The 144,179-nt window shown below is 37.4% G+C and overlaps 3 protein-coding genes across 9 annotated transcripts; 2 read left to right on the top strand and 1 right to left on the bottom strand.

Annotated features, from left to right (window-relative positions):
- Positions 1 to 21,106: 21,106 nt before the first annotated feature.
- LOC145996792 (uncharacterized) lies at positions 21,107 to 22,258 on the top strand. The gene has a single exon (XM_083133326.1). It carries the CDS (start codon positions 21,107 to 21,109, stop codon positions 22,256 to 22,258), a length of 1,152 nt encoding a protein of 383 aa, XP_082989452.1.
- A 9,090-nt stretch (positions 22,259 to 31,348) lies between these two features.
- Positions 31,349 to 67,562, bottom strand: Gen (XPG-like endonuclease). 5 transcript variants are annotated; one of them, XM_083133612.1, is made up of 10 exons: positions 67,189 to 67,396; positions 52,346 to 52,510; positions 47,096 to 47,312; positions 45,574 to 45,663; positions 41,768 to 42,039; positions 39,528 to 39,728; positions 34,516 to 34,678; positions 33,643 to 33,976; positions 32,353 to 32,417; positions 31,862 to 32,102 (listed from the first exon to the last, which is right to left on the bottom strand). In XM_083133612.1, the coding sequence occupies exons 1-10, from the start codon at positions 67,293 to 67,295 to the stop codon at positions 32,010 to 32,012; spliced, it is 1,707 nt and encodes a 568-aa protein (XP_082989738.1). In that variant the 5' UTR covers positions 67,296 to 67,396; the 3' UTR covers positions 31,862 to 32,009. The 5 variants fall into 5 exon arrangements, with proteins under 5 accessions (XP_082989736.1, XP_082989735.1, XP_082989734.1 ...); XM_083133610.1 differs by lacking the exon at positions 67,189 to 67,396 and adding an exon at positions 67,520 to 67,562 and having other exon boundaries at positions 31,349 to 32,417; XM_083133609.1 differs by lacking the exon at positions 67,189 to 67,396 and adding an exon at positions 67,417 to 67,469 and having other exon boundaries at positions 31,349 to 32,417.
- A 206-nt stretch (positions 67,563 to 67,768) lies between these two features.
- Positions 67,769 to 139,381, top strand: LOC145997374 (uncharacterized). 3 transcript variants are annotated; one of them, XM_083134344.1, is made up of 24 exons: positions 67,769 to 67,869; positions 74,269 to 74,406; positions 77,454 to 77,590; positions 78,162 to 78,247; positions 79,445 to 79,521; positions 82,390 to 82,632; positions 83,495 to 83,858; positions 85,021 to 85,143; positions 89,526 to 89,665; positions 90,072 to 90,238; positions 94,491 to 94,585; positions 95,598 to 95,736; positions 98,240 to 98,318; positions 99,789 to 99,912; positions 108,844 to 109,017; positions 111,889 to 111,992; positions 113,587 to 114,238; positions 114,942 to 115,102; positions 122,403 to 122,562; positions 124,829 to 125,010; positions 126,700 to 126,961; positions 128,293 to 128,436; positions 133,293 to 133,406; positions 136,730 to 139,381. In XM_083134344.1, the coding sequence occupies exons 2-24, from the start codon at positions 74,287 to 74,289 to the stop codon at positions 136,780 to 136,782; spliced, it is 3,900 nt and encodes a 1,299-aa protein (XP_082990470.1). In that variant the 5' UTR covers positions 67,769 to 67,869; positions 74,269 to 74,286; the 3' UTR covers positions 136,783 to 139,381. The 3 variants fall into 3 exon arrangements, with proteins under 3 accessions (XP_082990470.1, XP_082990472.1, XP_082990473.1); XM_083134346.1 differs by having other exon boundaries at positions 74,262 to 74,406; XM_083134347.1 differs by lacking the exon at positions 67,769 to 67,869 and adding an exon at positions 72,804 to 72,838.
- The last annotated feature ends 4,798 nt before the right edge of the window (positions 139,382 to 144,179 follow it).

The raw sequence follows: 144,179 nt of genomic DNA, 5'->3' as shown, positions 1-144,179 counted from the left end.
ACTGTACATTGAAAGATGCTGGTAATAATGTGATACCTTTACTGGGAAAAGTTAATGTGAATGTTGCGTGGAGAAATCAGTTCTATCGTCTAGATTTGTACATAATTAACTGTCATTTAGAATATCCACTTTTAGGAAGAAGTTGGATTCAAATTATGATCCCCAAGTTACATTGTGAGTTGACTGAAATTTGTACAAGGGGAACTTGTTCTCCGCAGTCTGATGTTATTCCACACAATGTCACAGAAAATAATGCAATGAACTCTGATGTTCGTAACTTCAAGCATATATTAAATAAATGCGACAGTTGTATAAAAACTAATGATATTCAAGGGATCGTTGATATTCTAAAGCAAGAATTTCATTCTACATTTGATGGCGATTTAAGCTTACCTGTAAAGGATTTTAGAGCTGATATTCCATTAAAACCGGACGCAACTCCAATTTTTAAGATATTTTACAATGTGCCTTATGGAATTAAAGATAAAGTAAAATCAGAATTGGATAAATTGGTAGAAAATGGCATTTATGAGAAAGTCAATACTAGTGAATGGGCCAGTCCGATGGTTGTCATTAAAAAGAAAAATGGAGATTTACGCATTTGTTGCGATCTAAAAAGTACATTGAACAAATATGTAGAAAATGCTTCTTATCCCCTACCACTATTAGAGGATATTTTCCAGAAAGTTAGAGGAAATTTCGTATTTGTTAGTTTGGATTTACAAAAGGCTTATTGGCAAATAGCTTTGAGTGAAAAAGCAAAAAGGTTGCTTGTAATGAACACGCCATGGGGATTATTACAACACACAAGATTACCGTTTGGAGTTAAAATTTCGTCTCAGATATTTCAGAGAGTAATTGAACAGATATTGCAAGGTCTGCATTATGCAATTCCATATCAAGACGATATTCTAATTTGTGGATCTGGATTGAAAGAAACGGTTAGCAGATGTATTGAGGTCATGCACAGGTTAGCACAATATAACGTGAAGGTTAATTTGGAAAAGTGCAAGTTCTTTAAATCATCCATTCAATACTTAGGATATGACTCTCTGCGGAAGGAATTAAACCTTGCCAGTGCAAGATTGAAGCATTGCTTGATTGTCCACGTCCGCATGACGTGAAGGAATTGAAGTCGTTTTTGGGAGGCATTACTTTTTTTCGAAGGTGCATTCCAAATATGGCTATACTGATTCCAGCCTTATACAATTTATTAAAGAAGAATTTGCATTGGAATTGGAGTGATGACTGTGAAAGTCAGTACAAAAAGGTCAACGAAGCACTGCAGTCATCCGAAACTTTAACTCCGTTTGGTCCTAGCAAGGATACGGTAATCATATGTGACGCTTCGAGCTATGGACTAGGAGCTCGGATATGCCATAGAATTAAGGGTGAATTGAAAACAATAGAGTGTGCATCTACTACTCTTTCGAAACATGAAATGGCTTATCCTCATCATGAAAAGGAAGCGCTTTCAATTATATTCGCCGTGAAGAGATTTAGAAAATATATCTATGGAAAACATTTTCAAATATGGACTGATTCACTACCCGCCAAACAATTATTACAATATGGAAAGGCTATACCCATTATGGCTTCATCCAGGATTCAACGTTGGTGTTTGTTCTTGGCTAATTATGAATATGAAATTGTGTACAACAAGAATGTTGAAGTAGCGGATCTGTTGTCGAGGTTGCCATTGCAAGGGGAAACAGTTGATATCGACGGGATTCAGTTTGTAAATGCAATCAAGCTCACGGATCGTCTGAAAGATGTCTTCCGAACTTTGCAAGAACAAGATCTGATGTTGAAACAGGTCAAAAGATACGTTATGGAAGGTTGGCTAGAATCTAAGATTAAGGATCCAAATATAGATGCAAGTGAATTCGAAGCGCTGAGAAGAAGAAGAAATGAACTACAATGTGAAGAAGATATATTGCTGTGGAGTTCTAGAGTTATTGTACCTAATTCAATGAGGCAACAAGTTTTGGAGAAAGCTCATGAGAATCCCAATGGCATAGTAAAAATGAAGTTACTATTGCGTGAAAGATATTGGTGGCCTGGCATAGACAAATGTATTGAGGAGCACGTAAAATCGTGTAACGTTTGTAATGCTGTAAAACCCGACACCAAAAAGAAAGAATACTATAATTGGAAGGAAGTAACTAAGCCGTGGGAGAGCACACATGGATTTCTTCTATTTTCAAGGAAAAGAGTTGCTTCTCGTTGTTGATGCATTTACTAATTGGCCAGAATGTGAGGTTGTATCTTCTACATCATTCAGGGATGTAAAAGGATTTATGTCGAGACTAAGTTCAAGGTATAACCAGCCATACACCTTAGTTACGGATAATGGTCCTCCCTTCCAATCTGCAGAATTCAAGAAATATTGTGAAGATCAAGGGATTGCTTTAATGCATTCACCAGCTTATCATCCGGCTAGTAATGGACAAGCTGAGAGACACGTACAAATTATAAAAAGTGCTCTGAGATGTAAATTGTACGAAACTAGAAGAGATGACAAGCATTTTGATTTAAATAATGCTTTGCTAGATGTGCTACGTAGTATCCGAATGGTTCCTAACACCGTTAATTTGAAATCTCCTGCTGAAATGATGTATGCATTTGAGCCGAGACCGAAAGATGATATAGATCGATTACAGAATATTCCTGATAAAAACAAACGTGAGGATACCAGAGGAGGTTTCAAAGTTTGGGTGAAACTTGCCAACCGAGATTCCAGTGGTGCATCCTATGTTCAAGGTGAAGTTGTCCGGAGAGCAGGGACATATACTTGGTATATTAAAGTTGGTAAAGATGTTAAGTTAGTGCATGGGAACCAAATAAAATGGAGAAATGTGATAGAAAATGATAGAGGATATCATAATGATAGTGATGAAACAGGCGATAAGAATAATGACGCATCTTCAGAAGTCCACGAAGGAAGATATTTAGATGCGAATGATACGTTTAAGGATTACGAGAGAGGAGACAATCATGAAGTGGTGGAAGAAGCTGCAAGAGAGAACATAGATTTAGATAGACGTGAAGCAACAGAGTCAAGAGTGTTAAGGAGAAGTCAGAGGCAAAGAAAACCACCTGACAGATTGGATTTGAGTGATTATGGTTAAAAGAAGTAAAAAAAATAAAACCAAAATTTTGCTAATGCAAAATTTCATCGACGCGGGGGAATGTCGTATGTGTGACGCTTATATAGTCTGTATGGTTTATAAGACCTTTGAAGTTGTCAAGATGTTGTTAAAAACAGATTGTGTTTTGTCTTGTATAAATGGAGTTCATTATAGTTTGTTGAATGGAATTTTGTGATCAATTAAATAATGTTGAATTATGCGTGCATATCATTTATGATCTACTCGACACCTTGTGTGAGATCTGCATGTGTTCCAAATACACAACACCTAGAAGGCTGAAGCTCTACCTGCCCTCCTGGTTCGGATCCCTTGCATCCATGGAATGTAGTTGCAGATGGAAAAGAAGGAATTTAAAATTAGGCTGCTCTCTGCGCCCTTCCCATCGGTGTACGCGGGGTTTATTGTTTCACACCGACCGCATCTGTCCGCAAAATCGAAGCGGCGAATTTCTAAGGGGAAAATTCCACCTTACACTTGATTTGCGGAGACGTAGCTGCGATTCTTATCTGCACATGAATCTTTCTGTCGCGTACTTCTTGCTGGTATGAACTTGAGTCCACGTTCATTTAACTAGTGCAAAAATATTTTTCCAATTTTTTCAAAACGAAACACAAGTTGGAAAAGATCTACGTTTAGCACACGACCGGTGGGGGGGGGGGGGCAAAAAGACTATTATGCCCCCTCGATGATGAGTGGAGGGCAAGTAGCCCTCCCTGCCCCTCCGGTTCCAACGTCCCTGTTCAGAGAGATAGTAGTTTTTTTAAGAATATCAACATCCGCCATCTTGGATTGGCGACCATTTATATTAGCTACCACTTTCAAATGGAATTCATGTTTATTTGGTATCCTTACACACCCATATAACTGTAGCATAAAGGAAAATTAGTACCCAAAATTATACCGAATTCTTGGCTGGCCCATAGACTACGTAGCACGGTGAGGGTATCACCGTCAACACTAATGTGGAATCGATATTGCAGACTGTGATGTGATTGGATGTGTTTCAATTGAAAATAACGAAATAGGAAACTACGTTTATAATATACGTAGGTTCCCCACCATAGGTCCAGTTCTTGTGAAGAAACGGAATGCAGAGTGCCACATACAACTCTAACCTGCGAAGAAGCAAAAATAGGATACATATATAGATATACGCAGTAGCATGCGGAAGGAGCATTTGTTTATAACTTCTTTCGGCCAGGCTTTAAAAAAAACTATAAAAGAGCACTGACCAGTGGCGGCGATTGGGTTCCAAAACTGATGGGGCAAGGTGCCAAAACTGGGGGGCGGGGCAAAGACAGTATATTTCCCTTTGTATATAAGGTTAGCAGAGTGCGGGGGTAAAAGTGGCGAAAAGTGGGATGGCAACTGCCCTCCCCCCCTCGCCCCCCATAATCGCCGCCACTGGCACTGATCAATCCATGTATTTTAGGAATTCTTGTGTACGCTACTGTAAATACGGCTAAAATATTGGAGCACATACCAGCGTCTTTTGAAGGTGCGTGCACTAAAACGTAGAATCTGTACGTCCACTGTTTTCGAATGGCGATAAGTAGATCGGCAAGTTCGTCCTTCATAAACATTAAAATGGCAGCCTCGTCTGGTGAAATTGCCATCGCAATTACAGAACACAGTGCAAACACGGATACGAATATCCGCTGCATATTAATGTGCAAGAGCTTCAATTTCACCGACAAATTTTGCGTATGATTTAATCCTTGCACTTTCAGAACATTGTTTCCCTGCGTGAAGAGTGTACACTTATCACAGAATTCCACGTTAATGTTGACTCGTAAATGGTGTGGCAAGGTCTGAGATAACATCTAGCACCGATTCAAAGCCCGACTGATGTATGCACAATACATACATGTGCCTTATTCTCGAATGTGTAATAGGTAATTATAATATTTACTCGTAAGGATCATAACAGTGATTGATTACTCTTTCCTAACGCGATTTACTCATTCCTTTCTTGTTGTGCGGTCTGCATACAGGGAAATAGGGCTTAGTGTGTAAACTTTCTGTGTTTAGACAAAACGAAAGAAGAAAAGAGAATCAATGTTTTGGATGCTCGTCCAGGACGTTTTTGAGATTTATGCTTTCACACCTTCTTTGCATTTTACTGATTATTAATAAATGTTCCCTTTATTGTAAATAGCGGCCCTGTAATTATCTTTCCAAATTACGTTTACACGTACTGAATAATTTGTCATATTACTATTATGTTAACACGACAAGATCGTTAGGTATTTATTTTCCTCTGGTTTTTTCACTTCAGTACCATCCGGTAGATGGCAGTGTAGCTTGTATAGGTAGAAGCCACACCTGAAGGAACTTGTATTGATGAAATAACACATGGGGCTGTTACATTAATTTTCATCTATTTTTCCTCAATATCAGGTGGAACACAAAGATTATGAAATGAAGTGCTAATGAAGGAACACAAGGCAAAGAGTAAATAAACGGATGGGAAATCAATACACTTGTCAAAACTAAGACATGACAAGCTGCAGACGGTCATTTTTCATATTAATTGAAAAAGTAAATCACAGTCTTGGAACAATGAATAAGACATAGGCAATCTGTTGCTTCACAAGAAGGCAGATGTTGAACTAGAGTAAAGCAGGAATAGGGTAAGAAAATTATTTAAATCACGAATTAGTAAAAAATATAACAAAAACTTTACTACTAAGGAAAAAAGAAGGACCACACTGAACAAGCCAATACATTGTCCCTATGAGACTGTCCTATTCTCAAACTGTCATGTTCAAAGTTAATATTATTTATGTTATTGATGTTGTTTTTAACTTATGCATGTTTATTTTATATATATTGTTATAATCATCTTATCACGCTGTATAAAATACAAGAAATGAAATTGATGTAACCATAGCAACGAGAAATAATAAGTACTAAAAATGGTGATGGAAGTAGTGAGATTTTCTGCGCCTGTATTGTATTTATTTTAAATATAACGGTTATCGTTAATTACGCAATTTTATTTGCATTGATAATTGTTCTGCAAGTTTAAGCGCAGCGACGGTTATCAAGAGTGGCGACCCAGAAGCCAGGATTGTTCAAAAAGTGTGCAATCTTCTGACAGTGGTAAGAATGTCTGTTGTAATGGAACAGAATTTTTGTCATATGCTGAATTAAGACTTACGTCACAATCTTCAGTGAGTATAACGTAACTTCTTAAGTGAATCGTCATATGTGTGAAGATCACAATGGCTGATAAGTTAAAACAAAGTAAATCTAAATCATCGCGTAAAGAAACAAACATTCAGGCTAATACAATGACTACTTACTTTGATGCTGGTAATCCCGTAGTCGCTTCCAGTAATGCGAATACTACAGAACATGATGTTTGTTCTACAAAACCCGACAAATTATCTTGTTGTAATGATCCGTTGTAATGATCCTGACAATGATTTGAGGTATGTTCAGTGTACACAGTGCTCGTCATGGCATCATATATCTTGTCTCAAACTTACAGTCACTCACTGGACAATTTATTCGACTACACTAGAAAATTATTATTGTAAAGGTTGCAAACCAGATTATGATCCTTTTAGTTTGCCAGCTTATCTAGAAACTCTTAACCCGAATTTTGGTGATTTGTTAAGTACTGTTAAGAGTATTCAATTGCTTATGGTCACTTCTAATGAAGACCTCAAGACGAAACTAGAACAGTCTATGAAATCGCAGTTAGAACAGTCTAATGCTGAAATGAAATCGCAGTTAGAACAGTCTAATGCTGAAATGAAAACTCAGTTAGAAAATTCTATGAAATCACAGTTAGAACAGTCTAATGCTGAAATGAAATTGCAGTTAGAACAGTCTAATGAAGAACTAAAAACCCGAATGGATCTTGCTAACCAAGATATGAAATTACAGTTACAGCAATGTAATCAAGAATTTGCAGAGTTTAATGAGAATATTAAGTCTCAGTTTGAACAATTGGAATTGGATATTTATAGTAACCTAACTTCAAAATTTGAATCGGTTCATCAAGAAATTAATACTGTTAATCAAAGATTAGACAACTTGACTTCCGATGTTAAAACACAACTTGATTCAATAGCTTCTGAATGTGTCAAGAAAAATGAACATTTGGGAAGTATTTTAAATAGCAATATTTCTCAAATCCGAACAGAACAAGACGTTCAAGGACAACAAATTTTAATAAATAAAGATTTGATTAGTGAATACGATAAATCTATTACAGTATGTTCATCCAAAATAACTGATATTAATAATAGATTATCATCGTTGGAAGTTGCTGGTAAGGAAAATGTACATTTTGGAACGTATCTTATTGATTGTAATAACAGGTTTCAACATATAGAATCTCGTATTGATGTTTTGCAAACTAATTATGCAAATTTTCAACGCAACACAAAGGGAAATTTGAAACCTCCCCTTGCACAAAATAGTTCTCAAACTAAGACATCACGTGAAAGGGCTAGAAATGTAGTTGACTCGGGGGTGACTAATTCATCTACTTATTCATCTGATGAATCTTTAACAACCCATGTGAAAACAACGTTCGATGAACCGCATGTTCGAAATCGTGTTCGCTGGAAGCGAAACAAAAGATTTATTCCAACATGCAATGAGGAACATTATCGAAATAATATGTCACCTAATAGTGTACAGTTTAAGGATACAAGTAATTATGCGATTAACAATATGCAGACAACTTCTAGATTAAATTCTACCGTTACAAATATTGATAAACATTCCAATCTTCAACAATGTTGTTCTGCTGATGGTGAAAATAGTTACATAAATCAAATGTTTACATACTCTGAAGAACCTAACCTTCCTGTCGTTCATCGTAGTAATGTATCTGGCGAAAGGTGTGGGTTTTGTCATGTTTCATCCTTGCAGAATGAAGCTTGCAGACCATGGTTTCAAGGTGAAAGGCGTAATGCAAATTTAATGACTGGCACAAGTTGTCCAAATGCTGAAATTGGTGTTAATGAGTCAAATACAAATAACAATTACTGTGATAATCCACAAAGTCAGTTTGATCGTTGTATTTCTCCAACGTCTTTACCTGTAATTACTGTTGGGGATAGAGGAAACAGATATGTAAAGATAAATGAACTGTCTCATTTACCCAAATTTTCTGGGGAAATAGAAGACCAATCGGCTCGAGAATATCTAGAACATCTTAATTCTATGCTTGATCTTATGGGCATTCCAATTAACAAAAGGCTACAGAGTATTCAGCAGTGTTTCACCAACAGAGCTGCGTACTGGTATAGAACTCACAAACGTATGTTTTCTTCATATGATCATTTTCAAAGGGAATTCATGAAACAATTTGCAAGTCCGGAAATACTACAGTCTCAGTTATCAGTATTAAGGAACAGGAAGTATGATCCTACAGTACATGGTGATTTAGAAAGCTTTGCGTTGAAAACATATTCAAATTATTGCAATTTAGTTGAGAATCCAAACGAATTGGATGTTATTCAATTAGTTATTAGCCAGTTACCAAATAATATAGCTAATAACATAACTTGTCATGAGATACGTTCTATGGACCAGTTAACAACTATGTTAAGGAAATTAGATGTTGTCCGAACTAGTAGAAGAGGACTTATTTTCCTACCGGAAGAAACCGATAATAGTAGTAAGGTTAAACCCAACAAGAATCCTGACAGTATGAAATCAAAATTTAGTGTCAAGCAAATTAATGTTAAACACACCAAAAACACTTGCTCATCTTCTACTCAGACTTCTTCGATGGATGCTCAAGTACCTTTTACTAATGAATTTGGCAATGCTAATTCAAGATATGGACAGTTTAGAGGTAGCAATGGTAGTTTTAGAGGACGTAGAAATAATCGTGGCTATTCAGGATTTACATATAATAACAGAAATAATTTCAGATTCCAAAGAAATAATGCATACTCTGGTATTTCCGGTGACATTACAAATAGGAATTATAATCAGGATGCTATAAGTTCTCAGTTACCTAACAGTAGTCAGAATGGAAGGATTTTCTACAATAGGCAAGCGCAGTATACAAGTGAGCCTGCTCTCGCTCCTACTTACAGTCAACCTGTTAATGTGACTTCATTACAACCACAAGATGCATCTACAACTTCTGGAATATCATATTCTCCTTCTGCAAATGTATCAAGGACCTTTACACGACAATCTGGTATTGGAACATCTTACCAATCAACAACAAATTTAAATTAAAGGAGCGGATGGAAGTGCCTCGTTCACTCTGCTTTCTTTCAGAGAGGCCAAATTTGAACAAACGAAATTCATTTCAAACACAGGAAATTATGAATGTACGTGATGATAAAGACTTAATATCGGAACCACTACAAGTTAATTTTTTATTGGAATGGTTTGAAGAAGAACCTGAATGGACTGTTAGTGATTATGATATTCCGGTTCCATTAACTGAAGTTCCAGTTATTCATGGAATTATTTGTCAAATACCTGTAGTTTGTATTATAGATTCTGGAAGTCAGGCAAATGTTCTAAATTTTGACGTTTGGTGTAAACTATCGTCTTTGATTGGCAACATTAAACTGGATAACGTGGAAGATGTAAAACTCGCCGGTTTCGCTGGATCCAAGAAGTGTAAAGTTGTTGGCAGTAAAATTATTAATCTGCAGATAAAGAACGAATACTTTTGTATGGAATTTTTTGTTCTTAAAGAGTTGAATGCCGATGTCATTTTAGGAGTTCCATTTTTGAGGAAATATAAAGCTGTAATTGATTTTAAAGAAGGGAATGTAAGTTTGCTAAATGCTAAAGGAAAGGAAATTTCCTCTGTTTTAACTCGGCAATGTTCTTCTACAGAAGATTTGAAGTATTGTACAAAGTCTAACTTTTGTTCCGAAGATACATTAAATGATAATGAAAGTTATTCATGTAGATTGTTACGTGATGCGTCAACTTTGAATGATGATGTAGAATATATGCCAGCTAAGAAGTCCATTTATGAGTCTGTTTTTAGAAATGATAATTTAGACAATTTGCAGAAAGCTGATTTATTCAAACTTCTGTCGTATTATCACGTACAATTTTCAGATAAACCTAGAAAAGCAATTGTTGAACCTTACAAGATTCAATTAGATACTGTAACACCTATTACAAGCACACCTTATCCCATACCAATATCAAGGAGACTACCTTTAGAAGAAGAGCTTTCCAAGTGGGAGAAATGGGGAATTATTTACCAAGATTCTTCACCATATCTTAACCCTCTACATATAGTGCCAAAGCAAGGAGGTCTTTGGAGACCTGTGATCGATTTTAGGAAACTTAATCAACATGTTATCTCTCCACAAGTGAGAGTAGAAGCAATCAACGAACTGTTACAGAGGTTCCTAGGATGTGTTTATTTTTCTTCAATTGATTTATCATGTGGTTATTTTCAAATACCGTTGACTGAAGATTCATATCCTTACACAGCTTTTTCTTATAGAGGCAGACAATATCTTTTCCGCTATCTTCCGTTTGGGATTCGTTCAGCAGTCTCAGTGTTCCAGGACAGGATGAATAAAATATTCTCCACCGATTGCAGAAATTTTGTTGTTTGTTATTTGGATGATATTCTAATTTTCAGCAAAGATTGGTCTCAACATATGCAACATTTAGAACTAGTTTTACAAAAGATAAAGGGTGTCAATATGTCTATTAAATTTTCCAAATGTAAGTTTGCTTACAAAGAAATCTGCTTCCTTGGACACATAGTGTCCGGTGATAAAATTATGGTTGATCCTGCAAAGAATTCAGCAATTATTAATTTTCCAATTCCAACAAACAAACGCTCCTTGAGAAGGTTCTTAGGATTAGCTAATTGGAGGCGAAAGTTTATTGAAGGATTTGCTGAAATGGCACAGCCTTTATATGATCTGTTGAAAAAGGAATCAAAATGGCAATGGAATGATGTTCATGCTTCAGTTTTTGAAAACCTCCGCAAGTCACTGATATCTCCAAAGGCTTTGTATCAACCAGATTTCACGAAGCCTTTCAATGTCAACACAGACGGTTCGAAGAAAGGAATAGGAGCTGTTCTATGGCAAGACTCAACTGAAAATTCTGAAGAAGGACCACGTATAATTCAATACGTTAGCAGATCTCTTAAAGGCAATGAGTTATCATACAATACTCACGAGATTGAATGCTTAGCGATATTATTTGCTTTCGAAAAATTCTACATTTACATAGCTGGAACTAAGGTGAAATTGTTTACCGATCACCAATCTTTATCTTGGCTAGAATCTACTAAAACTTTGAATCCACGATTAAATCGTTGGAGTTTGAAATTACAAATGTTTGATTATAATGTATATCACGTGCCGGGAAAATCTAATGAAGCTGCAGATGCTTTAAGCAGATATCCTGATTTAAGTACAGGTTTTCCAACTCTATCGGAACTATATGTAAATAACATAAGTCTTGATTTTCTTGACGAAGATAGTGTAACATTTTGGCAAGAAAGTCAAAATTCGGATTCTTATTGCAGTGCCATTGTACAAAAGTTACAAAATGGGAATTTGTCGAAGAATATAAAAAGGCAATATTCGATTCAAGATAATATATTATTCCTTAAACATTTGAAAGAAGACAAGTGGTATAGCCTGTGTAAGATTTTGGTTTCTCTCTCACTGAATGAAAGAAGGTAAAAGCCAATAGATGGCACTGATCGCAGGTTACGTCATTCAGTTTGCCGGTTGGATGTAAGAATCCTAAACCGACACACTCCACACTTCACTTCCAGCTGGCTCACGTTGAACATCACAATCCAACAGGGCACTCGACGTGACGGGAGAGGTCAACAGGGGACTTAGACGAACGTAGTGGTGATGGTTTAATTTCAGTTCTTTTGTAGATAATTAGTTTAACATTATTTAATTTTGTAGAGTTGTTGGTAGTATTATATTAATTTGCTTGTTGATCTTTACCGAGTGATCGTCATTACAGACAAGTAGGAAAAGGGGGAAATTTAACATAGAAATATTCTCTTAGGCAATCATTTGAACATGGATGAATAATGATACCAATTAAATAGTCAGCACAAGGAGAGAAAGCCAATTATTAGTTAAGGATAACTATTGAAAATTATCTTGATTTATATATCAATGGTATCGTTGAGGTTATAATTATTAATGACAGTTTATGTATATATAATATGATTGTTCTAATACAAAATTGAAGTTTTGTTAAATAAACTGTCATCCAATCCAATCCAGTGAACTTTATATTCTATTATTCTAATAATTAAAATTACTTGATGCATGGTGTACCACGTACCTATGGGGGTTCAGTGTGCAGGTTCATAGCTATCTTTCATCTGTCAATCGGAAGGGTATGTTTAATCCCAATTAAAACAAATAATCTTAAATCCGAAACAGAGCAAGAAAGAAAGGGCTATAAAAGGCAGAGCATGGTTCGATAGAACTATGACAAGTAATATTCATTATCATAATTGGTAGAAATGGAAAAGAGATAATGTCAAACTTGCAGAGAAGTAATCCATTTTTTACGGTAAGTCAGATAGGGGCTCCGGATTGGCAACCCGGGATACGACCTCAAATGTCGTCCACATTTCAAAGACCATTTGCAATAGGGGAAGATCCATTAGATTTCACTTGTCTAGATAGTGGTAGAATCGAACAAAGGGAATGTTATAATAAGGAAACTCAAGTAAAAACCGTAACTGATTTAATTGATCTTGGGCAGGATAATGTGAGTAGTACACCTTTGAATGATAATCGTGAAAGTAATGTATTAGGAAATATGCCATGTGTATTTGAAGGAAATGCTTTGCAAAAGGTGTCAAATAAAATAGCTCATGACACACTGAATAATATGATAATACATCTTCCACTAATGCATAATCTAAACGCCAGAGCAATTTTTGAATTTATGTTTAAATTACAACAAATCATTGACTTGAATCTATTTCCACTGCGTAATATACTCATTGCAGTAACGCCTAAAGTTAATCATCAATTGATAGAAAGTTGGTTGCAATTCATTATTGAAGGAAAAACGTGGAGTAACATGGTTGAATACTTGTTAGATAGATATGTAACATCATTAGGTAGAAATGAATTGCTCCAAGAATTCGTGCTTTGTAAACAAAAGGAAGATGAGGATGCACTTCAATTTTTGAAGGACAGGAAATGTGCTGCCCAACTGTTACGTGTCAATTGGAGTGAACCGGAATTTGTTAGATTATTAGTAGACAGATTGGTTCCTAACGTTAGTGAAAAATTCTTGTTTACTGAAATTCCAGATTCACTGAGTAAACTTAAGCTAACATTAGAAAAGATGCAATGGCATCAGTATGTGAAACGTGATTTTTATGGACAAGAAAAACAGAAGAAAGTACAAAATGTTCAGTTTCCCAGTAAAGTGTCATTTCGCACTACACCAGTTTCGTCAAGATTTAATGAATCAAGAAAAGAAAATGTTTGGCGTAATTATAATCAAACTTTGAATTCAGCTTTACCAGTAGTGAAAAGAACTGATGGCAATAATCAAGATGTAATCGCGGTATTTGCTGATAGTGAAATCAATAATAAGCGTGTCAGTGCATGTTTAGATACGGGAAGTACTTACAATTTGATTAACAAACGTTTGTATAATGAACTGCGACAAGGCTGTAATGTAAAAGAGAGATTTCAAGAAGTGACAATAACATTGGGTGCAGGACGTAGCTTAAAATTGAACAAAGTAGTTGACTTGAGTTTGAAACTGTGTAACATGTCATGGCCCATTAGTGCATTTGTGTGTGAAGACTTACCTATTGACTTTATCATAGGAGTTCAGTTTATTAAGGATAGACAATTTCTATTAAATTTTCATGACAAAACTATTACATTTCCGTATTCTCGTGAAAAGGTGCAAATGAAGTGGATTTCGGACAGTGTTATTAATACGAGCCATTCATTTCAGGAAACACGTAAATGTAAAGGAACTAATGTTTGTGATGTTTCAAGTTCAAGGTCACATTGGCAATCGAGAACTCCGCAAAGCTGGTCTGGTGGCAGGAACAGAGTTTCGCAAGGAAGTAACATCCGAAGGCAACCTTGGCGTTCCAGAGCAACAGCTGGTAGCTACAACATGATTGCGGCAGAAGATACGTCGATTCCTGATAATCCGTCTGTCTGTCTACATGAACGAGAACAGCAACAATGTCCAGGAACATCGCATGAATACACGGAAGAACTAGGTATGTTATTAAATTCATATCCTGAAGTATTTTCTGATAAAGTTGGTGTATTTAATGAATTTGAGTACACGATTCATCTGAAAGACAAAATACCAGTGCGCGAACAACCTTATGTACAGTCACGCGAAAAACAAAAGGAAGTGGACGATTGTGTAAAAGAACTTTTAGATCTTGATCTTATTGAGAAATCGCAATCTGCTTATTCAGCTCCATGTTTCGTTGTACGAGGGAAGAATAATAGTAAAAGGCTTGTTGTTAATTACCAAAAACTAAATGAAAAGGTAATTTTTGATGGTTTCCCAGCAAATTTAATGCAAGAGTCGTTAAGTAACCTTAGCAAAGGGTCAGTATTTTCTGTTATAGATGTTAGAAAGGCGTATCATCAGGTACGATTAAGTAAAGCTTCTAGAGATTGTACTTCATTCTCAACATCAACAGCAAGTTATAGATTCAAATCAGTACCCTTTGGAATCTCAATTGGTAGTGCTTGTCTAGCACGCATGATGCAAATAATGTTGGGAGATTTACGGGGTAAAATTGTTGAATATTTTTGCGATGATATAGTCATTGTTTCAAAAAATGAAAATGAACATCTTGAACACATACGTATTGTGTTAGAAAGACTCAAAAAATATGGTGTTACAATTTCCAAATACAAAAGTAAATTTATGTTGAAAGAAATAAAATTTCTTGGTTATGTAATTAAAGACAAACAAATGCATATTGATTCTGAAAGAATCAAAGCGATTCAATGTCTTCCTCGACCTAAAAATCGTAGATCATTAATGCGAATTTTAGGCGTACTTAATTATTATAGTTCATTTATCCCAGAATATGCTCTAATAATAGGACCATTAAATGAACTTAGAAGCCCGAAGAATAAATTTCGTTGGACGGAATTTCAAGAAAATGCCTTCAGAGAAATAAAAGGTAAATTTCTGGAGCATGTATTCCTAGCTCTCCCTGATTTTTCAAAAAAATTCGTTCTTGAATGTGACAGTTCATTGAAAGCCTATGGTGCTTGTCTAATGCAAGAAGATGATTCAGGTAAACTAAAGCCAGTATATTTCTTTTCAAGGAGATTAAAGGAGACAGAACGTAATAAAACAATATATGAACTAGAATTAACCAGTCTAGTTCAAGCATTAGAGAAATTCAAATATTTTTTGCAATGTAAAAGATTTACCATTAGAGTAGATAATATGGCCTTATTTCACATGTTGAAGAGAGCGAAGAAATATAGTAAATTTGCAAGGTGGGTTGAATTTATTTCTTCATTTAGTTTCGATTTACATCATATTCCATCATCCAGTAATGTAATCGCAGATTTTCTTTCAAGAATGTATGATCATTCTCAGTACGATACCGATGATTTAGATAAATCTGAAATTGATTCTGTTTGTTTAAATTTATGGGGTTTTCCTACATTGTTAAATTCCATTTTATCTGAGCAAGATAAAGATGATGAGATAAAGGTCATAAAGAACAAAATCAAGGCCAATGAACAAGTTCCTAATTATTGTGTGCGTAATGGAATTGTATACAAGAAAACTAGAAATAAAGGACAGCCATTCAAGGTACTAGTCCCCAAACACTTAATTGAACCGTTAATTCAATATTATCACACCAATGCCATAGGTGGAGGACATTCAAATTGGTCCAAAACTTTGAGAAAACTTCAAAGAAATTTTACGTGGGAAAATATGGTCGATGTTGTAAAGGATAGAGTAACAAGCTGTGAATTGTGTCAATTAGCTAAGGAAAGAAATAAAACTCCAATGGGTGTTTTGTCATCAGAAATCATTAAGCATCCCTTACAGAGAGTGAGTTGTGATATTTTGGGACCTTTGCCAAATTCAAATGGTTTTAAGTATGTATTAGTAGTAGTAGATAATGCTAGTAGATATGTTTGGTATCAAGCATTACGACAAGTTTCGTCGAAAATAATAATTCAACATTTGCAAAGATATTGTTCAAATTTTGGATATTTTTCTCAATTTTGTTCAGATAACGCTAGTTATTATACTTCTGAGTTATTCAGTGAATTTCTGTATGGTATTGGTTGCAAACATATTACAATTAGTCCATGGAATCCAAAAGCAAACTTGTGTGAAAGAATGATTAGAAATCTGAAACAAGCTCTAAGATGTTTTTGTTCCACCAACCAATCGACGTGGTCAAAATATTTGTATCATTTACAATATTGTTTCAATAACACTAATCATCAATCAATAGATTGTACCCCTGCAGAACTCTTCTTAGGAAGGAAACTTTTTGATCCATTGTTGCAAAATTGGCAATTGACTGATAATGAAATGTTAGATTTTACCCAAGGTAATCAAATAAAATGGTCTCGTGCATTAGAAAAAATGAAAAGTGAGTGGCATAAACGTGAAAAAGGTTACAAGAAAAAATACAGTAATGTGACGTATCAAATCAATGATAAAGTAGTTGTAAGGACTCATCCTAAAGCATCATTGCTGGATGGTATTACAAGGTCATTAAGTATGCTGTATGAGGGTCCATATGTAATCAAGAAGTTTTTAACCCCAGTTTCTGTATTGTTAGAGAAGGTGGAAAATCCATCTATTGAAAAACGTTGTCACATTGATCAGATAAAACTGTATAGAGTGTCCAGGAAGTGAGTCAGTCAAACAATGGTGTTTTTTCATGTTCATAATCATCATATATATATATTCTTGAATGTGTTGTAAAATGTGAGTCGAGATACTGTTGCTTGTTTTGTTTTGACAGGTATTCCTCAATGGTACAGATATGTCGACAATCACCATCTAATGAAAAAGGAATCCTAAGGACATTGAAGGATATTTGTGAGAAGCAACTATAGTATCTAATTGTGTTATTTTGTTTATTGTAAGCGATCAATATTGTTCTATATATATGTTAAAATCCTCCACAGGTAATGTTCAAGTATTGGGGGAGGGCAGTTTATAGCCTGTGTAAGATTTTGGTTTCTCTCTCACTGAATGAAAGAAGGTAAAAGCCAATAGATGGCACTGATCGCAGGTTACGTCATTCAGTTTGCCGGTTGGATGTAAGAATCCTAAACCGACACACTCCACACTTCACTTCCAGCTGGCTCACGTTGAACATCACAATCCAACAGGGCACTCGACGTGACGGGAGAGGTCAACAGGGGACTTAGACGAACGTAGTGGTGATGGTTTAATTTCAGTTCTTTTGTAGATAATTAGTTTAACATTATTTAATTTTGTAGAGTTGTTGGTAGTATTATATTAATTTGCTTGTTGATCTTTACCGAGTGATCGTCATTACAGACAAGTAGGAAAAGGGGGAAATTTAACATAGAAATATTCTCTTAGGCAATCATTTGAACATGGATGAATAATGATACCAATTAAATAGTCAGCACAAGGAGAGAAAGCCAATTATTAGTTAAGGATAACTATTGAAAATTATCTTGATTTATATATCAATGGTATCGTTGAGGTTATAATTATTAATGACAGTTTATGTATATATAATATGATTGTTCTAATACAAAATTGAAGTTTTGTTAAATAAACTGTCATCCAATCCAATCCAGTGAACTTTATATTCTATTATTCTAATAATTAAAATTACTTGATGCATGGTGTACCACGTACCTATGGGGGTTCAGTGTGCAGGTTCATAGCTATCTTTCATCTGTCAATCGGAAGGGTATGTTTAATCCCAATTAAAACAAATAATCTTAAATCCGAAACAGAGCAAGAAAGAAAGGGCTATAGTGGAAACTTGTAGTACCTATTATTGTTGTACCCAAAATTCTTCATAAATTCCATGACTTACAAGGTCATTTTGGATACTATAAACTATTTAATAAGTGCAGAAGTTTATATTATTGGCCTAAAATGAAAGTTAGTATCAAGCAGTATTTGAACGACTGTCTAACATGCGCAAAAACTAAACAAGCTCACACAAAAATTAGTAAGGATGAATTGCATGTATATTCTACTACTCCACATGATATGTTATCAATAGATCTTGTTGGACCGTTACCCAAATCACAAGGATATAGTTACATAGTTGACACGATGTCCAAATTTTTAATGGCTTATCCGTTAAGGAAGGCAACGTCATGTGAAATAATTAACAAATTCAAGCTCCAGTATTTTTACCACTATCCAGCATGTAAGGTAATATTATCAGATAACGGTTCCCAATTTAAATCACAAGAGTGGAAGTTATATATGAATGACTGTAACATAAAACATATCACCACGTCAGTTTATTCGCCTTTCGCAAATCCTGTGGAAAGGTACAACAAAGAGTTAATACGATTGTTACGATTATATACTTCGCAAAATCATCAGGACTGGGTAAAATATTTGACTCATGTAACAGGACTTCTTAATAATTCCGTTTCGGAAATAACAAGTTTCACACCTAGTGAACTTTTTCTTCATCACGAATTAAAGGATTCAATTATCAGTCAAATTAACTGGCCAGATGATTTAAAGTTTGTGCCCTGGAAACATAAGTATTTTATCGCCAAAGCACGTATTAAGGAAAGATATAAGCCCAAAACTATTGAGTGTGATGCTAATAAATTGAAGATTGTCCCAGGTGATATTGTTTTAGTGAAAAATCATGAACATAGTAGTGCAATTAACAAGAAAATTCATAAGTTTATGGAATTATGGCTTGGACCCTATATAGTTGATGCTGTGAAAAACAATTATACAATTTTGATGTCTATGGACGGTAATAAGATAACAACAAGGCAGAACTTGTCAAATATCAAGAAATTTAATTGTTCTGATGAGAAAAAGGAAGAATTGCTTAAACTAATGTAATTGTTATGAAGTAATGCATAAGTAGCTGTAAATTCGAACACTAAGATGACATTTTCAGAACTTTAGTAAAAAGAGTATTGTAAATTTGTGAATTGGTTCATTATGTCAAGTGAACTTTCTCATTATCCTGATGAGTGTATATTAAAAGCAGGACTCAAATCTTATATATTATGTAAAAAAAAAAAAAAAAAAAAAAAAAATGTTCATTTTTTTTTCCAGGAGAAGGGGAGAGATTGAGACTGTCCTATTCTCAAATTGTCATGTTCAAAGTTAATATTATTTATGTTATTGATGTTGTTTTTAACTTATGCATGTTTATTTTATATATATTGTTATAATCATCTTATCACGCTGTATAAAATACAAGAAATGAAATTGATGTAACCATAGCAACGAGAAATAATAAGTACTAAAAATGGTGATGGAAGTAGTGAGATTTTCTGCGCCTGTATTGTATTTATTTTAAATATAACGGTTATCGTTAATTACGCAATTTTATTTGCATTGATAATTGTTCTGCAAGTTTAAGCGCAGCGACGGTTATCACCTACCGCGCGCGAGTGTGTGTGTGTGTACAGGGTGTAACCATACAACACTGACAAGCTTTGCAGGTGGATAAGTCAAAACTCTGCGTCTCTGCTGACATGATAATGATCTATAGCGTACTATCGTTTTCAGTACGTGTTCCGACAGAAAAAAAATGACAGTAGCAACCTTGAATCTGTAACGCATGGCTGCATATATAGCGGATAAAAATGGACGTTTTTCAAAGGCTCGTAGAATCGAAACTATGCCTAAACGAGCAAAACGATGTGATATACTCTACAAGCTGTGACAGTTTGTCAATGTTGTACGGCGACACACTGTATGCTGAAAATAAAGACATGCAAACCAATACATTAATTAGAAATTAAATTTACATTTGGAAATGAGAAAATTTGCAGCAGTGTTGCATACTGTATAAGCAGAGCCATGATTTTGTCCTAAATGCCTTTTATGCCCCTATGAACCGATTGGAACGCTTTCGATACATATGTACTGTATGTTTCAGGGTTACAATCGCCCTATGTAAAGGATTGTGCCTAAAATTGACTATTTTGATCTTTAGAGTCTGAAATTTCTAAAAATGTGTTCTAGGATTATCATGGGCGGATTAAAGTATGAAAATAGCTTAGATTTTAAAGTTATTGTGAACAAACAATAATACATACAAGTAGGGTGAAGTGCCCATATTTCGGATAGGTTCCTAATTTCGGATACCAAGAAATTTCCATCTTAGAACAGCAGCGCCGAAGCGCAGATAATGCGAACTAACACGTTACTTCGTCCCCCAGTTGCACCCTTGTGCTTGACCTTGAGCAATGTGTTTTTAGTGTGTGGTTGATATTTTTGACTTTTCCGGAGTTTTGATGTAATATTTCACCATCCAAACTTAAGGCCTTCAACTAGAAGGTTAGTATTTACTCACTTCTGTCTAAATTTTATATAATCTTGAGAGATTCAGCAAACATTTTTACGTAGTTTCAGTCACGTTGTTTCAGAGGGTGAACGCACAGAATCGCCATATTGAACATGCGACTGGGTTGCCTAATTTCGGATGGTACACGGGTACCTAATTTCGACTATCCGAAATTGTGCACCCTTTCTAAATACTCATGATGTGTTATTTATTTCACAGATGCCTGGACGAAAAAGGAAAAACTGGTCCCAAGAAGCAATGAAAAATGCTATCGAAGCGGTGAAGAAAAAGGAAATGGGATTTCTAAAAGCATCTAAAGTATTTAGTTCCAAAATCCACTCTTTTGGATTATGTAAAGAGTGAAAATGTTGATGAGCGATTGTCATCATCAATTGGCCGGAAGTGTGCACTTGGCAGTGAGCTAGAAGAGGAACTTTCAGAATATTGCAAGGTGATGGATGAACGTTTCCATGGATTAAGAAGACGTGACATCCGAATATTAGCGTACCAGCTTGCAGTGCGGAATAATGTTAGTCATCCATTGTCAGCAACGAAAGGTTTAGCTGGAAAGAAATGGTTGCGACGCTTTTTAAAAAGGCATCCTATGCACTCATTCAGAAAGCCAGAGCTGATTTCGTTAAGTAGGGTTAAGAATTTTACCAAAGAAAAGATCTCGGCATTTTTTGATATTCTTCGACCAGAACTACAAAAGGTGACATTTAACCCCACAAAAGTTTTTAATGTTGACGAAACTGGAATCTGTGTAGTTCAGGGTACTCGGTCTCAAGTCCTGAGTATCAAAGGCAAGAGGCAAGTAGCTCGACTGTCTTCAGCAGAGAGAGGTTCGCTAATCACAATTGTGACGTACATGAGTGCAGCAGGAACGTTTGTCCCTCCACTGATCGTCTTCCCACGTGCCAGGATGAAGCCTGAGCTGCTGATTGGAACGCCACCAGGGACGGTATCAGCCTGTCATCCATCTGGGTGGATACAAACCCATATTTTTACTCAGTGGTTTGAACATTTTATTCGAACAGTCAAGCCATCAAACGAAGATCCGGTGGTTCTTATTTTAGACGGGCACTATTCCCATACAAGAAACTTAGACATAGTTTTGTTAGGAAGACAACATGGAGTACACATTGTGTGCCTCCCACCACATTCAAGCCACAAATTGCAACCCCTCGATGTTAGTTTCATGGGTCCCTTCAAAAAGTACTATTCACAAGAAATAGATTTGTGGCTTGATAACCACCCATTCAAAGCAGTGTCAATGTTTCAAATTGGTGAAATATTCGGCAAGGCATATGTGAAGGCAGCAAACATGCAAACTGCTATGAACGGTTTCAAGAAATGTGGAATATCACCCTTTGACCCCACAGTTTTTAGTGACGCTGATTTCTTACCAGAACAGGAGACTAGTGGAGGAAACACTCCTGCACATGTCTCGACTTTCGACCTTCGGCCTCCACCAACATTGCCTTGCTCCTCCACGATCAGTAGACAAGCTGGCAAAGCAGCTGTGATTACTGCATCTCCTTATCAGAAGGAACTAGTTGAAAAAAAAAGGATCAAACAAGCGAAACATGCAGCAATAAAACAATGAAATGTATGAGAGCTATTTTCAGAGAAGAGAAAAATGACGGAGGAAAGAGAAAGAAGAAACCAGCTGTCTCAAAAAGATCGAGAAAAAGCAAGCCAAAATCGATTGATAAGGATTCATCCGAGGATGAGGGAAGTGTCTCCGAAGAATCTATCCACCTCGTTTCCACAGACGACGAAGACAGTGCAGATGAAGAATGTATCTATTGTTCCGTTCCCTACCGTGAAGATACATCTGGAGAAGATTGGATAAGATGTGTGCAGTGCCTCAGATGGGTCCACGAGATGTGTGCAGGAACAGACAAGAATGAATGGAAGACTTTCAAGTGTGAATACTGTCAGTGACAAAGAAAACTAAAATTGATTTCATGATATCTTTCAATTTGTAAGAACATACACGTCCTTTCTAGACAGTCAGTTGATTTCATTTTATGAGTTTAGCAAATATTTTAACTATATTGAAAGCTGAAATTTATCATTAGTAACCCTATCTGAAATTGGGAAATACCCTATCCGACATTAGGCAACCTTTTTGTCAGACAAAAAATATGCATACAATTCTTTGTTTCATAAAATATACCAATTATTTCTTATAAATGTTAATATAACTTTCAGAAACATTAATAAATATATGTTCAATGTTTATGAACACATTTATGGCTTATTTTGTTTACATTTAGGTACTGAAAATCTAATTTGAAATTAAGTATCCGAAATATGGGCACTTGACCCTATTATTTTAAGATCTAAAAATCATCACTGCCCAATTTTAACTTGGGATGATATCGAAATGAAATTATACTTGTCGAGAGTTTCGCCTTGTCTCGTGTGTGAATTATTTTGTTCTCACCAGAGTTGTAAATGGCTGTTTTGTTCTCTGTCTCGCCGACCGCCGGCGGAGTGGTTAGCACAGGCCGCCACGACGTCAAGGGTCCAGGTTCGAATCCCAGTATGGGCATTGGTGTTCAATTTTATATCATCACTCATGCTCCTAGTCGCGATTAGCCAAACTTGGCAGAAAAACGACGCTAAATAACAAAATTCAAATCAAATCGTTCTCTTCTCGTCTCGGCCTTGAAGGACAAGCGGTCTCTTCTATAAGCAATATGTGCTATATACAGTTTGTTCGTTTACAAACGTTCACAACCTATAGAGATCTTTAAGGCAAACAACTTTTCTTAATTACTTTCTTAACTGTGTCGTTTCAATACTATGAACCCTCAAAACAGTAATTTTATCCAGAATATATGCAACCAAGTTGCACAGGCCCACAAATGCCGCCATGGATTAACAAATAAACTATATGACCTATCTATAAATAATCACTTAGTTATACAGTTAGTATGTGTGAATAAGAAAATGTTAAGTAAATTTTGCAAATACGGGGGTTGGAAAGAAAGTGGTGGAAACTAATCCGTACATGACCAACCATTTATTGCAGACTTTTACCTTCCCTCAGTGTAATCCCCAGCCATATTTGTGACCCTCTGCCACACTGCTGGAAGATGCTGAACACCGGCAGCAGTGGTTTTTATTCATGAATGAGCACTCTATTCCTTGCAGGATCAGGATAGCGCCTCTGGTGCAAAAACGCTGTCCTCTCAGTGGTTCCATGACTTTGGGAAAGAGTTTTGAAGTCCCAGGGGCTCATGTCAAGGAAATATGGAGAATGTGGGAGTATGTTCCAGTACCTTACACAACTACCGTGTGAGTAATATCCTAACATGATCAGCATTGTGACAGTGGGCATTGTCGTGTTTGGAAATGCTGCCGTTTCCTCCGTAGAGAAGGACGAAGATGATGTTCCTAGAACAGCACTACTGTGATAGTACTCAGCATTCAGAGTCTGGCCTGGAGGAACCGCATGATATTGAAGTGTGACACCCTCTATGTCATATGCCTCTATCGACATCACTACAACATTCCCTGGTTCTTGGTGCAGCATTTTGGGCTGGAGGAATGATGTGTGGTGCCATTCATTGGATTGGCGTTTCAGTTCCAGCACGTAGGATGGAACCCAAGTTTCGTCCATGTGAATGATTGTATAAAGAAATGCATGGTATTCTATGTTGTAATGTGCCAAATGGACCTGTACAGCATTCCATCATGTTTCTGTCATGCACCACCTCAATATTATCTATACACGCTGCTCACTCTTCGAAAACATTGCTTTAGAGCAGTCCAATTTCACAACACCACTTCACAGTTCTGTATTCATCCCCATGTACTGCCCTAGCGACAATAAGTGCGATGGATACCAGTGCCTTCCCTTTAGTTGTATTGGGAACAGCAACTCCCTCTCTTGATCATACACAATGTGACAACATTGCCACTACTTTCTTTCCAATCCTAGTATCATACCAAAGTTTCGAACTTGTTCACTCGTCTCGTTTTGATTCTACAGATATCCACCTCGTGCTCTGACTCATTATGACAAGACTTAATCTTGTCTGATTGCCGTCTTGATTTGCATTTCAAGTTTTCCGACCACCCTTTGACAATGTCGGTAAGATCTCTCAGAAAACATGGAAGAAACAAGCTGGGAGATATTAAATGTGACATGTACAAGGGATCTGGAAACATTTAAGTCCGTCGATTCATTATCTTGCGTTTTCAGAACTATCTGTTTTTAGTGAATACTAGTGCCACATTATGAACAACTGTATTATTCTGAGTTACAAATGGAGTTGGTTTGTAGGATCATAGAAATACCTGCAAACAACATCTGATGAAAAAATGATATGACACTTTCAAAATTTTATTTATGGGCAAAACGAGGAAAACATCTCTCTTCTCATAATGAAAGAATATGGCAAGTTATAATTTATATAATTTGCATAGGTTGGTATGGCCCAGAAGTAAAAATCAAGCAATTATATCTTTTGTGACAAGTGAAACAATGAAATGAAATAGAAGGAAAATTTTGACCAAGAATGACCTGAAAGCAAACTGTAGCTATTTAAGAGTTATTTCCTGTTATGAAAGGAAAAATACATTTTCTCCTTACCGCCCATGTGATGCACGAAACCTTCCTGAACTGCAAAGGGTAATAACTATGGCTAGGATTTTGATGCAAATGCATCCTTTTTTTTGGTAAGGCAAAAACGTTGTATAAGTAGATAGGAACGTGTTTTATACGTAAGTGAATAAATTGGGATGCCTTTGTCAGGTCATTTTTTGACCCTCTTTGGAGTAAAGGTCATTTTTTAAACTTTTTAAACCGTTTGTCATTTTTCGGCCTTTTAAAAATCATCTTATGAATTTTCCTACATTTTGGTGAAAGAAGGGGCATTTTACATGCAAATGTAACCCTTTGAAGAAGAGAGGTTCCCGGCTCTCGTCTCATTGCCTTCAGCGCAGTTCTGAACGAAAGTGTTTGAAGAAACAAAGAAATTATGTGCAGTATTGTTGATACAAGCTGTTGTATAACAATTCAGCTCAAACAATGTGATTTCCTCCCTCTATCAGTAAATACATTGTCGCCGAACAGATTATTGTTCAAAAACAAGGGGTACAAAGTTTTGTGCTCTGTATCCGACATTTTGTCAGGGAAACAATTTGCACTCCATGGAATTGAAAGTGACTTAACAGTAAGTGATATTGTTCATTTCACGTCAAATTCATTGGAAGTCGAGAGAAGTTTTTCCATGTACAAGGCTCTCTTGTCCGACAACCATTCATTTTTTAAAATTTGCATATGATTTTCATTGAGTACTGCAACTCGGTACTTAAAAGTGTAAAATATGACAAAAAGTGAACTTTCTTACTTGTACTACCATATGCAATGAACATGTGATACATACTGTAACGTTAATTTGTGATTTGAATTTCTCTTGGTAGTTTATAAATTTGTTCTACAAATCTTTCGGAATTTTTAGGTTATTTTTCTAAGTTTATAAGGCATTTTCTTGCATGTATTAGGTCATAAGTGCATTTTTTAGAGGTCATTTTTTTGGCAATTTTAAGGCCATCAAAATCCTAGCTAATAACATTTGCCTACGTCTCTTACCGGTATAGGTGCCAAGAATCAGTATGTCATAACAACTTGTCGACATCGGGAAATTGCATTAAAAACTGCAGGAAAGACCCTTATTTCTCCAATATTTCACCATAATTGTGCAGAAGAATGTTTGTATGACCACATCATGAAATTTGTCAAACTCTTCTCAATTTGTTTTTTCTAAATATTTCCTGAAACTTCTTGAATAAAAGAGCAATTTTAAAAATTTAGTTTTAATAAAATAAGTACTTATTTTTGAAAATTCCATTGGAAAAATTTGAAAGTGAAGGTGAATCATATACTATCCTGAAGCATATGTATATCTTAACTTCTTATTGGTTGCTGCTTCAGAAATGTGTACCACCACCCCTCACTCCCCATACTTAATCAAAGTGAATCAGCTTGAGGATCGACTCTCTTATATTGAGTTATATCTTATTCCATAGTTTTGCACTAATTTTAAACAGTTTTTAACTATACCAGGTGTGCCGGTTAATAATTCTTAATTGATCCGAAAGAAAACAAGTGTATCTGGGGAGAAAGGTAACAAATGCTTTATTCAAAGTATGTGCCATCGCTAGCTATACATTGTGCCCATCTGTCTGTCAAATTGTGGATGCCCTTCCAGAAAAATGTTCACATTTTGAGGTGATCCAGTCAGCAAGCCATTGTTCGACATCTTCGTAATTGTTGAAGTGTTGCTGGGAAAGTGAGTGAGACTTCGATGCAAACAAGTGGTAGTCCGAAGGGGCTAAGTCTGGTGAGTATGGTGGGTGGGGCAAGAATTCCCAGTCAAATGCAGAAATAATGTGTCTGATGCCTTTCGCTGTGTGTGCTGCAAAATCACTTTTCCGTGTCTTGTCGCCCAATCTGGGCACCTTTCGATCAATGCATGGTTCAAATTGATGAGTTGTTGACGGTAACAAACGGCATTCACTGTTTCACCTGGTTTCAGAAGCTCATGGTACATCACACCCTTCTGATCCCACCAAATGCACAGTATTGTCTTCCTTCCGAAGCGATTCGGTTTTGTGGTCGATGTTAAAGGTTGTCCTGGGTCAACCCATGAATTTTTTCATTTTGGATTCTCGAAGTAGATCCATTATTCGTCCCGTCACTATCCGATGCAAGAAAGACTTTCTTTCATGCCGAAAAAGCAACACTTCACACACCGTTTTTCGCTTTTCCATTTGTCAGTTGTTCAGATGATGTGGGACCTGTTTTCCTGCCTTCTGGATCTTTCCCATGGCATGAAGATGATCAGATATGGTTTGGCGACCAACATTTAACTTCTCTGCCAGTTGTTGCGTTTGCGTATCGTCTTCGTCCAACAGTGCTTGCAATTCGGCATCTTCGAATTTTTTCGGCTGGCCCAGGCGATCTTTGTCTTTCAAGTCAAAATTACCACTTTTGAATCGTCGAAACCAACGCACACATGCGTCTTGCGTTAGAACATTGTCACTGTACGTTTCCGCAGGGATGCGATGGCTTTCACTAGCGTTTTTCTTTTGATTGAACAAGAAAAGCAGGACGTGCAGCACATGCTCTTTATTTGATTTGAAGGTCAACATGTTTCCCCTGACGTAACAGTTGAGATTGTGCTCCAACCCTTGCTTCCAGTGCCATCCAGCGACGAAATTAAGAATTATTAACTGGCACACCTGGTATATAAAAAAAAAGTTTCCTGAAGGCACAGATCTAGTGAGCTGATTAGAACCAAGGTGGGTGAGAATCTCGATCACCCCAAAATAGTTATGGAAGTCCAAAATTAAATAAGCAAAATACAAGGGTTGGATAAAAAGTAATGGCAACACTGCTGTCCCGTGAAAGGGGTGAGTCACAGCGCCACAAGCGTTTTGTGGCTGATAAAGGAATGTCAGACGAGGAAGTATAGTGAGTGGGAGCGATTGTATGTTATTCAGTCAAAAACAGCAGTGCTCTGAAGCAGAGGATGAGAGTGCAAGCGCCCTAACAATATGTTTAGGCAAGAACAACAACGTCTCTCAGGCAGACAGTCAACGCAGCCTACTTCTGCACCTTCTTGCAACACCACCTTCGTCTCGCATGAAGAAGGAAGCGACGGCACTGTGTCCCATCATCCTGCTTGACAATGCAAGGTGTCACACTGCGAACAATGTGACGGTGCTCCTGCATAACTGGTAGTGGGAGGTACTGGAACATCCGCCGTATTCACCAGTATGAGACCGTGTGATTACGACCGTTTTGTCAAAATGAAGGAACCAATGGGCAGGAAGCACTACGACACGTGCGAAGCCATCATACGTGCTATAGGGCGGTCACTGCGGGACATCGACAGAGATGGACGCGCTGACGGTGTAAGACGTCTTCCATACGTGTGACAGAAGGTTGTAGAGATGAGGGGCGATTACTTTGAAGGAATGTAACACGTGCTCCTCTGCCAATACAGTCAAGTACCAATTATACCAGTGTTGCCATTACTTTTTATCCAACCCTTGTACTTGTTTACTGTTGCATCATAAGAAACCTACTTCAATCAATCTATTGTAGGATGCATAAAGGTAAGGATTATACGGTGTACGGATTTAGAAGCGATATCAGGGAGGCCAAGTACAGTATGTCCGTGGTGACCAGCCTATGGCAGAAGCACAACGTTGTACAGTTAGGAAACTGAGGCGAGCAAGTTAAACGCCGTGTTCTATATTTTTCTTTCACACAAGAAGTTTTCATAATACTCGTCACTTTAATTTGAAACTGACTGTCCAAATCCCATAAATTTCCGTCGCCTACAGTCGGATTTATCGTTTCTCGAAGAAACACTGGGAAACAACACGTCTCAACACACACATAATGAACCTTTCATTTTCCTTCCGTATTGTTTTTGTTGCCACCATGTTGACACAGCTGAGTTGTTGTGTCGGAAAAACAATGTGTGTGTTAAATTCGTCTCAATATACACAATGACCCCTCATTGTCATGGGTGTTCTCGTACATTTCGAGTGAGTCAGTTTGAGTTCTTATATCCTGCAGTGATATGATATTATAATCCTGTGTAGAAATATTCACTATCTTATTTCACTGTACTCATATATACCGTGTATGCATTATCAAAAAAAAAAAGTTGAATAATGGACACAGCGAATTCTCTGCCTTTCCCTTCCACTAGAAGTTAGTTTGGAGACAGTGCAATAACACTGGCTGCGTATTGGCTGAACTCATATTCCTTCTAAAAGCGTAAACCATATAGATTGTAATTCTAGCCCAGTCAAAAAAGGTTTCATATCTGGAATAATTCCATAAAAGTTGAATTTTGGTCAAGGAGTGCAGACTCTTTTTAAGTTACTGACCTATATCTCTGTAACCTATGTCATAGTAGATAATATCTTTTTAGTCTTGATCTTCAGTAAATGGGCTACAAAAAAGGTTGTTTGATTTTCCGCTAATATCAGTGGTTTTTTCGTTATTTCAATTCAATTATGGTTATTGTTAGGCAAGGTTCAGCCGCAAATGTATTTTTCTAGCACATTTTAAACTTTTCGCCTTGTATCTTCTGAATAAATTAAGTGACAGGAAACTGTTTGGAATAAAAGTTGCAGCCTAATTTATAAGCTTTAATGTATTCTAATGCAAGATGCACCATAAACTTTGTCTCCAAATGGAGGATAGTACCAAAAAGTGTGTCTCGTAGTGAAGATGATCATCACAGTCTGGTGGCTAACTCCTGAGTAATTGATTTTTGATAAAAGCACGAGACTTGGTATGATTAATTGTTACACCACTTAAGATATTTTCAGTTGAGTAGCCAATTGCTATTTGCGTGCTGATGGCTGCCATCTTCAAGAGAGCCCATCAAATTGGATATATTTAGATTCTTCCAGAACGGTGGCACATATCAACATCCAGTTTTCTCAGAAATGCTTCAAATAGTGTAAAGTTTATGACAAACCAATAACGCAATTTTTGAAAAATACAAAATTATAAATTTGTAGAAAAACTCATGTATTTTTAACATTTTATGAGAATAGCTACGAGTTGTAGGTTTTAATAATTCTTGAACCAAACAATAGTGTTTTATATATTGAAAGGTTATAAAATGTTGGTTAGAATATTTTATTTTTTTCTCAATGTATACTCTTTATTCCATTGTATTAATCTCCCAGACAAGGGTCTGTTGTAAGAACGGCCCTAGAGGCCGAAACACGCCCTCTCCAATAAAGGCGATTTTATTACTATTATTATTAATAATACTTTATTGTATTGCACCTTTGAGCAAAACTATGATGTGAATCAAAACAGGTGTGAGATATTCAACTCAAATCTCAGCTGGACTTTTGGCTGATACAAGCAAAACCTTTTAAAAATTTCCACCCCTTTGTAAAAACTACTATGATATTGTAAAACCAGAAAATTTGCATCTGCTTAAAATTCCTTCTAGAGCAGCGAACCTTTGTGTGGTTTACCTTCGCTGTTTATTCATGATAGTTCATTAGCCTTACATAAGTCATGAAACTATTGGCAATATTTAAACAATTTCTGCTACAGAAAGTCAATAATTATGAAGCATGAGGTTTCTTTCTCATTATACCATCCACAAGGAAGAAAATTGTAAACCTGATTAAATGCAGTATAAATGAACAAATTTATACAAAATGAAACCACATTGCACTTGAGTTGTTTGAACTTGTTTCGTTTCAGTCGAAAAAATAAAACGATGCATAAAATCCAACATGGCGGATATTTTTAAAGGTGGCTGAATTTCCTGGTGGGAAATCTTGGTATTTTTATGTATACCAACCATTAGGGATACTTGCAGAACACATTCCAGAAGGTATTGTTTTATTACTTTTGTCCAGGTTAAAGTCTAAATGCAATGTAGTGGTTACAACTCTGAAGAAAAGTCTACAGTAAATCAAATAGCATAGTGGGCAAGTGTATGTGAGCAGAAAGCAACTCACAGCAGTCTAGTCATTATCAACCTTCAGGAATGGCCTCTTCTGTCATATGCTCTTACAACTGATCTCTTAGCTATTAAGATTAAAAAAGTTCATGGATGCAGTAAAATGCTGTTCTATTAACAAATTAATTGGGATGAGGCAGAGAAACAAAACAATAATGTAAATTAAATGAAACAATAATTATATTTCTGAAATTCATACTGGGCAAAACAAATATAAAACATTTGTACCACAAAAAGAAATAAACTGCTAGAAGTACATTCTGCTATAGAAACTCAATAATAATCATTATACCATTCACGAGAAAGAAATTTCACAACTGATTATGCAACATAACTGAACAAATTTAAACAAAATTAACCTGCCTTGCACTTGATTCGTACTAGCATCGCCCACATTTTAAGAAAATAACCTCACTCAGTATAACATTAAATTTTGGCAAAATTTGAATAAATCAATCTACACAGAATCCATTGTAAACAATTAAAAAAAATACATAACACAATCAACCAACTATCAGGATTTTAGAAAAGAGCTACAACCCAAACTAAACTTTGGTTCGGGATAAGAATCAACATTTGAACAAAACAAACTATCTTCTAAACAAAAATCACTGGGTACGGCAGAGTCATCTTCATTGACTAGTAAGCCTGCTGGCAACTGAGCACCTAGAACTGTAGGAACATTTTCAGAATTCTCATTCTCACTTCCCGTTCCGCATGAGTCTTTGCTCTCTTCATCACTGCTCCTGTCCAAAGGAATGTTGACCTGACTGCCTTCGGACTCGTTTCCTGATACAGGAAAAGTCTCGGCACAACCACTCACGTCCAAACTTTCACCCTCTTGCCCCCAGTCTCCACCACTTCGGAGTGAAGAGTAACGCGTACCATCCTCTGCCTCTTCCGTGGCGATGCCTTCAAAGGAGGAGAGTTTTGAGTGAACAGGATCATCAGATGGCTTAGCTCTACCACTTACAATACCATTAATAATGGCCGACAACTCAGCCTCGTCGCAAGTGTCTTCGTCAAATGTGCTGTCGATGCCCAAGTCATCAAAAAGCTTAGATAGTGCATCTATGCTGTCTGTTGTGGCTTTGTCCGTACTGTCTTTCTGTGGCTTGTCTTTAGGCGCTAGGAATTTACAAATGTGACTCTGTTGGCTCACCTGGCTTTTGGCCCCAGCTAGCTTGTTGCACAGTTCACACGTCCTCTTTGCCTCCCCCTTCTTACCTGCAAGGGAGAAAAATTATTAGTTTCCATCAGTACCATTCAAATTTATATTTACATAGTGCGTTAATCATATTTTGCATGTAAAGCTGTATATAAACCTTTTTTGAAAACTGATAGAGAACAACATAGCTCTCAATTAGCAGCGCAGTTAGTGCCCTTCCTTTGGTGTCAGTGGTCTCAGGTTTGATTCCCAATGTAAGCTCCAAAATTTCAGTGTTGACCCAGCATCGTGAGGACAATTGGAAAGCACTGCCACTTTTAGCTAATTGAGATGATGGGGATGAATAATGATAAGATGGAACGGACAATCACAAACATATATGGACAACACACGATAAGCCCCACAGATGTTTATACTTGCTTGTTAGTCTGGAACTGTGCAGTTCAGGGTATACTAAGTGGTCTTGGGCATCAAAAGGTGATGTGTGTCAGAGTTTAACATATAGAGCGCCAAATGCATTTTTGCTATTAGCCATAAGCATGACACAAGCATGGAACACCCTTTTCACTCAAAAGCTAAAAGTTTAGATAATATGCAGGAAGAAAAATAATTATCTAACTTGTTTTAAGTTCACTTCATGCTCAAATGGTTAACCAGGACTGGATCTTCAGTTTAACCACTGAAATGCATCCCTTCACCATAAAGCAAACCTGATTCAACTTGTAATCTTGGCATTTATATACAAAATTAAAAAGTACTTTTTCTACTATATCCTTAAAGAAAAATAAATAGCACACTGTATTTTAGTCTCTTGTGTCCCCCCGATTCATCGTTGCTAGCTAGAGGAAAAGAGTGTGTGTTAGTTTCCAACCTCCAGCTGTGAGCCTATTATCTCGTGAAGATAAGAGACTGTACCGGGAGACAGGAGGTTTGTTATAGAAAGGCCAAGGTCTCATTCTACACATTTAAAAATCCTGTAGATGAATGAAAGGAATTGTAGAGATCAGAAAGGCAATTTGACCACTCACTCACCTTGCTCAAGCTTTAGTCCCATTATGTTGGCTGCAGGTTGATAATTTTCCTACTCAATTACTGCCGATGAAAGTGCTACAAAAAGGAGACCTGAGACGTTGCATTGCACCTTTGCCTTTTATACTTGGAGGAACGTGGTGCCCAAGTCGATGCAATGTCCTGTCAAGGTGGAGCTGACGTCTACTAGCATTGAGCAAGGGTCATGGTTTACGCCACTCTTGCCCTACCGGTCTACAGTAGAGATAATCTTACCAGTTGGCTTTTTCTTCTTCTTCTTCTTTTCTTGCTCACTTTGAAACTCCTCAACAATGTCAGGATAGGAGTCTGTGAGCAGCAGCTGAGGCTCCGTGCTGGTGAATGTCTTGTTCGCAATAGGGTAGTGCTCAGGTAGGGACCAATCCACTTCATAGCTCGCAATGCCCTTCACCACCCTCTTTCGGACGATGCGCTTGGGTTGAAGGAGACCACCACTGCAGGTGCTGGAAGACGCATGGTTCATATTCATAACCTGCCACCTGGTGAGCAAAGGCAGAAACTTCTCCACTGCATGTTCCTCTGCCCAGTTGAGGAATGAGCTGGAGTATTCCTGGGAACATAGGATAACACTCAATTAAGGATTCATGCTGGTTATAATCTGAAACACACACCTGAGCTCAAAAACAAGTGATGAAATCAATTGCTCACTGCTTAAATGACATGGAACGCAGAGTAAGTTAGTGACAACTGTTTATCTCCTTCCATGCATCTTCAAAGATTAGTGCATTAGATCAAATGACACAATGTTTCCATACGAAACTGACAATTACACAGAGTGAGACAAAAGCCAGGCTACATAAGTGAATAGCCACCACAGTCACCAGACCAAACACCTCTGCATTTTATCTTAGGGACAAGTAAAGTTCATCATGTATGTTAAGAAAATTAAGAGCCTGGAAAACCTCAAAGAAAGGATTGCAGGTGTCATTTCCAAATCACCTCCACTAGCAGATGTCTTACACAACTGAGGGTGTTGAATTGAAGCAGATAGTGTGAATGTTGAACATGTACTGTAACTGTAACTATTACATATCAATCATGTGTATGTATGTATTTACGTTTGTGTTTTGGGCGTAAGAAAATGCTTACCAGAAAAGTGTTCAAGTTTGGCCGTTTCCATGTCAAATCAAGTTTTCTAGCCACTTCCTTGTGGTTGAGAAATTCACTCAGGATGTCCTGTGGCGAGAAGTCCCCACTCTCCAGGGCCTTCTTTCTCATGTTGAGCTCAGCCACAAGTTCCTTCATCTGCTTCCTGCAAAAGGGTTAAAATTAAAATAATCCATAACATTTTCCACTTGTGAGAAATACATCCTTCGCTCTTCAATTTAAATTACACTTAGTACAAAGATAAGCCCATCACAAGACTTTTGAGTTTCTGTTCTAAGACACTTTATGCATATATAAGCCAATTGGGGCTGAACCTACAGTTTAATGTGGGATACAAAGCACTCACATCCTTCCAGCAGCTACTGAATCTCAGGTCTCTTGATTGCAAGGTGACGCTATGCCATCGAAGAAGCCTTGCAAAAAATTCATTAACCCACAAAGACTTAGTAGAACTCAAGTGCAATGTGACCAAAAACATTCACTTATCTGGCCAATGAAAATCTTCATGTTGAAGACTTGACATGTTGGAAGAAGAAAGAAGATACATACATGCATATACAGACCAGGCTTGTGGCAAACAAGTTTGCATTGAAATGTAGCCAAATCATATACACTAGTGTCCAAAATTAAAGCAACAAACAGAAATCCTTTCCTCGTGCGATTCTTTTTTTTATAAATTTGCCAAGTTTAACCTGTTGCTATCGTGATTTTTTGGTGATAAATCCTGGGACATTAAGGTTAGTTTATTTTCTATCTTAAACCAGTTGTCTATGACATCATAAATATTACTATCCCCTGATCATATTATGTGGTCAAATGGACACGCGGGAAAGAATTTCAGTTTGTTGCTTTAATTTTGGACATTAGTATATATGTAGAACTGAACCGATACAACTTTGAAGTGATACCATTGCCAGTACTTTTATGTATTTCCACAGACACTGATAACCAGGGATAGAAAAATACAAGGTGAGCGGTCGCCGTTGCATAAGAAAATTTGTACCTGGTACCTGAATTTTTAAATTTAGTTCTAAAAAAAAAAAATTAATACTCAGTTCGTTCACGAAAATTTCCATTACATTTTTTTTAATATTTAATACATTATGTGTCTTTTAATGTTTGTGTGTTCTCTGTACACGGTGCATAATTCAATCAGAATAATAAATAATACAGGGTAATTATAAATGATTCATCGGGTTTGAAAGGGCTGAATTAAAAAATATATAAGACATACAATAAAGAATGATACATGAAAATAAACAGAAAGTGTCCAAGTTTCGGACATACTTTCACAAACGTTTAATGTGGCTTCCTTTTGTCACATGACACACATCTATGTGATATAGTGTAGTTCGACCCATACGTGCTCTAGCATATCACTACTAATGGTTGTAAATGCAGCTGTAATGCGATCCTGCAGCTCAACCAAAGTTGTTGGTAGTGGTGGCACATACACTGTGTCTTTCACATGCCCCCAAAGGTAAAAATCACAAACCATTAGGTTGGGAGATCTAGAAGGCCATGGGAAAAGTGCTAAGTCATCTTCAGCACGTCACCCAATCCAACGGCATGGGAGTTTTTCATTCAGGTAGCAACGCACCTCAGTGTGCCAATGGGGCAGTGCCCCATCAAGTTGGAATACGAAGTTATTGGAATCCTCTTTTCACTTGTGATAACAACCACAACTGCAGCATATCGAGGAATGACATACCCTTCACAGTGTTCTCTGTGAAGAAAAAGGGTCCGTACACCTTCGATTTAGACACTGCAGCAAATAAATTCACTTTTGGGGAATCTTGTTCATGTTGCACTGCAGCATGTGGTTGTTCAGTACCCCAGATACAAACATTATGGCGATTAACCTTACCACTCAAATGGAATGTCGCCTCGTCACTAAAAACAGCGAAGCTCAAGAAAACCATCGTCCCCCATAGCATCCTGCATGGAATTACAAAATTCATATCGTTTGACAAGGTCGTCTGGTTGTAACATTTGCAATAACTGTATGCGGTATTGTTTCAGTCGCAATTGGGTTCGCAAAATCAAGTTCCCGACTGGTGCGGTATGTTGACTTCTGTGGGCTACGCACAAAACTCACCATAACTCGCTCCACTGTTTCATCAGAATTGCTTGGACGTCCTGTTTTCTTAAACTGTTGCAATGGGTTTCGGGAGCTATACTTCTAGGTTTGAACTTGGTTTCATCGGTTTGGTTATATACTGGTCTTCAATAACCACAAGAATGCAGAGAAACCTAAAAATATACCTCCCAAGCTACTCTACACAGCCACACATCTCCCATGTGTGATGTTCCCAGCGAGTGTTCTGAAGAATACTCGCTGGTATCTAGAGAACTTTCAGCCTAATTTTACGGTAGAGGTGGAACACTCGCAGGATTACACACTCAGAAATGAAAACCAAATCCCATTCATTGAAATGACATATTTATTAGCCTTTAACACACAAGTATTTTGGAAATAGCAAAGGCACCAACAAACATATATGCACTTATATACACAGCATTTAAATAAAAACACATATTTCCTACTTACATACTCTGGATCTCATCAGATGTAATATTGAGGACATGTTTTACCAAATTTGGGGCCGTTGAAGCACACATACACACTGATTAAATATGGCTCATTTTGGGGGGCAAAACAGATTTTGTTGACACATAACACATGTTCGTGCACTTTCTGCAACCTCTCCAGGCCATTACAGGTGTTGTAGGTCATGGATGGTTCCTACGAACTTAGATTCAGGTGGATATGCATAGCTATGCATCAGACAGTCCTGGCACATAGCCACGTGGCCTTACACATAACCAACGAGGATCGCAAATCTTCGTATTTCCCGTTTTTGAGCACTTTGGGTATGCCCGAGTCCCATTTGTAGGCATAGATAGTTTCCCAGGCTACTATCTATCCTTTCACCATACATTAGGCTTTCTGCTTTACTGCAGTCCCTAGTGATTTCAGGGCCATTGTGCTCACTCACGTTACTTATATTTAAACATACCACGTTTTTTGACGATGACCTTCACTGGTCAAGAACTGAAACACGAGAGATGCATGAAGGCTTTCCTCACACATAATAAAGGAAGTCTGATCCTCTTCCCATGATGTCATGGCCTGGGATGGTTCCCATTGGCTGACTCAAGTCCTGGGTAGCTTGGATCAAGTGGTTCCAAGTTTGGCCACCAGGTGTCAGAGTAGGATGGAGTTTTCAACTCTCGATTGTTTTTATTACAAAAAACATCGACTTTTGAGGTTTTTTGTCCACAGTTATGCTAACTGGCATAAATGGATGGTATTTTCAAGAAAAGGGGGTTATTCTGAACCTACACAAATGTTGTCTTGAAAATAGGTAAATAAATAAAAAAATTGTCTGATAAATTAATTATAGCACATGGTGCTTTTGTATGCAAAATGGCTTTAGCATGTTGATAACAACTTATTTTGTTATGGATTGCAGCTTTAACTTGATTTTAGGCTGTTTATTGGGGTTTTTGGGTCTTTATCTTAATTTCCTCTAATATTGATATTAAAGAAAATGGCTTCCCATGTCATTTTGGCATGGTAGCATTGAGCCTTCAACTTGAGTGGAGTAATGTTATGTTTTGCTTGTATTTGGGAATGTATGGCCAACCCTTGATTGGTCATACTGTCAGTGCCATCGCAGAATGCTTTGGTGACCTGGTGGTGCAGTTGCAAACTGTCTCCAGAATGCATGTGGTACGGTAACAACGGAAAAACACTTCTCATATTCCAAAACACAGAATGCTTTCAGCTGTATAGACGCCATTTTGGAAAATAGGTTTGTGCTGCCATCTGTCGGCAGGTGCCAAGGTTACAAATATGATAAATTAAACTTTCAGATGTGTTCTTTCGTTTCATGATTAGCACACACATATTATATTAATAGTTTTGGAAATATTTCACTCTAAAACCCGATGAATCATTCATAATTACCCTGTACATTATAGAGGTATAAATTTTTGCAATAGTGCTAGCCAAATTTTAAAATCTGCAGTGATATGGTAGAGTCGGCTGTATATTAGAATGTATTGCATAGTTGTTGAGCCTTCTTTAGGAAGGTCACTCTGGTAGAAGAATTAATGACTTTTAATCCAATCTTGTATTAATTGAAGGGCTCAGGAGTAAAGCACGGTAAATGACATTTTGGTCATTATTGAGTTCATTAAGCAGAAAGTTTATTAGAAGCTATACTGTATATAAATTGTTCTTGTGTTTTGTTTACCAATTTCAGAAGATTCAATGAGTCCAATGTAAATTGCATGACATGGCAATTACACTCAAAAATTGAAGGATGGCTCTTTTTACTTTGTAACTCAGTAATGACCAAAATGCCACTTACCATATTTTACCACTTCAATTAATAAATGTTTTAAGATAACATATCATACTTTATCTTAGTTCAATTTATGGCTTCCTTATCTCGTATTTGCAAATAATAAATACATTATTTTAAAAATGCTGGCTTCTGAATTATTTTTAGTTTTGTTTACACCTACTGATACCAATACTTGGAAATTGTAACTATTCATAGCAGTTCAGGATATTTATAAATTTAAAGATAAATGTACACATTGGAACTATATCATATTAAACTAACTGGCTATTGATTTAAAAAGTTAAAAGAGGGAGAGAAATAAATTTAGCAAATAATACAAAATGAATGAAATTCAAGTAAAACATGCATGAAAAGAACTGAAGACTAAAATTGGTAAACGCTGTAAGTGCCACAATAATTCAAACACCGTTTTCCACGTTAAACTGTGAAATGTGCCTTGCTTTATAATGTGTTAAACGTGAAAAGTGGCTGGTAGTCCTCTAAGTAGTTCAAAGGGCATGTAAAGAGGTCACTAGTGTGAACGTTCTTACGGGCTGATGTGCGGAACGATGCGATTTCCCAACACTTTCACTTTTGGCACTTACAACGTTTACCACTTCTAGTCCTCAACTCACTTACAGGTCCTCCTTGTTGACAAAAGTGGAGAGTCCGCTGGAGTTCTCCTGGCAGCCCTCCTTCAGCCCACAAGCCTTGCAGCCCTGCTTGTTGTGCCTCCACTGCGTCCCCTTGTGGCCACAGCAAGGGCAGTGGGAGCCCTCCAGGACCCCTCGTTCCTGTTCCAGCTTCTCAAACATGGAATCTTCCGTCCATGACTGCAACCTGTGAGCAAGATACATGGAGTAATGTACCATGCTTTGTTCGAACACAACACTGGTGCTGATGATAGTGAATGGTGAGTTGAAGTCATAAATAAAGTTAAAATACAAACACAATGAAAATCTGGGCTTTAACTCTTTGAAAAGTCTGATATTAAATTATGTCCCTGCTGGGTTGGTTGATTGGGTAAATTAGGTTATTTTATGTTACTTTTCTGCCACTTTTGGCTAATCACAATGACGGGGATGAATGGTGATATGATGAGATCAATGACTGAACAATCACAAACACATATGGATGACACAGCCCCACAATTCCTACAAAGGATTATCCATGGCTACAGATCTAGATGCCAGAGCCTTGTTAATCTGCAAAATACATTCCAGGGTATACTACGTGAAGGTCCTGGCTAGGTGTTATTACAAATACCTCATCAGGACAATTTGTGTCCAAGCTTGGTATTTAAGGTGATCTCTGTCTTCTGTGATCCTCCTCACAAGCGTTGTTACAACAAAAATGCACAAATTCCCTTCCAAGGTGCAAAATTTCCATATTATGTCCCAATTTCCCTTCATCCCAGAAAAATTGAATCAGGATCAGAAAACTTCATTAGCAATTATTATTATCAATGAAATATCAATTCATACAGCAGATATTAGGATTAACTGAATGAATGAAAATAACAAAGATTATTAATATCAAATTAAAATATAAGAAATATGAAGTTTTTGTTGACATTTAACATTAGGAGTATACCGTGTGTGTTAAATGCAACAATCTTACTGATACTGCTTGTTTTCCAGCTTAATATAAAATTTTAATTACGGTTTGTTCTAGAGGTACATGGAAAAAATTTACAAAAAAGAAGGGAAAATGCATACAAGATTGATGTCTTCAAATTTCCCTGCAATACTGGAATTTTCAGAGAATGACACATTTCCCTTTTCACCTAAAATTATACTCAAATTTCCTTGCATCGAGGGATATTTCTCTTCATATGGCAACACTGCTCTACACCAACCATTCTGTAGTGGATGCTGGCACAAACTCCAAATTCATTTGTGGATAGTAAAGCAAACAAGCTTCTGAATGAGGCTGCTATTTTATCATGGTTCCCACTTATTTTGTCAAAACAGATTCCCTGACTTTTCCAAGTAAATTTAAAATAAATTTCCACATCATTCTGTAACATTTTATCTTATTTCATTCTATTTACAGTGCTTTTTTGGTGTTGAAATATGAAATCAATGACCACAATTGCAAGAAACAGCATATTTTAGAATTTCCTTTTTTGTTGTGAATGTTTAATCGGTGGCCGCAGTGGCTCAGTCGGTAACGTGTCTGACTACCATGCTCAAGGTCCCGGGTTTGATCCCCGTCCGGTTCAAATCCGGGAACTTTTCTAACGATGGAAGCGGCCCCGGCGCCCACCCAGCATCGAATAACATGGGTACCTGGGGGAAACCCTGGGGAATAAAGGCAGTCAGGGGCGTGATGCTGATCACATCACCCCCACTCACGACCGGATCAAGAAAGTGTGGGGCGTTACCCCACACCCCCTATACGCCTTCATGGCGTGGTGCTATGCACAGGGGAGCACTTTACCTTTTTTTTTTTTTTTTTTTTTACCTTTATGTTTAATCAAAACATGATTTACAACTACATGCATGCAAAATTCATAATAATTTTAAGTGCAAAAATCATATTAAAAAATTCCAGAGTTTCCAGGTTTTCAGGTCAACAAGAGCTCAATTGATGCCTCTTTTTTTAGTAGTAAAAAATAATGTAAATTAGTTTTGGCTTATAAAATGAGGCATTCAAGTTGTTAACAAATTTGGTTTCAGAATATTTTATATCGGTTTACCGTCAGTGTTGGTAGGAATTTTGTATCAATTTATCTCTACAAGACGTTAGTAGTATTGCTACAGGCAAACATGAAATGTTTTCAGTTAGCCTCGCAAACAAACATTAAACATCTATTACACAGATAGATTTATACCAGTCAATTCCTATTAAATCTTATAATTCCGAAAGCAACTAACCTATTCAGAACCTCCCCTTCTCCAAATCGTGAAACAAACTGCAAAGCAGACTCCTTGCCCACCCCCGGGATCCCAGTGGGGTAGTAGTCACAGCCGAGCAACACAGCCAGGCAGACGAGCTTGTCACGCGTCAACCCCAGCTTCTCCTCAATCACCGCCATCTTGTACACATCCACGCTGAAGTTCTTGGAATCGATGGAGAAGTTGCGATACACCTCACGTGCTCCATACAAGAAGCAGTCGCCATCCTGTGTGATGCAGCCATCAACAAGCTGGAACAGATAAAATCAGAGTATGTATCTGGGGAAGTAGAAAATATAATTGTGGGTGTCATATGTCACTGTCTATTATAGGGGTTTAGGTCATGCTTCCCACCCCTCTACTAATAAGCAGCTTATAACAACTGTTTCTTTCTCCTTCCTCCTCTTGGGGTACTTCCACTCAGGGATGCTGGTCTTTCGTTTTTCTACCAAGTGTCTGGCAGAAAGTTATACGAGTACGAGGGTCACTATTTATATTTTGAGCCTAACAATGAAAAAACAGGAATTTGCCATTGAAAACTGCTTTATTGTTTTTCGAAGTATTCTCCTTTATGGTCAATACACTTTTGCATTCGTTCGAACCATTTGTCAAAGCAGTTTTTTAAATCTTCTTGAGACACCTCCATAATATGGTTTTTGAACGCATCAACGGCATCTTCCGCCGACGAAAATCGTTGTCCATGCAATTTATTCTTGACATTTGGGAACAAGAAGAAGTCATTGGGTGCCAAATCAGGACTGTACGGTGGATGACCCATCAATTCGATTTTTTGACTGTTCATAAAGTCGGTTGTTAGACGAGATGTGTGACAGCTGGCATTGTCTTGATGAAGAATGATCCGACGGCGTTTGTTTGTTTTCCGTATTTGACCGAAGATCTCTGGCAAACAAATTGTTGTGTACCATTCAGAGTTGACCATTCTACGTTCCTCTAAAGGCACAGTTGCCACATGACCAGTTTTCCCGAAAAAACAGGTGACCATTTGTTTCGATGTGCTTCGAGCGCGAACAACTTTTGTTGGACTGGGTTCATCTTGAAACACCCATACAGTCGACTGCTGTTTACGTTCCGGCTCATATGCATATATCCATGATTTGTCGTCACCTGTTACAATCTTATATACGTCTTTTGAAGCACCACGATTGTATTTATTGAGCATTTGTTTGCAAGTGTCTTTTTGAGTTTTGTCAAACTGTGTGGGATCCAACGAGAACATACCTTTCTCACAGCTAAATGATCATGTAATATTTTATATATGCTGGTGGAACTAATGCCTATGGTTGCCTCAATCTCACAGTATGTCACATGACGATCTTGCAGTATTAGGTTTTGCACAGCATCAATGTTTTCTTGAACAACAACTGATTTTGGACGACCTTCGCGAATCTCGTCGGTGAGCGAATGGCGGCCACGATTAAATTCGTTATACCAGCATTTCACAGTGGCAAAGGATGGGGCTTCATCGCCAAATGTGGAAGTAAGTTGATTGATGCACTCTTGTCTTGATAATCCACGTCGAAAATCGTAAAAAATCATCGCACGAAAATGTTCACGAGTTAATTCCATTTTATTGTTGTCGGGCAATCTCCAAGGCAACATAAACAACACAAATCAAGCTATTGACAAAACATTTGAAGTACGTTATGGTCAATAATGCCAGACGATTCCGTGCAAACGTCAAATAGCGCCTAACTTCAATCAGTGTTGCCAAGGCTCAAAATATAAATAGTGACCCTCGTATAACGAAGAAAGTCATAGGAATTATAATGTTCATAGAAACAGAACACAAGGATATGTGACTGCTTCGAACATATTCCACTGTTCATGGTGGGTGCAGTACATGCAGTTATATATTGTATAGTGATGTTCTCTATTTTTGCATCCCAAACGGCCCAGATAAAACATATATTTGCATTTTGAAAATACAGAACATTACATATACAATATTCCAGTGCATTACTAAATATGTCATTTCACTGAGTATATACAATGTAGATAAAATATGAGCAGTTTGATCTAGTGAAAATCCCTACTATGCTACTGGCATCACTGCAACCAGGCCACTGTGTTCAGAAGAGGCAAAGAAGGGAAAGAACTGGTCCCGGATGGGGGTTAGAGCTCTCAACTCACATACGAGGTGTAGCTAGAAAAAAAACGGATTGATGTTGCTGTCCACAAACGGCCATCACATCAAGGTCAAGAGGTGCATGAGTGTATAATGTGATATACTGCCTATCGACTGTGTGATTGCCCAGGGTTCGCGATGCTCAGTTTCACTGTAGCTTGTGGACGAAGTGAACCGTACATCTGTGCTCCGTCAGAAAAAAGTTAAGTGATAAAGTGGAACAGCGTATCAATGTGAAGTTTCTTATGAAACTCGGAAAATCCGCCACAGAAACTTATGGTTTGTTTAAGGAAGTGTATGGAGATGAGTGTTTATCACGCACGCAAGTGTTTGAGTGGCTTCAAAGGTTTAAAGAGGGACGAGAAGTGATTGCGGACGACTTGCGTCCTGGACGGCCTTGCACGCCAAAAACAGAATCAAACATTTCAAATGTCGGTGAATTGATTCGACATTCATGGGATTGTGTACGTTAATTGGGTATCCAAAGGTCAAACTGTCAACCAACATTATTACATTACTGTGCTGAGGACCCTTCGTGAGCGAGTAAGAAGGCGAGGACCTGATTTGTGGAAAAGCAAGTCATGGATTCTTCATCAGGACAATGTTCCTGCCCACACGGCATTGTCATTCAATGCACTTTTAGCCACGAATGGGATCCCAGTGTTAGAACATCTACCATATTCACCGCATCTCGCTCTGTACAACTTTTTTTATTCCCAAACGACAAATCAGCACTGAAAGGAACCACATTTACGACCGTAGAATCTGTGAAAACAAAAGCGACGGAGGTCATGAACATGGTTTCAGACAATGATTTCCAGCACTGCTACCAGCAATGGAAGATTCGTATGGAGCGGTGTATCGATAGTGAAGGGGAGTGAGTACTTTGAAGGGAATAATGTTAGTTTTGTACAAAATAACCAATAAAAGATTTTGTAGGAACAGTCCGATTTCTTTCTAGCCACACCTCGTATAACACGGTTTAGGTAAAATTAACAAAAAATAATTGTATGCATTTCTTGGCAATTAACTTAGTAGTATTTCTTTTAATCAATTCAATCAGTTTAAAATTCCAAAGCTGGCAACATTTCAGCTCTTCTCATGGAATTTTAATAAATCCAACTGGAATCAATAATACGTTCAATCAACCAGGATATGGCCTCACCGATGGCGTAATGGTAACATCATTGCCTTGTAATCAAGGGGTTCCAGTTTTGATACCCATTGGAGGCACAGTGGTTCAGATCCCACTTTAAACTGTAGGTCCAGTCCTAGTCTTCTGTGCATAAAGTGGACTTAAAACTCAAACTCAATCAACTAGGATAACAATGATTTTTGTTTAGCAAAATAAAATAATATATAAAAAAAAATTAATAAACGTCAAATGAAATTATGAAAGCTATTCACCACCCCCACCAAGGGAGAGATATGACTAATTTTCTTGTCAGTAGATTCTTTACCTTCTTTTTAACATTTGAAGTACTGGAGGGGCTATGACACTTTCATTCCTTTCCTTGGGAACACCAAATGGCAAATAAAATTTTACCAAACACATCTTGGCTACTCTACTACCACCAGCTCATTATCAAATTAAATATTGAGCCATTCCATACAGACACCACTTTCAAAGCACACTCACCCCTTCCTCGTTGAGCTTTGCGCACAAGGCTTCTGCCTCCCCAGCACTCTGGACGCATGTGATACCCAGGCACTTGAGCAGTTCCTCACACTGGAAGAGCAAAACTACAGATGAATTAATTTCAATTGTAACTATTATTCATTCTCAAGCACCGTTGGTATACTCACAATGCTTTAATTACATTTCAATTACATTACAGCAAAGACAGTGAAAGAAGTAAGACTTCTCAGCTCATCTCGGCGAGTATTGTATGCAAGGAGTTGATATGTCACTAGAGTGAAACCATTTCCTTAACCATTTGAAACCAAATCACAAAGATGAGGATGAATTATGATAAGATGACATGGATGAAGGGACAACATAACACGAGCCCCACAGAGGATTATACTGACTGTGAGTCGAGATGCCAGAGCCTTGCTGGTCTGCAAAATTTTTAGTAATAAAGCAAACATTCTAAAAAAAGATTTCTCTGTTTTACGTATCATTTGCTCCCGTATGGAATACAGTGGAACCTCGACTTTACATTTTTCAAAAAATTCAAAATGTAGGAAAATGTAAAATCAGTTAATTTTTAATTTGTTGACTTTTAGACAATTTTTAAGAAAAGAAATATGCTTTCTGCACATAGTGTGAGATTCTTTTTAAATCACTACATCAAATAAATAATGTGTTGTCTTGTATTATTTATTCCATCTTAACGAAATGAAGCTGTATTCAGAACTTCGAGTATTATCTGTGCATCCTGTTTTATGGTACATTATGTTATACAATACATCCTACTTGCTATTGGCTTCGAGATTTTCATATAACTTTGAAAAAAAAATAAGTACAGAACAAAAAAACAGGGGAAACAGACTGGTGGTGCTGCAGAATGCGAGATACGTCGTTTGCAAGCGAAGTTCTTTCAATTGATTGATTGATTGATTTAGTTTATTTTACTTTGTGTTTTGTGCCTCTTGGTTAATTTGCGAAGATGGGGATGAGTGATGAAATTGATGAAGGGACATTCAGAAACAACCAAGCCCGAGCGAGATTCGAACCCGGGACCCTTGGCATCGCAGCGCGATGCGAAGTTCTTTCAAGATGATGTGATCAGAGTAAAAGTCCACCAAAGTCACTTGATTTCTTCTTGTGTGATATGTTAAAAGGTAAAGTTACCGGTAAATACTGCACTGGAAGAAAACAATCACGCAAAATTGAGCTTGTGACTGTCGAACAACTGCTGTGAACCATTGATAACATGGAATGTCGAGTTCGAGAGTGTCTGCATGCCAAACGGCAGGCACTTTTCAACACCTCATGCATCATCAGTCAACTCTTAGACCAAGGTGAGTCCACCTATAATTTCATTTCTATTGGGTTATTTAGCACATTATGTGGAAAAACCCGAGGCCAATAGCTAGTGGGGCACCCATTACAACATAAGGTAATTATCAGCTTTGGTTTTTCCTTGCAGTGGTGTTGCCATGGACCAGGGAGGCATGATGCACATGTATACAGAAGTGCCTTAAATCATGAGTACCTGCTTCAGCTGTGCCTTGAACCTCGAGCGGCTGCCGTCATTGGTCTGCTTCTTCCCATTGGCAGTCCTTGGAGGCTTGTACCTTTGTTTCCTGTGCACTGCTAAGTCATTCCTCCGCCCCATCGTGTCCAGCTTCAGGGCAGGTGCCTTCCCGTCCATCACAAACACAAGATCTACCCCCATGAGTAGCAGGCAGGAAGTGCGGAAGAACAAATTCCTAAACAAAGAAACATATCATGATCTCATGAACATTGGTCAAACTGGTCAGTTCATCCACAGGTGGATGGTGAGCATAATGTTGACTCCCTTTGCACAAATGTCCTTTAATTATAATATGTAGAAGTTTACGTTTTATACTGTCTTGGCATTCTATTAAATTAGTAATATAATATAGTCAGTTTGCAAAGAAATAAATCTAAAAATGGTCTTACTAGCTTCCCATGCAATACAACCTTTTCAGTAATAGATAGAGGCATGTATATTTCGTTTTCGACGAAAACACAAAATGTGAAATAACACATTGTAATGTTAGTTTTTCATGTTTCTGAAAGGTATGAGGTGCATTTTCCTACCCTGTTTTGTCACGAAATAATGCGAAATTAATTGCAAAATGCGAAATACCTCTTAAAAGCAAAATTTAGTTTATTTACCAACACAATAATTTCTGAAGTCAGAATTATCCTGCAAGTTATGCAATTCACGGAAAATTGATTAATTCTGCGGTCAATATTTGAGAAGCAAAAATGGATCCCTTTATACAGGAATAAACTTAATATTCTGATAACGACATAAATGTGTTATTAGAAGGGAAATGTTTATTTTGCGTAGTAAGTGCAGTTTTGAAATCAAATTTGGGACTATATTCACAATTTTAAAACCAAAATGTCATTTTATATATTGCTTTTTCACCGCTATAACAGCGAAATTTTATTTTATTTACTGCTTTTGAACCCGAAATTGACTCGGTTTTTGTACCGAAATTTTGCTTCTTTATTTACCAAAAATATGTGCCTCTAGTAATGGATGAAAAACGAATCAGGAAAAATGGTTGTTAATGCAACCAATCCTTACATACAAAGATAAGAAAGCTAGTAATTATTACAGTAGTACAGAAACAACAGTAAAATGCAAGGTTATTAGAAATATACAGGTTGGGCAGATGGTTTGTTTTCTTTGTGATGACAAAATAACACTGGAAGCTGAATTTATCCATAAAATGAATTCAAAATCTATGCACTTATGTTGCACTATGCAGATAGAAAAACTGAACACACTTGATTGAGTACACATATATGCATTTCCATTTTCTGATGTTAGTTGCTTTCCTCTTTAAAAACAATAAACACATTTACAGCTCCTGACTTCAGATTAATTCAATTTACTGACAGGTATTTATTATAATTTCTGCTTGCAAAGCTGATGCTTATCCAACTTGGACACAAGCTGCAATGCGATAAACTTGCTTTTCGAGTAGTTTGTCTTTATTGTTTCATCTTTCGCTGTTCACCTGCAAATGTATAAATTCTCTTCTCACTGATTATATTCATTTGCAGCCAATATGCTTCATCTCATGACATCTTTTTAATGTGTACGCGTCGTTGACAGAATAAAAGTAAAAGTTCTGTGTGAAGTTTAAGGCCGTACTAAAGGCAATTTTGTGGTAATTTTTCGATAACAGATGGCAGCACCGTTTGCCATGGCAACCGAGGGCCATGTTGCCAGATCTCCACGTAAATATAACCAAGCTAGATACATACAGGTAGGTCGATTAGGGTACTCGATGTGAGATGACGCCATATTGGTTAGAGGTGAGTTAGTGAATTAAGAAAATAGTAGTAAATCAGGGAAATTGATAATCATGAGATTTTAGTTATATGTTCTTCTTATAGAAATAAGCAATATATCATCAGTGGAAGGTAGTAATAGTCGAAATATTAATATAAAATCCGTTGTTTTATATTAAGTATTTGTTTTAATATTTAGAACGCAGAGAAGAAAATGCAATAATGAGTGTAGCTAAATATTAATATAATATTCGTTGTTTTATGTTCAGTATTTGTTTTAATATTCAGAATGCAGAGAAGAAAATACAATAATAAGTGTAGTTAATTCAAACACGAAACGGACCAAGTGAGGACAGTAATTGAAATAATTGAAAAATTTTGTGAATAAGTTTGAAGCAAATGCTGCGTTGACTCAGGCACGTATCCAAGGGGGGCGATAATTTAAGGAGAGTAATTATCGAGTCAAGACGGAGAATGTTCTATAACCATTTTATTGACAATATTGCACGTAAACTTTTCTTGTGTTTTCATTGTTGTTGTCGCAGCGAGCGCGATCATTGTGTAAAGATTTGTCATCATTTGGAAGCTCTCTCATTTGCCTCCCTGGCTGTGACAAACTTTTCTTGCTTTCGGATTTATACTATTTTTCCCATCATATATTCAGTGCCAACTTTGCGAGTCTGTTTGCCAAAGTGGATGAGGAAGGAGTTTATATATTCTTCTCCCGGGCTAGGAAAACAATTTTTCCGAAAGTAAAATAAGGTTTTTTTGCATCATTTTCAGGAATTACAGCAGCACTTTTTCCACCTCCCTTATTCTAATTGCATTTTTTATTCTTTTATTTTCAGTATTTAGTGTTGTTTTCTTCCATTTTAGGCTACTCGCGACGATGAAGAGAGACTCCATGCTCAGGTCAAATTCGAACCTATGGCCCTCGCATTCTAGTGCATTTTGATAACCACTTCGTCACAAACATCAAAAATGCGTTTTTTTAAATATATTTTTAAGGAATTTTTCACATTTACATTACTTTGATTGTACCCACGGACGGTCCAGTTAATTAATATTTGCAATGCAATCATTCAGTTAGCCATTTTTTTTTAGACTGAGAGACACAAAATTCCCTGCATATTATTATTATTATATATATATATATATATATATATATATATAAAGGTGTAAATGAGTTTAGAAAGGGGTGGCAACCTAAAGTAAACTTGATAAAAGATAAAGACGGCGATTTTCTAGCTGACCCAAGCGATATTCTAAATAGATGGAAGAACTACTTTAATGACCTTTTAAATGTCCATGTAGGAGATAAATCAGAAGTAAATGAAGTACACAGAGCAGAACCTTTAGTTCCAGAACCTAACTTGACTGAAGTTAAAGATGCTATTAAAAGGCTAAAGAATAACAAAGCACCTGGCATTGATTTAATACCAGCTGAGTTAATTAAATATGGTGGAAATTCATTAATATGTCAAATTCTTAAATTAATTTGTTTAATATGGAATAAAGAAGAAATCCCTCAACAGTGGAAAGAATCCATAATTGTTCCTGTGTTTAAAAAAGGTGATAAAATGAACTGCAATAATTACCGTGGAATTTCTCTACTCTCAACAACATACAAAATATTGTCTAACATTCTTTTAACAAGACTAACCCCGTATGCTAATGAAATTATAGGTGATTATCAATGTGGATTTAAACGTAACAGATCAACTACAGATCAAATTTTTCACATCTGACAGACACTTGAAAAAAAGTGGGAATATAATCAAAATGTCCATCAGCTATTCATTGATTTAAAAAAAGCATATGATTCGGTCAAAAGAGATAAATTACATAATATATTAGTAGAGTTTGGAATACCTAAGAAGCTTGTTAGTATGATAAAAATATGCACCAGTGAAACAGAAAGTAAAATTTGTGGGGGTATTAATATGTCTGACAAATTTACAATTCATGATGGGTTAAAACAAGGAGATGAATTATCTCCATTGCTCTTTAATTTTGCCTTAGAATATGCTGTTAGGAAGGTAAAAGAAACTAAAGAAGGACTAAAATTAAATGGTGTGACTCAGTTGTTACACTTACTGGGGGATGATGTGAATACAATTAAGAATAATGCTAAAATATTTTTCAAAACTGCTAAAGAGATAGGTTTGGAAGTTAACAAAGAGAAAACTAAATATATGCTTACAGGCCGAAACTAAGTGTTAGGTAATAATCAAAATCTAATTATTGAGAACAACTCGTTTGAACCAGTTTCCAAATTCAAATACTTAGGAGTAATATTAACAAATGAAAATTATATTAAAGAGGAAATAAAAAGTAGGCTTAATTCAGGAAATGCATGTTACTTCTCTCTTCATAAACTTTTGTCTTCTCGTTTAATATCTAGGAAACGAAAAGTTAAAATATACAAAACAGTAATTTTGCCTGTAGTATTATATGGATGTGAAACTTGGTCCCTTACATTGAAGGAGGAACATAAATTGAGAGTATTTGAAAATAAGATCCTTAGGAAAATCTTTGGACCTAAAAGGGATGAGGAGACAGGTGAGTGGAGAAGGTTACATAATTTAGAACTACATAATTTGTATTCATGTCCAGATATTATTAGAATAATTAAATCAAGAAGACTTAGGTGGGCAGGCCATGTGGCACGAATGGGAGAGGAAAGAGGAGTTACAGGATTCTTGTTGGGAAACCTGATGGTAAGAGACCTGTAGGAAGGCCAAGACGAAGATGGAGGGACAACGTTGAGATGGACCTAAGGGAAATCGGTAGGGATGGAAAAGAGTATATAGAACTTAATCAAGATAGGGAAAAATGGAAGGCCTGTGTTGCTGCAGCCATGAACCTTCGGGTTTAAGAAGGCTAGAGTTAGTTAGTTAGTTAGTGGTTAGAATGTTTGATAGTAAGCAACACTGCCTGCTGGTGCTGCTTTCCGAATCTTTACTTCGGCTGTACCGCCAGACACGATCGCCTATGAACCTGCATTTCAACTCAAACGAGTGTGCCACTTTTTTGTGAACAGAAGTGTACCATGTTCTAGTGATACATTAACCTTGTCACGAGTATGTCATTGTGTATAATAAACTAGTGGCACCTTGGAGACAGCCAGGGGTAGGGTAAAATATGGCATCTGACACATTAGTGCAAGCAATGGCTAATTGTTAGCAATTATTTGTTGTAACTCACATTACATTTAACAGCTATTGAGAAACACGTGTGAATTCTGTTGAAACATTGTGTCATTGCTTAAATCCACTTTTTGTTGTGTCCAGTGTGTCTGTTGAAAATTGAACTTGCAACCCTTTGATTACTAAGTGACAGGACTACTACTACACCAACGGGGTGGGGGTGGGGGGAGCTCTGCACCGAGTACTGAAAAAATGTAATGAGAACAAATATATTATTATTGTAATAATTTCTGTTGAGCTTAATAATATTTACTCACCTGAGGTAAGGACGTGGTGTGGGATTCGCAACTGCAAACTGGCTCTCGCACACCCAGCTGCTGAGGTCCACAGCAACGCGCTTTCCCTGCAGTTCCCACAGGGACTTTGTTTCCCCTACAGGGGAAAGGATGGTCCAGAGATCCTTCACTCCCATTCTCCAACAACTGGAAGGTTATAGCAAACTTTTAGCTCTCACAGAAGTAATACAAATATGATTAAGGTAAAGCAATCTCGGAGGTTATGTAATCAGCAGCATGCTCTGGACACCCTTACGCTTCTAGCGACCCCTTGTATTAATTTATTTGAGGCTGAGTGAACACCAGAGCCACTTTATGAGGACAATGTCAGAAAAATTTCAACCTTAGATCATCCACCTCAAAAATCAAACCGACTGCATGGCAATCAGGCCACTGTGGCTCCATCAAGTATGATTACATGGAAAAACAATTATGAACATTAGATTTGCTACGCCCTTGGGGTACATACTTAAATGTTATTTATACCACGGCTACAGATATCTTAATCTCAGGGGATAGGTTCTTTATTCGAGAATTCCACATAAGAAAGTGTTTTATAGCCAAGAGGATATAGTTAAATGCGGATCTATATTCTGAAAACTATACACAATACAGAGAAAATTATAGCGAAGCTTGTATGTACATTGAAATATATATATATATATATATATATATGTTGATTCCAAATTTATGTCGGTTATATTCTTCTTGAAAGGAAATCTTCTTCTTCCTTCTTCTCGTAATTTCTGTAAAAGGCTTCTTCTTCCTTCCTATCTTTGATTTGGGAAAAGGCTTCTTCTTCTTTTCTTCCTTCTATTTTGGAAAAGACTTCTTCTTCTTTCTGTTTCTGGAAAAGACTTCTTCTTCTTTTCTTCCTTCTATTTTGGGAAAAGGCTTCTTCTCCTTTCCTTCTTCTAAATTTGGAGAAGGCTTATTCTTCTTTTCTTTCTTCTATTTTTGGAAAATACTTCTTCTTCTATTCTTCTTTCTATTTAGGAAAAGGATTATTCTTCTTTCTAATTTTTGAGAAGGCTTATTCTTCTAATTTATTGTCTTTCCTTTTAAAGCGTAATCTTATTTATTACATATATGCGCTCGCTTTTCCCGTTTCTTTGGCAAACGATACAAGCTATACTTATAGAAAGAGTAGGGTCGACTAAACTGACAGTAGTGCCACCTCCTATGTAACGACCAAAAGGGGGATAGCACAGGATCGCTAACAGCAAGCGCTGCCTATGGCCCAGTGCATCTAATAAGAAGCACAACCGTAAGTGCTCCGGGGCATCTAATTTGGACACAGCGCCACCGAGGGACGGACTAATACAAAAGCTGATGATATTCTCCTCGTCAGAAGATCAAAAAGGAGAAAGAGATACATTTCTGAATTCATTTGCTCACTTATTAACTTTCCTAATTGTTTCTATATTCTTAATTATCTTCATTTGCTATATACAACATTTTTTATTCACTCCTTCTGTAATTTTTATACTCTTCTTTTATATATCTTGCATTTACTATAATATATATAATCGCTCTTCTCCGCTCCTAGTTTATACAATGAGCTCTGCTCTTCTTTATATGGCGTGCTGCCATCTATCGTCGCTCTAGGGAAACATTTCTTCCTAGCATTTTTCATTGTGTCGTTGGAAGTGGCACGTGACACAATATCCCCCTCCTTGAGGATGAAAAATTTCTGTATTGGAAAAAATATTTTGGAAATAGATAAATTTTCCACTTTCTCTACATCTCATTGGACTCTTCTCATTGGCTCTGATTTCTACTGCTTACATTCCTTTTCACTATCTCTGTGCAATTATATCTCCTGGCATGCAGCATTTTTCCTCATCTCTCTATTTCTCTCTTCTTTCTATTTTTGTTTCTAGATATCTTATCACCATGTTCCGGAAATATTTGTGACCTCTCAAGTCATTTTTAAATACTAAAATATAATTCTTCAATAGTTCATCTCCTGCAAGTCTGCTTGTCTAATCTCTCCAAGATAGTCTTTACCTGACGATGTCCTGCCAAAATAGTAATTTTCGTTTCACCCTTTTCTTATTTCAGCAATCTCTCTACAGATTATCAGTTAGCTCAGATTTTTCCGTTTCAAAGAACTCTCTCTCTTCTCTAAGTTGACCCTCTACGTGTTTCTATCAGCTACAATAATTCTTCACATCAGCCTTAATTTCATATCAGCATGTATCTAGACAGTGGTCAGAAGTAGCGAGCTACTTGTAGCGTCACTACTGTAGCTAGCTACAAAATTTGTAGCTGTAGCTGTAGCGACGCTACATTTTGAAAATTGTAGTTGTAGCGGTAGCGAAGCTACAAAATTCCTGTAGTTGTAGCGAAAATTTCGCTACACTTACATTTTTTCTCAGCATTTTGAGGTGAATTTTGAATGTGGCAACAGCGTCAGAAAAAATCGACAATAACCCTTAATTTTGCAGGGGGTTCATAAAGACAGTCTATTACATGGAGATACAGATTATTTAGTTTGTAGATTATAGATATCTGTGTAATTTATTTAATTAGTATCTGAATAATTCAGATATCCAGATAACTAACTGACATACGTATATGAATATATTCCCGCTAACAGCTACGTTTTTTTTAGCTGCATCACAATTTTGGGGAGAAACATGCCTCGTTTGCGTCAGTCCCGAACAAATCCTGTGGATATTCATGGTGTAAGAGACACCAAAATGTCATTAATTGCTGTGTAAGACACAACTTGCAGTGCAAAAACGAGCGATGGATTTTCCACTGCACTGACAAGGGAATAGTGCCAGCAATAAATGGCTCAGTACACTAACAGCATTGATCATCGTCAGTATATAGGATCCCACCAGCAAGAAATTATTGTTACAAGAATGATAGAGTTTCTGGAATTACAATTATTTTCGCGATAGTATTTGTTCACAAATTTTAAAATTACAATACGTTTAGAACACTCAAGTTTACACGACAGTTTCCTCAATAATTTTATCATATTGCAAAAAGTATGTACGGTTATTGACTTTCCTGCAGAAACGACAATTTTCTTTAGTTAATATACATAGTTTTCAAATTTATGTATTTCTCCTATTTTTGCATCACTTTTCTGGAACTTTTGCTAATCACATCATCATCATCATCATCCTTCACTGTTTCCTGCCTCTGGCTGGGTCGACATAGAAGTCAAGCATCTCCATTTTTTCCTGGTCTTTCACCACTCCTCTCTTCTCCTAACACTCTCCGCTATCTGCACTTTCCACTGACATCTTGGTCTCCCCCTTGGCCTTATTCCAACTCCTTGTGCATTGTAAGCTCTTACTGGTAGTCTTTCTGCATCCATCCTCTTCATGTGTCCGAACCATCTCATCTGTGCCTGATCTATCCTGTCCTGAAGCTTCACCACACCCACTGTCTGTCGGATCTCCTCATTCCTTATTCTATCCCTTATAGGCTTCCCAATACACTTCATAAAAATTTCATCTCCACTGCCTGCATCTTTCTTTTGTCTCTCTCTGTTATTGTCCAAGTCTCTGCTCCATACATAATTATCGGCACATAGTATGTGTTATATATTACCTTCTTGCATTTCATAGGTACAACCCTGTTCCATATTAATCTTTGAATGTTTTGATATAGTCCACCACCCATTTGTCCTCTTCTGTTCACTTCCTCATCTATTCTTCCACTTCTCTCAATCATGACAATGAGGATGAATGGTTTATTTAATTATTCTCTTATCTATAGTCGCTTTCTGCCACTTTCAGCTAATTGTGAGAACGAGGAAGAATGATGAATGATGAGCAGTGTGGGGAATGGAGGAGCAGGAGGATGTCATCCTCCCAACTTGGCGTCTTTCCTAGTTTTTGTTTTCAGTTCATTTTATGCATAGATAAGCTGATTGAGACTGGATCCTAACCACTATGTGCCTCCGCTGGGTACCGAACCTCGGGCCCTTTTGTAGTCAAAGGGCTCCAGGTACTTTTCATTCAAAATGCGGACTTCATATCAGTCTATAAAAAATGATATATTTATTCTGAAGAAAAATATGTTGATGTGAACATAAATACGTAATCCTACCAAATTTTATTTGTGTATAGTTGTAATAATTAATTTGGGTAACACCATAATTGCAATATTCATATATCAAATTTGAATTGATATGCCTGCATAGGTATGGTATTCTCAAAACTATAGTAAAATTAAGTAACTGAAGTAACACTGCTATCAAAATTATCGAATGACTGGAATTATGATAATAAATAACAGAATCTATTTACCAGTAGTAGGGGATTTTTTTAATACCCATATGGTTGTTTTCATTTTTTTTATGCAGAAGTAGCGCAAAAAGTAACGAAGTAGCGAGTAGCGAACAGGAGTAGCGTAGCGAGCTACTTTTTGGTAAATGTAGTTGTAGCTGTAGCGAAGCTACATTTTGGAAGAGTAGCTGTAGCTGTAGTGAAGCTACTTTTAAAATGTAGCATTCTGATCACTGTATCTAGACATATTTATTTTCTGGGATTACAACCCAATTCTCGGAATACAACTCATTCTTTTTTAACTTCTGGGATTACAACCCACTTCTCGGAATACAACCGATTTTTCTTTATCTTCTGAGATTACAACCCATTACTTTTTCACTTTTCTAAATACACGATGACTTATAATCGTCTAAGCTTACAAAGAATTCATTTTACTGATACTCTTTGATCTTCTTTCGTATTGTCTTCTCCTTTTTCCTGAGAGTTTTCTTCGTAATTAACTTCCTTCTGTGCCTAACTGTTCTATCTTCTTTGTTCTTCTGTTCGTACAATTGAAAAGTTTACTTCCATTTTCCATATTACTTTCTTTGGCATCTTTCCTTTTACAGATTTGATCTTCCACTATCGGCCTCCTTGTTCAATGGAGTGGTGACTTAAATTAGCAGTCATTATTCTTTCTTAAGATATAACTTGCAAAATAGATTTTCCTCCAACGGTGGGTATTATATATCTTTTTACAGGAACTAACACTAAAGAACTAAAATTTTCTTCTTTCAAATAGATCATTAATATTTGCCCAAACTAATAATTCCACGAATTTTTCTTCTGGTGAACTGGAACCCTTTCAGACACTTTATTAATTCTAGAAACGTTCGCTTGCCAGTCTATAAAACTTAACATCTCCTTCCTTTGCACTATTCAGTCTTATTTGTTCCTTCCGATTCTTTCAAATACTCGTTGCTTGTCATTATCTTGTTTTCTTTTTCTCTTCCTCTTTTTCTTCTATTTTCTTTTCTATTCTTCTCAAGATCCTTCTTCCTCCTCTTCCAACTTTCTTCCAGTAAAGAAATTACTTTCATTTCTCTCTTCTTCCAATCTGGTTTCTGCCAAGACTTCTTCTTATGTTCTACATCTTCATCAAATGCATGCTCTCCTTGTCTTTTCCGTTTCGTCTTTTTCTTCCTTCTCCTTGGCGAAGTAGCATCAAAATCTATTTGATCTATGTCGACCCTTTTTAGCATATTATTAACTTTCTTCAGGTTCTTTTCTATTTTTAATTTCTTTATCTTCTTCTTCTTCCATGTCTTTACGTGAATATATCTAAATCTCATTTTACTTTTATTCCTTCTTTGTTTACATCTTCGGTTATGTGTATGCTTCTTTTCTTCCTCCGTCAGAGACTCGTCACTAGAACTTTCTTCTTTCATCTTCATTTTGACATGGATTTCTTCATCATTACGTTGACAACTAAATGTTTCATCTCTTTCTATTCCTCTTTCATCTTCTTCTATTTTCTTATCTTCCTCTTCTTTGACCTCTTTAAGTTCCTGAGTGTTTTCTTCTCGTAACTTTATAGCTACTTCTTCTATCTTGCTGTAATGCTCGTCATTGGAAACTTTCCTCTTTCATCTTCCAACTTCTATCTTCTATAAGGACCTTCGCTTCTTCTATCTTGTCTTCGTTTTCTGCTATTCTGGAAACATCTACTTCTGTCTTGCTGTCATTTTCTTCTGTTCTTGAAACAGCTATTTCTGTGTGAGAATCGCTTTCCCCAATTTTCCTTTCCGGACTTTCATTTCTTTGTTCATTTTCTTCTCTAATCTCTGAAACCTCATCTTCGCTTCTTCTATTCATATCTAAACTCGTACTCTTGATTGACAGCATTGTTTCCTCTATTTTTCCTTCCCTTTTGTCAAACATCTCGTCTAACTTTCTTTCTAATCTTCTGGTATTTTCTTCCATCTGTGTTTTTAATTTTCTATTATTCTCATCTATCTCTTCTTCGAGTCTTCTATTATTCTCTTTTGCTTCTCTGCTATTCTCATCTGACTTTCTTTCTAATCTTCTACTATTTTCATCTATCTTCTCTTCTATCTTCATTGATAACTTCTGGAGCATTTCTATCATGTTCACCTCTTCCGTCTTATTTCCTTTTTCCTTCATTTTCTCTTCTTCCTTTTCCCTTTTCTTCTCTTCTTCTTCATTTATTCTTTCTTCCTTCAATTTTTGCATACATAATCTCCTCTTTTACTTATTCCTATGTACTTTTCTCTTCTTATCTTCTCGCATGTCCAATGTTTCATTTCTTTGAATGACCTGCATAGGATAGTTTCTTCCTCATTTCTCTCTTTTCCACAGCAGATTAATATTTCCTTTCTGTCTTCCATTTCCTCCATTATAGTTTCTCTGTTCTCACCTTCAATTTTATTCTCTTCCTCCATTTTGGCTTTCTTATTCACGATTCTACCAGCCCCACGTTCGGCGCCACTATGCTACGCCCTTGGGGTACGTACTTACATGTTATTTATACCACGGCTACAGATATCTTAATCTCAGGGGATAGGTTCTTTATTCGAGAATTCCACATAAGAAAGTGTTTTATAGCCAAGAGGATATAGTTAAATGCGGATCTATATTCTGAAAACTATACACAATACAGAGAAAATATATAGCGAAGTTTGTATGTACATTGAAATATATATATATATATATATATATATATATATATGTTGATTCCAAATTTACGTCGGTTATATTCTTCTTGAAAGGAAATCTTCTTCTTCCTTCTTCTCGTAATTTCTGTAAAAGGCTTCTTCCTTCCTATCTTTGATTTGGGAAAAGGCTGCTTCTTCTTTTCTTCCTTCTATTTTGGAAAATACTTCTTCTTCTTTCTGTTTTTGGAAAAGACCTTCTTCTTTTTCTTCCTTCTATTTTGGGAAAAGACTTCTTCTTCTTTCCCTTCTTCTAATTTTGGAGAAGGCTTATTCTTCTTTTTTCTTTCTTCTATTTTTGGAAAAGACTACTTCTTCTTTTCTTCTTTCTATTTAGGAAAAGGCTTCTTCTTCCTTCTAATTTTTGAGAAGGCTTATTCTTCTTTTCTTTCTTCTAATTTATTGTCTTTCCTTTTAAAGCGTAATCTTATTTATTACATATATGTGCTCGCTTTTCCCGTTTCTTTGGCAAACGATACAAGCTATACTTATAGAAAGAGTAGGGTCGACTAGACTGACAGTAGTGCCACCTCCTATGTAACGACCAAAAGGGGGATAGCACAGGATCGCTAACAGCAAGCACTGCCTATGGCCCAGTGCGTCTAATAAGAAGCGCAACGGTAAGTGCTCCGGGGCGTCTAATTTGGACACAGCGCCACCGAGGGACGGACAAATACAAAAGCTGACAATATTCTCCTCATCAGAAGATCATAAAGGAGAAAGAGATACACTTCTGAATTCATTTGCTCAATTATTAACTTTCCTAATTGTTTCATATGCGAGCATATTCTTAATTATCTTCATTTGCTATATACAACATTTTATTCACTCCTTCTATAATTTTTATACTCTTCTTTTATATATTTTGCATTTACTATAATATATATAATCGGTCTTCTCCGCTCCTAGTTTATACAATGAGCTCTGCTCTTCTTTATATGGCGTGCTGCCATCTATCGTCGCTCTAGGGAAACATTTCTTCCTAGCATTTTTCATTGTGTCGTCGGAAGTGGCACGTGACAGATTTTGTGATTTCATTTGCTTTTTTTTAATTTGCTTTTTGTGCCACTTTTGGCTAATATGCGAAGATGGGGATGAGTAATGAAATTGATGAATGGATACTCACAAATATCCATGCCCAGGCCAGTATTCGAACCCGGGACCCCTTGCAATTATGAACATTAGAAAAAAGTGAATCACATTATTTGCCCCTAGAAGTAAAGTAACGAACTATTCTGGTTGTAAGCAACTAATCAGCAAAGGATGAAAAAGTACCCTTATGAACCAATCATCTTCACCCATGCCCCAATGGCACAGTGGTAGCATCTTCAACTTGTAATCAAGGGGTCCCGGGTTTTATACCCGGTGGAGGCTCATAGTGGTTCGGATCCCACTTTAAACTGTAGGTCCAGTCCCGATTAGCCTTACTGTGCATAAAGTGGACTTAAAACACCAACTCAATCAATCAATTAATCATAAACTACAAGAGTAATGAAGAAAAAATTGATAGGCTGATACACCTACCAAAGAATAATGGAACACAACTAAAATGAACTTGATGTCTGGCCATGAGAGGCAACAATTCATTACATCTCACTAACAACATCTACTTATCTGCACTATTTGACTCTCTTTGCACTTACATGTCTAGTTGGTTACAGAGTGTAGCACTGAGTTGTCTACTTCATTGATTTGTTGTCACATAGTGGAGTCTGCACCGCTTGCACTATGTTCTGGAGTAGCATATGGTCACGTGGTACATGCTAACCAATTAAGTAAATGTAATTATGTGGAAAACAGCAGGCACACATTTCTTGAATCTTCTGAACTTGAACACAGAATTTACTTGGTTGAACACAATTTCCTTGCACCACCCTGACACCAGAATACAACTGCACTACACCTAGTGTCAACAAATGAAGCTAAATAGATGAGGCTATTGTCCTAGAAAGTAAGAAATGTGAAGCTCTAACATTTCCTACAACTGAAAACCTAGCAAATGGTAATTTATCATGACATTAAATTATATGACTGGCCTGGCTGCCCATCAGTGAGAGAAAAAAATCACCAATAGACATTATACTGACTTATTTGTAACAAATAACAGCAAAAATATATTTTGTGCATAAATACCAATAAGATATTTTTTTAAAAATAATCTCGATTTGCCTATTCAGCGAACTGTGCATACTACAAAGATAAAATATCCTGTAATTAAATTACATACGAATCCTCATTCTGTAGATCGTTAAAAAATCTGTACGCAATAAACTGTGGATATCCCAATGTTCTTAATACAATCTATGGATCATATGGTAGATACATAGTAAATGCAGCTGCAACTTGTCTACACTCTAACACGGTAGGGTCATGCGTTGGCCATAGATGAAATCTTATCTAGTGCATTTGATAGATAATATCCAATTATGCATAAGATTTATAGCTAATATACACTAAAACAACACAAAAATCATTGCTTCAAATTTTAAATAGATGTACAATGAAAATGAAATAAGCAATAAGTATTCAAGCTACACGAAGAATTTTCTTCAGGCTAATTTTTGACAATGTTAAAAACACTGTTCTAAGTGCCAAATCAAAAAGCACAAATGATGCATTATGCCTGTTCAGTATGTTCTTACCCAGGGGTACCCATCCCCCAAAGGCCAATGGCACAATCCCCCCAAAATCATGTCATGCGTCCCCCAAATCATATCATGTGTCTCCCCACACCCCAAAAATCATATCATTCGTGCCCTCAAACCACATTGTAATCCCCACAGAGTATTTAATTACGACAGTGTGTCTACCGAAAGTAACTTTTCTCTCAGCTTTACTGAACACACTTTCCCTGCCCCTCCTCCATAAACAGGGGTGCCCATCACTCAAGACTGCCCCGAAAATCGTTCATCATAATTCCCACAAAATATGTTTGTTGAATACATAATAAATGATGTTTATTTGAATGAAATACCATGTTAAACTGCCCATAGTTTTTCTATTGTTCGATTTTCAAAAAAACTTAAAGCTAGCACATTGATTGTGAGGGTTTATAAAACTCACAATTTGAGATTTGAGTTTTTAACACAAACTGTTCCACAACTTAAGATAAAGATAGAAAATTCAACCTTGGCAAACCAAATAACACGCTCCAGCTGCATGACCGATTCTATTTTGCGAGACATTACAGAAACCTAGCTAGAAATTCTCAAGCTCAGGGCAAAAACATAATACGTTTTTTCTTTCAAAGAACTCATCGCCCCCCACCTCCCCCCACGTTTTCTTGTGGTAAATATATTTTAATAACTCATAACAATAATGAAGTGGATATTATCTTCAGTGCAAATCTAACTTGTTAAAGTAAAAGTTTCTGTGACATGAAGTTAGAAATATGGATTCGATATATTTTTGTTTCAAATGATGCACCTGTTTTAAATTAAGCAGTATACTAACCAAAACATTATATCTTAAGAAATTATGTTATTAATTAACATTGTGAATATCACATGTCTTGTAATGCAGCTAGAGCATAAAACTTCACATTCACTTTAGTAATGCGCCAAACAAGCATATATGCAACACACTAATGCGAGCGAAACGAGCAAGAAAATTTTTACATCCATTTCATTGCAGGCTTTCAAGAATATTAATTTAATGGGGGTGTCTATACTTTTTTTTTAGGATCCCGGGATATTTAGTCTTTTCCAGCTTCTCTTTTGGCATGTCCGGGTCGAAAACATGTAGATACCATATCGCTAAATACAGTCTCCAAAATTTAATGTTCGAACTCTCTCTCCACTACAGAAATTTCTTGACAAACTGAAATTTAACACTTTATCAAGAGCTTCCTATCTCCCCCTATAAATTTCATACTCAATCCTCCTACAAAAATTTCCATGCCAATTTTACACTTACTGTTGATATTGAAGAGTGGATATTGCCTCCTCCAAAAAATTAATTCCCAGTCTCCACACCAGAATTTTTGCAACAGTATAAGACAACAGTAATACACAAGAACTGGATACCCCCTCAATTTAATGTTCAATCCCCTCTAACTAAAGGGCCTCCCCGATGGCGCAGTGGTAGCGTCCTCACCTTGTAATCAAGGTATCCCGGGTTCGATACCCGGTGGAGGCACATAGTGGTTCGGATCCCACTTTAAGCTGTAGGTCCAGTCCCAATTAGCCTTACTGTGCATAAAGTGGACTTAAAACACCAAATCAATCCAAACCCTCTAACTAAAATAATCTAAGACCTATAATTGGATACTATTCCCCTCCGTTTACTTCAGAACCCCCCCAGAACCCACGTGTCAATTAAGGCCTAATATGTAAGAGTTGGATATTTCTTCCCCCTCCCCCATCGATAATATCGTTGAACACCTTTCTTTCTTCATCTAATGGATTAAATATGATGCATTTAAGGTGTACAATTTTTACATACGAGGGCCAATATTTATATTTTGAGCCTTGGCAACACTGATTGAAGTTAGGCGCGATTTGACGTTTGCATGGAATCGTCTGGCATTATTGACCATAACGTACTTCAAATGTTTTGTCAATAGCTTCATTTGTGTTGTTTATGTTGCCTTGGAGATTGCGCGACAATAATAAAATGGAATTAACTCGTGAACATTTTCGTGCGATGATTTTTTACGATTTTGGAGGTGGATTATCAAGACAAGAGTGCATCGATCAACTTACTTCCACATTTGGCGATGAAGCCCCATCCTTTGCCACTGTGAAACGCTGGTAAAACGAATTTAATCGTGGCCGCCATTCGCTCACCGACGAGATTCGCGAAGGTCGTCCAAAATCAGTTGTTGTTCAAGAAAACATTGATGCTGTGCAAAACCTAATACTGCAAGATCGTCATGTGACATACTGTGAGATTGAGGCAACCATAGGCATTAGTTCCATCAGCATATATAAAATTTTACATGATCATTTAGCTGTGAGAAAGGTATGGTCTCATTGGATCCCACACAATTTGACAAAAACTCAAAAAGACGCTCGCGTCAATTGGTGCAAACAAATGCTCAAATTCCTGTTTTTTCATTGTTAGGCTCAAAATATAAATAGTGACCCTCGTATATTTTTTTAAAAAATATATAAATGTTGAATTTTATATTATTTGAAGGTAAAAATCCCCCCCAAAAAAATCTCGATGGCGTAACCTGCGCCATAATCCCCCGTGGGATTACCTGACATGCAGAGAATTCAATTTATATAGTAAATTCACATCCATAAATCACCACTCAATCAAAACTTGAGCCCACTGCTTTAAAATAATCAATGGGCAATATGGCCATATTGGGAATAAAACCCATAACCTGGAGTGATAAGAACATGCCACAAAAAAGACTAATTATGCTTATTGTTGAAACACATTTGCTATGAATGTCTTGTAATAGTTGTAACTTTTGGTCTGGTAAGGTCGTGCCCCAGGTTGAAACCATCAAGAGATAGTCACCCTACCCAGAAACTAAATACAAGAAAACAAAAATTAATGATATTAGAGAGATGGCAAAGTGACAAACGAGACATGATACATGCCACTTGAGAATGAACCAATTGATAGCATTAATTTACACCATAGCAGCATGCTCTGCTGCACAAGACCAAGGGCTGATTCATTAAAAAGATTGAATATTGACAAAAATTGTTTCTGTTGAGCCTCCTGAGGCTGATATAAGGGGCAGGCTATAACATTCTGTCCAAGATAAGGTCTTGTAAAAATGAATGTGCATTGAGAAAGATACATGCTCTCGAAGTCTGAAACACCATTGCTGTTTGATAGGAAAATCTGTATGCAAAAAAATAATGATAATTGGCGAGAATCAGTGGCATTATTACCTACACCCCCCCCCCCTCCAACAAAAAAAAAACATGCCTTCAATCTAGATTTTTGTTCCTTTTCGTTCTTTTTTGCAATCCGCTGTGATTTAGCCACAAACACTCCTAGCAAAAACTACCACTCATGAGACAGTTACCACGAAAATCCAATGAATAGTGGTCGAGCCTTGTCAATTCTTCATTTGTTTCTTTGTAAATGAGGTGAAAAGGGGAAGAAGAAGAACCACACATTTCTCGGGTCAGTTTGACATTTGTGCAGTAAGCAGACGACAGAATTCTGCACCTGCAGCCAAATTGTGGAAGGGAACTCCAGCTATACGTACTATTGTTGCCAACTTAGTATTTTGGAGCAAGGTTTGTCCAAATCACAAATCGCACCAAGGAACTATATTTTTGTCTATTATCCGACCGGTCTCAGTTGTAGTTCAATTCAGACTTGGCTTTGCAGTCTAGCTCTAGATGTTTCAGAGAAATAGTATCCCATTTTAGGTGGGATTTAGCTCTTTTCTGCCAATCCAATGTAACAACACTGGCCACCTGTGTCAGCAAGCCCGACAGATAACTGGACCCCTGAACAGGCATATGAATAACCCTGTAGCACACTGTCCCAAAGTCATCCCCGCTCTTCCCTTGCATTGGCGCCCTCTCCTCTTGTTACCTCTTCAGGGTAGCGAAAAGTCCTCCCTCTTCGCTTCTGCCGGCTACAGAAAAAATGTTCTCTGCAATATCTACTCGACGGCAACACTATTGGGAATGTACTTTCCTTCAGTAATTAACTATCAGGTTAGATTGCTTGACACAAGATATGGTATTGTAAAAAAAAAATATGGGTAACACTTGCATCTCCGAACAACGGATTTCTTCATTTTTACACAAGAAATTACTTACTGAAATGAGTTTTAGTAGCATTTAGATAGTTCCTGGAGGTATTTTCTTTCCTTTTTGAATATTCTTGAGCGGGAATTCATGTCTGTTTCATGAAAAGTATATCTCCGACACACAATTGCCGTTGTTTTTCTTTCCTTCCTCTACTTGAGACCCGGATGTTCCGCACGTTCGATGACATAATCTCCTGTCAGTGTTTCCAATCAAGCCATTCTTTTGCCAGAACATGGTGGAACGAAATATACATTTGTGACCCGAAATTTTAACTATGTTTGCCTAACCTAACCTTACCGTGAATGGTTTGTGAGGCTATGCATCAATGATTTGCTAGAATGTACAATATAGAGAAAGTCTCCAATTTCGTTAATTTTCGGTATACTAACTAAGTTTGGCCTCCTAATCACTAATCTGTTGTAAAAAACCGGGGGTCACGTCTGGAAATTGTACATTTTGATGAAAAATTGTTTGTTAGCACCAAAAACCATCCACGGGTAGCCCCACAAACCATTGACGTTAGCCCCAAAAACCATCCACGGGTAGCCCCATAAACCATTGTCGTTAGCCCCACGAACCATTCACACGAGGTTAGGTTAGGCCTGTTAGGTTAGGTTCCATTAGCACTCATTTCACCCCTACATTCATCGAATAAATAGGGATTGTACAAGAATTGAACATCATAAATCATTTTCTTGTAAAACAATGGCGTGGTTGGACACAATGACAGGATATTACATTTTTGTTCGTAAAACTACGCATATACACCTATATATATAAAAAATTCAATCGGCTTTTTTCAAATTTTCAGACGTGACCCCCGGTTTCTTTCAACAGATTCGTGATTAGGAGGTCAAAATTAGTTAGTATACCGAAAATTAACAAAATTGGAGACTTTCTCTATACTGTAAATTCGCTCCCAATGATTTTTGGGGCTATGCGTGAATGGTGTGTGGGCATTATTTGGTTAACGAGGTTGGAAACACTGTGAACCCACTGATCCATGACACTAGTCAACTTGGCACGCACCATATTGTGTGTTACGGAAGCGAAACAGAAGGGAAAGGTAACAGTTTCATACATCGGAGACACATTTCTTCAATTTTACACAAGAAACTACTTACGGAAATGAGTTTCTCCAAGGTTTACAACGTTTGTCGAGGTATTTTCTTTCATCGTGGAATATAATCTCCCTGTATGCTCCGTATATCTCTTCGAATCTGATTACCATAACCACTTCGCTGAAGCCGGCTATTACAGATTATCACAAGTCACAACAACCATAACCATCATAATTCATGGGTTCTTCATTTGTAATTTTTATGGCATTACTGAGAAAACCCAATACTTACAAGCAATACGTTATTAAATAATAGAACAATTTAAATTCAAACTCTTCACCATATGTAGATGGTTTAACTAATAATTATTTTCATTATTAATTTTCGGAACAACCTAAAATTCCCGACGTTGAATTGCGAGAAGAAATATTTTTCCCTTCGGCATCCTGCTGCTTTGTGTGTAAGTGTAATAAATGGATTTATTTCTAAATGTCGTTGAATACTTTCAAAAATCCGGAATTTTACCATGCTTCATCATTATTCTCAGAAAGAGAAACATGGGAGTTCAACCATTCTAAGAGTTTCGAATTTCCCTCCAAAGTGTCTATCGCCAGTTTGGCATGCCGTTCCAAAGTGGCAACACTGTTTAAATTCTCGCCTGCATTGGCGCCCGTTTTATTGTTTTCGTACACATATGTGAGTGAATCTTGAAGATTCTTTGCGGACGCTTACTACAAGCATATGGTAATACACATTTTATATAAAGATATAATTGTATTTCGAATTCACATACAATTTGCTGTATATTTAAATGTATAATGTATTTTCAATGCTACGTCGGTGATGTTAGCACGAATTTTCAATGCTAGATTTTCCAACATCGTACATTACTTCATGGGCCACATTTCTTCATAATATACTTCCTGCACATTTTCAAAGCATTGGTACACACAATCTTCTTACAATAAAATAATATTGGTAACAGTTCCGAATGTTTAATGATTTTTATCATATTTTATAATAGTACTAGGCAGTGTCTCAGAATAGGCTACTGGAAATGATTATAAGAAATAAGTAGAAGCATGGAGTAACTAAGTAGCACATTGAAAACCTTCACCAAATATTACTTAGCGGAGAAATTCTTTGAAATGTATCTTATGGGGCCAGGCGTTCATGATTTCCGGTCGACTCTGACACGAGTTTTTGCATATTTTCTTGCGAGGCTCGAAGGGAGTTTGTGCTAGAGACCAGATATTACGCGATCAGGTGTTGAAGTAATTAGGGACGTTTGTTTAATGCTAAGAACCCTAGGTACTACTTCCGTATAGTGGAAACACCTAGAAATCATTTCTTTCGCACTTTTTTACATTGCTAACGTAAAATTCTACATTGCGAAACATTTCTTTGGGTGTAATAATGAATTTCTAATGAAAATAATGTCTATTTTTTTAAATTTACGAGTACTCACTGTTTTTCCGGTTCTGTAACACGCAATGTGACGATAGCGTACTGGTTCATCGCGCGTTGTGGCAGTGTTTTGTCGATTTGGAGTGTATGCAGTGTTTCCAACCTTCTTCACCAAAAAATACCTAATTTCGTGGCCGGATTTGAAATTATGCTAATACCTTGTTAGACTCACAAACCATTGGCGTTAACCCCACAAACCATCGACGTTAGCCCCACAAACCCTTTCCAGTAAATTTCTTATATTGGACAAACGGCTCAAATTTGCTACTTCATTTAATTTGAATATTCGTACTTACGTATTCTGCATTGAGAAACATTGTTGAAGGTGGCATTTCACGGAAATAAGGGCCCAAGTTCCTTTTGTTTTATTGCGATTTCATCATGCTACGAATGCAATTTTTACATGGTTCGATTTCGATTTATGTCTGTTAACACGTGCTGCAAAGTTTTAGCGATCACTTAATATTTTGTTCAATATATATTAACGTGGTTAGGTTAGGCATGTTAGGTTTGGTTCCCTTAGCATTAAATTAAGTCCTGAAATGCTTTCTACTAAGGTTCCAATTTACTTCTACATTCATTCCCACGCTTCTACGATATTTACTGTCGCTTGTCGACTGAGAATATGTTGTCCATGAGAAGTGCGTAAGGTAATTTTCAAGTTGTTTTTTTCAACATAAATAACTTTTTTTTAGTCCAAACAGCGCTAGTTACTTTAAGGAAGGTTCAAATTTCATGTGACAATGATTTCCAAAATTCTACGATAATTAGTCTTTGTGCTAGGAGAAATCATAAAACAATCGGAACCGTTACCGAAATAAGCTCTATTTGCGACATATCGAGTAACTTTTCTTTGTTTCTTTTTGCCTTTGGTAACATGCAAAATGGCGGTCACAGTTTTACTACCGCACTCGGCATGCAGTGTTTCCACTCCACTACACCCAAAAATACTTACGTAGCCCCATAAACCATTTATACATAGGCCACAAATCATTTCCGGCAAGGTTAGGTTAGGTTGGGTCATGTTTAGGTTACAATAGTTAAAAATTGGTTTAGGAAAAGAAATGCGGGTACTTGTTTACTATCCTTCGGACACATTTATTTCTTTGTACAGAAGAAACTACTTACCGTAATAAGTTCCTGTAGCATTGTCGAACATCCGGAAGGTGTTTTGTGTGATGTGGGAATGTTTCATAGCTGAAATTCATGTTGTTCGTTGAAAATTAATTCTCCAATGGAGAATAGCTAGCCCCACGAACCATTGGCAAGTGGATAGGTTAGTTCTGTTAGGTTAGGAAACATAGTTAAAATTTGGTGTCGTGTTAGTATCAGGATCTAGATATTGGAAATAATTGCAAACTATTGGTGCTAGCCCCACGAACCATTGACGTATGGTTAGGTTAGTTCGGTTAGGTTAGGAAACATAGTTCAAATTTCATCAACACAATGTTGATACACCTTCAGGAATGTTCCGCGAAGCAGATATGTAAGTACAAATGTCAAAAATTGACGAAACGAAAAAATTAGAGGTGTCTGAAGGATAGTAAATTTTTACCGAAATGCGTAACCCCACCCACCATTCTCGCATAGCCCCACAAACCATTTTCGGAAACATACCTTCTTCAGTTACAAAAACACGTGTTTGGAAACACTGACCCATGATTACCTCATCACACACAGGCAACATCCAACTGGAAGGAAATGGATGCAACAGCTTTCATGCATTGGCCACACATTTATATCGAAAAATAAATGATTTACCTGCAAAATTCAATGAACAATGTGAGAAAGCACTTCCCCAAACTTCCACAACTATAAAGAAACTGCATTCGGTAAGTAATTTCTCCTGTAAATTTGAAGAAATCTGTTTGTCTGATATAAGAAATTTACCCCACCTAACCTAACAACAAAAGGATTAAGGATGTTTTTATTAATAGTAAGAGGTCTAAACGTGACCCACCTAACCTAACAACAAAGGTACTTAGCAACGAATGGATGATATTCAATTTGATGTCAGTGGCGCAGGTCGATGGGAAATTTGCTGAAATAACGTGTTTCGGCAAGCGGGAGCAAACTTGGAGCAAGACAAATGTTATGTGCATGGAAATACACCCGCTGTTTAACACTTGGTGGTCTTATTGAAGTGGGGATTTTATAATTAAGTTTCCCCATGGTGAATTAATGTGTTGTGTGTGCATGTCTGTGTGCAATTGTTTGTGTATTAATTGTGAAGAATGATTATAGCTTTATGTCGTTTCAATGTCTCTTGTCACTGCATTTTTTTAAAAAAATACACAATTTTCCACTTTGGAACATCTCTCTCACTGGGCATTTCCACAAGTTGAAGTTAGTTTGTAATTTATTTTTATGCTCGGATGGACTAATCGGTTGTCGACCTACAGATAAAAATGTGCTTCCACCAGATAACGGACTCCATACCCCTCGATTACAAGGTGTCAGCATTAGCCCCTACACTATTGAAGAGGCCCTATTTTCACAACAGACAGGCTCCCTAGTCCTATATTTCTTTTGGACATTGCCTGCCTTTATACGTTTGTTTGTGGTAAATAACATCTTTGGTCATTGTTACGAGACTAAGCAAAATGCGAAGGACTAAATTTAGAATAATTGTTATATTTGTGTCTTAAATAACACTGCAACTGCAATACTTATCAAGTGTGTTTACAACACGATCTGAAACGCTTGCTCAAATCATGATAGTGGACGTGATTTTGTGCAACGAATTTTGGGGCAAGCTGTTTGCGGAATATATCATCCATTAGTCTCATCCTACATGCATGACTTAGATGGCGAGAGCGCAAAAGAGGCATTGATTACTTTAATTCCATTCATGGCAGTGTTTCATGACAACATAACTACAAATTACTAACAAAAATGAAGTTGGGAAGGGTGTAACATGACAGGTTTGAGAGGTACGGGGAGATCAGGGAGCCAATTATTCCTGGCAACAAAAGTTAATTTTCATTACTACCAGGGATGTTTCCATTCCCCTGCCGTTTTGGCACGTTATTCCAAATATGATAATTTGATTTTGATATTTTGGTGGTACAAAAACTAAATGTGTTGCATAACAAAAGAAAAGTGCACTAACATGTAGCTACGTGAAAACATGAAAGTCATTGAAGCTTTGGAAACACATTTTTTGTGTGAGGAAATGAGTAATCAATTGCGTAGCTTTGTTTAATATTGTATTTGTAATTATTTTTCATTATAATGTTAATTTATCTCCTCTCAAAAGAAAGTAGATTTCCTTGTAAATATACTTCCTGTTTAGACATCAATCCAGCAATAGATGAACTCCCTGCAGAAAATAAAAAGTTTAATTTGCGAATTGCAAACACATAGCTGTTAGAGCAATAAATATCAAACTGGACTGAAATTTGTTTTCTTATACAATGTACGATACATTTTGTACACTACATTCTCTGTCCAAATACAGTATAATTTCCAATAGACCTATTTTTTTTTCAGGTAAAGTAATTGTGTCACTTCATGCCATAGCGCATCAATTTTGTCTTTATTATGGTAACCAGTGAAGGAATAATCATACAATGGAGGCCTTGCTTGGACAAGGATGATTAGCTTCATTGGATCAAACTCCATTTTTAACCTTGATCGTACCGTCAAACCTACATCAGAGAGTATTTGAACTAGAATACATTTCTCTGTGCCTACATATAATATGTGCTGCGATACAGTGATGAGTCACATGCAGGTAGTTCACTGAGAACAATGTCCGGTGTGAGGCGAACCATAAGAGCCCCATGTTAAATGTTTCCCGGGTCGGTTTGCAACAAAAAGTTACTGGTAGTGTCATGTCGGATCTGGTGCACAGCTGGCCTAAATGATGGCTGCTCGCAAACAAAGAATTACGTAAAAAAAAGGTAAAGTGTTCCCCTGTGCATAGCACCACGCCATGAAGGCGTATAGGGGGTGTGGGGGTAACGCCCCACACTTTCTTGATCCGGTCGTGAGTGGGGGTGATGTGATCAGCATCACGCCCCTGACTGCCTTTACCCCCCAGGTACCCATGTTATTCGACGCTGGGTAGGTGCCGGGGCCGCTTCCACCGTTAGAAAAGTTCCCGGATTTGAACCGGCCGGGGATCGAACCCGGGACCTTTAGCATGGTAGTCAGACGCGTTACCGACTGAGCCACCGCGGCCATAACAAAGAATTACGTAGGGATATATTTAATGGGAAAAAAGTAGAACAGAAAACTTGCAGTAAGTAATCACTAAGACTCTGAATTGTGTGTTAACAGACATAATTAGAAATCGAACCATGTTTTTTTTTTATTTCGATGTGATTTATTTTACTTCGGTTCTTGTGCCACTTTTGGCTAATTTGTGAAGATGGGGATGGGTGATGATATGATGAAATTGATGAATAGACATCACAAAGGTCCATGCCCAAGCCAGGATTCAAACCCGGGACCCAAATGTAAGAAATGTATATGTACAATAATAAATTTGGAACTAAACAATTGGAACCTGCACCATGTTTTGCTGTGTATTTGTCACATTGTTCAGAGCTTTATGGCATGTCTAAGCTGCCTCAGAATCTCATCCTGGTGTTTGAATGCACAGTATAGCATGGGAAAGTATTTTCCACACCTTATATTTGTATGCATAGTATAGCATTGAAAGTAATATTTTTTTTCACAAATAAAAACCCAGGCTTTTGTACAGGCAACGTGAAATATAAGTGCAAGGACTATCAAATAGAGAATGTGTACATTTCACATATGACAGCAGTCAAGGTGCCGGCCTTGTTATCGCTTCTCTGTGGTTTGAAATTGGGCCATTTAAAGACAAACTTTTCCAATAGTGGCACCACCATAATTATATCCTTGAGAATTTCATTCAGCATTTGGTTGCCCTAAGCTTTACATTTTAGCACGATGGAATTATTCAAGTGGTATTTTCATCAAAGTGAAGAGTTTCTCATCTAATCGATAATAAAAATGAAATTCTTATGAAGCTAAGAATTAATATATTAAATCTCTCAGCAGCATAGCTTAAATGGGATAAATACCATTGTTTATGCTGGGTGGTAATCTCATTGTCATATGTGTGCCTGTTGTGTATTATATGAATTCACTATGCATACATGCATATGCTTTGTTTCCAATTGTGTAATGAGTTTTGCACCCAGGGAGGATGAGGAATACTGGATTTTATTGTAGAAGTAAATTTCAAGTTCAAAGAAACTAATTTGTGCATTTTAAATATACAAGAAATGTTAATTTACTAGCATTTATGTTGTGAAAAGTAGGTTGTGCTTGTAAAAACTGTCTGAAGCATTCATATAAAATGGAACATGTTGCATACACATGCAGGAGACAAATGAAAGTATATACTTAAGTAATTACACTTAATGAACCTAACCTACTAAAACATATAAATAGTTACACTATTCATGAAGGAGTATGGAATCTGTCATGCCCAACCTACTCACATAAACAAGTCGGAAATTTCATTCTGTAAAAAAAATGCAGTAAGTAATCAGAAAACCTGTTTAGTATGTTCTTATGGACGTGTGTAAAATTAGATCAGTAGAAAGCATGTGCATATACTAACATATTATCGGAATTACACAGTTGGGATCCACTATGTTATAAAGATTAAGTTAATCTATTCATTTTTGCTTTCAGACCTGCATAAACTGAAACATGAGGTGGGTGGACCTGGACGAAGAAGATGCTGAGCTGTTTGGCCAGCAGATCAACCGCTCGCTATACAAATACTACACTCACCACACTGAGGACTTCTCCCAAATGTGTGAGGAGCAGGTATGAATAATGTTTTCCATTTCTCCTAATGATTAAGAGCAAAATTGATGGAAAGACCGCATACTTACATGTTGTTTCTTTTAACATTACTGCAAGCTCACTTTGATATGATGGTAAAGCATTGAAAATCAAAATATATTATATATAATATGCAGTGGAACCTCTATTTTACGTATTTCAGGGAACCAAGCTGGAAAAGCTTAAAACTTAAATATTGCCATTGAAATTGGTTAAAAAAAATTATCACCAAGTGTGTCAGGATTTGGAAATTTCATCCTTTGTCGCTTCAGTAGCTCACATGTGTACAGGCCCGTAGCTAGAGGGGGGGCAGGGGGGCAACTGCCCCCCCTGGAGAGCCTGCTTTGCCCCCCCTGTGAAAAATATAGAACACATACCTACCTGGAATTCTCACTAATCTTTACAATTATATCCTCTATTACTCTAGCAACATAACAAAGCCACTTATTGATTTTGTGATTTATTGAGGTGTGTGGGATTCCGAATAATGTCGTACTAGGATTAGGGGGGAAATCTCCCTGATTCAGACTTCGGGAAATGGTTTCGTAACTTTCAGTATCTAGAACAGTTGTGACATTTTGAGTAGTCTTGTATTAAAGGTGCCTAATGTGTTTGGATGTTTTTCTTGGATGTGTTGCTATGAAGTTTGAAGTTTGTTTCCCAAGTCTACCATTTGGTAATAGTGATTCATGCAGTAGAGAGAGGGAATGGAAATTTAATTTTTGTTACTTAGCGTTGCTTTTCTGTCACTTCTAGCTAATCGCCACAATGAGTGATGACGTGAAATTGATAAAGAGGCAATGACAAACAGTGCCGCAACCACACGGGGCAGGGGGCATTATCCCCCTCAAACTTGAACGGAAGTCTTTCTGGGGGGGCAAACATTTCAGTAAAAAAGAACAAGACTAGCAGAATCTAAGAATAGCAGGACAAATGGATACTCAAGATGGAATTTGTTTTTCTTCCAGACGGACAAGGGAACTCGCGGGGGGCAGAGAGGGTAAATTGCCCCCTTTGATTTCAAATTTTCGCAAAATTTCCTTGCTCGCTTCGCTCGCAATGTTTGTTATTCTTATAGTCCAAGTTCAGAGTCATAGCTATGGGGCCAAAACGGTCTAAATAAAATAAAAAATGTGTTAAAGAAAATGCCATGGCGCCATTCTATGACTGGCAGACATCAGTATCAGCATAAAAAAACTGATATTTCAGGTTTGTAAGCTTTTGTTCATCAAGTGGTGGCGATAAGCGGCCCACAGACCTCGTGCCGCGGGGATGGGGTATGGCGAACCAGGCCCCTTGTATTGTTTGGTTTCATACCATACTATTATTAATGTAAAGAGGATACATAATTTATCTCTATGAATCTTAATATGAAATATTAATGATGACAATGTCATCCAAGAAGTCATTGATCAATTAAGGGATCCCTATTTGTTTGTCAGGTGTGAAACACATGTATTTCAACAACAAAATAATACAATTCACACAATATTTTGCAAAATAGTTAACGTCATTAGTAGGCAAACATTGTCTGTAGTGATGCAAGAGTCTCCCCTTTGAAGCAAGTAGAATCCGTGGTGGACTAAGGGACCCATGTTTTAATGTTTTAGCAAGTACAAAAAAAGAAAAAAATACAAATTTTTGCACAATTATCAAAATGTAGATTATATGTAACCATTATTATTTTATTAATGCAATTTTTCTTGCATAACACAACACAATGGTGTTGTTGGATTCTCATTAGATTCCTTTGTGCGTAAATTTTTTTCATACCCGAAACTAGAGGGAAACATTATGAAGTACGATTTATAAAGGAAAAGGACTCCCTTAATCAGCTCTGCAGAGGCGCTCAAAGCTGTTGGTATATATTAATAGTCTATTAACATTATCGACCTGTAAATATCAAATAGATACAGTCCCTCCCGACTAGACTTTACCTTTGTATTCTTTGGCAGTCCGGAAAGATCATTATCGAAATATTGTTATTTGATGTTGCTCGAACTTTTTTGTTCGTTGCAGTTTCAAGATATCATCCCTTTCCTGTTACTTATAGCTTTTGGGGGAGGGGGGCAAGTGCCTATGTGCACCCTCCTATATTTGCCAATGCGACACAATATATTAAAAATTTGCCCCCTCTGGGATTGACTTCGCCCCCCCTACTAAGAATTCCTGGCTACGGGCCTGCATGTGTAGTGTAGTTCAGGGTCACATTGAGTATGTAAGCGATTTTCACTCATTGAGCAGAAACACTTGCACAACTTTCCAAAACCACAGTGTATATTTGGAATAAACAACACTTTCATTTTAATACAATCATATCGCAAGCAGCTAATCACAAATACTTCTTCATTTGCTGCCATCTGAAGTGCAAAAAACTATAAACCTGTGGTGAAAGTAAAATTTTATATATGTGAAACTTAAAATAGTAGTTGCAAATTTTACCCTATTTTCTTAGTAAATAGAACAACATTTTAAAATTGTATTATTTCCGTAAAGCATGATTTTTTTTACTCCTTCACACACCACTTTTGGTTATCATAAACCCATGACAACAATCAAATTACTGATGACATACTTTAAAACTTGTATATCAATACCAAATAAATATCTCTAATATTATGTGAGCTACAGGTATGTTCCAAAAGTCCCCTTCAAAATTTGGCAGAGTGGTTAGCACATGTGCAACACCATCACTTATCCTTCGTCAATTTCATCATGGCATCACTTAACACAATTGTCGTGATTAGCCACAAGTGGCAGAACAGGGACGCTAAATAACAAAAAATCAAATCCAACCACCTTCAAAATTTTCACTTACCTATATTGTAAGGGATAAATAAACAATTATTTTATTTATATTGACAAAATCCCCTACTGAATGATCCCAGAACACTTTGCTGGAACAAAGAACATGTTCAGGTTTATATTAAACTGTTTCTTTTTGCTTTTATTTATTCAATTTTGTGTATAACTGCAATTTGAATACAATGCTTATTGTAGTAATGGTACAATGTTTTCAAATATTTCAGTGTGAATTCTTCTGGATCGCCTTGTGCGTTAACCTTCGCTCACACCTGCATAAAAGAGGCCACATAACAGGTGCCTACTTGTCAGAAGACACAGAAAATGCCTTCATCAATATTTTGAAAATCCTCACAAGGAGAAAGTAAGTCACGATTAAATATATTTTATAGTTAAATCCGTAGCTTCGTTTCATTTATAGTCTGTCCTTTTTTTTCCTGGCAGTTCACAACTTGATTGATTGATTTGGTGTTTTAAGTCCAATTTATGCACAGTAAGACTAATCGGGACTGGGCCTACAGTTTAATGTGGGATCCAAACCATTATGTGCCTCCACCAGGTATCGAACCCGGGACCCCTTGATTGCAAGGCAACGACGCTGCCACTGCGCCATCAGGGAGGCCCTGGCAGTTCACAACTGTACACCATACTGGCACCTTCTAATAAGTGGGGATTAATAACATTATTTTAATGAAAGAAATGTTCATCTGTGTGCATGTGTAGCTATCGGGATAGACGATAATTTATGAAGATACCAGAAAATTTTTTGAATAGTTCTTATGATGCACACAATAACGAACCAACTTGAAGAGTAGTTGAACCTTTCTTCCCAGGAAAAATATGTACTGGTTATAGTATATCTTTTTTTTAAAATTTCTACTTTTACTTTCTATGAAGTTTTGGAGTAACATGTGTGTTCTATTTTCCTCTTACAGGGCTGCAGAAATCCATTCTCTGGTGAAGAACGTGGTGAGCGTGTCTCGTTTCAATCAACTTATGAGGAACATTTCATTAGCAGTCAGTAAGTGACCATTTATCAGTTTTTTTAAATAATTATATCATAAGATTTATCAGGAGTAAGGGACACACATAAACGACCATTGCAGGATGTAGTTTGGACAACCCTGTTTTATGGCATGTTTCAGAAACATTCCATTAAAATTCATTTACACCATTTTGATATTGTAAGTTCAATTTTTTTTTCACCTTGTACTAATGGAAAATAAGTTTTCCTGGAGGATATTTTGGGAAGCTGAAACTGATAACCCGTATAAAAAATCCAATCTTTAAAATTAAGGCCTTGCACTACAGGTATTAATAGTATTAGGCGCATCCAGAAAGTAAGTTTCCCACTCGCCCACAGGTGACAGGGCATGCGTATTGAAACCGGTTTTGCACATGCGTGAGAGGCACATGCCCTGGCTAGTGAATGTCCTAGAAGAAGCCTCCCGAAAGTTCTCAGTAGCATCGCAGCAGTGATGAAACATGGCAGCTTTTATTCCATCTCCCGCTACATGCAAGGTTCATTCGGTGATCAAGTTCTTGAACGCACAAAACATACTGCCGATCGAAATACATCGTCAACTGTGCAGAGTGTATGGGCCAGACGCCATGAGCAAGCAGCTGGTGCGTCGTTGGTGCAGGACATTTACTGAAGGCCGAGCTTGTGGAGCGGATGCAGCAGCGCATATTGGAGGATCATCGCGTCACGATCATGGAACTCAGCAGCCATTTCCCGCAGATTTCTCGGCCGTTGTTGCACGACATTGTTACCAAACTCCTCTTGTCCAGTCAACATTTTCACAGCAACGAAGAGGTTCAGACAGCTATCACACAGTGGTTCCGTGCCCACTTGCAGACCTCTACGACGCAGGTATACAGAAGTTGGTCCCACGCTATGACAAGTGCCTGAATTCCAGCAGGAATTGTTGACAAGTAACTAGACAAGTGCTGTATCTGTGGCATTCAATCATTGAATGAAATAATGTTTCCTTTTTGTGCACGACCCCAGAGAAACTTACTTTCTGGATGCACCTAATATTTTGTCAAAGGGAGGGTGAGTGGATAAATTCATCCTTGGCAGACAAAAATTATTCTTTGTTTGATAGTTAGAGAGACTCGTCTGATTTTGTAGTAAATTCTTCATATCTTTACACCGTCTAACTCTTAGAACTAATCTTATTAATGTAGTCAATTTTTTTGTATTTATTTTTTTCAGATGATCCGAGTTTTCCCAATAACCGTGCTTTTATCTCTCTCTTTGGAGATCCTAAGAAGAAGGGAACACTTATCAAGGTAATTCCAAGCATGTGGTTCCTGGATGATAGCTCCATAATAATTACAGCAGCTGATCTTTTTTTTTTTTCCCCTAAATCACTACTAGAGGCAGGAAACTGTATTCACATTTCATATTTGTCTCCTTTATTGTTGAATGCTGATTACACCTTCTTGTATTTATATTTCTTGTGTCTGATACAAACTTACTTCTGGTTCATTTCATTTTTTACACATTGACCTCCGTGGCAGCATGCTATAATTCCAGGGGTCCTGTGATGAAATCGTGGAATGGGCACGGGTGATCTTTGTGAATGAATCTTTATCAGTTTCATCATATCACCCATCCTCATCATCGCAATTAGCCAAAAGTGGCAGAAAGGTGAAGTAAAATAACCATTCATTCTTTGTTTTCTGGTTCCTTGCAATGTCCATGCTGTTCGATCTTGAGCCTTTTGCTTTGTAGCGTAGGACCAATTTATTTTTATGTCTTCAATCATTTGGTATCTTCTTCTTTCCATTGACCATTTCTTTGATAGCATCCCTTAGGATACAGTATCTTCTCATCCAGTGGCCCAACCACTGATTATGTCCAGCATTGATCTCTTTTTCCCCAACTCTTTCAAGCACGGTTTCATTTCTCACTTTTTCTGTCCAGTTCACCCGTTCCATTCGTGTCCATAGCCACATTTGTAGACCTTCCAGTCGCTTTTTCTCTCTTGTTCTCAGTGTCCACGTTTCCACACCATATAGAGCGACACTCCATACAAAACATTTCATTATTTTTTTCTCAGTTCTGTGTTCATAGATCTACAGAAAATATTTTTCTTTCTATTGAAGTCTTCCTTTGCCATGCTACTCTCACTTTTATTTCTTAACTGCATTTCATGTCACTGCTTAATGATGCATCAAAGATATTTAAAGCTGTCTACTTGTTCGATTCTCTCACCACTGACGCTCACTCTTAACTTTCTCTGGTTTCTTCTGATCACCATTGCTTTCTTTGTCTTCACATTTATTCTCATCCCGAACTGTTCACAGTGGTATTCAATTTTGCTAGCATGGCATTTATGGCCTTTTCCGTTCCTGCCTAGAGGACCATGTCATCTTCAAATCGTGTACAAGATATTTTCCTTCCTCCTACTGCTATCCCTTCCTTGCTCTGGAAACAGGTTTTTTGACTATTTCTTCTAAATAGATGTTGAATAATGTAGGGGAAAGGCAGCAGCCTTGTCGTACCCCTCTTCCAATTTCACTTTCCTGGCTCATTTCTTCTGTTTTCACTTTTACATGTTGTTTCATATATAGGTTGCAGATAAGCCTCCTTTCCTTCCAGTCTACACCAATATTCTTCAGGATCCCTGAGAGCCTGGTCCGTTCACTCTATCAAAAGCTTTCTCCAGGTCGACAAATGCTACAAACATTTCTTTACCTTTTGCCAGATATCTTGGTCAAAGTGATCTCAGTAGTCCTATGGCATCTCTCGTACCTCTTCTCTTTGTAAAGCCAAACTGTATATCTCTGTTCATTGTAGAGTATAGGTATCTATTTAAAATTCTCAAAAGAACTTTTGCTGATTGTAATATCAAACTGATTGTCCTACATTCAGATCATTTCTTGGCGTTACTTCTCTTGAACCAAATCAATCAACAAATATCCAGGAAATTATACAAATGCATTGTGGGGAGAGGTGGATTTTGTGTTTAAATGATTGTGAAATAATAAATATGTATCTTAGAATAAAACTTTGTTAGATTGATTTGTATATTTACAATTAAAAAGTTATATTTTAAAATGTATAAAAACACTGACTTTTAAATTGTTGCAATTTCCACTTAGCAAGATTGGTATTGCTGGGAATTAGTAAAAGTATCATTACTGGTATTGAGACACTAGTATTGGCTAAGCCCTAGTTTATTCACACGTAAAATGATGTGAGGAAGACTAAAGACAAACTACAGCATTATATGCAAGAACTTTTATTTGTTTACATAAATTTGGAACCATAATCTGCCTGTAGAATTCTTTTAATACACATATACAATAATTCACACAGTCTGAATCATCACTGCCTTGTAACCAAGGGGTCCTGGGTTTGAAACCTAGTGGAGACACATGCACAGTGGTTTGGATCCCACTATAAACTATAGGCCCAGTCCTGATTAGCCTTTCTGTGCATAAAGTGGACTTAAAACAACAAATCAATCAATCACACAGTCTGAACTGCAATTGGCGGAATAGAAGTAATCATGTGTGTGCACACCCTCTGATTTGGGGGAGGGGGAGTGTCTTGATGAAAGTTCAGTTGGGGAATTAATAACATCATACCATTCCACTGTTTTATATACTTTGTATTGATGTTTACAAAACAGGTACATATTCGGTCCTGGAGTTGATCCGGACCCTCCCCCCCAAAAAAAATTATATGCCAAGATTGAACTCACATATACTTCAAGTAAAGAAAATCCAAATCTAATCAAAATTCACGGCTGCTCTTAAACTAAAACTTTCACTATACACTTGCTTTCGAACTGAGTACAGCACATATATTTACAATTATGGGACAGCATATGAAACACTGTTGGTCCAACATTAGTATGAACTACTGCAGTCTTAAGAAAATATGCTATCGTACAATGATAGCCTTCTTCCAGCTGATAGAAGAGTGTTAAATACATTCACCATGTCACTGACACATCCAGGTGCATAACAAACAATGCCCTCCCCCTTGTTGCTCGGAACTTTCATTGACCTTGAAATCATTAATTTCTTTAAGTAGATCTGTAGCATTGTTTATTAATGGTGATAAATAATAGGAGCGGGCAATTGCCTCCGATGTGCATGCCTATGGAAGTAATGAACAATGTGATTTCTTTCTTTGTTCCGCAGATGTGTGCAACACTCCCCATCTACCAAAGGATGGCAGGCTGCTTGTGCCTCATCCTGAAGCGGTGGCTCTCGGCTGAGCCCATGGAGTGTGCTTCCAGGTGGGCGACCCCAGAGGACTGGATGTGGCGGCAGAACAAGCGACCCAGCAAGCTTGAGACATACATCAAGGATACTTGGGACAATCAGTTCCTATTGCATTTTGAGCTGGCCGTTGACGACATATGTTGGTGGAATGAGGAGGAGGTGAGTTATGGTTTGTGAATTGCGTGGCTTAGTGTGCAAATCACATTATATTACATTATTAGGGTTCCTACTGGCTGAAAAAAACATGAAAAGTTAGGGGAAGTACAGTGAAGCTGCTGTTTTACATTTTCCTGCATTATGCGTTCAATCTGCATGGTTCCCATCAGAACAAAATGTTAAAATTTTCCCTGCATTTTAAGTTTTTACACCTTGGTCCCCTGAAAAACGTTAAATCAAGGTTCCACTGTAATTATTATTTTTGCCAAGATTAGAAACTAAAAACACATTTTCTCCCTGTAGGTTTCTTTTTTGTAAATGTCCTCTATAAAAATATTATATTTTATCTTCGTCATTTATTTTCGATATTGCTGTAATAACTTTATTCTAGGGATGTGCCGATATGAAATTTTGTCCAGTACCGATAAAGTACCACTAAAATATTCTACCGATCTGATATAAAATTTCAAATGGTTCTTGACGTACCTGAATAGTTGATTGATCTTCTTAATAAATATTTGTTTTCAGGTGACTGCAGTGCTAAACAAATTGTGTATTTAGATGTTTACTTTTTTTTAAATTATTGCATGGAGATTATCCATAAAAATTATAACAAATAGCATAATTTGCACTAAATTTTAAGATAGTTATAGATATATCGGATCAGTAATTTTACCTATATGCCTTTATCGGCTGATAACAATTAATCTGTCCCATCCCTAATATAAATGCTACTGTGTGAGAGTTCTTATTGGCTTCTCTCACCATTGAACCAAGAAGCCAGTGAATGAACTACCAAGCAGTTCACCCAATTAACAAAGACATGGAAAGGAAGTTTGAAAGAGGGATCTGTACTCTTTTTCAGCTATGTTGCTGGGAGCATGCCGTGTACAGCAATTGCTCCAAGTTAACTCACGTTGTACGATCAGAATCGCACTCGGCCCGTGAATATACACTTTTCCTCACCGAGAGAGAGGAGATCTACGCAGAGGTTGTGTACTTCCACATCCTTCAGCAGATTCCTTCGGGTCATCAGGTGATGTTCGAGGACGAGCACAGGAAGCTCCTGTACAGCATATCTACCTCCCGCGTGATGGCCCTGGACAATGAGGCTGCTCTCCATCCGTACTCCCAGATGTTGATCGGTCTCTGGAAGAATGCGTTCGGTAACATGTTTTGGGGACCAGTTGAGGAGAAGATGAACTCATGGCGGAAGGCCATATTGCAAGGTAAGATTCTTATACAATGTGATCCATTGGAGTGTAAACTGCCAGTTCGTTCTTTGCACTTTGGGCAAGCAAAGCCAAAACTGATATTCAATTTTGAAGAAAATTCAAAGTTTTTGATTTTTTTTTTAGTAGGAAAATAGTGTAATATCAGAGCTATATTTTTTTTTAGATGAAACATACTCATCCAAAGTTTTAGCAGAAAATATTGAGCTCCGCCTAATGTTAGACAAAAGAAAAATATTTAATCTCACTGCTTAATTTATGTGGAAGAACAGTTATCTATATTAAAAATTAGTAGGGGCATGCATATTTCGCTTTTGACGAAAAAGCGAAATTTGAAAAAACACATTGTAGTGTTAATTTTTCATGTTTTTGAAAGGTGTGAGATGCATTTTGTGACCATGTTTTGTCACGAAATAATGCGAAATTAACTTCAAAAAGCGAAATTAACTCTTAAACATGAAATTTACCATTTATATACCGACGCGACACTTTCTGAAGTCTGAAGTATCCTGTGAGTTATGCAATTCCCGGAAAATTTATTAATTCTGCTGTTAATATTGGAGAAGCAAAAATGGACTCCTTTACACAGAAATAAACTTAATACTCTTATAACTACATAAATGTGCTATTAGAAGTGAAGTGTTAATTCTGTGGAATAAGTAGTTTTTAAATCAAATTTAACATTATATTCACAATTTTAAAACCAAAATGTCTTTTTATATACCACTTTTCATCCAATTTTTCACCGCTATAACACCGATATTTCATTTTATTTACCGCTTTTGAACCCGAAATTGACTCAGTTTTTGTACCGAAATTTTGCTTTTTTATTTATAAAAATATGTGCCTCTAAAAATTAGGCATACAACAGATGAATTGATACTTTATTGGTATTGGCCATAAATCGCCTGTAACTAGAGTAAGATTCGGCCATTTTGGTAGTATTTTTATGATTTCAAAGTTATAATTCACGTACCATGTTATTGTAAAGTAAAATGCATAGTTTCTTTTTAAAGTAAAACCCATTTCATTTTTCATCAGGTAGAAAATTGGTTAGCAAATCAGTAAATTTTCCATTGGTACTTACTAGTATAGTCAAAAAAATTAATATAGATCTATTCCTATTAAAAAGCATTTCTTGTGAAACTTTTTTTTTCAGCAATCCGGACGAAGAAGGATAAAGTCGCTCATAACAAGCATTTGGCACGCAGGAGAGAGGTTTCGGACACCTTGAAGAAGTTGCAAGGATATGTTCTTCCTTTCTATGCAATCATTAAGAAAGGTAAGGTACTCCCACAATCTTGACTGTGTTTGCTAGGAAGATTAGTGTAGAAATGTTACTGAAAAAGGGTTTTGCCAGGGTCATTTGTGTGGGTTGGATATAATCGGCCATCACCCTGTCCCTCCCCTCATGATGGTGCTGTTTATAATTTGTTGAAAAATACTGCTAATTTTGGTGTTAACTTTTATGGATATGCATGAAAATGGCTAATGTAGGCATGCACTGTTAACTCAAATTCAAATATTCAAACCTATTTTTAACTTATATATAATTTCTTGAATAGGAGGGTCCAAAACTTTGAAGAGAAATTACCTCAGCACATCAGAGTTTTGTGTTTCCACTTTTTGTTCAGATAAGCTAATCTGGAGTGGGGGTACAATGGGATCGAAACCTTGACCCCTGATTTCCAGGCATCAGAATGACCATTATGACATCAGGGAGGCCCCCATATCATCTCCGTGCATGAAATGTCATGTGTTTCAGAAACAATTGTGGGGTTAACAAAAAATATTGCAAGTAGGCTATTGAACTCCACCAGTCCAGAACGAACAAGGAATGCAAACAGTTTGTGTGTGTATGATTTATTAAGCTGAGAGTTCACATTCCTGCTGCTAGGAGACACTCGCATCACTCAGTGTTTTGTTCCCCAAGATCACCATGTCACTTCTTTTTGTGGGGGTTTCATCAAAGACACTGTATTTGTGTGGTGATATCGCAGACTTAAGGGGAGGAGATACAGTTAGGCACCAATTGTGCATTTATTTCAATATCACCCGAATGGGCACTGCTACTAAAAAAAAACCTGGGTGTATCCAAGAGTATGAATTTCTCTCCATGTTTCAAGTGGAAGCATTTTTTTTATGTTGGTTATTAAGCTGGACAACATGTTTGAAAAATATGATGAATAAAAATTTTCGGAATCCCATGTATTACTTATGGGTAGAGGCACATATTTTTGGTAAATAAAAAAGCAAAATTTCAGTACAAAAACTGAGTCAATTTCAGGTTCAAAAGCGGTAAATAAAATGAAATATCGGTGTTATAGCGGTGAAATATTGGATGAAAAGTGGTATATAAAAAGACATTTTGGTTTTAAAATTGTGAATATAATCCTAAATTTGATTTAAAAACTACACTTATTCCACAGAATTAACATTTCACTTCTAATAGCACATTTATGTAGTTATAAGAGTATTAAGTTTATTTCTGTGTAAAGTAGTCCATTTTTGCTTCTCGAATATTAACAGCAGAATGAATCAATTTTCCGGGAATTGCATAACTCACAGGATACTTCAGACTTCAGAAAGTGTCACATCGGTATATAAATGGTAAATTTCGTGTTTAAGAGTTAATTTCGCTTTTTGAAGTTAATTTCGCATTATTTCGTGACAAAACATGGTCACAAAATGCATCTCACACCTTTCAAAAACATGAAAAATTAACACTACAATGTGTTTTTTCAAATTTCGTTTTTTCGTCAAAAACGAAATATGCATGCCCCTACTTATGGGGAATCAACTTCAACATGAAGTTACGGCTAATCAAATGTAGAGTCCAGCGCAGATAATTCTGCCGTGCGATGCGCGAAACAACTAAAGAAGCAGTGTTCCTAATGGAGCAGATAGAAAAATCGCTGCAGTGCGCCGATGCACAGCTGGTACGTACAACAATAAAATTAGAGAATTCAGGTCTATCTAACGTTGAGTTTTAAACGTCATGCATTATACCAGGACTAGGATTAATATGTACTAACAAGTGGCTTTGTATGTAGCTACATACATATGGACTAAAAATTCGCAAAATATGAACTAACACATAAGTAAAATTACCAAAAATGCTGCAAAGAAGACTTCTTCATACGATTCCTTATTTGAGTGATTTCAAACAAAATAAAAATATATATATATTATTTTTCATTGCATTAATGCACTGGTGGCATTCTAACTTTTCACTCCCAAAACCCGTATACACTGGTATGGAACTGCAACGGCAGATAATAACATGCCAACGTGTTAAACCGCTACAATTGCACCATAACACTCCTCCTGAAGCAGTATTATTATTTCCTCTCTGAGATCGGCGACAGTCGGTTGTCTTTGTTGTACATTTACAAAGGATGCCGGCTTCCACAACAATAACAAGTACATATACTGCCACTAGATGATAAGCTGCGCGGCTTTTTCTTTTGTTATGAACCAGGGCCGGCGCTAGTCATTTTGCCTCCCTGGGAGGTGGCGGCAGATGCCGCTCTATTTCAACCCCCCCCCCCCCCGTCATTACGCAGCAACGGAAAATTGAAAATCAATATATTCCTAACTAAAACATCAAAATATAAAATAAATAATGAGACTTCTTATGCTATTTCAATACTATTCAGCGCAAAAGAATATCTCGCTCGATCACAGTTTTCAATAGGCTTATTTTTTTCTTCTCTTCAAATTTTGCCGCTCTGGGCGATGGGACGGTTCGCCCTCCCCTTCCGCCGGCCCTGCTATGAACTTGGTCACCCATCAAAGCATGGCAATTTTAACACAGAAAACAATATGTATCGCATTAAGCAGCAAAAATGACAGCCTCCTCTATGCAATTTCTACAAGAACATGTGCTGGAGCCAGAGTTGAAATGATGTTGGAGCCACATAATTTATTTATTTTGAATAATTCCAAAATTATGAAATTGAACAATTTGTTGCTGCTGTTCGCTGCTCTCTTGCCAAAATGCTTTATTGGGATGCTAACACCATGACTGGCTTCCTCCTTCATGAACTCGTGCACGTTGCTTAGAATTTCCCGAGCTTGGCTATGCAAGGTTTTTGATTTCAACTTCGACAGAACGGGAGGCATTATGGAATTTAACGTTCATTAGCAAACACACACTTTTACATACACACACGCAATACACGCACACAACATCAAACCGGTCAAATACTTAGTATAAAATAAAAATATGGTGCTTCCAATCCAACAAAACTCACCGCCACTTTACCTGGCTTTTCCCCTTCCGTGACAGAAATAGTGCTTCATTATTACAGTTGGCAACACTAGTTACTAGCTAGCCAATGAACATGCACTGCATAAAAGAAGCAAGCACTACGCCGTGCTATATTGCCACATTAGCGTCCCTACCGAACGGTGGGAACCGCGAGCTGGAGCGCTATTCAATTGTTTTCAATGATGTTTGCGCGAGTGTGTCCAGGAATGGAATGACAATGTGGCAACAATAGCGAAGGTTTTCGAGCAGGGTAGAACACATGATGCTAAGAGAGAGGGAGACGAAACGAAAATTCGTTTCTACGCAACGGCAAATTTACGTGTGTGGCACTCTAAGTTTTGACTTTTCCGCTGGTAAAATTCATCTTTGAACTGCCCTCTTCCTGTTGACATCTCTTTCTATTCCATCGGAAGTTTTATATTCCGAAGAGAACAAATCAAATCATACTCCCATATAATCAATGATTTTCGCCTTGCCTTCTGGCAGTGTTGCCAAACCTAATGTGCATAAAATAACTCAATTTCACCTTAAATGGAGTTAAAACTGACTTTCATGGAGCTAGATTTACGAAGGCTGGATAAAATGCCTTCTAGGGTAATGTTAGTTGTCAAAGGGGTGTGGCACTGCTATTATCGTTAACTCTAAATTGATGACAATTTATTCTTAGTTTTCAACATCTAGATCCGGTGGCATCGCCCATCTCAATAATCCACCGAAGGTGGTATGAAATAGAAAATAAAGAATTCCCTGATAACAATATTATATCAATTTCACATCAAACATTGCGCTATAAAGAAGTAGCTGGAGATAAGAAGGAGTGGGGCAACGCAGCCAATATAATAATATCACGTCACGTGCAAAATGTATAATTATGACAGAAGTTGGTCTATGTGGGCCGGAACCAGTGATGCCATCATAGTGGGGCATGAGTGTGGGCATCCCAGTTCAAAGCCGAATGAGTGCACGAAAGAGCCAGATCTGGTTCCAAGAGAGCTAAGTTGGCACACTGCCATGGACGGAAGGGCTTGGGAAGACTCTCGTGGAAACTGTATCGCATGCCCTTAAGGGAGTGTATCATCGCAGCAATAGATACTATCTACAGGCCCATGTTGATGCAAGTGTGGCAAGAACTAGACTATCATGTCGATGTGTGTAATGTCACCCATAGTGCACACATTTGTAGGTGTAAAAAAAGCTGTGCGGTTCTCGTTCATTCTGGACAGGTTTCATTAACCTAAGTTCAATACTTTACTTGTAATATATTTTTGTAACCCCTCAATTATTTCTGAAACACCCAGTATATTCAGCAAATAAATAATTGCATCTACATGCCTGATCGATGTGTAGTGAGTAAGCACATGTGTTTACTAATGTGTATTGTACTTCCCCAGCAATGGAGATGAACTCCAGCTTCCATGATTCACTGCAGAAGGACGTGAAATGGACATCGCCCAGTGTGCTGGTGAGGCTTCCGTGGAACCATGTCCTTCTCTTTACATGGCTCAATTCTTCACTCAATGCATTACTTCAGGTAGGTCTCAAATGATTGATTGATTTGTTTCATTTTTCTTTGCTTTTCTGCCATTTTTGGCTAATCGCAAAGTTGAGGATGAGTGATGATATGATGACAGGACACTTGCAAAACACAATTAATGGATTAGCTCAAATACACACATGTTTAAATTCACGAATTGCCGTAATGGTTTAGTCTGAAAGATTTTGGTTCTTGATCTGGAAAAGTCAGGGAATTTTGTTTTGATATTCTAGACACCCCGTAAAATATATGCTTATGCATTCTACTTAGTATGAGTAAATGTACCATTGTCAGTCGATTTCAAGGCATAAAAAATATATATAATATCAATAGAGGTTTGGTGAAACTAAAATTAACATAATGATATTAGGCTGTAATTGTTAACGAAGCTTGTCTGTTTCAGTTTGAGTCTTTCATTATACCAATTTGCTACTATACCTTACCGGAAATAGAACTCGTCGATTTGGTGCATAGCCTGCACTTTTACGTGAGAGTGGGGAAGATGATGATTCAAAGTAGCATTATAATCCTTGAGGAGCTACAGAGGCAGGAAGAGAAGATGCCAGATAGGTGTGTAGACTCAGCAGCTACTCTTGTTAACTTTTAAGTGGAGAGGAGACAGAATAAGTGGTGCTCTATTTGCATCAATAAGTGAAGGTACATATATCAGTTTGTTGGTAAAATTACCAATCCAATATACAGGGAGATGCATATTGTATCTACTAACTTCAAATGACAACAGAAACATGGTGAGTGCTTGTAGTAACTTTATATGGTTATGAATAGAGGCACATATTTTTGGTAAATAAAAAAAGCAAAATTTCGGTACAAAAAAAGAGTCTTTTCTTGTATGTACGCATTGCTTGCATTATAGAATTATTTTCCTGTAGTTTACGGTTATTACAAGCATAAGAAAACAGTTTTCTTTGTGACGTTTCAGGAGAACACACGCTCCTTTCATCAGACATTTATTTTCATTTTGACTAAAGATACAGTTATAACAATGGTTAGTAATTTTTAAACAAAAAGAATCTGTTATATAATGGATGTTGTCAATGTTACATTGTTACATTGTTATAAAAAAAGAGTCTATTTCGGGTTCAAAAGCGGTAAATAAAATAAAATTTCTGTGTTATAGCAGTGAATAATCACATCAAAATGCTATATAAAAGATATTTTGGTTTTAAAAATGTGAATATAATCCTAAATTTGATTTATAAACTGCACTTATTACACAAAATAAACATATCCCTTCTAATAGCACATTTATGTAGTTACCAGAGTGTTAAATTTATTCCTGTATAAAGGGGTACATTTTTGCTTCTCAAATATTTACAGCAGAATTAATCAATTTTCCGTGAATTGCATAACTCACAGGATACTTGAGACTTCAGAAAGTGTCGCGTCGGTATATTAATGGTAAATTTCATGTTTAAGAGTCAATTTTGCATTTTGCAGTTCATTTCGCATTATTTCGTGACAAAACAGGGTAGGAAAATGCACCTCACACCTTTCAGAAACATGAAAAATGAACATTACAGTATGTTATTTCATATTTCGTGTTTTCGTCAAAAACTAAATTTGCATGCCTCTAGTTATGAAATAAAAATATGCACATAAATATTTAATACAGTGTATAATATGGACAATACAGACATCACTCATCATCATCATCATCCCTGGCTGGGTCGGCACAGAAGTCAAGCCTCTCCTTTTTCTTGTGGTCTTCCACCATTCCTCTCTTTCCACAGTGTTCCAATCTTGCCCTCTTCTCCTAACACTCTCCACTATCTGCTCTTTCCACCAACATCTTGGTCTCCCCTTTGGCCTTATTTCCACTCCTTGTACATTGTAAGCTCTAACTGGTAGTCTTTCTGCACTCATCCATGTGTCCGAACCATCTCATCTGTGTCTAATCTACGAGGGCTGCTGGATATGTTTCTGCAATCAATATAAAAAAAGACGTGAAATTCTGGGAATGGCTTTATTGTTTTTCAAAGTATTCACCCTTAAGAACCATACACTTTTGCATATGCTCAAACCAATTTTGAAAGCATTTTTTCCACTCTGAAGCTGATACCTCAGAAACTGTTGTTCAGAATGCATCAACAGCTGCTTCAGACGACACAAATCGCTCACCACGCATCTTATTTTTCAGGTGTGGGAACAAAAAAAAAATCATTAGGCGATAAATCAGGTGAGTGCCGACAATGAGTCATTAATTGACATTTTTACTGGACAAAAAATCAACAGTTTGGTGTGTTGAGTGGGAACTGGCGTTATCGTGGTGAAACATAATGCGACGAGTTGGGTTTGTTTTATGCAATTCATTGATGACCTCTGGCAAACAAATTGTTGTATACCACTCAGCATTTACAGTCATTCGATCTTCTAAAGCTATTGTTGCCACATGTCCAGTATAACCGAAGAAACAGGCAACCATTTGCTTGGCAGCACTCCTCGAACAAGAACACCTTTTGTTAGTTTCGGCTCACTTTGAAACACCCAAACAGTGGATGCTGTTTAGTTTCGGGTTCGTATGAATAAATCCTATTTTCGTCCCGTGTAACAATGTAGTACACCAAATTTGACTTGCCTCGGTTGAAATTTTTTGAGCATTTCTTTACACCAATTTACACAAGGCTGTTTTTGAGCTTTGGTCAAGTTGTGTGGGATTCAACAGTTTTGAAAGTTTCCGTATGTTCAGAAATTTCTACGTAGTACATCTCCTGTGTGTGCCTAATCTACAATAACTAGCACCACTGTTGGTGGTAGTTTGCAGAAACTTTTCCAGCAACCCTCGTATTCTGTCCTGAAGCATCACTGTCTGCCGTATCTCCTCATTCCTTATTCTATCCTTTCTAGTCTTCCCCAATATACTCCTTAAAAATTTCATCTCCACTGCCTGCATCTTGCAACATCATTGCACATTGAAAATAACGTCCTCTAAATGTCCTCCTCCTGCTTGGATGCTCTGTTTGAGGTGATGCGGGAAGGCTTTCATTACGTGTGTCTCAACATGTCCTGTGGAATAGTGACTGACGGTTCACAATATTACCCGTGGGGCTCTCCACTGTCTAACCCACCTCAGAATGCTGTGTATATCTGGAACAGGTGCATGGCGATCTTCACTGTTGTGCATGGTGCCTGTCCACCTGCTACCGCTGCCACTTTTGCACCGGTCAATGCTCCATTGTATACTAATTGCCCAACTCCTAACTCTCCATGGATGTAGGTATCCTGCACATGCATTCTGGCAGGGTTACCAACTCAAATTAGTAGATACAATATGCACCAACCTGTATATATAAATAGTAGGGCTGAACTGATATTGATGCTTGAAAATTGTAATAATTAAAAGATGTTCAAAATATTGACTAACATTAGTGTGCAAGGATTTTGCCTTAAAATATTTAAGAAAATATGTCAGGATATTATATTCCATGTTACATAATGACAAAATTCATGTTTTTTTTTCACATAAAACTGCTGCAAATTAAAAAGAATCAAAGTTTTGATAATTAGACTGCATGAAAGTGTTGTGTGGCATTAGTATCTGCTCAGCCCTAATAAATAGTCAGTACTTTAGTAGCAAGATTCTACAATTTTGTTACAATTTTTATGAATACAGTTGAACCCCAATTTTATGTTCCTGGACTTTGCATTCTCCATGCATTATGCATTCAATCTTTATGGTCCCAATGTAGCAACATAGCAAAATGTTTTCTCCAATTTTACAATTTCCCAGAATTCAAGTTTTTTCAGCTTGGTCCTTTGGAAAACGTAAAATCAAGGTTCCACTGTATAAACTGGGCTGATGTATTGGTGTCAGAAAGTATCAGTTAGAAATTATTGCGACAATTTTGTCAAATAGACCTCCCTGATGGCGCAGTGGTAGCATCGTCGCCTTGTAATCAAGGGGTCCCGAGTTTGATTCCCGGTGGAGGCACATAGTTGTTCGGATCCCACTTTAAACTGTAAGTCATCCCGATTAGCCTTACTGTGCATAAAGTGGACTTAAAACACCAACTCAATCAATCAATCAATTTTGTCAAATCTAATTATCCTTGAAATTATGCAAACTTTGGAGTTGTGTGCAAAAACTGGATTTTGTGATTACATAACATGTATTTTAATATTCTGATGTAATTTTTAAATATTTGAAAGCAAAACTCTTGGTAAATTGATGCATATAATTGGAGTGGAATACTTGCACACTAATGTTAATAAATATTTTGAACATCTTTTAATTATTACAATTTTCAAGCATTGGTGTGGATATCAGTTCAAAGTGGTAATAACTCAACCTTAGTTTGAACATTATCCATATGATAAAGTTTTGCAAAGTAAATGTCTAAATACAGGTTATGTACAGTAATAGGCCATGAATGTTCTTCACAAAGAACACATGCAATTTTAAATCAGGTTAGTAGAATGAAACTTTTCTGTTTAATATTCATATGCTTTAATTTTAAAAACTGTGCCATATCAACATGTTGTAGATAATTGGTAGGAAAGCTAACTGGAATTTCTAACAAATGTGGACTAACTGATAGTTAACATTGGCTGACAATGGGATATAGTTTTGTGTTTGAATTTTTCACCAATTTTTATTAATAGATGTACTTTAACTTCATGTGAATCATATTCTGGATGTAATGTTTGTAATTTTCTATTCCGTTTTTTACGCTAGTATATCAATTCATCTGTAGTATTAATATGGTATTGTGCTTTTAGTGAAACTAAATGTGAGTGGACATAAAAGCCTGCCAAAAAAATCGAGCTACCATACAAAATAAATTATCGTCCACCCCTTTTTCAGGTGTTATGAATGGAGACTTCTAATAAGGGATGCTGTTTTGAAGATATCATCAATAAGGGACTTCATTGAATGTGATGCATACAGAGTTTATAATCGTAAGTTATCTTTTCATATAGTTTGAAGCATTGACTGTTATCTGTTATATTAATGAATACGTACCTGAGGACGTTAAAAAGTAGATAACAGTCCAGTGTTTTGCCTGTTGAAAAGAAAGATCTTCAGCAAGTTCTTTGCTTTCCTCCTATTCACACCCCACTTGCTCCTTGAATATGTTCACGTGTACAGGCAGTGCACTTGGTTTTATATTTTTAACTACCATAAATATGTTTTTATTTATATTTAATTAATATGAGTGGATTAATAGATAGTTTCAAAAATGTAAGTTATATTAGCTTTGCAGGCATTTTGATATATTTTTGCCAATAGTTATTTTGGTTTCATAATTAATGAACCCTGACTACACTGTTCATGTGACTCCACAGTAGCCTGGAGTGAATAAAACTTTTTGTTGAAATGAAGACCAATGCACCTGCCAAGAGTTGTCACTAGTGACTAAGAAACAAATGCATTTTGAATATTTTAAAATTTAGGGGTATCCTCTTGTGACTGTATGTTGCCATGGAAAGGCAATCAAATGCCCTCACAACATATTTTGCGCATTACATACATTTTGATACATGCCACTTTGGTGTGCAATCAAAATGACTGATTTAACATCTATATTTTCTATTGGAACTATATCATAGCGAACTACCAATGTTTTCTGCTTTGAAATACTTGTAATTTCACAGTGGATAATATTTTAATCACAGAAAACATTTTCTTCCCACAATGTTGTTGCAAAATTAATGAAAATGACTCATTTTTCATCATTAACAGGATATTTATATTCTGCGAGTGTCATGTGAATTTTTGCAGACTTCACAAGACATTCCGTCCAATGCATCTGAATCTGTTCAGCCCCAGAATCAACAATTCATGTTCTTCACTTTAATTTTGATATGATGCAGGTAGAATACCACTTGTTGGTATCAGTAAATCCATTCCTAATTTGAAATTTGTAAAAACAGGAGCACATGGCTAAAGCAGCTTCTGTTTCCTTTCCAGATATTTTGGCCAGCCGTTGGGATGAAGAGGAGGAGGAGTCTCCCGAGGAGAATTCCTCAACCAAAAATAAAGTTTACCTCAACCAGGCCCTGCTGACTCCTGACTGCCCGATCCCTAGAATTTTCAACCAGAACTGCAGGTACGTATGTAACAGGGTGCAAGTTACCTTAGAAAACCACCATGAAGGGACGAAGTAAGAAATTTATCAATTTCAGTTTTCTCTCGGGAAACTTGAAATATTTGAGTGTGGGTGTGTGCTTGTGTGTATATATCAGGTTTGGGGCATGGCAACTATTTTTTTTTTGCGAGAATGCAGGACCAGCACGAAAATCTAAAATCACAGCGTGGAATGAAGGTTGACTCAATGAATTACCATTGCCCTCTGTACGAAAACAATTCATCACACTGCCATCTAGTGGTATGTTGACATACTTCAGGTGCCATGTTCTCCAGGACATACCACCGTTTATAGCTTTGAGAAAAAATATAGTTTCCCTCGTATACATAAATGTTTTTTTGAGCTTTTAGTTTATTTTTAACAAAGTAAATAAATTTTATTTGAAGAGCAAGTGCAGTTTTTAATTTATGATTTTGATGTCAATTCCATTTTGTCACTTTCCATCCCCACCTTCATAATTAGGCAAAAATTGGCAGAAATGTGAAGTAAAATAAAACATAAGAAATAGTCAGAGCTCTAATATTAATTCACTTTTGTGACAGTGTTGGTGCAATATAAAATAAATAAAATTGTGCATTTGGCATAATTTTAAGGATAATGAGACTGCGAAAATGTCTCTTCCCATTTCTGTGGCCTCTACAAGATGCTCATATCCCAGGAAATATCGATGGGTGTTGGTGATTAAGTTTGAACTGGTACATCCTATGTGAGCCAGTCAAAAATTTAGTTGCACACCCCCGTCAAAAATTGTGATATGGGGATATTTTCTTGCAATGCGTTGGCAACACTGCATACATGTATCTGTGGGATGTGACGTAGCGGCATTGACATGGCAGTGGAGGTTCTTGCTAACCAGTCGTGAACATGTTTCGGCAGCGGCAGGTGGCATCCAAAGTGGAAGTGCATGCAGTGATTCGGTTTTTGTGCGCAAAAGGTGTAACTGCACAGAAATTTATCGGCAGGTGCCCGAAGTGTATGGTGAAAATGCAATATCGCGACAGGTAAACTTTCAAAAGGCATTGTGCTTCTGCATGACAATGTGAGACCACATGCGGCAAGGCTAACGTCGGATCTTCTGCGCAAGTTTCGGTGGGAAGTGTGGGATCACCCCCCTTATAGCCCAGATCTTGCAATTTGTGATTTCCATGTTTTTGGACCCATGAAAGAAGGACTTGCAAAGCGACGATATCACTCTGATGACGAGGTGCAAGCTGCAACCCATCAATGGTTATCGGACGTTGGACGTGACCTCTTCGCAGCAGGCATAGACAAACTTGTGACACGCCTCGACAAATGTTTAAATAAAGGAGGTGATTACATCCAAAAGTAGCTTCTGTATGGAACTTTAATGTGCAAATAAAAGTTCCGTGAAAGTTCGCTCCTGGTTTGTTTTCTCATGCTGTGCAACTATCTTTTTGACTGACCCACGTAATATATCGTTATCAGCTCGGACCTATGCATAGGGATATAGAAAAAGAAAAAAACTAAAACACGGTGTTGTTGTCATGTGGGAGATACATACATAGATGCAGACTAAAGGCTGATAATTATTATGAAAACCTCCTTATGAAACGCAAAAATCATCCCGTAACAACAAAAATAAGCCACATTAATTGAATCCACCAGCTTCTTATGCACATCCAATCTTTACCCAAAGAGCTTTTTAAGAGCACACTTGTTGAATTGTGTCCAACAATTCCAACTAAGTCACCAAATGAATATTGCATGCAGCTGTTTAATCATAGTATATTGGAATAGAAAAAATAGCTTTGAGGCAGAGTGCAGTGAGTGGCACCTAAAGATCTTAACCACTAAGTGTCATGGGGTTCAAATCCTGTCCTAGTCTTTAGGGGTTAATTTGTGATTACCATACGTTCTATCAGTGAAAAGTGCCAAGAAAAACTGTGGAATGTAAAATAGGTAAACGTTCTGCTTGCACTTTGCACCATGACATGAAGCTTATATAGGATAGTTGAGTTGGTGTTTTATTGAAGTCCACTTTATGCACAGTAAGGCTAATTGGGACTGGACCTACAGTTTAAAGTGGGATCCGAACCACTATGTGCCTCCATGCATATATAGAATGATGTAAGGGTAGGACTTCACACATTGTATCGATCTCGGCCATGTTGTAGGAGATGTGGTCAGCACCATGCTCCAGCCACCTTTACCCCCCTCAGGGTTTCACCCAACTGCCCATTTAGTTGAGGCTAGGTGAGCCCCAGAACTGCTTTATGTGCAGGGACAAGGCTGGAAAAATTCTGACCTTAGATCAGCCACCTCAGAAATCGAACCCGGGTCTCCCGCATGGCAGTCAGATGCTCTACCGACTAGACCACCATGGCTCTGCTGTGTAAGTGGTTAAATATAAATGCAAATAAAATAGGAAGAATGAATGAATGTGTTGTAATATGCATAATAAAGTGATGAGTGCATCTTTTTGTATTGTTCTTTCTACTTTCAGAAATATTTGGTATTGGCTAGATGATGTCCCTTTTCCTGAGTTATACCCTCAAAAGTCGGATTTGGAACTAGTAGTTAAGGTAATTCCTCTTATGTTACCAGTCTCGGAATATTTTTCCGGACTGAGCTGATAAATGTTTCCCAGCATTTTCCTCCCTGTCTTTGCATCGGCAGCTGGCTATCGAACAATCAACAACCAGTCTTCACATGAAATAGTTCTTTTTCATGATTACCATACGTTCTGTCACAGTGAAAAGTGTCATCTGAATGGTCAGAGATGGAAACAAGGGCGAATTGGAAACACCTCGTGTATCAAACCTGTTGGAAGCATTGTAGTTTCCTCACTCAAATAAATGCAAGGGTTGCTACAGTCATGAGCACAAGAAAATATCTGTCAAAAGACCTTGGCTTGTTTGTAGCTACAATCAAGTGCATGATTTTACTTGGTAGCATATCTGCAGGAGAGTCGATGTTCTGACAATGTCATCTTCACAAATGCCGACCTACATGGCAGAGTTGTTAGCGCAGCATACTATGACGACCAGGGGTTCCGGCTTTGAATCCCAGACTGGCAAGTGCTCTTTTGCGATGTCCCTTCATCAATTTCATCATACCATCACTCATCCTTATCGTCGCAATTAGCCAAAAGTGGCAGAAATGGACACTAAATAACAGAAATCAAATAGTTGTCACAACCGAGATTACATTTTTATGAGAACAGGTGGCAAACAACTTTTCTAATGCATCCATCAGATAGAACAAATAGCCTACATAAAGGAAAGAAGCAGAATCTTGTAAAAAGATCAACGTTCTGAGTACTTATAGTACATATTAGGGATGGGACCATATGAAATTTTGGCCGATACCAATAAAGTACCAATATAAAATTTACCGATACCGATAACCGATATTCTACCGATCAGATATAAAATTAGAACTGGTCCTGGAAGAACCTGAAAGGTTCATTGCCCTTAAAAAATGTGTGTTTCAAAGTGACTGCAGTGCAAGAGAAATTGCATACTTATACATTTACTTTTTAAAAAAGTAGGGCATGGAGATTATCCATAAAAATTACAACAAAAATGGCAGAATTTTGCACTAACTTATCAGATATTTATCGATATATCGGATCGGTAAAATAATCGGTAATTTTACCAATAAACCGATATGCCTATATCGGCCGATACCAATTGAGTACCGATTAATCGGTCCCATCCCTAGTATATATATCTACTTCAATAAGAAGTGACAAATGTGGATCAATTGAAATTTTACAATATATTTTATATACAACATTCATGCATTGTATTTTATATCACTGCTCTCAAGCAAGAACTGCAATCAGCCAATGCCATCAGTAGACATTTTTTTTTCTGGCAGCAAACATGTTAACAGTAATAATTTTCAAGATGTCAGAAAAGGTGGCCACAAATGGTTTGAGAACCCCACCTTTCAATTCATATTGACAATTTCTGTATGTTTGCTTTCTGACGTTGATGCATGGATGTTAGCACTTGTGCTGCTCTAACTGTTTCCCCATTCTGTTTCAGTGGCTGAAGGAATGTTTAGAAGAAAGAAAATATATCTACGAGACTCCTCAGAATCTTGAAGGTTCTTCTGTTAATAATTATGATATACCTCCAGAATTGTCATTATTTGAAAAATATTCTAAAAGTAAGTGCATTGTTGGTTATATTACATTACAATCGGTTCTCTACAATTGGTTATGTTAAAGGTAGTCATTTACCTGGAAAAGGCAACATGTATTGCATCCTCGAAAGTAGTGTAGCTTTTGTTCAATTTTTGAATATTAACATTTTTGCATGTACATTATGAAATTGAACTTTGTTGAAAACAAGTCCTTATCAACATATCATATTCATTATGTTTACAAACTAGGAATGTGTCTGCACAATTGAATAACTGCAAGTATTTCAACTGTTAATCATGATTTTCTAAATTTGAGTGTAGTGGCCCCGGCGCCCACCCAGCTTCGAATAACATGGGTACCTGGGGGAAACCCTGGGGGGTAAAGGCGGCCAGGGGCATGGTGCTGATCACATCACCCCCACTCACGACCGGATCAAGAAAGTGTGGGGCGTTACCCCCACACCCCCTATACGCCTTCATGGCGTGGTGCTATGCACTGGGGAACACTTTACCTTTTTTTTTAGTGGAACCTTTATTTTTTTCATTTGTCAGGAGACCAAGACTAAAAATGTAAAATCTTGGACAATTTAACGTATGGGTGTACTGGGGCCATAAAGACTAAATGTATAATGTGGGAATTTAAATTTAGTGTTCCTCTGTATTATTTTTATTATTGAAATGATATAGTTTTGTAGCAAAACGTCTTTTCATAGCACAATATTGGCAGCATATTAAATTATGCCTGAGCTGATACCAGTGCTGATGTACCGTATTTACGCGTGTATAATGCGCATGCGTGTATAATACGCACCCTCGTTTTTGATGGGGAAAAGCAACAAAAAAATATATCTCGTATATAATGCGCAGTACAATTCAGGTTCCAGAAATGGCTTTCTTAGCGTCGGACTAGCATTTACGTATTTCATTTAAAATTAATCAGTAGATCATAAAAACGATCTTTTCCTTGCTTTCGTAGCTGATGCATTCACCACGCGACGTTGAACTTCCAGATGTTGGGCTTTTCATAGGAGAGGAGGGAGCAAAGTTATCAACCACCCGTTCAAGGTCGCAGTGCGTGATGCTTACAATAGATGGATGACATCAAGGCAGCATGAACTCGCATCAAGCGGGAGGGTGAAACGTGCATCGCTGCGGATTGTTTGTGAATGGGTTCGTGAGGCATGGAACTCCATCTCCCTTGAAATGATGATCAAAAGTTTTAAGGTAACGGGAATATCGAACAAGATGGATGGAAGTGAGGACATTTCAGACTGCTTGTATTAGTAACTGGGAGTGAATGACGAAATTAAGTGTAAACGTTATTTATTTATTTACGTGAGTCAAGCCGCAATAGCACAGTAAATATACAGTAATTATTTCTATTTGGTAAGTGTTGACGTAATTATTTTACCTTCATATTTGTTACAGTCAACTCTCGATACAACGACCTTTCATAGTTCCCAGGAAAGAGGTAGTTATTTTGAAGGGGTTGTTACTGGAATTTGCATCAAAAACTATTATTAGGAGATAATCGGGCAGAATGAATGTTGGATTTAATACGGGTCTACTAGAGCATTGTCTGTTACAAGATGAACTGCTAAGATAAGATCTCTCGGAAGATCTCACCTTTCTAGGCACAAAAAAAAGGGGCCGTAAATTTCGTTTTGGTTCGGCTGTGTAAAATACGTCGTAAAAATGTCATTTTCCTTCCTTCGACCAACTTCTAATTCACCCCCTCCCCCATTCCAGGGAGCAGTCCTTCCTCTTCCTCGACTTGCATTGTAAGCCAGCCTGAAAAAGGAAATGGGCAACTTGCGATCTATTTGCACCCAATGCGTATTCTAAGACACCTTGAACAGTGTCGCACTCGATAATCATTTTGGTTTGGAATTAGATTTCACTAAACTGAAACTGTATATTTAGTCCCGATTAGCCCAAAAGCATAAAATGAACTCAAAACAAGCTTTATGACACCTGCGCATTTTCAGATATCAAAATGTGAGATCTTTATTTACTCTCACGTTAATGGACGATAATCGGTGTCAGCTTATACATTGAGCATTTTTAAAAAAATCGTTCGCAGCTTACACATTGAGGTTCTGAAGATAAAGATGCAGAACATGAAGTTGTTTTACTCTTCTTTTTCTTTCTGAAGATCAAATTTCGTTATCGCCAAATCAAAACAGCTTTGCGAGATACAAAACAATGACTTGCCTTCGCGCTGGATGAGTCATTGCTGTTATCCACAAGCGACAACTTCGCAGATGCTAGACAAAACACTGGCGCCAGTTGCAGCGTAAAAACAAGGCGACCGGCTGGAAGTTTGAGCAACAGGTGGTCAGGGAAAATCCTCCGTATTTCAAAGATAACGCAACTGTCGAAGGCTGAACTTTTATCAGCTGTGTGAAGAAGAAAGAATAAACCCTTTCTTTACATTTTACCTTGCAACAGACAATAATACGGGCAATATTTCAATACAATAGCATTAAAAAAAGAAAAAAAAATAGGACCTGAATTCTGCAATTATTACATTGCCGTGCAGACCAGTGGCGGAGAAAGCTGGGTAGGGGGGCATTTTTTTTATACTTGTCCTATGGTTTTTGTTCGTTTTCAAGAATGCATCCAGAACTGGTTGACCATTTTAGAAGTCAAAGGAAAGAAAGAGCGGTCCACTTCCACCCTTGCCTGTAATCAGCCTGTGTGCACACACAAGCAAGAAGACAATCGGCATTGCCTCCCCCCCCTAAACGTTTGCTGAGAAGAAAAGAGGGATAAGTCACTCTGCCAACGGAACACTTTTGGCAAATATTAGGACATCGGCACAGTCATGAAAATGTAGAAAGTGGTAAACGGAAGTTATGATGCAAGTACGTAAGATCGAAGTGAACTTTTGCGGAAACCTGGATGAAAATGCATTAAGAGTGTTGACGATCTTTAGTTGGCCTATGTGGCTTTGATTACACTGGGGAACAAAAAAAAGATTTTATTTTGCGGCATAAAGTTTAATAACAGTTTCAGCACACAAAACAGCTGTGATTGCGAATTGTATGATTGGTTCAGTTGAATTGACTCCAGTTATAAAAATAAACACACCATGGAAAATGTAGGAGGTAAAATTACTCTACGCTTTTCTCTGTAATATCAAAATTTGATAATGGGCTGAAATTCCCATTAAGAAACTTATTTATTTATTTGTACATTGTTGCTAGGCAACTTATGAAGCATTGCTAGGCAATATATCGGACACTCAACAAAGCTTAAGGAAGAATACCAAAACATAAAAATGGTTTTAGAAAAAAAATTGAATATGCTGAACATAAGAGGCTCGTGTGTGTGGATTTGAAGATGGTTAATTTTTTATTAGGACAGCAAAGTGGGTACACAAAGTATCGCTGTTTCCTATGTTTGTGGGATAGTCGTGCTTGAGAAAAGCATTGGACGATAAAAGTTTGGCCCCCAAGGGAAAAAATTAGTGGGAAAAGCTAATATCATTCATGAACCGCTGATAGATAGGGACAAAATCATCCTTCTGCCACTGCATATTAAACTTGGGTTGATAAAACAGTTTGTCAAGGCCTTACATACAAGTGGTGATTGTTTCAAATATATATGCCACACTTTTCCAGGACTAAGTATTGTAAAATTGAATGCAGGAATCTTTGACGGACCACTTATAAATGATGCCAATTTTACAACTTACATGTCTTACATCGAATCTGAGGCCTGGCTGAGCTTTGTGTCCGTCGTCAAAAACTTTTTGGGGAATCACAGAGCAGAAAAGTACCCCGATATAGTTGGAAATATGTTGAAAAATTTTGAGAAATTGGGAGCTAATATGAGTGTGAAAATACATTTTCTACATAGCAACATTGACAGATTCCCTGATAACGTTGGTGATTTTAGTGAAGAACGGGGAGAAAGGTTCCATCAAGATATAAGGATAATGGAAGAAAGGTACCAGGGACGGTGGGATCGCCACATGATGGCCGACCACTGTTGGAGCTTACAGAGGGATTGTCCTAAAAAGCAATACAGCAGGAAATCGTATAGAAAACGTTTCACATAGTTTGTTACTTCATTGTGTACATATTTTCTTAATTATTATGATCATAGGCCTATATAAATTTATTTTTATAATAATGATTGTAATCACAAAAAGAAATATTAAATCGTTGTTGGAAGTTCATTTATATGTATGTCTTATGTTTCCGCCATTTTGGTTTAGTTGCATTTATTTCATAAATTAGAGCCAATTTAGGAAATATATTATTATATCATTATTCAGCAGCATGAAATTGCCCTAAATTAGCTCTCAAACACTGTGCCGCAATTTCACTGTTCCCCAGTGTTATCTATAACAGTTTCACTTCTTTATGAAGTGTTACAGGGAACAAAGAATACGTTTTGAATGAAAGTGATTACCGGAAGTTGTACGCTACAAAGTCGGTTTAAAATAACATCCAAGCATATTCGATCTCTTCTCATGTATCCAAGAGCAAACGAAATCACAATGGCAAAACAAGCCTGGCATGTTGGGTAGCAGCCGTCGGCTGCGGGTAACATTGGTACGCTTGGGGTAGGGGAGGACAGAGGTCAAGTGCTATTTGATATAACTGAAGCGTGGTCTGGTGTTTATTTTTAGATCAGACCCACTTGCGAGCGGTAGAGTGCTTCTGAAGGGAATGAGTGCAAAAAACGTATTTTTCGCCCGATCTCTGTTCATGACCATGTATAAGGCGAAAACAATTTTTGTGGAAGTTATTTCTCCTGCGAAAAATACCGCTTGATACGTCTCCCGTGTGACGGGAGGCGCGTGCTTGAATGCCGCCAGAACGGGTGCTGCTTTTCTCGGTGTCGCAAAACTTTCCATTACTAAGTGACAACTCATAGAAAACGGCCATTTCGCATTAAAAAGTTATTTTTTAAAATTATTATTGCTAAACAAAGGCAATCTGTAGATATATACATGTTATACGCAGTGACATAGTGAAAAAAAATGCGTGATTTAATTTTGGCTGTCCGAATTATTCCGTGCATAATACGCACCGCAGATTTGAAGGGCAAAAATTTTGGAAAAAAGTGCGCATTATACACGCGTAAATACGGTATTAATATCGTATCAATCCATACGATTATATTTTATTTAAAGCCTCTCTAATGCTTCATGTTGACCAGGGCATTCACTTGTTTATCTCAGTTGTCTCAGTCTCTGAGGTATGTAAATAATGCACAGTGTTGTGCTATGCAAACCTCCTGAGGTATTCAGGATATAGGAAGTTCCATCAGCCTATGGAGTAAGTGGTTTGCATAGTGGCAGGAAAAATCACGATTCGGCATGGAGGAAAAGTCTCCATGGCCTGGGTAATATAGAGGTGAGACAGACAGAGAAGGGACTGACTTTTAATTTGAATTGAAGAGAGTGAAGAGCTTAGGAAAGGAGTGGAGCAAAAGTGAGGCGACGCGCTGGTCAAGCTGCAACGAAGCCTACAGAGGACTTAGTTTATTTTATTCTTCGAAATTATCTTCATTCATCAGATAGACAGGTAATTATCCTAACCCAGCCGTGATTCAGGTTCAAAGGTTCATAAAACCCAATGAGTGACCATTGTCTTTTGTAGTTGTTAGTTTTGGTTCTTAGGGGTTAATTTTAGTTGTGCCTTTCGCACTGCCAAGCGTTAACTCGTCATGTTAATGACGAAGGCTCATCATTGAGGATGAATGATGAATAAGCTACATCACCCATTGATTAATTGGTTAACATTCTTGGTAAGATCCCACGAACTTCACAGTTTGTTACGATATCAGAAAGTATCAGATTTTATTCACCGGCATTTTTACGCCTTTTTGGTACACAAAAATCCCATGCAGCACTTTCTCAAAGTCTAATTATCCTAGAGATTATGCAAGAATTCAAATTTTCCATTTATTTTGCACCAAAACCATGTATTTGATTATGACATAAGAGATATTTAAATATTGTGATGTAATCTCTAATATTTTGAAGCAAAACCTTTATCTGTATTGGTCCAGAGTAGTATGAGCTCATCCCTATATTAAATGTATTACTTTGTTGGTCTATCGGGTACACATGCTTAATTTTAATTTGGTGGGGAAAGGGTTAAAGTTGGGAATAAGACTTGAAAATAGTGTATTCTAACTGGGTGGACCACTAGATAACACTTTTTGTTTTTGTGATGTGAATCCACAAAAATGCATGCCAGTAACCAGTGATGACTGCATTCTTGCACAGATGTGCTTCTGCTGGGAGCAACTGCTGATTTTGGCCTCTCCTGCTGCTGCCTGAGGTTCTGTGGGGGACTGAGGTTACTGTTTAGCTTCACTTAACTAACTTATGACTCCTCTAATAAGCTTACAGTTCATTTTTCTGTGCAGTTATTGTTGGCAATCGATTGTTCCAACTTTCGGGTGCCTTGTGCTAGAAAGTGCATTTTGTTTCTCATTCATGGAAATTAAAATATTCCAGAATCTTCTCATTCTGACCTTCATGGTAAACATCGAGCAAACATGCTACCGGTCCAATATAAAATTGGAAATGTTCCTCGAATACCCTGAACAGTTCGTCAACCACCTTATACCACTGACTGTTGATAGAGAAATTGTGTGTTTAGGGATTTACTTAAAACTATGGCATTGAGTTATATTCGTGATTAAGAAAATGAAAGTGCATACTAAATTAATGTACTGGAATAAAGTATTGGTCTGCAAAACTGATTTATTGAAGTTCTATTAATGTCGGTGGTCATTACCACCATCCACTTGGGAATGTACAAGGTATGTACTGAAAGTAATGAACCACTATTTTTTTGCGCTACTGTAACGGCAGATGGAAAATGCAACTCTTGTAGAAGTCCATTTCGGCACGACGTATTCATTTGCGAACCTCATCCTTCATCTTGTCATAGTTGTCAAACTTGGTACCCCGAATGCTGTTCTTCAATGGAACAAACAAGTGAAAGTTGGACATGTCTAGGTCTGAAATTTAGGGAGGGTGGGGCATTAATTCCCAGCCCATCTTTTTGATATCCTGGACTGTGCGCTCAGCTGTATGGGGACGGGTGTTGTCATGTTGCAAAATGCATTGTGCTTGTGATAAACAAGAGTCTTTATAATGTCCTGTATAGCACTGTGTCCAATGATCAGATAATGTACAATTTCTTGTACATTCATCCTTCTATCACTTTGGATAAGCTCGTCAATCCAGTCCGTGTGGTGCTTGAAAGCTGTTTTCTGTCTGGCACTATGAGGCTTATCTCCAATGTCTGTGTTAACATCTCTAAAATGTTTCACCCACCTTTCCACTGTACTGTAACACACGCAGGCATCTCCATAGAAGTTCTGTAAATGCTAATGAATTTGTGCAGCTCCAATGTTTTCACTAACAAGAAATTCCATGACAGCATGTTGACGAAATGAAATATCTGTGGACGCCATTTTTCTCCTAGCCACAGGAGTGATATTAAAAGTGCGTTTGCACCAGCATGTGCTTCATGCAGTGGACAACAGATTGCTGCACCTGCCATATGTGTGGTTTCAACCTAAATAGTCAAGGCCTGAGGGTAATCGAACAAGGCTCACGACTTTCAGTATGTGCCTTGTATGTTATTGCTTGCTGGGCTCGGCTGTACATTGTTTTGCTTGGAACCACTAGGTGCACCGTTACTGCCTGTTCATATGTGATGTCATTGTTACTTTTGGGTATTTGGAGATTGATACATTGATACAGATGCATTGTGCCTGACCACTGTTGATGCAAATTGCATAATAACATGTTTCTTTTCTTCTTGCTTGTTCGTTTTTTCTACATGCCTGGTGTATACTCGGATTATATGCTTGCCAGGTCCACTGGTCAGATGGATTTTTTTTAGTGTGTCAGGTGCTGCTTAATTTTCTCGTTTATGGATCTGCTAATGTAATGTACCTTGGATTCAAACTCTGCATTGTGCACCCATGGATTATTAGGAAGTTGGGGAGAGCATTGTTTGTGTTTGCTGAGTTTGTGCTATTTTAGCAACCAGTTTGTGAGCCACGTTGATGTTCAGTAGTTGGGGAGCTTTGGTTAGATGACACCAGAAACCATCCGAGCAGTAGCCCAACATGCTCACAAATGTATGGCAGCATTGGCAACTGAAATTAATAGAACTTAGACATAACTTGGCAGATCAATAAGTAAGTACAATAGAACCTCATTTTTATGTTGTTCAGGGAACCCAGCTGGAAAAACTTTAAAAAAAAGGAAAATTTAAAATTGGGGTTCCATTGTACTTTATTCCAGTATGTTAATATGAGTTATATGTTTATTTTTATAAAAATAACAATATGGCAGAATTTTGGAATAAATTCCACCATTTATAGATATACATATTGAATTGGTAAAAAATAGAGCTGATAGTCTTGCCAGTAGACACCAATACTGATGCTTGAAAATTGTAACAATTAAAAGTTGTTCAAAATATTAATATTAGTGGGTGAATGTTTCACTCACTTATGAGATAATTTGCCAGAAATTTGTTGAAAATATTCAAGAATTATATCAGAATTTTAAAACATCTGTTATGCAATCACAAAATACAGTTTTTCACACAATATTGGTGCTAAATAGATGGAAACTTCACATTTTGTATAAGAATAGTGATATAAAGATAGTGGGACACCGTGAAATTGCTATTTGGCATTTTTGAGGACCCTGTGAAAGACCAAAAGTGTCAGTCTGTATCAGTTCAGGCCTAAAAAACATATGTAGTTTTACTAATAAACTGATGTGCCTATACCAACCGAGTACCAATTAATCTGTCCTTTCCCTAACATATTTTGCAGTGTTCAAGTATTGGTTGGTGCAAAGTGGTATTGACCTATCTCTAACACATCTCTGTCTCTTGTGTATCATGCAACGTAAGCATTGTTTTGTCTCGTAATAGTAAATGTCTCTCGTTCCAGAACTGTTAAAGCAAATGGAATGCCCTAAGCTTCTCAACCACAAGATGAAGTTTGTTGCTCACGTACTGGAACTAATGGAAGATGAAGAGGTGCTGGACCCTCAGATGCACTTCTGCTTCTGCGATACACTGCGCAAATGTGACAGAGGAGAGAACGGGACAAAAGGAATGCCAGGTTGGCAATAACCTCCCATGTTTGAAAGTCTATTCTTCATCCACTGCAAGAACAAAGACATTGTAAACAAACATATCCTGTGAACGTTTTGTATTCACATCATTTACCTTCTGTTGTAAGTGTATAGTGAAATTACAGGAATTAATTTCATGTATGATGTGCATATTTGGGACATTTGAGCTAATGTTAGAATTAACAAATCAAATCAGTTCTCCCAGTCATGTGATTTTTTATGCTGACTTATTTTTTGCAGTGGATGAAAAATAGGAGACATTTTATGAGACTGTTGATCCTTTCAAGTACATCTTTCATTCAGTTTTATTGGTTGAAGAGTAGTGTCCTTGCATGTACCTAGACCTTTATCACTAGATTAAGGGACTTTATTTATTGTTGGAATAATTTGTAATGAGACAAATCATTACTTGATCCTTTTTATTTTATATGTTCAATTAATTAATCTAATTGGATCGGTCGGGTTTTAGTGTCATGTGTTTGGTATTGTTGTGGATGTCTATCTATTCATGTATGTGCGTATTCTTGGCCGTTGGGTAGGTAGGTGTGTCGCTGGACAGCCGACTAGCGGAAAGTTTCGAGTAACGGTTAGGTGATAGCGGGGCCTATATAAAGGATGGGAAGGGAGCAGTCGCTCGACCCTTGTAAAAACTAAGGAAACTGACCGTTACTTAATCTGGGCTGTATTGCTTTTTAATTGGGAGAGTTTCTGTCATGGTATTGACAACACTTCTTGATTGTCATTTGCAATACCAATGTACGCCATTTACAGACATGGATGGTTGGAGCAGAGCTCAACAAGCTGTAGCTGTGAGGGCATTTTATAAAAATAGCGACACTGACCGTTGCGAGACAAGAACATCTACATTATTTTAAACATTTTTAATCTTGTGGAAAGTTGATCCAGTTCCATTGGTGAATGGAAGCAGGATGTGGGTGAAGAACTTTCAAGCTACAGGAAGTACATCGCGGCAGAAACTGACAGGTGTCAGAACGTGACATGGACGATTTCAGTCACATATATTGCCGTGTGTCATAGACCTGTAGTGCGTAATTTTCAAAACACGAACTTGACTGCATATTTTGCAAATGGCAATGTGTAAAGATGTAGTTGGCGTGTTCGTATTTTTTTTAGAAATGAAATGTAGTATTAGTTTTGTTGCAATTAAAAAAAGCTTATTTTTATACCACACCCTGTGCGTAACAAATGATCACTATCTACCTATTTACCTTTAATGTGCCATGGCCCACTGTGGATCTTTGCCTCCTTCAAAATCCTCGGACAACATTTTGTGAGGAGCTTTCTTTCTCCAATCCCTAATTCCTAGCACTTTTAAGTATTCCTCAACAGTGTCTGTCCATTCTATTGTAGTCTTCCAAACGTCTTTGTACCATCAGAACTTGTAAATGTGAGCTTCTTTCATATTGAAGTCTCGGGAATTTGATAAATGTGTCCTCTAGAGCGACCACAAGAAAAATAACCTTTTGCCAAAAGTCTTGGTGCACCTTCCTCTCCACGTGGGAGTATGATGAACAGGAGTCGCAGGTCTGAACAGGCTCTTTTGCCTGAGATTCCACTATAGCCATGTCAGCTTTGTTTAATTTCTTTCACTAGTTCTGTATCTTTAAAGAGTTATACCTCGCTTCTCAGATGCTATTCTTACATACTGTTCACATATTCTTCTAATAACTTTCATTTCAAAGATTCTAAGCATAGATTGTTCCTCTTTAGTAAGCAGCCACCATTAATGGGTTCTAGACTGTAAAGAACCCTTTTATCATTAAAGTATTTGAATTTGGTCCTGGAACCTTTTTTCCGGATCAATTTAAATATGGTCAAAGTTTGGTATTGAAATGAAACAATATGCAACTTGGGCTAAATTTAAAATGTGCGAGAAAAATTTTCCTGTCCTGTTATAGAACCCAATAGAAATCATTAGAATTAATGGATTCCTTGACTTTTAACATCTCCAGGGCTATTAAGGGTCAAAGAATTGTAAATAAATTCAATTCTAGTGCAGGGAGAAAATCAACATTCATAAATGGGTTCTAAACCACAAAACCTTTTTATCGTTAAAAGTACAGTAGAGCGTCGATTATCCGAACGTCGGTCAACCGAACGACCGCTTAACCGAACTGTGTACTCGCTCACTTTCAGATATCTGTAATAAAAAAAGTACGTGACTTAGCTGCTCGTAAGCGTGTAGGCTTGCTTAGACAGACCAAAATAAAGGATTTTTTTAAACGTTAATTTTGTGTATTGTGTGTATTGTTCATGCAAAATGCGTATGTAATATGTACATATTTTTGTTTAATAAACTGTACCACATACTATATATTCCTACTAAAGTTGCCTTTGTACGTTACTTTGTAATACATACTTAAAGAGATGCCTGTTTTTATGAATAAATTTACTGTACAGTACTTCTTTTTGGCAAATAAACATGTACAGTTCGATTATCCGAACAAACCAGTTTTCCGAACACCCATGTCCCCCAATTACTTCGGATAATCGACGCTCTACTGTATTTCAATTCTAACCTAGAACTTCTTTTTTTTTTTCAGATTAATTTAAATATGGTCAAAGTTCAGTATTGAAATGAAACAATATGCAACTTAGATCAAATTTAAATTGTGCAAGAAAATCTTTTTTTCCGGTCCTGTTAAGGAACCCAATAGAATCCATTAGAATTTACGAGTTCCTGGACTTTTAACAACCCTGATTCAAGAGTCATGTACCAGGAACTGTTTCTGGGAGAAATGCTTGAAAACAAAAGTAAATTGTCATGAAGTATTTTAATGTGCAAGTGCTTGCTGAAGTTATTTTTTCCTCTGAAAAGCATTCTCCTTGCTTTCCAGAGAGTACAAAGAAGATACTGAAGTACATGGAACAATACAGCTACAAGTACTTGATATTGGATGCCATTCTAGGCACCAGAACAGCCCAATTGGAAAATGATCAGGTAAGGTCAGTTGCGTATTGCGAGTGTGCAATTCCAGTGTTATTTCTACTCAGTGTATTATTTTTTTTTATTTGAAATATAAATATATATTGAAGTATTATACAACAGTCTTTTCTAGAAACAAAATCAAAATAGATCAAGAGTGAAGTTGTAGTAGGGATATTTATGTGATAAAATATAATTTTTCATTGTTTCAATGCCTGTCATAGTTATTGTTAATAATAATAATAGCTAGCCTGACTTCCGATCTCGTCACCAAAGTTCCAAGATTCAATTGTCAGCCTGAGCATGGGTGTTTTTTGATTGGGGATTAGCCAAAAGTGGCAATAACAAAAATACAAATAATGGAAATAATATGCATTTTTCTTCTTTTTAAATGAGGAAGAAAAGTACATGCTAGGGGTGGATTATTGGCCAATATAGACATATCAGCGGATGGTTTAGTTATAAAACTACAATTGTACTAATCTAATATATCTATGAATAATTCTTGAAGCTTTCCTGGTGGCGAATGATAAAAATGTTCATGAGAAGACCTCTTTATTAGATCTATGAATAGTCTATAATTTAGTGCAGTATTCTATTATTTTGTTTTTTCTGCAGGTATGAATGTATAATTTGTATGCCCTTCTGAGTTTTGTTTCCAAATTAAAAACCCATTGCAAAGCAAATCAGTTTCGGAAAAAAATTATATTGTTCCGTAAGAATTTAGAAAACATGCTTGTTATACATGCGTAAATATGGTACATTTTATTTTTTAACTATTGGGACAGATTAATTAGTACTCTTTCAGTATTGGCCTATATAGGTTTATCCGTAAAATTACCGATTATTTTACCAATCTGATATACTATATCTATAAATATCTTATAATTGAGTGCAAAATTCTGCAATTTTGTTATAATTTTAATGGTTAATCTCCATGCCCTACTTTTTAAAAAAGTAAATATCTAAATATGCAATTTCTTTTGCACTGCGGTCACCTTGAAACATGCATTTATTAAAGAGGTCAATGATCCATTCAGGTTCTTCAAGGACCATTTGGAATTTTATATTGAAACTTTATCGATATCATTAACAGGGCCTCCCAGATGGCATAGTGGTAACGTTGTCTCCTTGTAATCAAGGAGTCCCGGGTTCGATACCCGGTGGAGACACATGGCACAGTGGTTTGGATCCCACTTTTAAACTGTAGGTCCAGTTCCGATTAGCCTTAAAGTGGACTTAAAGCAAATCAATTAAATCATTATCGGTATCAGTTAAAATTTTATGTAGGCCCATCCCTGTTTTTAACCCTAAAACCCAAGAATGTTGGATTTTTGCATCATTCTTTAAGCCCGTAATTAACATTTTATGCCAAATTTGCATTTTTTGCAAATTAGAATGGATGAAAAATGTGTTCAGGACATGTCACTGTACATACATAAACACGTTTTCACATTTTCCATTTGTGTCAAATCAAGGTCCCTATCCATTGGAATCAACCCCCTTTAAGAACAAAATGTTTAGTTCTCTCACTGGCCTATTATTAAGAGCATCTGGTGTGTAAAGAAAAGGGCTGTGGAAGTGATGTTGTCTGTTTACTTGTTTACAGAGTGGCCTGATACATATACTACTGAACACCTGTAAAGTTGAGCGTGCAAGGACAGCAGCTCAGCTGGGTGTGGCCCTGCAGGAGTTCATCGGCACCTCTCCGTCTCCATGTGATGAGCTTTTCTTTACATTTGATAACACCTTCTTTAAAAATGTTTCCGAAGAGAAGCGCCTTGATAAGTCCGGTCCCAACTTCCCGTATAATCTTCTTGAGCAGCTGGAGAAGCAGTTAATAGAGAGTGATGGGAATTTGCTTCAAAGCGTAATTGTAAAACAGCTGGATGGACGAGACTTTACGGACCAAGATTTGGGGGAAAGAATCTCCTTGCCAGCCGTGAACAAGGACAATTACAGCGACATCCTCGTCCCGTGGCTTCAGAATCTGGAATCTCGGTGCAATTTCTTGATGATGCGTATTTCGGATCACCATTTTGATTTGTGCAGGAGAACGGAGACGAACGGGAACAGGCTGGCATGCATGCCTATTTTCCCACATTTAGACACCCTCGAGCACCGGTTTGCCGAGGAAGTGGCATCGTTGACGAAATGGATGGAAATCGAAGATAAGGTTCCGAGGCATGCCATGTGGCACATGAAGTTGCTGACGAGGAGGCAGCAGTGGTTTGAAGAGGAGTTCAAGAAGTGGAAAGCAGGTGAGTATTTTTTTTTATTTTTTTTTATTTCTACATAAAGTCACACTCGGAGATCAAGTCTAGACTGTAGGGTGATTGATCAAGTTTAATCATTCCTTGATCCTTAATGGCAGCCTGTGCAACTCAGGATGTGTGTGACAAGGCAGGGTTCTTTCAGAGCCATATCCATCATTTTTTGCCTCCCAGCCTCATTTTCCTACACTGCTTTAGATTTGTAATTATTTTTATATACTTATCCCATGTAGTATTCTATTTCTGTCTTAGAATGGACTGACTGGCAGTAACCTTCCAATATGATTTTTGTATTTCAGGATATATTAGCTTCCAGAAAGTGTTGTTGCAGTAAATCTTAGTCATGCTTAACAGTTTAACATGCATTTTGTGACAAAATTTATAGGAAACTACACCTCATACCTTTCAAGAATTCCAGACATTACAGTGTGTAATTTGGCACACACAGATATACTATGTAGAAATTGTAGTGAAAAATGCAGGATCGACCAGGATTTGAAACCATGTCTCTGGCATACCATGCCATTGCTCGAGTAACTTAGATACCGAGCCAGCCCTGGGTTCAAGTCCTGGTCGAGCTTGCATTTTCTGCTCAAATTACTGCATAGTGTGTAATCTTGTATTTGGTGTTTGCACCAAGAACGAAATATGCATGTGTCTAGTAATTACACATACACAATTTATTTTCCAGGAAATGCAGTTCCAGTTAAGAAGAAGCCTGCTTTTAGCTTCAAGAAGATGCTGGAGGTTGTTATGAATAACAAGTTGAAGATGATGTCTCACACATTGGACTTGGTCCCCCTCTTCAAAGTTTATTTGTCGCGGTACACTACAACTCATCCACTTTCAGACGTAAGTGTTTTTGAATCCTAAGAAAATTAAGCATATTTTTAACTGAATTAATTCTCTGAATGCTAGCGACAATGGTTCTTTATTAGGATCCAATGGTAATTGGACAGTTCTTCTTTGTAGCGGATTAGTCGTGATTCATTCATTCTTAGTTTTGGACTTTTAACCACTGTGTTAATTTTAAAAAAAATACCAATGTTTCGGAGGCTGCCTCCATCTTCATGGTAGTGTGTAATCTACTAAATCACATTGCAATCTCTGGACACATGATGTGTTTGGGGATGGTGTCGTCACGTCTATGTAGGCTGCCAGGAAGGATTAATTTGTGGTGGCCCAGGCTCCACCTTGTCAAAGGATTGATACTGTTGGGAATCAATCCAAAAATTGTAATACTCCTTCAGTGCTGCTTAAGTGCAACTATATAGGTGGGATTTGCCTTGTACCTGACATGACCGGAAGGACGGACTGAGTGATCCCCCTCTCCAACCCTTCCAAGCAAGCAAGGATGCTGATCAAGGTTGCATTGTCGGTACTGGGTCCAGCTGGCGGCTGCTCCCCACTATGGTCTGAAAGTGAGGAGGTGGGCTGCACAGCGACTTGGCCATCGGAGATGCCCACACACGAACTGCGGTCTTCCACCTGACAGTTCAGCATCTCCTTTCTCACTCGCTCGAGAATTCTGTTCTCGATCATGACGGCATGGTCACTGCAAGTGATTTCCCTGCAAATATTTTCTAGGGCTTCCAACCTCCATAGAATTTGTGAAATTGTGGTCTGGTCACCTTCACCTTGCACCTCATGCACAAGCTCCCGTAGTTGTGTGATTTGTCCCGTTAACTGGGTATAATCCCTACCTAACCTTACTTCTAAATCATTACATTGAGTTCCCAGATTCCCACATTGGCTGTTTGAGTTTCCAGCTTGTTTAACCTTTCTGTATTTGAAGCTACAGTTTTTGCCATTAGTTCACAGGTCTTGGTGGTAGCATTATGAATGGAGTCCAGTCTGGCCTGGAATTCCGTCCGTACGGCTTTGAGCTTCCTATTTCCCTCGGCTGATGCCTCGGTAAATTCCCGCCCCTGATTGTCGATTTTCTGGCCCTGATCATCAAGATTCTGGTCCTGATCTTTGAGCATGGCCACAATGAGCTCTGAGTCTCATAATCTATTACAATGGGTTCGGGAGCTATACGTCTAGGTTTTGAAATTTGGTTATCTACTTATCTTCAATATCCAGAAGGGTATAAATGAACCTAGAAATATATCTCCCTAAGCTACTCTACGCAGCCACACATCTCCCATGTGCGATGTGTGGTGTTCCCAGTTAGCAGCGAGTGTTCAGAAGAACACTGTTTGGTATCTATAGGAACTTTCAGCCTAAATTTAAACGGTTACTAGAGGAGCACTCGCAGTATTTCACACCCAGGAATGAAATTAGATACAATGACGAATTTATTGGTCATTTGGCCTTAGGACAAGCATCTTGAATTATCACAGGCAAAAACAAACCTTTATGTACATGTTTACACTCACAGCATCACAGCACTTAGATAAGATAACATTCTACTTACAATATCTGGAACTCATCTTTGGCATGGACACAAGCACATGAACTATAATGGCTCTATTTCTTGGGGAGGGGGGAACCTGATTTGCTGGCACAAAAACACAATCCCATGCTTCCTGTAGCCTCTCCGAGCTATTGAGGGTACTGGTGATGATGGATGGATATTCCACTCTTCGATTGAGATGGATTCCTGTCTCTATGTATCTGATCGTTCATTTTATACAGCCACGTGGCCACGCGTGAAATGTTCGTGACAAGGATAATCAGCATTTTCCGTTTTATCACTGTTTAGCATGCCCAAATTCCGACTATTGGCATGGATAACTTTTCTGGCTGTTATCTGCCATTTGAGCCCATACTAGGCTTTTGAGGGACTCTGAATCACTATATCTGCAGTTCCCAATGATTTCAGGGCCATTGTGCTCACTCACTATGCTTCTACAAGGTAACCAAAAAAGTTCTTCCCGTGTCTGACGTCCCATTAATCATGCGCTCACAGAGAGGAAACTAAATGATGCACGTGCCTGCCAAGCAATCAGGAGTTAGTCTGACCATCGACTGTCAGTAATACAGACACGTTGCGCACACACAACAGTCATAGCTCGTCCAGTGTCGAAGAGAAATGGAGGTATAGAAACAGCTTGTTCTCGTGTGTTTGTTGTATGACTTTAAAGTGGTCCTGTCAGCTGCCACATCAAGTCGCCGCATTTGCCAGGCATTTGGGGAGAATGCCATGAATGAACGCACTTCCAGGCATTGGTTCCAGAAATTCCATTCGGGAGATGTGAGCCTTTCGGATGAACCTCGCAGTGGATGACCACATGTGTTGGATGACGAGGCCCTGAAAGCAGCCATCGAGGAGGGCAGTGGTCTAACGTGTGATGAACTTGCAGAAAGGTTCCATGTTTCCGCTGAAACAGTCAGACTGCACCTGCATGGGATAGGGAAGTCATACAAATTAAGCAAGTGGGTACCCCACACATTGTCGGCAGCCAACAAGGAACAACGAGTGACAGCCTGTTTGTCCTTGCTCACTCGGCACCTGAACACACCCATATTTGATTGCTTGCTCACTGGTGACAAAAAGTGGGTCCTCTACAACACTCTGAAGCGTACCAGACATTGGTTGTTGCCACGTGACCCTGTTCCTCACACCTCAAGACCACCTCTGCACCCACGAAAGGTTATGCGCTCTGTATGGTGGAATTGTCAGCAAGTGGTGCATTACGAGCACCTTCCACCTGGTCAGACCATCACTGCTGACCTCTACTCTCAGCAGTCGCAAAGGGTGCACCGTGCATTAAGGCAGAAGGAAACTGCATTGGTGAAATCGCAAGGGTGTGCTGTTCCTGCACGACAATGCCAAGCCACATGTGGCAAAGAGGACCCGGGAAACCCTTCAGTAACTTGGCTGGGAGACACTGTGCCATCCACCATATTCACCGGACCTTGTTTCATTCCCTCTACAACCACCTCCGTGTGAGATCCTTCGCAAATGAGGGAGACCTGCGGAACGCACTCACGGACTTCTTTGCATCCAAGCCCGCCGAGTTTTATCACCAGGGTATTGTGCAGCTGCAGGAACGTTGGCAAAAGGTGTTGGATGCTGATGGTGATTACTTCGAAACCTAAAGGTACATACCGTCCACTGTATTGCTCTTTGTTTATCACTGCTCTAGAAAGGCAAGAACTTTTGTGATTACCTTGTGCATAACATGCTACTTGGACACAATCTTTACTCCATGCAAACTGGTACAGAATAGAAGTCCAAGATGGCTTCCTACACACTTAATAAAGGAAGTTTTCCATCCAGGCCATGCCGTCATGCCAAGGGAGGCTCCCATTGGCTGACTCAAGTCATGGGTAGCTTGGTTCAAGCAGTTCCACGTCTGGCCACCAGGTGTCACACTAGGATGGAGTTTTTCAACTGTTTGTCTTACTCCAAAAAACATCGATTTTTGGGGTTTCGTAAGCCCAGTTATTATAACTGGGGTAAATGAATGGTATTTTTAAGGAATATTATTCTGAACCTACACAAATGTTCGCTTGAAAATATGTGAGTAAATAAAAATTTTGTATGATAAACAAATTATAGCACATCGTGCTTTGTATGCAAAATGGCTTGGGTATGTTGGTAACTTATTTTGTTCTGGATTGTGGCTTTAACATGATTTAAAGCTGTTTATTAGGGTTTTTAGGCATTACTCTTAATTTCCGCTAATATTGGTACTACACAAAATGGCTTCCCATGTCATTTTGGCATGGTAGCCTTGAGCCTTGCACTTCAATGGAATAGTGTGGTGCTTTGTTTGTATTTTGGAATGTATGGCCAATCCTTGATTGGTCATAGTGTGTGTCTGTCGATTTCACATTTTTCATTTTGGTAGTGATCTGTTTGCAGACATAGGTGGTACCGAATATAGAGATACAATGGACAGGACATACATGATTATACAGAATAGGTGTGGCGAATTCAGATCTTGATGCTGAGACGGCTTCAACATTCTTCTCACTTTTTTGAACCATCGCTTGCAGTATAGTTTGTCACTGGATTGCATTGTTTTCATTTATTTCATTAACGACTTTAGTGGGCCACAGGTTGAAGACCACTGGAGTAGTTGGTTAGTGCACTGGATTTTTTGTAGGTCCTCTGTAAGTTTTATCCTCGCCACCGACAAGTAAAAATTGTTCACCTGAAGACAAGAGGTGCTCTGTTGAAACATAACGTAAAATGCCATTACTCTTAAGTGTGGTTTATCACCACTCACGGTGCCTCAACATTACCTTAATGGCACCGGGATCGAACCTTGGGATGCGTTACTTCCCAGCAAGTAGCTTAGTCTTCCGTAGAGCATGTGAAGATGTACAACTAACATAATCTAAGCAAACACTGAAATGAAAGGTGGCACACACAATTTGATTTTAATACCTTTACGACTCAACCGGCATGTTCGTGATTAATGAAAAGGGATTACCTGTCTCGTTCAGTAGATGTCATCAAACAGGTTTTCCTTAGGCTCGTACGCACAGAAAGTCTTTTCAACTGATTCTCGATAAGTTCACTCCGAATGACATCTCCCTGGTCCCAAAATCGTTAAGAGTCCAAAAACTTAGTGTTCTCCTGAACTTTGAACAACAGACTCTCACCCAACTTGGTCTCAAGATCAGCCCTTTCTTCCCATATCCAAAACTTAACTCCCTTCTCTCGATCTCCAAAACAACAACTGTCCTCTCTCCGAAAAACCACAACCTCTTAACCTCTCTCTCCTGCTCCAAGCATTCCTTCGTTCCCCCTCAATTAACTCCTTCTCCCTTCTCCTCTTACCATTCAAAGCTTCCAACAATGCACAATACCTCCTACCTTAGTTGACACATTCTTGATTTTTCTACCAGCTGCAGAGTGACTGGATTACTCAGGAATGCTAAGGATGATACGATAGTATTAGAGTAAGTGTAACCAGTAGAAGCATTAGACAGTGGATAGTGCCCAATTAACATTGCAAGCTAGCAACAATTCTTGTTAATCATAAATGACCAGAATGAGTTTTGTCTAAGAAAGTTCCTTAAATTAACCAAAGCATGAACACTGCTTGGTTTTGAGTAATTAATTACTTTTCTTGAGAAACTTCACACAGACTTAAAACCAGTGGCGGCTCGTGGTCTGACTTTATGGGTGTGCACTTCAGCATCGCGTCCAGAAGAAGTGTTTTATAACCCTCTCAAATACTCGCTTTTTTTTTCATCCGTAATAATTCTAAATGTATTGATAACCCAAGTTATGAACACCTTTTACTGAAAAATAAGGCTATAGGAGAGTTTTATTTCATAAAAAATATTAATTTTTACAAATTTGAAATACCACGGCAAATTTTCCGTCCATCACGAAAACAGTGATGCTATTGGAAATAAGATAATTCAACATTCGATAACCTGATAAAATCATTATATACATAGAAATGCCGATCTACAATATTCAATATTATTGTCGATTTGCAAAATATTTAGTAAAAACTTTTCCCTTCGCTCCACTGATAAATGTGAACAAGAATAATTAAATTTGCATACATGAAACAAGCTGGATCGGGCCACTACCCAGGGTGCCAAACCGGGGCATCCTCCTTGATTAGAGCCAAATACTAAGCGCGAGTTTATTTTTTAGTCCACTTTATGCACAGAAAAGCAAACAGAGACAGACGATCTACAATTTAAAGAGGGGTCCGAACCACTATGTGCCTCTACCGGCTGCGTGGCTATTTGTTTTAAAAAGAGTTGAATTCATTGTTGACAAGAATTATTGAAGCTACTGCTGAATAACTTAATAAGTATATTGCAAAATCATCTAAGCTAGGAGATTATTGTTGTTTTGATGTCATTATGTAGGTATAAAATAAACACATACCTACAATATACATGTTCTTTAACAGCATTATAGTATTTTTAAAATAAGGCTATTATTTTTTGCCATTAAAACCTTAAATATATAACATGGTTACGTGGAAAGTAGGGTGAGCCAAAATTCAACCTCACCCGGGTGAAAATTTTATCTTGGGCCACTCCTGCAAACAAGGTAGCTAATCCAACGACAACATGCAGAAAATCAGTTGCAATCTATCTAGCAGTTGTTTATTTCTAACGACCGACTGATCAAACCAACAAACTCAAGCAAAATCAAGAGAATAAATAAAAATATATTAAAGAAAATGACAGTACTCACTCGGTCCACACTACCCTTCTTTGTACTTCATAATTTGTCTTTCCTTTCCGCCTTACTGCAGTCGCTGGTGTGATTTGTACGAGTAGCTAACTTACCTCCAAATATTCAACAACCTTAAATATTACGTATCTGCTTTCGCTATGTACAGTTTCCCCTTTAATCATGCTCACTTTGCAATGAAAGAGGAACGAGCTTTTGATAGCGTAACAATATTGCCACACAATGGAAAGAGCTGACTGATCCACACATCCCCCCCTGACTGAGCGGGTGGATAATTCTACTAAGGTGCTACAAGGACAGTTTATTTTGGCCAAGCAAAGGCAATGCAAGACATTGTTTAAAGCACGTGTTTCGCTTTCAGTTGTCCTCCCCTCCCTCCTCCTGTCTTCTTCCTTGCCCTTGTCATCCTCGGAACAGGGTGGGGCGAAGATACCATAAAATGTTTTTTAAAAAACTCAATTTACGGTGATTTGTGTGCTGCCTCTACTCTGCCACACGATCTCGAATGGAATGGGATTGCAACACTGCTGTATCGTGAACACAGCACTAGCAGTGCGAGTTTAGCCCATAATAACGCGATCTATAAGAGCAAATCCCTTCTCTTTTCTTGCTGGCTGCTGCAGCCAACGAGCACAGGGCGACTTGTGTTCCGAGCGAACGTATCTCAGCGGCAGGCACTGGTAATGCAAAGCCAATGGGGCAATTGGGCTTCGGAACATTTGATGTTTTGAAGGAGATAGTGTTCAGTTTAATAAAAAATAATTGCATTGCAGATTTATTTGGGTGTGCACGTGCGAATGTGCAAATAGGCAGAAGCCGCTACTGCGTAAAACTATGTTGTACACTAAGTAAATTTCTTCATTTACATAAAATACGTCAATTACCTGGTTGGTATTGGTGAAAAGAACTGAAAGTAATAATCTGCTGCTGATACATCAGTATGCCATAAAGCAGCAATGTTCAGTGTTTTCTACTGAGATTGTGATTCTGAATTCTTATACTGAATTGTGTTTCTACTTTCAGATTGCAATGGAGCTCTACTTCAGCATTGCCGATATGCTGTGCAACTTCTTGTCTGTTATTGAGTCGGAAGCGCCACCCTCTGCATTGCAAGGCTTTGTCGAGTTTATTGAAAAGTCTGGTCCAGAATATGCTGGTGATTTGCTGGAGCATTGCCTGGAGGGTGAGTTCATTCCTTGTGCTGTTATAGTGGAGATTCATGTAAGAGCTTCAACTTTAGATGTTGAAAGGAAAGGGCTGTTAATGATCCCGATGTTTCTGCATTGGAAGGTACCACTTGTATTGGTTCACATTTTTTACTACAGATACCTCTCTGGAGTGAAGGAATTCTTCGTATCTGAGAAATTATGCAAAATGCTTTTGGTAACAAGACTTTTGTAAAAATGGATTTTGTGTTTAAATAATTATACTGCGTGAAATTATGATGTTTTAAAATAGAACTCCTCATAAGTTGATATGTCATAATTCCAATTGCAACATGAAAATGTTAAAATTTATAAGAAACTGAACTGCTTTTGATTCATTGATTGATTTGTTTTAAGTCCACTTTATGCACAGAAAGGCTAAGTGGGACTGGATCTACAGTTTGACGTTGGATCCAAATCACTGGGTATTGAACCTAGGACCCTTTGTGAACTACCTGCTTCAACTTTCAAGTATTAGCATTCTTACCTGTGGAAATCTGTAACAGTATTGTTATTGGTATAGACTCAGCCCTAGCCCGACCCTGTGGCCGAGTGGTTAGCACATCGTGCTGCGATGCCAAGGGTCCCGGGTTCGAATCCTGGTCGGGCTTTGTTGTTTGTGAATGTCCATTCATCAATTTCATCATTTCATCACTCATCCCCATCTTCGCAAATTAGCCAAGAGGCACAAAACGCGAAGTAAAATAAACTAAATCAAATCAAAGACTCAGCCCTAGAAATTCCATCAAACTAACTGGGTAAGGATGAGCTGATATGAATTTTTTGCCAATTCTGATAAAGCATTGACATAAACTTGCAATTTTTTTAATGATGAACCTGAATCATTTGGTATCTTCGTAACACATGTGATCAGTTGATTGCAACAGATTCTGCCTTACAAGTAGAAGCTACTTTTATTTTCGTTATTTTTGTCACTTTTGCTACCTGTTAGGTTAATCTTGAGTATGTGGATGAATGATGATGAGATGATATTGAAGGAATTATTTCTTGGTTCTGTGGATGGGTGACAGCAAATATTTTCAGAGGAAGCAGAACATGTGTTGTCCCTCCGCCTACTGCTGTGATTTTTAGTTAGGGAGAAGAAGAAATTGAGTCATGGATGAAGCTCATTTGTCTCTTATCCTCTTCCCTGTTTCTAGGTGATGCAGTCAAAATTTCAAACTTCTTAAAAACACAATGGCTCATTTGAAATGTCCAGTTGTTCAAATTTTTGATGCTGCTGGACACAACTTCAATATGGCAAAGCTTGGCTAACAAGAACAATGATTATATACAAAAGTTTTTACATAAAATAAATGAATACACATAACATAGTCACACCCACTCCTATACATTAACAAATAACAGGAATATTTGTAAAATACTTTTTCTAATAATCCTCTATGACAGGGTGGTTAACGTGGAGCCCAAGACCCTGAGTGAACAGGAGTGAATTACCGTGTTTTCCCATTACCCTTTCCCCTAAATTCCTTAGCCGTAGCCTTAGCCTTTCAGTGGAATCCTTCCCATAGGTTAACCTTGTGTACTGTTAGAATCAGGACACAACAAACAAGACATATTCCCGTGGTTAGCCATCTTTTACATTCTACACTATCATCATCATCTTTCGCAGTTTTCTGTCTCTGGCTGGGTCGGCATAGAAGTCAAGCCTCTTCATTTTCTTCTGGTCTTCCACCATTCCTTTGGTGTTCCAATCTTGTCCACTCTCCACTATCTGTTCTTTCCACTGACATCTTGCTCTCCTCTTTGGCCTTACTCCCACTCCTTGTGCATTGTAAGCTCTTACTGGTAGTCTTTCTTCAACCATCTATTCTGTCCTGAACCTTCACCATCCCCACTGTCAGTCTGGTCTCCTCATTCTTTATTCTACCCCTTCTATTTTTCCCCCAATATACTCCTTAAAAATTTCATCTCCACTGCCTGCATCTTTCTTCTCTCTCTCCCTGCCATTGTCCAAGTCTCTGCTCCGTACATAATTATTGGTACATAGTACGTGTTACATAATACCTTCTTGCATTTCTTAGGTACGTCCCTGTTCCATATTTCATTCTTCACTATCCAGGCTTCTTATTTTATCATTCTTCTCAAAATCTTTTTTAATTTTTTTTATGTGTATTATTTCCTTGAATTCTCTGCGGAAGGATCCACATACAGATCTGAAACATTGAAGTAAATTAATTATAAAAGTACTTTTTAATAATTTTGTGTGCATTGTTCTTTCAGCTTGGGAAGTCCCTTCCTACAACTCTGATCTCCGGCAGACTGTGAGCTTTGGTTCTGTGGCCCACGCCCAGCAAATCATCACCACCTTCAAGAAGCTCTTTCTTATGAGTCTCCACAGCATCATGCCAGAGTGTATCACCATCATGCTCAAAGAGGAGGTCAGCGTAATGTGCACTGATATAGTAAGTGTGGAGAAGCTTCTTTCAAACTCATGCTTGAAAATTGTAAAATTTCAAGTTCTTCAAGATGTTGATTAATATTAGTGGCTGAGCCACTGCAATTATAAGCATCAATTTACCAGAGTTTTCTTTAGAATATTCAAAATTATATCAGAATATAAGAATACCTTACTTACATGAAATTTAGAAAATTTCGCACTTATGCATTTCACAATTTAATGGTTAAATCCTATTAATTTCGAAGATCCACTGTCTTCATTCACAAAAGGGTACGGGGTTTGAAGCGGAGATGGTACCGTGTCACTGCATTGTTTGTTCCCGGGCAGCGGTAGTTGCGATTTCTCCCTTTCAGCGGCGCTGGCGTGTGCACCCTGGTTTGCGTCGTCTGCTTCCTGTTGTCAGGTGGCGTTGCCGGTTGGGGGGCTGGGCCGTGCTGCTCGGCAAGGTGCCGTTCTTGTTACCTGCGTGGCTAGAGGGGAGTTGAGTATGTGCACCACATCTTTTCTTTTTCAGGTCGGGGATCTTTCTGAGGACAGGGTGCCAAGTCGTGTGTGCCTGTCCATTGTCCAGGTTCAGTGCTGGTTTCTGTTGGATGATAGCATGTGTTTCTTTGACAGTGTTTTCTATGACAGAGCCGGTTGGGCGAAGTATGGATATGGAGGAGATGGTGTGGTTAGTGGACTGGAGGTGTTGAGAGAGGCCTGATTTTGGTGTGTCATTTTTGGCATCTTTTACATGTTCGTTAATCCGTTCTTGGACAGTGCGGATTGTTCTGCCAATGTAGGTGTTGTGGCATTGGCATGTGGTCTTGTAGACACCAGGGGATGCAAGTTTGGGTAGGTAACTCTCTTGAAGTTGGGTAGTGCTCTTCCGATTTGGGATATGGGTTTGTGTGCCACTCTGATGTTGAAAGGTTTGAGGGCCTTGGCAAATTTGCCAGATGTGGTGGGGTGGTATGGAAAAGCGATCCATTTGGGTTTAGGATTTTGGTTTGGGTTATCTCTGTTTCTTGGGTGTCTGAGCTGGGCTTCTGTTTTTGCACACCACATGGATACTTGGCGCTCGGTGTAACCGTTGTTTAGTCCTATTTCAGTTACGCATGCTATTTCATCATGGAGGTCATCTTCTGTGCAGCTGTGTGTGAAGGCTCTTCTGTAAAAGTTCATCCATACTCCAGCTTTCTGTTTTGGTGGGTTGTTGGATTTTGCATGGGTGTACTGGGTGCCCGAACCTGGTTTCCTGTATACGGATGTGATGAATTTGTCTTGGTGTCGTCGGATGCTGAGGTCGAGAAAGTTGAGGTGGCCATTTTGTTCCCTTTCAACGGTGAAGTTTATGTTAGGGTGTATGTTGTTGAGGGCAGTTAGAAGATGGGTTAGGTCCTCTTCCTGTTTGTAAATGACTATGGTGTCACCGTACCCTTTTGTGAATGAAGACAGTGGATCTTCGAAATTAATAGAATTTAACCATTAAATTGTGCAATGCGGAAGTGCGAAATTTTCTAAATTTCACGTAAGTAATTTTAAACCGCGTTTACCGCAACCATCATGAATAAGAATACCTGTTGCATAATCAGAAAATATATTTTTTTCACATAATATTTGTACAAAATCAATAGAAACTTTGAATTTTACGTACATAGCTCTACTACGCACGTAGATATTGCCATTCTATATTTAATTTATTTTTCAGATATACGTTGATACTATTGTTAGAGGAGAGTCCGCAAGACAATCAGGGCAAGATGTTAACATCCAGTATCCTTCATGGTGCGCAGCTCGGGAAGAGATCAAGGAAACCCTTTGTCGAATATGCTTTAATTTAAAGGAATTCCCCAGACTTCTATGCAATACTTTACCCGAGTGGTTGACGGATCAACCTGTATGGAGCAAGCATTCAAAGTTGCTCTTCAGTAACAAGTACGGAGAAATTCTGAGGAAGATTTCCTTCCCAGGTAGGGGATTGAGTTTCTAGTGACCGGTAGCTGCACCTGATATGTTCACATTGAAGCCAGTAAGAAAGCCAGTTTATAATACACTAGTATCAGTTGAAATGGGTATGTTGGAGCCTGTAATGATATCGGCAAACTGATTCTGATACTCAGGGTCCTAGTTTTGTAAACTTACCAAAAATGGCATATCGTTTAATACGTTACAGATATAGATGGCTCTAAGGATTTCATTGCACTTAAACTATGTCAGTCTATGAGAATTTTGCTTTAAAATTAGGGATGGACCAAAATGAAATTATTGCCAATGGTGATAATTACTGATAAAAAACATACCATTACTAATATCTGTTATTCAACTCATCCAATACAAAGTTGTAAATTTTTTGAATCCCTGAGTAGTTCATTAATCTATTTATTATGTGCTTCACTTTGAAAAAGAAACTACAAATTTACAAATCAAAAAAAAATATGCGTTTTGTATTTATATTCATATAAATAACAATAAAATGAAAAATGCATTACATTACAGGCTATTTATAGATATATATGAGATTAATAAAGATACTGAGAAAAGGCCTCTCTGATAGCATAGTGGTAATGTCATCACCTTGTAATCAAGGGGTCCTGGGTTTGATACTCAGTGGAAGCACATTGCATTGCACGGTGGCTTAGATCCATTTCTGAACTGTAGGTACAGTACCAATTAGCCTATCTGTACATAATTGGACTTAAAAATTTAGACAAAAATATTGATAATTTTACCAATGAAACAGGGTGTCAAGAAAAAGTCAAGAAATTATGCTTTTGGTCAAGAATTTTTCACAGTACAGTGAATTTACACTGTTACATACCTGTACACTGATTTGATAAAAATTGAATATTTGGGAATCTAAATTTGTATTGAATTGTGGTTAACATTTGTTCAATTTGTTTCTTAAGAATCACATTCTTGTATGAGTGGAGTTTTGTAAGAACATTAAAGTAATGTGGCCAGCCATTCCCCACCCAGGATGAAGACAGAAGCATTAATTTTTACATGCATTAATAATTATAGCAAGTCAAAATCTCTTGTTAAAGTACAGCTTCAGTTTTCATCTTAACCAACCTTGTGGTAGGGGTTTTTAATTGAATGAAAATATATATTTTCTTAATTTTGCAAATATACCTAAGTAAATAATGTTAAGAAAAGGGGGGAAAAGATCAAGAAAAAGGAAAGAAAGGTCATGAAAAAGTCAAGAATTTTGGATTTGTTATTTTGTTAGACACCCTGTAAAAGAGAACCAATTAATATTTTAAGCTTAACTCCAGAAAACTGTTATATTTCTTTTCCGCAGAATTCCTAGCTGCTTCGAAGATAGCACGTGCATTACAAGCGAAGAGAAACAAAGCTAGGAGGAAGATGAAGCCTGCAGTTACCATCCACACTATCCCAGAATCTGCCGCAAGCAATGAGCCACAGAAGAAAGCTGAGCTAAGAAGTAAGTATTCAGAAAGCATAATTTATAGCAGAGATCACCCACGTGAGACAGGGATATATTTCCAACACTTGAAAATCTGCGAAATTTACTTGTAAATGTTCTATTAATTTCAGTGGCCTCTGCCACCATCCACTTGGGAACTCTATGCTTTACTGTTAGGTTGACTTCCGGTTCCTGTTGTTGTTTCCTCAACTACCACAGGGGTACTGGTGTAGCCATTTCATCGCTGTGCGTGCTGGGTTTGAGCTGTTGTAATAGCGGGAGCCAAACATGATGAGCCTGACCGCTGTCGATATTCAGCTCGTGCAGAAAGTGCATAATTGCATGCGTGTCTTTGATTTTGGTGTTGATTAGGGTGTGTGATGTGTGCCTAACTGAAACTTTTTTGGATCCTGTGTTTGTTGAACTTGAGGTGCTATGACGATGGAACGTGATGAAAAGAGAAGAAAGTGAGACTAAATATCGAGAAGACAATTCAGTCTAATCTATCTCACTAATCAATCACTTTGATAAATGTCCTCGGTTAAATATGAAGTCTTGATTGGCACATCATTTTATGTATATACCTGTCAAAAATTCAAATCAATGTTATAGCTCAGTAGGAAGCTAAGGATATATGTTGAAAAGGAATACCAGCTTACATATGCTGATGAATAGTGTTTATGTTCAAACAATAATAAATATTTTTATAATTATTATATTGATAAAAAACTAGAAATAACAAAAGTTACAAGAGCATCAAATTATGCATTTGTTTACAAGAACATTTATAACATATAAATGTTATTTATATGAAGAAAATATTTCTTTATTATCTCCTTGTGAGGTAGAGTAAGTCTTTTCTTAATATTTTGGCATGCATCAGTTCTACACCTGAGTATACTCAATATGTCAATTTCTTCAACCAGGTTTACAAGATGGCTTCCATTCTTCAATTTTTAAAACTCCACATATGGTTAATTCACATCCAAAATGCAGAAGATATTTCTCTCACTTTGTCTTATTTCTCAAAACATTCATTTGAGGTAATGCATTATTCATCTACTAGCTTGATAATGCAGATTCAAGCAGATAATAATTTCCTGCTTCCAATTTTTAAACTTGGCACTTTTCACCTTTTCACAAGTTCCAAATCTTCTTTAAAGATTATGCCATTATAAAAGCATTTTCAAGATTCTGTTATGAACAAAATGTCTCTATATAGTTTAAACAAACTATTAAAGATTAACTTGCAAAGTATAATCTTTCAAAATATCAAGATTTATACAAATATCAATCCTTCACCAATAGTTACATTTTTACTTATGTCCCATCCATCATGAGATTCCTCTAAAGTCACAGACAACTAGTATCAGAGTAACTAGTTCAAGCCAGATTTTTTAGTATGTGTTATCTTCAATTGTTTTTGTTTTATATTTTTGTCCATAAGTGCTTAACAGCTTGAATGTTTCTGTAGTAAATGTACATATTTGCTCTGTTACAGCTATTTTACTATGTATATCACAATATACTTATCTAATGATTACAATTACCATTTTTTTAATGTTGATACAAAATACCAAGTATGACATCATATTATACATTGAACAATTTTAAAGAGTTGACCTTTGTATATTGTGACGTCTTGCTCAATTTCGATGTTGTTTGGAACAATCCGTCGCAACCCATTATTTATTTGGAAGTACGTGCTTTTTTTTCCCTGGCTATCTCCCTGTAATAAAAAAAATAACACACGCCCTCCACAAAAGAAAATACTTACAATATATATATATATATATTAAGTTTCTCAATCACGGGTGGCTGCGGTGCTGTAGGGAGAAAACCAAAAGGATCTGACAATCAAAATGGGCACAAGTCAAAACTACTAATCCCAGTTTTATTTTTTTTGGTATTAAATAGTGCGTCGCTCCAAGATCTCGCATATACCGCCAGCTGGTCCGGAGTTTTATAGCGGGCTCGTCTAGTCCCACTCCCGACGAACTGACGTGTATATGAGCAACAAAAAAATACAACCCCTTTTTTTGTGGCCCTTTGCCAAAAAAAAAAAAATATAATAAATCTGCTATGCAAGAAATTATACTGGAAGGGGTGAACTTATCTTAAGGAGCGCCCAGCGCTTTGCGTAATTACATGAATAGTAAGGTTAGATATTTTCTCAAAATACTTTTTATTTTGCTTAACAAGTGCAGAGTATTTGATTTCTTACAACTGTATTAACAACGTGTTCTCATTTAAATAAGTCGTTTCTTACCAGAAAAAAACAGTTACCAATTACCCCTCCTTCTTGACAGATTTTCACAAAAACATTTTTTACAATGACGATCCACGTCATCGATTCATTTTTACTTTGGATTCCCACTATCTCTACATCACTTATGCTACCAAAACTAAGTCCATGATCATTCCTTCTTTTTGACTACATATATACTTTAGAGGAATTAGACCCCGGCGATAGGAAATTATTATCAAAAAAAAAAAAAAAAAATGAAGTTACGATGTTTTCCCCAAAAAATTTTAAGTAAAAAAAAAAATGTCTATTAAGGTAACGGGATAAAATAAACCATTCTTGTAATAATACTTAACTTCATATCCGCAAGGTTTCCACGTTCTAGTCAAGGCTCACAGGTGTACCGGAAGATAAGAGCTGAGTCACGCCACTTTGACTCAGCCAGCTATCACGCCGTGGAACACCGTTGCTGGAGTTGCTGTTATCGGAATCGGCCCGGAGAGAACACTGGTTTTCCGAACAAGGAAAAAACTTCTACCCCGAGAAGCTCGCTAGATGGCAGTCTCGTCGCCCTCAGGTTTCTTGGGAAAACAAACGAAGTTTCTCCGCGAACTCACAATCCCACGCATCGGTCTAATTCCTCTATACAGGGTGGGCCGAAGAATGTGGCGAAACGGGATAAACAAGTCCCGATTCACCACAACCTCCCCCACCTTCGAGAAAAAAAAAACCTCAGGCACCAAATAGCAAACAATACACTTGTACCAAGGAAAGCCAAAAAAAGGCGTATAAACCCATATCCATATAGGATGTATCCTCAAAAAAACTTTTTTTTTGTTCGATTTTTAATTTTTCTCCAATATTTTGTTAGATCCCGATTAGCCCAATTAAAAAAAATAATATGAAACAATATACAATAAATAATGGAATACATATCCAATAAATATAAAATAGGCCTAAGTGGAACCATTAATATAAAATAGGGTTACGAGTACATCAGATGATATTTTTTTTATATTGTGACTAAAAGCAAAGATTAAAGTGATTCTAGTGGCCAGCAAGGGAACCTCACAGTAGGCTTCACACAAAGTGTTCTAAGTGCTGGAGGAATAATAAATGTACCACAATTAATTATTTAATCCATTGCCAAACTTTCAATTAAAAATAATATTGTGCATTTCCATTGACCATATGGCAAACTTGTTAAAAAGACCATTGTCAGGAAATTTAAATTCATAAATTTTGCTAGCCAATGCATTTAAAATTCATGAAACAGCAGGGGAGAAAAATAAACCTCAAAAATGAAGAAAAATGCAATAAAGATGGCATAAAATACTGAAAAATGACCTAAATGCCAAAAAGGCTGAAAAATGCAAAATGAAAACAATGTTTTCTGGTTCTAACTTATAGGAAATGGACTGATATCTGGTTTAGCATTGTTTTCAAGGCTCAGAAGAAAATATGATTTTTTTTCATCAATTTCTGAGCCCTACCGATAACCAATATTCTACCGATCCGATATAAACTTCCAAATGGTCCTTGAAGAACCTGAGTGGTTCATTGATCTCTTTAAGAAATGCATGTTACAAGGTGATGCAATACAAAAGGAGCTGTACTTTTAGACATATATTATTTTTTTTAAAAATAATGAATGGAAATTACATGTTTATATCCATAAACATTATAACAAAATGGCAAAATATTGCACTAAATCATAGGTATTTATGGATATATCGGATCAGTAAAATTATTGGTAATTTACCAATACACTGATATGCCTGTCAGACACTTATCTAGAAATATATTTCAGTGGGGGTCCAAACCAAGTGGCTCATAATAATAATAATATAAATCAAAATAATTATAATTAATAATAGTATGAATTAAAATATACAAATTAATTAATATATTTTATTACATGAATAGGTAAAAACACTGCATAAGGATAGTGATATAGCGGCACGTATTCATTAACCACCTTACATATAGCTAAGATTGGCAAAATTTGTAAAAAAATTAATGTCAGATAGATAAAGAATTGAATATTTATTGAATATCAGAGCAGGATGTTAGATCCAGTTGGCAAAAAGTAAAGTTCTTGGCAATATTTTATGCATACTATTATAAGTAGTAATAGATATTGCATAACTCTTCTTAGGTACTGTCATTCAAAGTCGTATGATACCACTATAATTCTTGGTCTTCCAGTTAGCTTTGTGGACATAAATAATGCTCGATTTAAACAAGTATATTTCCATTATTTAATTATATAATATTTAATTTTAGTTATTGTATTATTTCATTAATTTCAGTACTTAGTAAGTCTTTGGGGAGGTCCAGACCCCCTGGAACCCCCCTCCCCCTAAGTACGTCCTTGATGCCTGTATCGGCTGATCAATAGAGTACCGATTAATCTGTCCCATCTGTAAAATAAATGTACATTTCAGCATTTTTAAATAAATGTACAATTTGTGGTGAAATCACTTATTTTTCTCTGTTTAATTAAATGTAACCCTCATTTTGTATTCTATGGTTCTACATTTGCCCCCATTTTCTCGATACCCTGAAACACATAATATCAAGTTTCCGCTGTATTAATATAGATGCATGTGCAATTTGTCTGTTACAGAATGTGCATCGTGTAAAGTTCAGGAGCCCAATCCTCGGACGTACAAGAAGTGTGCCAAGTGCAAAGAGGCTTCGTGGAAAAACCCAAGGTTTTATTGTGGCCGTGAATGTCAAGGTTTGTGCTGTCCATATTTCTCTGTAGTACAAATGTTACATTTGGAGGATGGTTTTTGTTTACTCAAAAGATGTGCATAAAAACAAATTTGCGTTATTACCTTATACAGAAGGTTGATCCGCGTATATGTGTCCGATTTTGAACCGTCACCCCTGTGCACAGAATCGACCGATCCAAGTGGTTAAAAGCATGGGAGGACGGTTAGAGCCTGTAGTATCATGGCACTATCACGAGTGTGTGTTGTGTGCATCATAGCTCCACAGGTGAACAGTTTTTGAGAAGGGTACGTAGTTGCACATTTCCACGCCAAATATTCGGTGTCAAAAATTGAGAAACAGTGCAAAGAACATGGATGTGCCTTGGGTTCAACGACCATCAAGAACATAATCAAGCGGCATAAAAACCATGAGGTTCCAGCTATTCAGTCGCCCACCAGGGGGACGAGGAAGGGAGCGTGCACTGCAGTGATGCCACCCATGTCTCGGAAGCTGCATCGAATGGCACTAAAGGAAACCTCCCGACGCAACGGGTGATGGCCACACGACTCCACGTGGCCCAGTCAACTGTGAACCACACCCTGTGTGAGAAATTAAACCTCCGGAAGAATTTAAAAGCCGTGAACATTACCTCAGTGAGGCCTATCGGTGTAAGGTCTCATCACATACATCTCGTTCTACCAAGAACTTTCTGCCACATATGGTGACAGACATCAGCATTCAGGGTATTCCATTTCACGATATACTGGTGAAGTCACCGGATGCGAGTCCAATGAATTTCTGTGTGTTTGGTCTACTGAAACGGGCACTTTCCTCTCATCGTGTCACCACTCTCCGGGACCTGTGGAAAGCCTGTCGAGAGGAATGGCAGAAGATTCCACTTCCTGTACTTCATCGTAGCCTTCTACAATGGAAGTTACGGTGCAGGGCTATTGCCAAGAGACACGGTGATCACATTGAGGCCAACCAATGGTGGTCCCGTGGATTTTCATAAGGTAAGTGCTAGTCCAAAATCGGACACATATACGCGGATCGACCTTCTGTATTAACACTTGCTTGTTTCAAGTATGAAAAAAACATTAGTGAACGTAGAGCAAGTATGTAATTTTCCAAAAGCTAATTATGAAAAATTATAACTTTGGCTATGCCATCACCCACATAGGACATGTTGATTTACTGCTTGGCGTGCATCCAATTTGTATCTTTTGCTGCAAGCTGTTAGGTGTTGTGCATAACTACTGTACTGCTGTACCATTTGTACCCATTGAATACTAGGTGTTTCAGCAATGGGACCCATATATGGTGTCATTGCCCATGTTTAGTTCACACACCAAAAAGAAATGCATTATGGCATCTACTCCCTTAATTTTGGTGTTGATTAGTGTGAGCTACTGAACATAGCTTGTCTGTGCACAAACAATGTAAAGTGAACTTAAAACAACTTTGGCATGCAAATGGTTTGTGAACTTTTTACATTCGTCAAGAAAGACAGTACGAGGGGGTGCTGAAAAGTTCGTAGCCCAACCCAGAAGGAGTGCACGTGGAATGATGAAATTTTACAGTTATTGTACATACTCCCCCCGAAGTGCAATACACTTCCTTGCATGGTGCTCCAATTTTTGCAGACCAGTGAAAAAAATTCTGAAGGTTGTTCCACACATCACTGTTCCGTAGCGCTTATCACCTCATTATCAGATCCAAAATGGCGTCCTTTCAAGTGTTGTTTGAGTTTGGGGAATACGAAATAGTCTGACGGAGCTAGATTTGGGGTATAAGGGGGATGATCTAGACATTGAAACCCTAGATCATGCAATGTGAGTTGTGTTTGCAGTGCTCGATGGACAGGGGCATTGTCCAGCAGGAACAGAATAACTTTTTTCATTTTTCCGCGGCGTTGCACTTTCAATTTGTCTTCCAATTTTGTGAGTAATGCAGAGTAATACTCTGCATTAAATGTCTGGACCTTGGGCAGGTAGTCTACGAGTACGACTCCATCCTTATCCCAGAAGAATGTTTCAAACACTTTCCAGCTGACTTCTGCATCTTGAACTTCTTGGGGCAAGGGGAACCTGAGTGCCGCCACTCCATTGACTGTTGTTTCGTTTCAGGATCGTAATGGTACAACCATGTTTCATCCATGGTTAATATTCGTGACAGAAATTGATCGGCATTGCGTTCAAAATGGGCAATGACTTCCCTTGATGTCCTCACTCTTTCACGCTTTTGATCTGCTGACAGATTTTTGGGAACCCATTTTGCCGAGAGCTTGCGCATGTCCAAGTCATTATGAATTATGGTACCAACGCGTTCCCGAGAAATGCCCATAATCTCTGCCACACGTTTTGCTGAGATTCTGCGATTTTCAAGAATAAGGTCATGAATTTCATCCACGATTTTGGAGACAGTCACTGTTTTTGATCTTCCTGCACGTGGAGCATCATCTGTTGAAAAATCGCCACGTTTAAAATGTGCCACCCACTTCTTCACAACTGCATATGATGGAGGAGAGTCCCGTAGTGTTCCACTGATTTCCTCATGAATTTGCTTTGACGACTTTCCTTGGTGGAACAAAAATTTGATGACGGCTCTGATCTCGATGTTTGTGAAAATCGCTGGCTGGGCACACATGATCAGTTCCGGGGCCTGAAAACCACAATACCAATTCAGTTATTAATATGAAAATTTGCATGTGTACATACCAAGATATGTTCTTTAAAACTGTAAAGTTTCATCATTCCACGTGCACTCCTTCTGGGTTGGGCTACGAACTTTTCAGCACCCCCTCGTAGATCCAAGAATTTGCACTTCCATCAAGACAATCACTTGGCTTTGTTGACAAATGTACTTTGTTCTAATTTTTCCACTGGTTAAATGGAGTGGAACCGTGATTTTATGTTCCTAGCTTACACCTTTTATCTTTCTGGTCCCATTGAAGCAAAATGTTATAAAAGTTCCACGCAAGTTTCTCAATCACAGTCCATTGAAAAACTTACTATCGAAGTTCCACATTACCCACGAAAGCTATACAGTGGAACGACGATTTTACGTTTTTCAGGGGACCAAGCTGAAAAAAACTTAAAATGTAGGAAAATGAAAAATCGAGGAAAATTTTATAACATCAAGATTGAATATATAATGTGGGAAAATGTAAAATCTGGGAACGTAAAATCAGGATTCCATTGTACTTACATTAATCAATTGAGAAACTTTTATGTCTGCAGTTGAAAGTTTTTGATCTTCTAACAGTGGAAAAGAAATATAAATTTTCTGATTTTAATGAGTACACTGTTTAGTTGTGTTTCATGGAGTTTTTTTTTTTCTTTTCAGTAAAAGACTGGCAGGAGAGGCATTGTGTTGAGCATCAGAGTCGTGAAGGATAATATTTAAGCAATAAATTACTTTTAGAGGGTGGCATTGTCTGTGTGTCTTTGCAGTCGTGTTCACATTGGGATTAACAATATCAAAGGAGCAGCTACACTTTTCTATTTCCTCTCGTCTTTCTCAAATTGTTGTTGTTGTGAAAGAGCCATGCATATTCGTTAAAGCTGTGAGGAAAAACAAAAGATTTAGGTGTAATATTATTACCAGTTTTGATTGTACTTCATTTACCTTTTCCTGTTGATGCCAATAGTATAGTTTTTTTAAACTACATTACTTAATTCACAATTTGTGTTATTTTTTAAATGGCACACGTAAAGATACTATCATTAAGCATAAATAGTGTAGGCCACAACAGGAGAACCGAGTGACGCAAGTGTTCTTATCTTGAGAACAGTAACGTAGCTCAGCAGTGATAAGTTACAGGTTTCGGTATTTGTTGAACTGTTACTTCATTTCCTGGGCACTCTTAAGCAAACGGCATAATGGGAAAACTTGCCCCTGCACTTATGATATTGCAGTTGAAAGTCTACAATTATTCTGTTATCATGGGAGTCATTGATAAAATCTGGAGAAGAATGTAAGTTTATTCTGCTTCTGAAGCACGTATGAAGCATCAAATGAAATGGAATCGATCACAGGAGGACTTCTCATTTATGCCGGAATGTCTTCTGTTATTCCAGTTTCATGTTCAAAATTTCCATTAAAATTAATCGGAAATTCTTTTTTTATTTTTTTAAAATGTTTGCAGCATAGTGACGAAAGATTAGAAGCAGATAAGTCAAGCTTTTTAAAGCTGATTATTATGTTAATATTATTTTCTCGAAGGCATGGAATTTTCTTCATAACTCGATGAAATCTCCTCATCATAGTTAATTAATAGTAATTGTTGCCTTTTGCCATTGCCTAAGCAAGAATCTGTTTACCAGAATTGACGTAGTGCATCTTTACCTAATACTAATTATAATTGTAATTAATGTGTTGTTCTTCAAGTAATAAATCCAACTGATGAAGATGTTACTTGTATTTCTAGAAGTGTGTAAGGGTTTTTGTCACCATATTCATTGTGCACACACAAATAATCCATTGGAAATGTTACGTAAAAAAAAGTTTTTCTATTTCAAAGTAAGAATTTCAGTCTTCAACTTTTAGATTTATAGATTTAGTTGCAAACACTAAGCACATACTACAGCTGAAAGCAGCTGCTATGCATTGTTTTGGAAATTTGTTCAGAAGCCAAGAATGTCTGTGCCCCTGTGCCTAGTAGACTGCTCGTCAACTAATGATGAGGTACGTCATCAATGGGTGGGTGCCTTTCACGCAAAGATGGAATAATGAAAATCACATTTTTGGGTGCATTTTATAGAAGGCATTGTACTATTTTTGTAACATCCATTGTTTAAATATTGTTTTAAGTATTATTTCTGGAAGCATTTGCAGCTTTCATTAATTGTAATATAAGGAAGTCATTGTTTTGAGCTAGATAGTGTATAAATTCCAACTTTTATGCATGTACTTCATTTTGCTTGAAAGAAACTCAATGCTTGTAAAGTGGAACCTCAATTTTATATTTTTCAGGAGAACACTCAGAAAAATGTATAATAATGGAAAATTTAATAACATGTTGGTTTATTAAGACCATGCAATTTAAATGTATAATACAGGAAAATGTAAAATTGAGGAACATACAATTGGATCCACCACTCACTTGTACTTTATTCGCAACATGGCACAATACCATGAATTTTGAATAATGAATTATTTTTACTTGTTATTTGTTACATATAGAAGCAAGCATTGAGTAATTTTCTTTTGCAAATATCTGAAAGGGAGGAATTGTAGGTTTAGATTAATTTACATAGTTTCATCTATAAAAGTCCCAAAATCACGAATTGTTAGAAGAATATAGTGTGTCGATCTTTGCATGAATGAATGCTTGAAATGATCAGACAATACAGTGCTGTTGTAACTAGTTTCTAGAAAGAACAGTGAAATTCTATGATCACCAATAAGTGAGTTTTCAAAATTTAAAAAGTCCATTTGGACTCTTTATCACATATTTCATCTTGCAGAGGATTGGCAGCCATGACTGTTGTGAGCTGTAACATTGTCTTCTTTATGGAGACCTTAATTGCTTGAAACCGTAATTTCATTTGTATTCTCATAGAAAAATTTATAGACAATGGGTTTGAAACACTGAAAATTGTTGAAGCTCATTGTCAAGACAAGAACTTTTCAAACATTCCTCCTTGTTTTTTAGAAGGAAAATGAAAGTTTATTTTTTACCATGTTTTGTTTGGGTTTTACTGATCTCCAATTAATTGTAAAATTGAGAGTATCATATTTGGAATGTAGTTATTTCTGTTTCATAATATCACAAAGCAGCAAGTTTTATTTTTTATGTATGTATTGCCTGATTATAATTACAAAAGCAGAGAATTGTCAGCAGAAGTAATGTATTTTTGTAAAAAGAATGAGTTGTGTTTTGTCCTAACACATTGAATAGGCAAAGAGTTTTTGTTCTTAATAATATTTACCTGTGTGCAGATAATGTGAAATGTTGTTTAAACAAAAACAAATAGGGAAATAAAATTTTGTTTACTATAATTTTGTGTGATTATCATTAATTTTAAATGTAAAAAATGGCAATCCCTTCAAAGATTTGTGCACTTAGAGTGCCTATGAAATATTGGATAACATGGTTATTAAATATAAAATTTTATTCGTTATCAGAAAACTGATACATTGTGAAATCCAAATACCCAGATTTGTTAAATATACCTGCATGCTTTTTCTTCCTTCGTGAAAATTCATATGCTTTCAGTATTGAGGAGACATAATTGACCTACAAAAAAAAAACACACACACACACAGACAGATAGAGGGGCAGGTTGTGGAGGGCATGTAAATAAAAATTGAAAGACATGGTAAACACTTAAGACACAAAATTTAAAGTTTCTATATTTTGCATTCTGAAATTGTATGGTAAGTCTCTTCTGTTTCCTTCAATGTTTATGAGATTTTATGTATGTATTGTGTATATATATTAGGGCTGAGCCACATCGGTATCTGCCGATATCAGGGGTATCGGTTGATATTTTGGCACCAATAATAGCCAATACTATTGTTTTTGAGTCGCTAGAGGCACGGCCAAAACCAATTGCCTTTTTCCATTTCAAAGTTTCGTTCACCTTTTCCAACTTACCTTTGGTTTTTTAAAATAATGAAAATTAGTTGTGCATTTGTTAAATGAATCTGTACTCAAGTTTCCGGTAGCAGCAAGTATGTGACACAAAGATCTGTATGCAGATAAGACTCGCGGTCAAGTATCTTGCAAATCAAGCATACGTGAAATTATCCCCATAGGAGTTCGCTGCTTCTGTTTAGTTCTCTTCGAAGTCTACCAGGCTTCGTTCATACAGATGTAGTCTCGTGTAACAAGAATCCCAATGAAGTCCCAAAAGCCAACGATGCACCTGTTGGTAATCCTTCCACTTTCTTTGGTGTTTGCAGACATCCCTCTCTTTAGTGACCTCCTGCAGTTAAAAAAGGTCATCGCCCATGAAAGTGGTGGACGTGTCTCAGAAATAGTACATAGCATTTTCCTAAAAATTCAAATACCTGGACTAATGTCCCTTCTTTCCAACTTGAGACTTTTGTTTGTCCCGACTGGGTTTCAGCAGGTGTGTTTTGGCACAAGGAACACTGCAGGAGAATAATTTCCTTTGAACGACAGATGACGGCAGTTCGTTCCTGGAAAGTGTAGTGATGGGTTTGGATTTCCTCCCACGCCAAAGCGATAGGACTATGCATTTAATTTTTCTTAGAAATCATTTGCCGAAAATATATCGAAAGCATAGTCACTTCTGAATATCACTGTATTGAAGTCAATCGCCTGATATAGAAGCTAGAGACTGGTAAGTTTTTTCATTCTCCCCTTCATTTCGTTTACTAATTATTATTATCTTTGTTAAAGGACAAAAAATATACGAGATTGGTTTTACATTACAACTTTACTATTAGTTTTAGACATCGTGTCTGGGGCTGGTAATTCACCAATTATTCTTGTGTTCACGGATGATTTAATGTTTGTTTGGGGAGAGTGCTTCTTTAGTTTTAGAGGAGGTTGAAGAGGCATGATCTCATTTTTCAACATTGGGGCTCGTAGCTTCACTTAATATTTCTCTCATATTTGAAACATGTGATTGATTGAAAATGTAAAGTTGAGATACATCGTTGCAACAGCGCATCGTTTGGTGGGTTAATTTATTCATCGCCCCTCGTCAGAAATGCGTATGTATAAAATGTAATAATTATAATTACACAGACACACACACATAATTTATTTATTTATATATATACATATATAAATCAAAGAAGGAGAAAGAAACACTCACCAGACAGTGAAAAAATTCAAATTTTCTCAAACTTTATCGTTGCATCTTCAGAGTAAGGAGAAAGACTAAGATATATATATGCAATTCCTTAACCAACTGTGTGGAAGATTTTGCGACAGCGGTTGAAATTCAAACCTTACCATCTGCAGCTCATGCAACAAAGCCAGATGATTTATGGCCGGCAATTAGAATTTTGCATCACAATGCATCAAGCATTGGAGGATGAAGATTTTGCCACCAATGTGATATTCAGCAACGAAGCAACTTTCCATTTATCGGGGAAAGTTGCTCATCACAATGTGAGGGTGTGAGGCACTAAAAAACCTCATGCAATTGTGGAGCATGAACGAGATTTGCCGAAGGGAATGTTTTCTGTTCGATGTCGCAGACAAAGCTGTATGGGCTGTTTTTCTTCTGTGAGAAGACTGACTGGTACCTCTTACCTGGATATGTTGCAGTTGTGGTTGTTTCCACAACTAAATGCTGATTCCGGGAATTTCGTCTACCAACAAGACTGGGCACCCCCTCCCCCATTGGAACATCAATGTTTGTTGCTACCTAAACGAGGAACTTCCAGATCGCTGGATTGGGTGTGTTGGTGTGAATCGCATAGCTCTGTTTGCTTGCCCCCCCCCCCCTCAGGTTACCTGATCTAACGCCGTGTGATCCTTTGGGGGTATGTTAAGGACCTTGTTTACGTACCCCAACTGCCAAGAACACTGGTAGAGCTCAGGGAACGCATCAATGCTTCTCTGATGACCATTTACAGGGGATTGTAAATGTATGGGTTGAATTTTAACTACCGCTTGGATGTGTGTCATATGGCCAGAGGAGCACACACACAACATTTGTAGAATGTGAGGAAAACTCCGAGTTTACAGTTATTTTCATGTATCATTCATATCTGTATGTGCAATACTTTGGAAAAGAAATTGAATGAATCATTTATAGTAGCCCTGTATATTGAAGGAATAAGGAACGAAAACCAAAGGAAACAGATAGATCAAATTCTCTATCTCTCACTCCATCTCAACATTCAATCACCTCAAATATACACTGGATGCAAAGCCACGCAAATAAGAAATTTTCGCTCGGTTCTGCAAACTCAGTGACAGTGAGTGGATGCCCTTTGCTAGTGGTGAGTGCATCTCGACTGGGGAGATCCCACCTCAAGGTGCAAAGTCCATGACACCAGGAGAATTAAGGTGGCATTTATACCCCAGGAAAGTAGATCAGGGGACATCATCAAGGGACACTAATGAGAGCACAAGATCAGCAGGCAGCAGTTATCCTTGAGAGGCATTAGCAGGGTCAGTCTGACAGGTGAGGAGTTTATAAAACTGTTGTCAGAACAAAAAGAATTAGACCTGTGGAAGTGTGACACCATGGCATCAAGGCCAGCTGACTTCGCTGCTGCCTCTTGTCTCCATGTGCAACCGATCCCAACAGCAGTGGCGCAACCACAGGGGGAGAGGGGGGCATTGCTTCCCCAAACCTTGGTCGGAAGTGAGTTCTAGGGGATAAGCATTGACGGCAAAGTGTACCTGCGGAGGGCAATTACCACCCAGAGCTTCGAATTTTATGGAAATAAAAATACTTTTCGTAAAATTTTCTTAGTCTTATCAAGTTCAGAACCGCAGCTAGGGGGCGGCGGGAGACGGCCTTGGGTGCCGAACGATCTAAATGAAAAAAAGTTGTAAAATTCATTGACTGATTTTTTTTTCTACTTTATGCACGGAAAGGCTAATTGAGACTGGGCCTATAGCTTAAAGTGGGATCCGAACCACTTTGCCATGTGCCTCCACCGGGTATTGAATCCGTGACCCCTTGATCACAAGGCGACGATGTTACCACTACACCATCGGGGAGGCACAAAAGTTGTAAAAGAAAGAATACATTGGCGTTCTGTGAAGTTATTTGCGCCATATTAACTCAATATTGATTTGAGCCTGCAAAAAAATTGGATCCAAAAATTTTCTTGCTCGCTTTGCTCGCAATTTATATTTGCTTACTGTGATGCATTGTAAATCACCAGACAGAGAAATAAGACTTGTCTTAATTAAATTGGTTTTAAATGCATGAACAATTGTTGTGAGGAAAGGGAGCATGCACATTTGAGAGAGAATTTATGTCACTTTTGCTGTTTGTTTATTGTGAGATGGATGAATTGGTTGTGTAATGTATTTAAATAATATATGCTGAATATATTATTTATTAAAGAAACTTTGAATTCGTACACAATTTAGTGTGCACGTCTATGGGAAGACTCAACTGAAAATTCTGAAGAGGGACCACGTATAATTCAATACGCTAGCAGATCTCTTAAAGGCAATCAGTTATCATACAATACTCACGAGATTGAATGCTTAGCAATATTATTTGCTTTTGAAAAATTCTAAATTTACATAGCTGGAACTAAGGTGAAATTGTTTACCGATCACCAATCTTTATCTTGGCTAGAATCTACTAAAACTTTGAATCCACGATTAAATCGTTGGAGTTTGAAATTACAAATGTTTGAATATAATGTACATCACGTGCCGGGAAAATATAATGAAGCTGCAGATGCTTTAAGCAGATATCCCGATTTAAGTACAGGTTTTCCTACTCTGTCTGAACTATATGTAAATAACATAAGTCTTGATTTTCTTGACGAAGATAGTGTAACATTTTGGCAAGAAAGTCAAAATTCGGATTCTTATTGCCGTGCCATTGTACAAAAGTTACAAAATGGGAATTTGTCAAAGAATATAAAAAGGCAATATTCAATTCAAGATAATATATTATTCCTGAAACATTTGAAAGAGGACAAGTGGAAACTTGTAGTACCTATTGTTGTTGTACCCAAAATTCTTCATAAATTACATGACTTACAAGGTCATTTTGGATACTATAAACTATATAATAAGTGCAGAAGATTATATTATTGGCCTAAAATGAAAGTTAGTATCAAGCAGTATTTGAACGACTGTTTAACATGCGCAAAAACTAAACAAGCTCAC

This window comes from Lepisma saccharinum, chromosome 13 (genome assembly GCF_977018435.1).
Source record: "Lepisma saccharinum chromosome 13, izLepSacc3.1, whole genome shotgun sequence".
NCBI lineage: Eukaryota > Metazoa > Arthropoda > Insecta > Zygentoma > Lepismatidae > Lepisma > Lepisma saccharinum.
The sequence above is the reverse complement of the archived record's forward strand: the minus strand, read 5'-3'. Positions and strand labels throughout refer to the sequence as shown.

What these genes read in the sequence shown, in the direction of transcription:
- LOC145996792 (XM_083133326.1), top strand. Translation starts at nt 21,107, where the DNA reads ATGGATGAACGTTTCCATGGATTAAGAAGACGTGACATCCGAATATTA.
- Gen (XM_083133608.1), bottom strand. Translation starts at nt 67,295, where the DNA reads ATGGTAATCAGATTCGAAGAGATATACGGAGCATACAGGGAGATTATA. An exon ending in ACACCACGTCCTTACCTCAG is followed by an intron (nt 47,313 to 52,345) that starts GTGAGTAAATAT and finishes TTCTTTGTTTAG; the next exon opens with GAATTTGTTCTTCCGCACTT. An exon ending in CAAACTTGAACACTTTTCTG is followed by an intron (nt 33,977 to 34,515) that starts GTAAGCATTTTC and finishes CTATGTTCCCAG; the next exon opens with GAATACTCCAGCTCATTCCT.
- LOC145997374 (XM_083134344.1), top strand. Translation starts at nt 74,287, where the DNA reads ATGAGGTGGGTGGACCTGGACGAAGAAGATGCTGAGCTGTTTGGCCAG. An exon ending in GCGGAAGGCCATATTGCAAG is followed by an intron (nt 83,859 to 85,020) that starts GTAAGATTCTTA and finishes TTTTTTTTTCAG; the next exon opens with CAATCCGGACGAAGAAGGAT. An exon ending in CGGGACAAAAGGAATGCCAG is followed by an intron (nt 109,018 to 111,888) that starts GTTGGCAATAAC and finishes CTTGCTTTCCAG; the next exon opens with AGAGTACAAAGAAGATACTG.